A 144179-nucleotide genomic window follows, 5' to 3' on the forward strand; every position below is an offset into this window, starting at 1 on the left:
AATACATATAATCATCACCTCAATGGGACTAAGGTTGGGGTTATAGAATACAACTAGTTGAAATCCTTTGGGAAGCTCTGTCTCCTTTAGATTTATTGTTAACATTGGTTTTGTTTCTAGGACCCTAGTTAGGTTCTATTGGGGTTATTATCCAAAAAAATAAGTCAAATTTCAATAAATATCAAATCTGAAGAAGAACAAAAAATGCAGATAAACTAAGAAAAACTCCAGGGAAAAAGAATGGAGTTGTATCACACTTTGGGCCAACTGAGGGTAGTCTGGTCGGACTGAGTCCGATATGACTACCCCTAGGTCACGTGGCACTGAAATGGCACTGAAAGTACAACCGGACTCCCTTAGTTCAAATGCATTCATTCAATTTTTTTTATTTATTTTTTTATTGTTAGAACTAAGGTTAGTCTGACCAGACTGAGTTTTGTCGAACTTAGTCTGTGTAGTACCCCTCCTCAATTGAACTTATTAGACTCATATTTTACCATGGTTTACTTTTAGTGGATACATTGCCATTATGTGGTATTCAGACTTATATGACATTATTTCATGCTTTATCTAGATATGGGATGTCCACTTATTTATAATATTTCAGTACTTGTGATTTGTGGTATTTTATGGATTATTGCTATGTACTGACACTTTACTTTATCTATGCAATGTGTAATTATATGTTGCATGTTTGTGAGTGTATTGGATGCGAGGGGATGATTTTCCTTCACTCACTCTGGTGAGACAGGGAACGTCACGATTCTCCTTCATTAGTGTGTGTGCCATGTATTCTATAATTGTATATATGCATATGTGGTTCGATGATGCAGGACATTGCAGGTACAAGTACTGGGTAGGTACCGAGTATCGTCTCCACCTGGCTTCACAAGTCTAAGCATGCCTTATTTGTCCGATGGGAGTGGAGGAGATAGTGGTTGACCCTAATTGTACCTTAGTTACACTCTTGTGAGTGTCGTTAGTCAGTTGTCCCTTTTGGTTTTGTTCGGTTGTCGATTCGATTTGTTTGACTTTTTCAGAGTCTTTGTTTGGGTCTTCTCAGATTGCATGCCCTAGTTGATTAGATTAATTATTTGAGTTTATGGCGCCACTTTATAGTTAGCATATTAAATTTATGAATTATAACGCTTTAAGTGATTATGAATTTAATTAATTAAGTGAAGTGAATAAATGTAGTGGCAAATTGTATTATATTAGAAATATAATTTTATTTAAATTTAGTAGAAAATAAATTAATTACATTTATTGGATGCGAGGGGATGATTTTCCTTCACTCACTCCGGTGAGACAGGGAACGTCACGATTCTCCTTCATTAGTGTGTGTGCCATGTATTCTATAATTGTATATATGCATATGTGGTTCGATGATGTAGGACATTGCAGGTACAAGTATCGGGTAGGTACCGAGTATCGTCTCCACCTGGCTTCACAAGTCTGAGCATGCCTTATTTGTCCGATGGGAGTGGAGGAGATAGTGGTTGACCCTAATTGTACCTTAGTTACACTCTTGTGAGTGTCGTCAGTCGGTTGTCCCTTTTGGTTTTGTTCGGTCGTTGATTCGGTTTGTTTGACTTTTTCAGAGTCTTTGTTTGCGTCTTCTCAGTTTGCATGCCCTAGTTGATTAGATTAATTATTTGAGTTTATGTCGCCACTTTATAGTTAGCATATTAAATTTATGAATTATAATGCTTTAAGTGATTATGAATTTAATTAATTAAGTGAAGTGAATAAATGTAGTGGAAAATTGTATTATATTAGAAATATAATTTTATTTAAATTTAGTAGAAAATAAATTAATTACATTTATTATTCTCTAGATTTTAAAATAATAATAACAATAATAAAATTACTTTCCCTTATTAAGTTTGCAAATTTCAAAAAAAAAAATTTATTTAAACTTTAGTGGAAAAATAAATAAAATTAAATGCAATTATTGTTCTCTAGATTTTAAAAATATATTAGAAATAAATAAAATCAAGTTGATTTACTTTCCTTAAAGATTTTTTTAGAAAGTTAATTAAATGGGAATGAGAAAAGAAAAAAAGAAGGAAAGTAATGATTTTTGGGAAATTCCAGTTTCATTTGTTTTTTTTGTGGAAATTAGAAAATAAAATAAAATCCTTTTTAGTTTTAAAAATGGAATATTATTATTTTGAAGAGGAAAACATGTTCAACCTAAAAAAGTTTAGGTTAAATATATTTTTCAAAATTATTTTTGGGAGTTCACGGGAAGGAGGCAGTAGTCTGTAGGAAGAAATTTTTAAAAATTTCTTGGATGCATGTTGAAGAAGTAAGCATCTGGAAGGAAGGATTGGCGTGGATATCTGATTGCATGTGCTCTTCCTCAAGATCTTCCAGGAAAGCTTCCAAGGTTGGATAGCTTTTGCCTGGTTATTTATTTTTAATATTAGCTCAAATATCTTCCCTTTCTCTGTAGTTTTCTGGTGTGTATTTGCAAAAGAAAAATTTAATAGAATATGGTTGTGTCTTCCATTTCTAGTGGAGTCTTGATTTTGTAGGTGGTTAAATGTTTTATTTATTTCCTTTTTGTGTAATTATTTAGCTTTGATTTTGTGAAAATGTAGGATGTTATGCTACCAAAATTTTGCCAGGTTTACCCTCCTATGATTCAAATAAATTCTTCCTATATGTGTGTGGTTGTGCTCTTCTTGGTTGAGGGAAATCATTAGAATTTTGGGTTAAAAGAAAAATTGGGCTTATGGAGGAATTTTTTGTAAAAGAAATGGGGTTTTGCCCTCTTTGTTTTGTCATAGAGTTTGGGTGTTTTTTTTATGATTTTCTTTTCCAGTAATTAATTTGTGTAATTAAACGTGCAATGTTATAATTAATGCACTTAATCTTTTAAAAAAAATTTATTTCACCTTTTAGTTGCCTAGATGTGTTGTTTCCCTACAGGGTTCCTGACGGGGTATTACAGTTTGACAGAACTCATTCCGGCTAGACTAGCCTATGTGTCATGTGATGTGGCACAAAAAAGGTGAAAAACTATGTATTTCTGAGACTTTTCACTTCTGCTCAATTTTTCTTCAAGCTGAATATTTTTTTACAAAAATCTAAAAATACCCTTTTGTAGAGCTCGAAGTCATGAATCTAGACATACAATTTTTTTAGTATTTTAATTAATTTTAATATTTTTAATTAATTAAACATTGTGAGTACCTTTTTAAAGTTAAAAAATAGGCTAATTAGAAATTTTAAAAAATATTAAATGATATAAAAAAAAATTTAAATATTTTTCACTAGATGAGATAATGTTCTCAAAAAGGGTTTTTTTTTGTTAATGACAAATTTAGTAGTCAAAAGGTGACGCCAAATGAAAACTGTCAAATTTAGATATGTTGGACTTCAAAATATTATAACAAGAAAAATACACATCAAATTTTTTTATTTTTTTTAACACTACATATATATATTCTCTATTTGGAAAAAAGAAATCAGAAAAAATAAATTTTGTTTTCATTTTGTTTGGTGATGTCGACTAGAACCCCTGATTTTCAGCAATGAAAAATCTCTCTTTGAATTTATGAAAAAAATATCATTTTTTTTTAAATTTAAAAAATAACAGACCTAAAATTCATTAATATTTCTACATTCGATCAGTTTACATCATTTCAAAATTCAAATTAGAAATGTCACTTTTATGTAGTCAAAGTTAAACAGTTTTAGTTATGTTGGTTGGTTCCTTTATAAAAGTGTGACACGGGTTTGTGCTTTTACCCTCTATCTTCTTGATGTCTACCCAATGAAAGGGGGTCAAGCACCAAAAGGATGGGAAATAGAAAGGGAGAAAGAGTCTATTAAAGTGTGAAGAGATGTGATTATTGAGGAAACTAATTGATAACCACCATCGGATGCCATATAGGAGTAATGAAGAGATGTGGTTGTTGAGGAGACTAATTGATAACCACCATGGGATGCAACATTGATTTTCTTGCTAGGACCCTAGTTAGGTTCTACTGGGGTTATTACCCAAAATAAAATAAAAAAACAAATTTCAATAAATATCAAATCTAAAGAAGAATAAGAAATGTAGATAAACTAAGAAAAACTCTATCTTCTTGATGTCTACCTTATGAAAGGGGGTCAAGCATCAAAGGGATGGGAAATGGAAAGGGAGAAAGAGCCTAGAAAAGCATGAAGAGATGTGATTGTTGAGGAGACTAATTGATAACCACCATGGGATGCAATATAGGAGTAATGAACAACCAAACCATAGACACCCATGGTGAAAGGAAATAACAAGAATTTGAAAGAGATCAAAGAGAAAACAAAGATAAGAGTAGACATAATGGTCGGCCCTAATGAAGAAGAAAGGAGATTGAGATAGACATTGGAAAGAGAAGAAAGACAAAGGAGAAGAGAAGAGGGATCCAACAAGGGTGATGATGAGCATACCGATGCAAGTGATGTTGGAAAGAGAGGAAAAAGAAGTAGACCAAAATAAGAAACCCCATGAAATCCAAGATTTGATCAACCATTAAAGGATATGACAACAAGAGGTTCTTGACAGGTTCTAGTAGTAGTGATATGGCTCCTACCCTACTACATCCCTCAAAGGATTTTAGTAATGTCATAATCCAACTACATGACAGGTTCAAGGTGCTCTTATAGATGTAAAAAAGAACCCTGTTCTGGACTGATGACCATTTGGAAGAATTAACTTTATGTGTGAGAATATCAAGAGAAGATAAGAGAGATGAAAAAGTAAACAATTAGGAGTTTAATGAAGAGGTGTGGCCAGATGAGAAGTCTTTTGTCATGCCCAAAATTTAGGGCAAAAATGGAAAGATTTTTTTTAAAACAACTAGATAATTAACAAGTTCGCTATCATGACAAGCGTTAAGGTATTTGTCATATCTATATTCGAGCTAATTCTGATACGAACCAAGCATCGATAATTTGTTTAATTCTATTTGCGGAAAACTCACTGGTTTAATTTTATCTCCACGAGATACCTAGTCATTAAATTTTATTAAATCAATCACGTTAAAGGAATAGGAGAGGAAAATTAATTCAATCTCCAATAAGACCATATAGTCTAAACATCCATTTTTATTTAGATGATTATAATAATCGTTTTCAGTGTCATTTAATTTGGATAATTAAATCTACAAGGGTAAAGTTATTTATGAGTAGCTATTACTCGCCTTTAGAATGCCAATTAAAAATTATCCATTCTAACCTCAAATGGAATGTGTTTAAATTTCTCCTTTTAAAATCCAATTAAAATTTTTAATGCTCTAATTAAATTAACTAGGGCATAATTAAGTATTTATCACATTAAATACATTTAAAATTATAAGGCTAGGCTTTATTCTTAAATTTATATATTTCACTTTCCTTTTACTTTCTATTAGTAATCATACGGAGGTATTTAAGTATTTAAAACTCTATTAAATACTTACTCCAAAAATATAACCTATATATATATATATATTAATCCTTTAAAATATCTTTCCAATAATAATAGTCAATATGCCTTCCAACCCTAATTAGGGATTTTTTTATTTTATATAAAATGACTCTAAACTAAATAAACTAAACTGGTTATTTTAATTTATTACCCCAGCCCTACCCGGGCTAGGGTTTAACCTTTTTTTTTATAGGGCCGAATGACAACAGCGACGGCCTTGGGTTTATTTCGTGTCGCAGGTTTTTTTGAAGGGCGACAGGGCCGAAGGCACCACTGTGTGTACACACAGTGGCGGCGCGACACCACTGTGTGTCCACACAGTGGGAGCCGCTAGCGGCTCACACCACTGTGTGTCCACACAGTGGCAGTCGTGGCCGACACTGTGTGTCCACACAGTGGGAGCCGAAGCGGCCCACACTGTGTGTTCGCACAGTGAAAGCCGCACGGCCCACACTGTGTGCACACACAGTGGGGTCCGCGTGCAAACCAAAAAACCCTCTTTTTTCTTAATTTTTTTTTTTTAATATATATTTTATATAAATATATATATATATATATATTTATATTTATATAAATTTATAAATATAAAAATTATAAGTGTGAAAATATATAAATATTTTTTTTTCTCAATAAGTTTTACATGCAAATTTTTTTAAATAAATAACAAAGGAAAAACATTATGTAAAATCAAATTACATGCGCACATATAAATGTATATATATATATATAATTGGTAGATAAGCTTAGGCTCTTTTTTTCTATTCATTTTAATTGTTGATAAAAAGAATGAAGTAAATCTATTGCTAAGCTATTTATCCTAACACATCGGAAATCTATAAGCTTTATTTTCTCCTTCTGAACTTAGGAAATACTATTTAGAAATACAATATACTTTTCTATAATAAATACATTCATTAATTTCTCAACTAATAAAACAACTAATTTATTTACATGTTAACAGCAAATACAAATCATGATTTTCTGCAATTAAAATGGAGATAGATTCTCAGCTAAAAAGAAGAACTCAGATTTAAATAAAACTAATTTATTTTTTTTCATATTACAAAAGAAGCTTTTGCATGCAAATCAAAGAAAACCCTTTACTTTTCAAAATAGAAATAGAAACATATCTGGCTTTTTTACAACTTTATCGATATTCTACAAAATTACATGATGTTCCTTTATTAAACTACAATATTAAATCACATGTCTTATATCAAAATTACAACTTGCCTCTCATTCAATGAATGAGGGTATTTTTCTACTATCAAATTTAAACAAATAACTGCAAATGGATTTAAGCATCTTCAACAATAATCTTCTGCATCTTTTCACTATTCCTATTCTCTTCTCCTGACTTTCCTGCATAATAAATCACAAAATGACCACGGAGTGCTCACCTCCCAGCCTAGGCTAACTGGTAGCCACCCCTGAGCTCGGAGAACCAAGTCCTAGATGGGTAACAAACAGGCAAACACATAGAAGGCAAAATACATACAGATTTTCAGACACGCTCCCAACTTGGCTTCACAGCACCACACTTTGGTGATGACCTTTTTAAGGGTGGTAGTGGACCAATACCCTGAGGAGAACTACAAGTATGAAATAAACAAGTAGCCACCTCATGGCACAATAAATATATCAAGAATCTCAACCCCTTATTCCTTATGCCCCCCAAAGGCATTCTAGCCTTATAACCCTCCTTATGACCCCCATTGCACAAAACAGGCCATGCAGCAAGGGTCACACAAAGATCCCTTGTGATCGCTCTCAAACGAGAGTCTCTCACTCGAGGGTTGTCACTGCTACCACCCACAAGATCCTCCTCTCTCCCAAGAGTAAGAGGTCTTGAGAAAACTCCCAAAACACAACAAGCATAATGCAAAATTTTCAATGAATATCTAAAACAAGCCATCTAAGAAACTCAGATTTCTTCAACAATCATGCACTCAACACATGCAAGAAAATAACCATTTTAAAAGATAATCAGACCAACCTTAATCTGCCCAATGGTAGTTTGATATTTGAGGAAGAGCTGCCCAATCCACGGATCTTCTTCTTCTACCCTTAGTTAAATTTTCTATTCCAAAACTATTCTTTTCTTTTCAAAATTTCTCTTGCCTCCAAAAATGGAGAGTGGGTGATTACCCTCAAATTCTCAAAATCTTTCTTAAGAAGCTCATTCTCTGAGTTCTCACAAGTTTCTAAAAAAAACCAAAAAAAAGAAAGAAAAGCAGAATGCAAAAAGACTCCCATTCGAATAGGAAAAATCTCAATTAGATTTAAACTTCTAATTTAATTTTCAATTTTCGCACAACTCAAAAAAGCCAAATTTTAAAGCATCAAAAAGATCATTTAAAAGTGGAAACTTGCCTAAAATTACCCCTAACCCCTAGGTATACCTTATGGGCTTTAGGAAACCCTATTAAACTACCCCTAGGTGTTCATTTAACCCATTTTAAACTCCTCTGAAGTTTATTTTTGGGTCAAACATATGTTGACCACTCCAAAGAATATATGCCCAAAGTATTTATGACAACACATTATATTATTTAAGAAAAACTATAGTTAAACACTTTCCCACCAAGAGACAAAAATAAAACATTTAAATTTAAATCCACACGTGTCAAGTGACACAAATAAAACACTTTTACAAAATAAAACATGAAATTGTCTCCTGTGGTTTTTACACATTAAATTTAAATAACACTTAACACTCATGCAGCATATACTGTTACGAATAAAATACAACACAAACAGGGTGTTGTCTCTCCAAATAGACAACCCCTGGCTTACGAACATACATAAGTCTAGGTTTGGTTCTCCGTAATTTTCCATGGTCACATGGTAAATTTCCTGCGCATCTCAATTTACACATTAGTACTTTCAAATATCCACATATAATATAATTCAAAGGAATAACAATACACATCATCACTTGCAAACAATTTTCATCTGCACAGATTAAATACATCTTTTATCAAGCAATTTCAGATAAGCAATTTATCCCAATTCACATAAACTTAACCATACATCAAAGTTCTATTATCATAGTAAAGTCCTGCAAATTTAATAATGACATCTATCATTGCAATATCATCCTATCTAATGATCATGTAGTGTTCTAACTCATAAAGCATATAAGTAAATCATCAAAACATAGCAATGTTATCCAGATCCTGAAATCATATAAGTTCTAAGTCTCAAAATGCATCAAAATAAAGTATCCATAATAGTCTAAATATAAAATCCACTGAATGTTAGACTGAGTCGAGGTGAGGCCTCACATCTTTTACAAAATAAGGAATGAGGATAGGTCTTGAAATGACATTACCCCGAAACTAGAACCCATCCCTAGCTAAAAAGAAGAGTAGAATAATTGAGATAGAAAAGACACCAAAACAAAAATAGAAGAAAGAAGAAAAGAGAGAAGCGAAAAAAAAAAAAGAGAGCACAAAGAAAGAGATGTTAGCATTACACTTTGTGTTGTCATTGATGTCAAATCCTTTGGTTCGAATTAGGTCTAGATGCAGTATGATGAGAAGAAGTGTTTGATTAAGGTATGTTGTGCACTTGAAGGTTTCCCAATTTCACCGGATAAGTTTGATATCTCAGAAGATGTTTCTTATTATTATCTTTGGGTTTGGATTGGTTTGGAACTTGAGGACTTGGATGGTATATTTAGGTTGTATAGCGTGTGGATGCATTTTGGGTCCACCTTTGGTATTGTATGCAATGTGTTAATATATTCGATGAGGTACAATGTGATATGGTCCACTTCTCATTCTTTTCCACCACCGAAATGTTTAGTGGAGACCTAGTTTATATCTTTGTCTTAGCCAACATTGAGAATTATGATTTCTGGAGACAACATATATAGGAGTTTGATTTGATGAGTTGAGATATGGCTTTTTGTGTTGAATAAATGTGAGATTAAAAGAATCCAGTAGTTATGTGAAGTATAGTGTTGTGGATTGTTATCAAAAGTAGTTCCGATAGTGCAGACTATGTATTTGTGGTGGATTGTCTTTATATTTCTTTCTTCATCAGCACTGAGCCTTGCAGGCCAATGAGCTCACTTGTAGTGAGCACATTGGCAGTGAGCCTTTTAGGGTAGTGAGCCCACCAACAATGATCACATTAGTAGTGAGCCATCCTTTGTAAAAATCACCTTAACTGGTGTTTATACATTGAGAATTCACATTCTCTATGGTTTTTCCCTTTTTGTTTTTTCCATGTAAATTCTAGTGTTTCATGTGTCTGATCTATTTCTTGCATGTGCTCTCACATTTTGTTAATTATTCTAGATCTGTGTATTAAGAGTAAAAGAAATTTTATTGTCAACTGATTTAGCCTCCCCTCTCTGTTTCTCATATATTCAATAATTGGTATCAAAGTTGGTAGTTCCTTGATAGAGAGTTTAACCACTCAAGGTAGATCCTGATTCGATGGCACACAAGTTATCTATTCCTATCTTTGAAGGATCTGATTATAGCTTCTAGAAAGTGAATATGAGAGGTTATTTGGTTTCTCTGGGATACAACACTTGGAAGGTTGTGGAGACTAAGTATGTTCTACCAGCCAATGGTATTAACACTCTAGATGAGATTCAAGATTATGAAGAAAATGAAAAACCAATGTATGTTATCTTCAGCACATTATCAAAAAAATAAATTGACTAGGGTTATCTTTTTAAATACTGCACATGAGGTTTGGTAGAAGCTGAAAACAATTTATGAAGGGAATGAGAGACTCGATCTGACAAAGAGGTTAACTACTAAGAGAAGATATGAAAACCTATAATGCCCACCAAAATACCCTAAAGAAACTAAACAATAATATACAAATGGAGAAAATTTTATTTCTTAATTAACATCTAATAACAACTAATCCAACACATAACATCTCCATCTATCTACATTCATTGATCAATTATCCAATATGAACATACATCATTGCTCATTTCATCAAATAATGCAAGCAGAAATACACAACATCATTAACCTTTCCCTAGGGTACTTCAACATCATTACTTAATTCTTCACCATAATAACATACTACACACATGATAGGTATATTTCATCTTCATTTAATGCATCATATTCTAATCCCCTAACCATGAGATATGAAACCTACAACATTATTTATTCCTCATGATATGCATAATTTCCTTTCTACTAATGCATCTATATGAATCATTCATCTTTACTAGATCCAATTAACACCTTCTAACATATTCATTTATTAACCTACCATTATTCCTCTTTCAAGATTATCTAACATTCTAACTTGCCTCTAAACATCCCATGAGATAAAACAACTATACCATAATGCAAATCAATTATATTCCAACCATAATCCATTTATATCCATGATTCATAAGACCACATCTCTACAATAGTATAATTACAATTATGTCTTAATTCTAATTCCAACCACAATTCATCTTAAAAATATGAGTACATTAAATACATCATGAGCATATCTCTTTATACTACAAGAATCCATCTACTATATACAAAAATATAACATTACATACATTCCATCTTATTCATTACATAAATCTTCTACAAGGTACATCCATAGTACATCATGAAGAAGAATCCACATCCATGCAAGAAGAATCCAAGAGAACATCCCAATGGCTAAAAAGCACCAACCTCCTAGCCATGTGGAACCAAAGGAACCACCCCCCCGTGCTAGACGATGACACAAGGTCCCAACACATACTCTAAACCTAAGCTGGCACCTATAACCAAGGAGATTAATTACCACACAAGGACTCTCAAGCAAAAACTCACACAATACAACAAGAATGAATTCCTAGAGGCATAAAACCCATCAACACATAAATGAATCCAATAAGAACATTCATAAATCATAAAGGGGAAACACATGTAGGAGTGGAGTGTCATCACATGCCATCCTCAAAATATAATAACATAATAACACAAGGCACTAGCCCGATGGACATGAGGAGCCATCTCAACCTATGAGAGACTAAGGGAGATTAGCTTACCGTCTTCACAACCTTCTCATGCGTATTCTAAAACATCCTACCTAGGACTAAGTCATGAGGAACAAATCAATTTATCATCTTATTAATTAATATAACTACCCAAACCATCAATTATTAGGTTATCACTTATTTGCAATCATGAAAAACTCCAATGTGCCCTGGTGGTCTAGACTTCATGCATCCATACAAGGAACCTCATGCAAGCCTATCTCTCATGACCCCTGTCATCACAAGGAAGCCCACTCCTCTTAACATGGCCCAACAATAAATCACAAGAGGCTCTACCAACATAAATACATGAAAACAATACTCAATGCAGCCAAAAACTTCCACACATACTCTCACAACATATACAAGGTGACAAGAACATCAATATAGAAAAATGAGCCTCTTGGCTAGCAATAAACAAAGGCATATCAAGCCATTAAATAAAAGATGACATCACAGCAAGGCCTACCCACTTGTTGGTCCAAAACAACATAATAATCATCTCAAACATCCATGGCTTCCACATGGAAGAGAGTCTAAAATATCCACAATGTCGTAGAGAAGTAAATATAATTAAACCATTAAAATACATCAAAACTGATCAAACCCAAAACTGAAAAATATTAGTAGACCTCAAATAAAGCCTCTAGTACAAAAATCAACTGGGTAAAACACCTCAAAAATGACCAAAACTGAGAAAACATAGCACACAAACAATTTAGCACTTTTCTCCCATAGAACATGCCTTCTATAAAAAAGAACATCACTTTCATTCCATAGAACAATGCTTTCATTTCCAGAATCACACATACATATCTTGAGGCAACACATTTATACCTAGATTCACGCTTATGCCTTCTGAAACAATGCTTATGTTGCGCAGAGTGGCACAAATGCAAAACAGAACAACGCTTTTACGCATTAACACATCGCTTTTATAGAAACAACACATTTACAAAAATCTCATGGAAAAATCAGAAAATTTTTGGGTAAAATAATAAAATCTAGACTTAACCAAAAGGCTCGAAAAACACATGAAAAGAGACACTCAGAAACAAGGAATACATAAGTGAAAACAAAATAAAACAACTCAGACTATAAGCCAAGATTCAATCAAATGTCTTCACGACATAAAACATACAAAACCACTCCAAAACTCATAGAGAATCCAATGGAACCAAAACCAAACACTCACAAACTGAAAGAGGAAAACCATTCATTCAAACTCCCATACCAAAACAAAGATTTATCACCAGAGATTTCCACAAGAAATTCACAGAGCCACAGAGTTGAGAAATGATATACACAGGAAAAACCAAATATATATATATATATAGCAACTATATAAAAACTAAAATAATACAAGGTTTCCTCCCCAAATATTAATCTTCAACAATAATAAAACTATAGAATAACATAATACTTCATCCCAAACCCAAAACATTTGCAGACACAATGCATGCATAGAGAAGCCATTAAAACCAAAATGCAAAAGTAAAAAATCTCCAACCTGCAACCCGAAGTAATGGAATGAAGCTGAAGAAGAGCTTCCACAAGGGCAAACCAAAATCCAACCAAGCTCTAGCCAAAACCAAGAGTGAAGAAATCCAAAAAAAAAGGAAGAAAGCTTAATGGAGAAATTTTTAGAGAATAGCCAACCCGGAAAACCTCATGGGAATGAAAATAAAAAGCAGTAATAATCCAAAAACCCTAGCCTCAATCTCGGCCAATCAATATATTCCATTTTGGAATATATTTTACCAACCCACCATATATTATAATTTATTCTCCCATTTTGAATTTAACCAATGAGAGTAAAGGGTAGGTATAGTAAATATTAAATATACTTATCCAGCTAAGTGGAAATGTTTTATTATTATTTTAATTTAATGTGTTCATACACCCCACTTAGGAAATAAAAGTCAATCTATTTAATAAACATAAGCTGTAAATAAATAATCCAAATGGGATTAAAATTAAATAAACCAAAAGCTAATAAAATAATTTAAAGAACAAAATAAATATAAGATATCAAATAAATATTAAACCATAGAAAGTCAAATAAATAATTAAATAATCAAATACCATTAAAGATTAAATCACAAATATAAAATAAATATTAAACAACAATAAAGATTATCAAATATTAAATAATCATAAAATCAATAAACATTAATTATCAAATAAATAAAAATACCAAATAATTAAATATTCAAAACTTATAATTTAAATACATTAAAATAAAAATTACTAAATATCAAACCACACATCAAGAGCCACATAATTACTCTAACATAATCAAGTAAATCAACCAACATAAACTGAACTCGTAATACCAAGAAGACCAAACTTACTAACTGACAAGGTGAATTATACCAAGACGTTGACTACTCATTGTGAACAACTTAGACCTAGAGTATGTGTGGGGAACTCATGAAATCTACGAACCACATAAGCCATTGGTACTAAAGAAATGCTCAGACATGAGAAACTAGGTGGAGTCGATGTCCGGTACCTGCAAAAACCACAAAATGACAATACAACATATACATATATATATATATATATATATATATATATATATATATATATATATATATATATATATATATATATATATATATATATATATAGAATAAGCAAGTGATAGAGAATCGCGATGACACATCTTGCTCGCAATGAGTGATGTGGAATCGTCTCTATCACGAAGACAGTCAAACAATAGTCAAGCACATCTCATAAACATCTCATCAAATGTAATCATGAAGCAGGGTTAGCGTAATCATAATCATCATCATAACCATGATAAATCTAATCTATCAATAATATATCATATAGTGAGCAAATAGAATCCATCAAGTACATATATCATCAAATCACATGATCAAACATGATAGTACCAATATCAATATAGATAATCAAAATAGCATATGTCCAATAGTGTCTAACATCAATAATAAGTCATTGAAGCACACGAGTAATCATCATCCAAATCATCTAATATAGTCTAGATAAGTCTATCAAGCATAACATAAAAGTCAACTTTAGTTAAAATAAGTCAAATCAAGGGTGGACACTACATCCTCCCCCTCGTTGCCTAGGCTTACTCCTTGAATCCTGAGAACAAATAGGGGTATAGCTCTCTCATCCACTCTTCATCCTCCCAAGTAGTTGAAGAATCATCAATCGGATCCCACTGGACCCTTACCTACTCTACGTTTTGACCTCTGAGGGACATCTCTTTGTGTTGAAGAATGCACACAGGCTCCATAGAAATCTACCCATCCTTGACCTGTAAAGCATTCCAATCCAATACATGCGAAATATCAGGATGATATAACCTCAAAAATAAAACATAAAAAACAACATGGATGCAGGACAAGCTAGGCGACAAGGCAAGGAGATAAGCCACAGGACCAATGCGCTCCAAAATATTGAAAGGTCCAACAAATCGAGGCACCAACTTAGAGCCTTTTCCGTAACGGATCAGACTCTTTCGCAAGAAAACTCTTAGAAATACCCTGTCACCAACAGAAAACTATTTGTCCACTCGATGAGCATCCGCATATTTCTTCTGTCTATCCTGAGCGGCCATCAAATTCTCTCTAATGCGAGCCACCTGCTCCTCCATATCCTGCAACATCTCTGATCCAATACACAATCTATCCTCTAAATGGTCCCAACTCAAGGATGTACGACATGGTCTGCCATATAATGCCTAATAAAGAGACATACCAATAGAACTATAGTAACCATTATTGTATGCAAACTCAACCAAATAGAGATAATCCTCCCAACAAGACTCTTGATCCATCACGTACACCCTCAAAATATCCTCCAAAACCTGATTCACCCTCTCTCTCTGTCCATCTGTCTCAGGGTGATAAGCTGAACTAAAGTTCAACTACATGCCCAAATCATGCTGAAGAGTTGTCCAAAATGCTGATATGAACACTGGATCATGATCTGATATGATCCGTCGAGGAATACCATGCAACCTCACAACTCCCTCCAAGAAAACCCGAGCTACTGTTGATGTTGTATACGAAGACCTGATCAGAGAAAAGTGTGCTACTTTGGTCAACCTGTCTACAGTGACCATATTAGTATCATGATGGTGTGAAGACATGGGAAATCCAACTATAAAATCCATAAATATAATATCCCCTTTCCATCCTGGAAGCAAATGTGACTATAATAGTCCTGCGAGATGTTGATGCTCTGCCTTCACTCGCTAACACTCTAGGCAACATGCCACAAAATCTACAATATCTCTCCTCATACCAGACCATTGATATATATTTCTCAAATCTACATGCATCTTCTTGACACCTAGATGTGTTTAGTAAGGTGCATGATGTGCCTTAAACATGATCAAATCTCGAAGACCCTCTGATGGTGGAACATAAATACGTCCCAAATCCCTAAGAAGTCCATCTAAATCCACTGAGTGACCTGCATATCTTCCTTAAAGAGATCTACCTACGGCAACCTCTGCAATAATTTCCTGATACCATACATCTAAAGGGAGGGCACTAAGAATACGACTCCTCAAATCCACACTAAGAGACATTTCTGAAATCTCATGCCTCATGTGACTCAATGCATCTGCTACCACATTCTCCTTACCCTGAATATATCTCACCTCAAAGTCATACTCACATAAGAACTTCATCCAACAACTCTATCTAGCATTCAAATTTGGCTATGTGAAGATATACTGCAAACTATGATGATCACTATGCAACTCAAATCTATGTCCAAGAGGGAAGTGCCTCCATCTAACCAAAGCATGAACCACTTCCGCTAACTCAAGATCATGGGTGGGATAATTCTTCTCATGATTCTTAAGTTTCCATGACTCATATGCTATCACATGACAATCCTACATCAACACTGCTCCTAGACCCTCCAAAGAAGCATCTTTGCACACCACAAAATTGCTTGAAGGATCTGGCACTGCTAAAATAGGTAGACTGGTCAAATGCTCCTTAAGGAACCGAAATGTTATCTCACACTGCTATGTCCAAACAAACTTCTTTCCTTTTCTCTGAAGAGAAGTGATAGGATGAGCTATCTTGGAGAAATCCTGAACACATATGCAATAATATCCCGCTAAACCTATGAAACTATGCACCCCTCCCACATTAGTGGGTGTTGGTCAATCGACAATTGCCTGAATCTTTGAGGGATCAACTGCAGTACCCTCTCCAGAAATCACATGCCCAAGATATCTCACCTCTGTCTGGAAGAACTCACACTTCGCCAAATTGCCGTATAGATGATTCTCCCTAAGACACTGCAAAACCTACCTCATATGATCCTCATGATCCTCAATTGATCTTGAATAAATTAAAATATCATCCAGAAATACCAATACAAATTTGTCCAAATACAACCTGAATACACCATTCATCAAGCTCATGAAAACCGATGGTGCATTCATAAGACCAAAAGGTACGACTGTGAACTCATAATGACCATATCTAGTGCGAAAAGCTATGCAATGAATGTCCACCTCTTGAATCCTCAACTAGTGATACCTGAACTTAAGTTCAATTTTAGAGAAGACCTTGGCATCCTCAAACAAATCATCTATCTAAGGCAAGGGATATCGGTTCTTCATCATACCTTATGAAGTTGCCTGTAATCAATGCATAATCAAAGAGATCCGTCCTTCTTCTTCACAAATAACATAGGTGCACCCCAAGGGGACACACTAGGATGAATAAATTCCTTCCCCAACAAATCCTCCAACTAAACCCTCAACTCATTCAACTCCTACATGGTCATCCAATAGGGAGCCTTAGAGATAGGCTCAACTCCCGATACAAAATCAATCCTGAAATCTATATCTCACCGAGGGGGCATACTTGGAATCTCACTAGGAAAAACATTTGCAAACTTCTGAAGAATGGGATGCTATTGCAATAAATCCTTCGAGCTAACTCTGTCATCCACATCCTTCACTCTAACCGCAAACAACTGGCAATCCTTATGTGCACACCTCTTCATTTGCATAACAAAAATCATGTGAAGGGAGATAGGTCTTTGAATACCTACAATCTCCACACTCTTTCCACTATCATCTATCCACTGCACTCTCTTACCTCTACAATCTATCTGCGCTTGGTGAGATCTAAGCCAATCCATACCAAGAACCACACCATAAGATACCAAGGATATAACATGAATATTCACAGAAGTATGACGATCTCCTAAAAACTAAAGGAAAATTGAGCACAAGGGAATCCACTACCACTTTAGACCCTGTAGCTAACTCTACCTGCCACCTATTATCTTACTTTGTCATAGCAAGCCCACATCACTCTACTAGAAAAGGAGAAATAAAAGAGTCTGATGCTCTAGAATCAAATAATACTGAACAAGAGATACCACTGATCACACCTAATGTCTCTAGTGTGGTGGCCTGATCCTCAGCTTGACAGTTGTCAACCGCCACAAAAATGTGATGAGACCTGCCCGCATCTCCAACTATAGGCTCAAAAGTAGCTAGCTTTTGTTGCCTTGACATTTGAGAAGTACACTAAGGACAATGAATGACAATGTGACCTAGTTGTCAACATGCAAAGAAATCTCTCCTGATAAACACTCTGCTACCTGGTGTTGTACTCGACTATTGAACACTGCCTCTACTAGAAGTTGGCTAAGAACTCTATGCTGGTTGAGAAGGAGTAGGTCTCCTATCACACTAACGATTGTGACTCCTATCAAGATGAAATTTGGCACCTTGTGCAAAGGTTTGCCCATGAGAAAACCTCTTCTTGAACTATTGGCCACCACAGAAAGAAGAAGGATTTCTCCTAGCATATCCTAAAGACTATTGTTGTGGTCCTCTCACAATAGATCCTGTAACAGGAGCACTAACTTCCTACCCTCCAATCACTCCTCCTAATTCTAATGAAAGATTCTCCTCTTCTATCCTTGCCTTCTCCATAGCTGCCTCCACAGTCTTAGGTCCGTGCATCTGAACCTATCCACTAATACAATCACTAAGACATCTCACACAGTGCTAAATCAGCATAGGCTCATCATCTGCATATCTAGCATACTACCTAAGCTCAAAGAATCTGTGCTCATACTACTCCATAGTCATCCTTTGCTATCTCAAATCGTGGAACTCATCAGCCTTCCTTTGCCTCCAATGATCTGAAAGAAATCTAGCACAAAACCGCTCCAAGAATAACTCCCAAGATATCATCGCTATGTCCAAATGTAGTTTTTGTTCCTCCATGTGCTACCATGTAGTCACAAAATTGTGAAGATGCAAAATCACACATCTCGCCTTGGTGTTACTGCTACACTGATACATAGCAAAACACCTACCTAAGTCCAATAATCATGTCTCTGCCTCCATGTCACTTCCTAAGCCATCAAAAGTAGGAGGATGATTCCTATTCAGATCTTTGATGTGACTAGCTGCAAGCGCTTCCTGATTCACTTCAGTTCTCCTCCTAGGAGAATGTGAATTCTCTCTCTCTCTCAATGCTCTGAATGATGAGATCCCTCCTGCTGGTTCTCCTCCTATCTTGGTCCTAGGTGACCAAGAAGCTCCTGAATCATGTTCACCAACTATGGAATCAGATCATCTCTATGCTGCTCCCACTCCTGCTCCCATTCCTCATGGTGTGACTCTTTAGAAACCTTGGGATGACTATTCCTACGAGTACCCATGCGACCAACATGATGACGATCTCTATCCCTAACAGGGATCTTATCTAAGCAAAACACAAAGGCGACTATAATATAAACATCTAAAGGAACTATAACAAGAAAACAAATAGCACAGATAAAACCATTGGGCTACCCCATGCAAAAAGCTAAAATTCACAATAGGCTCAATCAAAACTAGAGTACCTAGTGTTGAACATGGGCTCTAATACCAAGTTGTGATTCCCGCCAAAATACCCTAAAGAAACTAAACAATAATATACAAATGGAGATAATTTTTTGTTTTTTCTTAATTAACATCTAATAACAACTGCAGCACATAGCATCTCCATCTATCTACATTCATTGATCAATTATCCAATATGAACATACATCATTGCTCATTTCATCAAATAATGCAAGCGGAAATACATAACATCATTAACCTTTCCCTAGGGTACTTCAACATCATTACTTAATTCTTCACCAAAATAATATACTACACACATGATAGGTATATTTCATCTTCATTTAATGCACCATATTCTAATCCCCTAACCATGAGATATGCAACCTACAACATTATTTATTCCTTATGATATGCATAATTTCCTTTCTACCAGTGCATCTATATGAATCATTCATCTTTACTAGATCCAATTAACACCTTCTAACATATTCATTTATTAACCTACGATTATTCCTCTTTCAAGATTATCTGACATTCTAACTTGCCTCTAAACATCCCATGAGATAATACAAATGTACCATAATGCAAATCCATTCTATTCCAACCATAATCCATTTATATCCATGATTCATAAGATCACATCTCTACAATAGTACAATTACAATTATTTCTTAATTCTAATTCCAACTACAATTCATCTTACAAATACGAGTACATTAAATACATCATGAACATAGCTCTTTATACTACAAGAATCCATCTACTATATATAAAAATATTACATTACATACATTCCATCTTATTCATTACATAAATCTGCTACAAGGTACATCCATAGTACATCTTGAAGAAGAATCCACATCGACGCAAGAAGAATCCAAGAGAACATCCCAATGGCTAAAAAACACCAACCTCTCGACCATGTGGAACCAAAGGAACCATCCCCCATGCTAGGAGATGACACAAGGTCCCAACACATACTCTAAACCTAAGCTAGCACCTATAACCAAGGAGACTAACCACACAAGGACTCTTAAGAAACAACTCACACAATACAACAAGAATGAAATCCCCGAGGCATAAAACCCATGAAGACATAAATGCATCCAACAAGCATAATCATAAATCATAAAGGGGAAACACATGTAGGAGTGGAGTGTCATCACATTCCATCCTCAAAACATAATAACACAAGGCACTAGCCTGATGGACATGAGGAGCCATCTCAACCTATGAGAGACTAAGGGAGATTAGCTTACCATCTTCACAATAGTCTCATGCTTATCCTAAAACATCCTCCCTAGGATTAAGTCATGAGACACAAATCAATTTATCATCTTATTAATTAATCTAACTACCCAACCCATCAATTATTAGGTTATCACTTATTTACAATCATGAAAAACTCCAATGTGCCCTGGTGGTCTAAACTTCATGCATCCTTACAAGGAACCTCATGCAAGCCTATCTCTCGTGACCCCAGTCATCACAAGGAAGCCCAGTCCTCCTAACATGGCCCAACAATAAATCACAAGAGGCTCTACCAACATAAATACATGAAAATAATACTCAATGCAGCCAAAAACTTCCACACATACTCTCATAACATATGTAAGGTGACAACAACATCAATATAGAAAAATGAGCTTCTTGGTTAGCAATAAACAAAGGTATATCAAGCCATCAAATGCTACCATCAAATAAAAGATAACGTCACAACAAGGCCTACCCACTTGCTGGTCCAAAATAACATAATAATCATCTCAAACATCCATGGCTTATCCACATGGAAGAGAGTCTAAAATATCCACAATGGCGTAGAGAAGTAAATATACTTAAACCATCAAAATACATCAAAACTGATCAAACCCTAAACTGGAAAATATTAGCAGACCTCAAATAAAGCCTCAAGTACATAAATTAACTCGAGAAAATACCTCAAAAATGACCAAAACTGAGAAAACACAGCACATAGATAGTTTAGCACTTTTATTCCATAGAACAATGCTTTTATTCCATAGAACAACACTTTCATTTCTAGAATCGCACATACATATCTTGAGACAACACTTTTATACCCAAATTCTTGCTTATGTTGTGTAGAGAAGCGCAAATACAAAACATAACAACACTTTTACGCATTAAAACATTGCTTTTACAAAAACAACGCATTTACACAAATCTCACGAAAAACTCTGAAAATGTTTGGGTAAAATAATAAAATCCAGACTTAACCAAAAGGCTCAAAAAATACATGAAAAGAGATGCCTAGAAACAAGGAATACTTAAGTGAAAATGAAATAAAACAACTCAGACTATAAGCCAAGATTCAATCAAATGTCTTCACGGCATAAAACATACAAAACCACTGCAAAACTCATAGAGAATCCAATGGAACCAAAACCAAACACTCATAAACTGAAAGGGGAAAACCATTCATTCAAACTCCCATTATCAAAACAAAGATTTATCACCAGAGATTTCCACAAGAAATTCACAGAGCCATAGAGCCAAGAAACGACATACACATGAAAAGCCAAATATATATATATATATATATATATATATATATATATATATATATATATATATATATATATATATATATCCAACAACTATATAAAAACCCAAATAATATAAGGTTTCCTCCCCAAATATTAATCTTCAACAATAATAAAACTATAGAATAACATAATACTTCATCCCAAACCCAAAACATTTGCAGACACAATGCATACACGGAGAAGCCATTAAAACCAAAATGCAAAAGTAAACGATCTCCAACTTACAACCCGAAGTAATGAAATGAAGCTAAAGAAGAGCTTCCACAAGGCCAAACCAAAATCCAACCAAGCTCCATCCAAAACCAAGATTGGAGAAATCCAAAACCAAGGAAAAAAGGTTGCTGGAGAAATTTCTAGAAAATAGCCAACCCGAAAAACCTCACAGGAATGAAAATAAAAAGCAATAATAATCCAAAAACGCTAGCCTCAATCTCGGCCAATCAAAATATTCCATTTTGGAATATATTTTATCAACCCACCATATATTATAATTTATTCTCCCATTTTGAATTTAACCAATGAGAGTAAAGGGTAGGTATAGTAAATATAAAATATACTCATCCAGCTAAGTGGAAATATTTTATTATTATTTTAATTTAATGTGTTCATACACCCCACTTAGGAAATAAAAGTCAAATTTTTAAATAAACATAAGCTGTAAATAAATAATCCAAATGGGATTAAAATTAAATAAACCCAAAGCTAATAAAATAATTTAAAGAACCAAATAAATATATGATATCAAATAAATATTAAACCATAGAAAGTGAAATAAATAATTAAATAATCAAATACCATTAAAGATTAAATCACAAATATAAAATAAATATTAAACAACAATAAATCTTATCAAATATTAAATAATCATAAAATCAATAAACTTTAATTATCAAATAAATAAAAATATCAAATAATTAAATATTCAAAACTTATAATTTAAATACATTAAAATAAACATTACTAAATATAAAACCACACATCAAGAGCCACATAATTACTCTAATATAATCAAGTAAATCAACTGGCATAAACCGAACTCTTAATACTAAGAAGACCAAGCTTACTAATTGACAAAGCGAATTATACCAAGATGTTGACTACTAATTGTAAACAACTTAGACCTAGAGTATGTGAGGGGAACTCATGCCATCTCCAAACCACATAAGCCATTGGAACTAAAGGCACACTCAGACCTGTGAATCCAAGTGGAGTCGATGTCTGGTACCTACAAAGTCTTGCAACCACAAAATGATAATATAACATATACATATACGTATATAGAACGAGTAAGTGATAGAGAATCACAACGACACATACCGCTCGCAATGAGTGATGTGGAATTGTCTCTATCAGGAAGACAGTCAAACAATAGTCAAACACATCTCATAAACATCTCATCAAATGCAATCATGAAGTAGGGTTAGCATAATCGTAATCATCATCATAACCATGATAAATCTAATCTATGAATAATCCATCACATACTGAGCATATAGAGTCCATCAAGTACATATATCATCAAATCACATGACCAAACATGATAGTACCAACATCCATATAGATAATAAAAATAACATATGTCCAATAGTGTCTAACATCAATAATAAGTCACTGAAGCACATGAGTAATCATCATCCAAATCATCAAATATAGTCTAGATAAGTCTATCAAGCATAACATAAAATTCAACTCTAGTCAAAATAAGTCAAATCAAGGGTGGACACTATAAAACCTGAGGATGGAAGAAGGAGAAGATATTGTGAGCTATTTTGAGAAGGTTGATGCTGCAGTGAATTAGATTAGAGAACTGAAAGGCAACCTGAGTTATGAAGATGTGATTGACAAAATTCTAATGAAATTACTAGTAAGCTACAATGATAAGATCTTAGCGATTGAAGAAACTTATTATCCAAAGAAATTCACCAAAGAGCAGCAGTTTGGTACCTTGACTACATTCGAAGTAAGGAAATTTGGAAAGGACAAAGATAAGTCAGAAACCGTGTTCAAGGCATCTGAAGACAGTCCAAATGATGAAGAGAGCCCAGATGAGGTAGAAGAAAAAATTGTGAGAAAGTTGAAGAAAGGCACTGGCAAGTACAAAGGTATGTTACCCTTTAAATATTTTAGATGTGGTAAGATTGGTCACATTCCAACTAAATGTTTGGAAAAGGGAAATAGATAGAAATTTAAGGAAAACAAGGGAAAAATTCAATAAGAAGGCATATTATGTTAAGGATGATGTTGGTATCTCAGATGATGAATCAGACTATGAGGATGGTGATTGTTTGTTTCTGGTAGAAAAGGATGTTCCTAAGTTTTATATTTATAATATTGTTGATAATGCATTTCATGCTAGAAGAGATAAGAATAAATGCTTAATTGACAGTGGATGTTCAAATCATATGACCGGTAATTAAAGTAAATTCATAAAACTTGAAAGATATGATCCATAGGATCAATTAGGTTTGGAGATGATCAGATAGTGCAAATTGTTGGTATCGGTTCATTTACTTTTGATGGAAAACATAACACTAACCATGTTTATTATGTGAAGGGCTTGCATGATAATCTCTTGACTGTTGGATAGATGTATGCAAATAGATACACTATTGTTTTTCAAGACAATGGATGTGAGATTTGGAAGGAGTCTGGAATAGTCATTGTGGCTGGAAGAAGGACAAATGGAAATATGTACCAGTTAGAAGGAGCTACAAAACATTGCTTGATATCACAACATGATACAAATGGCTATGGCATCGGAGGATGTGTAACATCAATTTTGACAACTTGATAAATATTAGTTCAAGGAGTGTAGTAAGAGACTTGCCTAGATTGACTAAAATGCATAACAATATCTGTACAAAATGTCAAATAGGAAAGAAGACTAGAAGCACATTCAGAGGAAAGGAACTTACTCATCCACTGGATTACTAGATTTGGTTCCCATAGATCTTTGTGGTCCGACTTGGACTAGGAGCCTGCAAGGTGAGAGATGTTTCATGTTACTGATTGATGATTATTCTAGAATGACTTGGGTTGCATTTCTGAGAGAGAAATCTAGAGCATTAGAAAAGTTAAAGATATTCAAGGCAAAAGTTGAAAATGAAGTTGACAGAAAAATCAAGTGTTTAAGGTTTGACAAAGGAGGAGAATTCATCTCAGATGAATTCAAAGACTTCTATGAGAATCATGACATCAAAAAATAGTTATCTACTTCTCAGACATCTCAGTAGAATGGTGTAGTTGAAAGAATGAACCAAACTATATAGGAAGCAACTAGAACCGTGATAAAAGGAGCAGAGTTACCAAAAGTTTATTGGAATGAAGCAATTCATACAACAACATACACACTTAACAAAATTTGTATACCGAAGGAAGTATGATATGACATCTTATGAAATATGGTATGGTAGAACCCCAACAATGAAATATTTTAAAGTTTTTGGAAGCAAGTGTTAGATCTGGAGAAATGAAGATAATCTTGGAAAGTTTGACAACAGAACAAATCATCAAAGATACGAGAAAAGGTGTTATCACAAGAAGAAAAGTAGCTCAAGAACTGGTCTTGTTTTGTTTTCTATCTGAAACTGAGCCAAATAATATAGAAGAAGCCTATAATGATCAAAACTGGATGAAGGCAATGAAAAAGGAACTAGATCAGATTGAGAAAAACTAGACATGGTAATTAGTTAGCAAACCGGAAGACAAAAATGTGATTGGAACAAAATGAGTGTTCTGAAACAAGTTGGATGAAGATAGAAATGTTGTAAGGAATAAGGAAAGGTGGTTTGCAAAGGACACGCTTAGATTGAAGGAATTTACTTTGATGAGAATTATACCTCGGTTGCAAGAATGGAGGCAATTCAGATGTTTCTGGTGTTTGCATAATTCAAGGCCTTTAAATTTTATCAAATGGATGTGAAATTGGCATTTTTTGAATGAATAATTGAAATAAGAGGTTTACATTGAACAACTAAAGGGATTCAATTTAAAAGATGATCCAAACATTGTTTGCAGACTAAAAAGGGCTTTGTATGGACTCAAACAAGCTCCTAGAGCTTGGTAAGGGAGATTAGACAAGTATCTAACTGATCAAGGATTTCAGAAAGGTTCAACATACAACAACTTGTATTTCAAAACAAATTCCGATAAAATTCTGATTGTGATAGTATATGTTGATGATATAACCTTTGTAGAAAATGAAGACGTGTAGAATAATTGGTGTTGAGATGCAGAAAGAATTTCAAAATGTCCATGATTGGTGAGTTGAATCTTTTTCTTGGATTGCAAGTTAATCAGAATAATAAAGGATTTTCATTTCTCAATCTAAGTATGTCAAAGAACTATTGAAGAAGTTTGGGCTAGAGAATTCCAAACCAGTATGTACACCTATGACTACCAGATGCAAGTTAACTAAAGATGATAAGTCACCTAAGGAAATTGTAGGTTGATACAGATCAATGATTGGAGGACTGTTATATCTAATTGTTACCAAACCAAATATCATGTATGTAGTATGTTTGGTAGCAAAGTTTCAACAAGAACCGAAAGAATAACATGTTGTGGTAGTGAAAAGGATTTTCAGATATCTCAAAGGTATAGAAGAATTTAGTTTGTGGTATCCTAGGAGCTCAGATTTACCCTCACAACTTACACGGATGCAGACTAGGTCAGAAGTGTTGAAGATAGAAAAAGTACAAGTGGGGAAGCATTCTTTCTTAGCTCCTAATTAGTTGCTTGGTCATGTAATAAGAAAGATTCTATGTCTTTATCTATGACAGAAGTAGAGTACATTGCATTATCTTCTTGTTGCACTCATATTTTATAGATGAAGTAGACCTTGAAGGACACTAGTGTAAAGTTTGATGACCCCATTTCAATCATGTGTGATAATACTAGTGCAATAAATATTTCAAAGAATCTGGTACAACATTCTAGAACAAAGCCTATATCTATCAGGTACCACTTCTTGAGGGAAAAAGTTCTAGATAATGAAGTCAGACTTGAGTATGTACCTACAAAGGAGCAGATTGTAGAAATATTGACTAAGGCATTGTGCAAGGATACTTTTGAGTATCTCCAGTAGAAGTTAGGGCTATTTGATAATATGATGAAACTATAAAGATCCGATCAACCACTGAGAGGGGGGGTGAATCAGTAGTTGGAAAATAAACTAAAATTTCACCAAACTTATTTTCATCTTAGAATCAACTCACAAAGTTTACCGGTTTAGTCACATTAACAAATCTGTAGTTGTTGTGTTAAACCTTATCGGTTGACCTAATACTTTAGTGATATAATGCAACAGATCTAAAAATTAAATATCCTTTGACCAAAACCTTAAACCACTTCACTAATACTAATAATAACATATTTCAGATCATTTCCAATCATTTAGATATATGTATGCAGATTTATCAATCATTCATATCAACCATACCAAATTACATCCATAAAATCATTCACCACTTGACACAATGATTTTTCAGGTGGAAACCCAAATGAGAAAAACCACGGTGGGGATGAATACTCACAAGTATTCTTTGAACTCTTCTAAAGTTTTTCTTGTTAGGAGCCAAGTCTGGTTAGAAGCTTATACAAGAATGTTTTGTTAGGAACAACTTCGGTTAAGGACCACCCAGTTAAGGGATTGACTACAAATACCCTATTAAAGGTAATACTTTGTTAAAGGTAGCCTTAGTAGATGATTTCAAATCCAAGCTAATGGATCACTTGGTTAGAGGATTTCAACAATAAGCCTATTAGAACTTACCCTGTGAGGGAATTTCAAACTATTGTAATGGCTAGAGAACAATAAGTTCTTTGACCGATCTATAAATAAAACTTCCTTGCTGAATCAGATCCTTTATTGCTCCTATCTGCCTTCACATCATTCTGCAGACACACCTCTTGGTTTGGCAACAATCTCTTTCACACTTAATCAAATTTGCCAACAACACATTCATTCAATCCATCGACCTTATGAACAAATACATTAGGTCGATAACACAACACAAACCCTAAAGTTCTCATAGAGATTACAAACATATCAGTTCAATATTGGCTATTAGATTACATTGCAATCAACTTTACATTCTTCTAGGCATCTAAAACCACTCCTAGATCATCGCATTTTGAATCTTGTAACACATCACGCGTTTTCCACTTCATACTATGAATTGATCATTCCCAAGATAAATAGTTGTCTTTACGTGTCAAAACCTTCTACAAACTCATCACATGCAACATGATTTTGTGGCATCTTCATCAACGATCATCGTCTAATCATAAATCATCACAATCGATCTCCAAGCTTCATCAGTTAGGGTTCTCCTTCTCAACTGGATAGGGTTACCGGTTGAGCTTCAATGCTTCATTACCATTTGCTTTAATGCTTCATTACCAGTTGCTATTGACATCAATGACAACACTTACTAATATACTTCTTCAATGCAATCTTCATGCAATGCCAACATTCTCTCCCTTTGGAATTGATGGCAATACAAATATCAATACCAATTGATTGTCATGATTGAGAGTAAAACATATACTATCCTTCAAATGATTCAGGTATATGAGTCCTAGTTTCCATTTTTCAGCATAAACTATCCTTCAACTGTATCTACATATCTTTAGCTGGTAACTGGTTTGCAATCTGTCTTCTCTCCTTAACATATAAGGCTATCATTCATATACTTTTCCTTTTTGTCCCTCAATTATATACTTTTCTCCCCTTTTGACTGTACGTTAGGAATTCAGAAATCATCACAAACATTATAAACATACTAACCATTAGCTCATTGCAATGATCTATCCTAATTACACATTCAATAGAGACATAAAGATAAAACATTCAAAAGTAAATACTATGCAAACCATATGTGGATATGAATGCTTCCTTCATGCGGCTCCATTGTTCTTCTTTCCTCTTCAAATAGTTTGGCTGTGGATCTCACCTACAAGTGCACATACATGATTGAAAGCAAGTAGGTAAGAAAATTGCTCAAAAGTACTCGAAGCATGATTGATTAGAAATTCGATAATCTGATTAGGGATCAAGAATCAAGGGATTTAATTGAAGAAATTCATCCAATTTATAGACAAATTGGAGAGATGAATCAAATTAGCATGATTCAATTCAAATGGAAATTGCAAATCAATTATGTCAATTATGACAAATTATGACAAATTATGCACTTTCTATGCAAAATTTGTTGATTGATGATTTATGACAAATTATGACAAACTTCTATGTCAAAAATTGATTGATTGTCAATTATGACAAATTTCTATGTCATTTCCATGAATTTAGGAGAGAAATAGGAGGAAATTGAAATTAGGAATTAGAAAATTAGGAAATTAGAGAATTAAGAAATAGGTAAATTAATTAATAATTTGTCATTTATTACTTAATTCACAAAAAGAGGAATAATTAGCCAATTAAATGAACATTTAATTGCAATGAGAAGACTTAGGATAAATAAACAATTTATTAATCCTAGAGGAAGAAATGACACACAAGGTTAAATGATTAAATCATAAAACCCTAGAAGATGGATTAGCAATGCGAGAATGACAATTAGGTCTTGATTGAAGATAATTGATATCGATTTGATCATGATTTTGAATTGATAAATGACCAGTGTGATAAATGATTTGACTGAGAAAATGCGCCAATTGACGAGGAACAATGACAAATTGATCCAAATTGACATAATTGAGACAAACAACGATCGATGACAAATCGATCGCAAAATGACAAGATTGACAAGAGGACAAGAATCGATGACAAAATAGATTGCAAAATGACAATATTGAAAATGACCACGATCGATGACAAATCGATCGCAAAATGACAAGATCGAACATGACAACGATTGATGACAAATCGATCGTTAAAACGACAAGATTGAAAATGATAAGGATTGATGACAAATCAACAAGATTGATAAGAGGACAAAACCCTAATTAGGATTGACGATGTCCAAAATAATGGCAAATGAGCACACACATTGATGCAATAGAATAAAATCGATCAAAATCATGACTGGAGATTGTTGTCGACAAGACCAAATTTGAGAGCGAGATGAATGAAGAATGTAGAAGAAGGACTCGATGCTCGCAAATGATAAAAACCAAGTGCATGACATAGGAGAAATGTTAATGCGACGCAAAAACCTAAAATGAGGCAATGCGCAAATGTTAAAGTACGACTCCGCAAGCGTTGACCATTTTTAGGTGTCTACATTTTGCCCCTCTTTGAGACAATGTGATTTTAAGCGTTGTTTCAAAGAACAATAATGAAAATGCCCCAGACAATAATAATGACATATGCATGCCCCCTCGAGGAATTGGCTGGAAACATGCAGAAAAGAGGCCAATTGATCGATAAGAATGACAGAAGATGATAGGATCAAACAGACTGACAAGACTGACGGAATAAATGTTAGTAAGAAGAAATTAGACAGAGGACAGTTAGAGATGAAGAAAAACTTGCTTTCAGTAATGCACTTTGTAGGTGAGAACCTTTATTTAATGTAGCAAAATGGATGCGTGGCATCATGGCATTGAAGGCTAGAGCTGAAATGCAACCCTTTTTGCAAAAGACAGACACATCATAGACAAACAGCAATCACAAAAAAGAAAAGAACCATGAACCATCCCGGTCGCTCTAAATCACTCAGTGACATCATTGAGCAACATAGGAACATGATCGAAGATAAATCAATAAAAAGATAAGATGCACAAATTCCAACAAATCAAACAAACACCTTGATCTTCATTGTCAAAAGTTGAAAGTGTCGATAGGATGATCATGTTATCTGGTTTCAGGACATGCGGTACCCCGTCTAAGACAGGACACAGTCTGGTTTTGAGTATACCACACCCTGTATAAGACCCATGATAGTAGAGACAAGGACAATTGATTTTGAGGTTGATTGATATGACAACTTGGATCAGTTTGAATGTCTGGTTTGAGTGAAAAATTCATCTGTTTATGCATGATTTCATTAAAGCATAGTGTGTGATTGCGAGTTGTTGAATGGATGCTCAGGGATCTGTCTATGCACAAAGGGATCATTTATTGCAAAATACGTGATGCCAAAGAAATTTCTGTTTTTGGATTTTGATGTTTTGAAATTTTACAATTTTTTTGTGTTCATTTTTTCAGGACTTTATTTGACTTTTTAGGGATTTGTTCAGGACATTTTTCAATTTTTAAGAGATTTTTTTTAGGACATTTTTCAATTTTTAAGAGATTTTTTTTTAGGACATTTTTCAATTTTTAAGAGATTTTTTTCAGGACATTTGTCAATTTTTTTGGATTATTTCAGGACATTTTTTGATTTTTTTTTTTGATTTTTTCAGGACATTATGTGATTTTTATGATTTTGCCCCCAGTGTCTAGCAAGGCAAGGAATATGACAGGTGAATAAATAGGCTTGCTGAAATAATGGTGGATAGAGGGAAGACAAAGGCCTTTTATCATGGAGACAATACGGATGCAATTTTCAAGGGCTATTGCGTGATGGGACAAGAGACTGGATATGACAATGTAAAGCAGTGATATGGCATGAGGGACATGTCAAGAGGTTTTTTTTGAAACTATGTTTTGCATTTCGCGTCCTTATGACAGACCAAGATCAAGGAATGAAAAAGAGTGTATGGATAGTGATAAGATATGGATAGGATAAGCAAGACCAAGAATGGATAAGGGACATGGACTGAAAGTCGGGGTAGGCTAAGGGATAATGGCAGAAAGTTGCAATAAGACAGGGAATATGGATGAAAGGTTATAATAAGAAAATGGATAAATGACCAAAAGCTATGATAGACTGAAAGCTGCAAACAAGATGCATGATGCTCATGAAGATCCTCAGCCTTGTCAAGATCAAAAGTGGAAAGAGGAAACTGGACATGAGGAACAATAGGATATGAAGGGTAATGACAGGGGTTCGATAGGATAATGAAGGGCAATAGGATATGAAGGAGGAAACCTACCCCCAAGTGTGGTGTGCAAGAAGTTCATAGATTATGCATGACGCCTGTTTGCCAGGTTTTCATCACGGTACTTGCCCAAGGTGCCTGTTTGCCAGGTTTTCACCAGTGGACGAATTATTTTTGCTTTACTTTTTTCTTTTGTCTTTTTTTTGTCTCTTTTTTTTTCACTTTTTATTTTATTTTTTTATTTTGACTTTTTCAATAGAAGATGGACACATGATAGGGGATGGAAGAAGGACTCAAGCGTCTTTTTGTTTGGATAGTAACCTTGAAAAAAATGGACCATGACCTTTAAAAGTATGGTCAAAGACATTGGTAGGATAAGGACATGGAAAATAAGATGAAACTAAGGCAAGGATTTATGCAAAGGATTGGACCAGAGGGATCGAAGGATGGAAAATATGCATTGGATAATGGATAGGGTATTGGAAGAATTGTGCTTGAGTGGATAGAAATGTTGGCAAGATTGACATTGGCACACACCTTGAGGGGTGATGGACTGATGGAGGAAAAATGGGTTTCAGATTGTGAGATTTGGATGGCAGAATAGCTTGGGATTTTGGGACATAAGGGCCCAAAATGGAAGAAGAAGGTGATGGAGGAATAGACTTGGAAAGTTTAGATGGAGTAATAGCAATTTTAGATGCCAATTTTGATGTTTCTTTAGGCTTTTGTGCTTCAAGGAGCCCCTTAGGGATCCACATGGTTTTTAATTTTTCATGCTTTTGTGGTTCCTTGGAGTGCATTGCTTGCACAAGGGATTTAGGAACCCATATATATTTTGACTTTGCTTTATTTTTCTCAATGGGCCTTTGTGGCCTTTTGGATATTTCTTTTTCTTTATAGATCATATTTTTCTTTGTTTTGACATGTTGATTATATTGGACATGTTGATCCTTGAATACATGTGGATTTCTAGACTTATGACTTTTATACTTGGCATCTAAATTGCTTGGAGGGGGAAAGGAATGCATGAATGGATATGAATGAAATGGAGTTATTTTGGATGGATGAAATTTACTCAAGGATGTGTGCCTTTGCTAACCTTGCATAGAGGACAAAGGAATATAAGGACCTAAGATGGATGGAAGGTATGATGGGGAAGGTGTATGTTTGGATTGTGATGGAGGGATACCAATGTCTTGAGGAATTTCCCTGAGGCCAAGACCCTTAATATTTTTTTTAACATGAAGGGATTCTTGCTTATGAAGATCTACTCCTTTGCCTTTATGAATATCTTGACTTGTAGGATACTCTTTTCTTTGGGAAGAAGACACGAGTCCATTATGAGGTGGATATGATATGAGAGAAATAATGAGATCTTGAAGTGGATCAGATTGCACCAAAGTGGAAGAACCCATTATGCATGTCGAGGGTTCATGAACATCTTGGACTGACACGTTAGAATCATGAGGGGGATTAGGATCATGAGGGGGACTAGGATTGTGTAGTGGACATGGTTCAATGACAGGCTCTTCAAGAGATGGAATGGGAGGAATAATGGGATCATCACAAGAAATGCGATCTTGGAGTGTATATGCTAGATTAGGATGTGGAGATGGAGGAAGAAAAGGAATAATTTGATCTTGACAAGGAGGATTTAAAGGAATAATTTGATCTTGACAAAGAGGAAGATCATTGGAATCCTCTTTAAAGGTGCTTTGCTCTTGACTTTTAATGGGAGCATCGGAAAGGATGGAAGAAATATCTTGATCTTTCTTAGGAAGTGGAATGTCAATGGGATTTGAAAGGACATTGTGTTCATGAAATGGAAGGGGGTCGTTTGGGATTGGATGAACTGGGATATCTTGATCTTGCTCGGGGAATGGAGTGTCAATAGGACTTTGGATAGGATGGACAAGAATAGGGGAATCATCATGAGTTTCTGGGAAGATGAGATGATGGTCAACAATTGGATGGGATGATAAGGTTTCAGGATCTTGATCTTGATTTTCTTTAGGACTCATTTCTTTGTGCTCTAAATTACCCTCTTGACATGAGGTTGGACTTTGGATATGCATAGGGGATTTTGGCAAGGGATCAATGTTTTGGAATGAAGGAAATGCACTTTGAACATTTGTGATGGATTCTGGCAAGGAATCAATGCTTGAACATGAGGAAGAGGGACTTCGAATGGGATCCTCTAAAATAGGTAATGGCAATAAAGTGCATGGTTGCATTGGGTCTTGTATTTCTGAAACATGACAAGGATGGGCATCATGAATTGGATTATCGTGGCAATCAATTATGGATAGCCCTTGGCTAATTGCATCCTTGGGTGTATTATTTGATGAGGACAATATGGAAGGTTCTTGTGAAACTTCTAAAGGTGTAGGGATAGATGCCACTGGAGAGTCAATTTATTTGCGGGGGGATGAGGCATTGCTAGACATAAGTGTATTATCTTGATCTTCCTCAAAGAACTCACTTGGTAATTTCCTTAAGATCATTGCAATAAAGCCACCTTTCTTTCGAGGTTTTGACATGGTTGTATCTGGAATTTGAACTTGTTTGGCAAGGAGTTGGTTCTGATCTGATGTCATGTTTTGATATTGGACTTGGTTCAATTGTTCTGACATGTTTGAAACTTGGGTTGGTATGTGCTGCAACCTTTGTTTTTGAATGTTTGGTTGTAGTTGTTGACATTGATATGTTGATTGAACTTGTTGATATTCCACCATTGGTTGAACCATTTGTTGACATTGTATAGTTGGTTGGACATATTGTTGAAATTGAACCATAGGTTGTATTGGTTGTATATGTTGGACCATTGGTTGTGTTGGTTGAAAATCTGATTGATAGTAAACACCTTCCTGTTCTTGTTGTGGAGGCACATAATGTTGAAATTGATGTTGTCTCCTTTCTTGAAATTGTTTCATCATCTCTATTTGTGAGAGGAGAGTTGGTATGTCTGATCACTCAAGAAGAGATCTTACATCAATTGGCTCAATCTTTTGATTTCGACCTGGAAATTTTTGAAACATTTTGGACATTTGCGATCTATTCTTCTCAATGTTTTTCACTATTTGTTCCAATATCTCCTCTTCTTGAGCTAGTTTCTCCTCTAGTTTTTGTATTTGGAGACTTGTTTCATCATAAAAAGTTTGATCGATATTGCCTTTTTGTTGGGTTGGATATAATTGTGATTGCATTGTCGGTTGATATGTCAAACTTTGTTGCATCATTGGTGCTTGGAACCTTGTTTCAATAGACATGTCACTATGCAAGTGCATTATTTTTGGAATTTTTTCAAGGATAATATATGATATGCAACTAAATGCAAACTAAATAGATAAAAATGCAATCTATGGCAAGCGTGCAATCTATGTTTTTGGTTGTTTTTCAAGATTTTGACAAACTTTTGAAATGCAAAACTAAAAGAGACCCTTAGGAAATTGAAATGATGTCTAGACCTCAAAGGACAAAAGGACCAAGTGACAAAAGGACAAATGACAAAGTCTCCCCTATATGCTTGGATACTAAGCTAGGTTTGACCAAATGACAATAATGACATAAAGAGAAAAGGCTTGATAAGGTCTAGACTTCTTAACAATGACTTAGGGTTTATCAAAGATTTGGATTACTCAAGTATGACAAAACCTAGTTTTGACACTATATGCAAAGGGACAATTACTATGCAAGTGACCCTAATACGATATGATAATGACCTAATCTTAATGAAGGGACCTAGGGTATGCAAATATGAATGTATGACAATGGTATTACTCTAATGCAAGAGGACACATGCAAATGGATGACTTTATTGATATGCAAAGGAGTATGACTTAGGTGAAACCTAACCTTGGTAGTTGACAATGAACTTTGCAAAATGCAACCTAGGATGAACCTAAATGTAAGTGACATGAATGTTTGTTGGATGAAATGCTCTTATGTTTAACCTTGTTTTGAGTCAATTTTGCCTTGTTTTTGAAATGAGATGCAATTCAACTTTTGACAAGCAAAGAATACAAGATATTGCAACTTAGACTCAAGACAATCATACTCATTCCCACATTTCTTATGGTAGGCAAAGACATTAGGTACTTGAGAGGTAGACTTGTTATGGGATTCAAGGAGAATACATAGATGCTTGACCCCATGGGCTCCCCTCCATGACACTCACTTATCAGGGCAGCCAAGCATCAGTCCCCATGGAAATCTCCCCATGGCAAACTTAGTATCTCTTCCAAGTATCCAAACTTGTCCTTCTCAAGCAACTAGAAGGGTTTTTGGCCTCTAAAACAAAGTGTGTAGTAAGGATTTCTATTAAGGGTTACTCCTTGATGTCACGCAAGTGTGATTGAGACATTAAGCCCATCAAGATACCAAACAAATGTAGTCACACAAGCATGATTTAGACCATGAGGTCCTACTTAGATGTTGATATGAGAAAGAGTTCAAGGGTCATCACTTCCCAAGTAACTGCAATTCCCACGTAACCCTTCCTTCAAAGCTTTCGCTCATCAGGTATTTATTTATAGTGAGTTATAATGCCAAGGTATTCTAGCCGTACTCACTTTGGGTCGTTCCCTTCTCATGATTATCACTTGCTTGCAAAAGCAAATGGTCAGGAAGGCAGGCCCTCTAAAGGAGACACACGAGCATGGTATCAAAGATCTGGATTTCTGATCACCCTAAGAAGGATGAGAGCATACTCTCCTACTCCAATGTCACACTCAACAATCAAAGCAGAAACATGTTCATTCCATCCTATTTAAAATCACTAGGTGCCAAAAACATTAATTGCAAACACCAAGTTTAGTTGTTTCTCCAAGGCAACCTACAAAACCCAAGTTAGAAGTTTGAGGTGTTTATTCTTTGACTATCAATTCTGCATAAAACATGTTAGTAGTTTCATTTGTTGTCTTTGCCATGTGTATGCCAAGATGCTGCATAGATAATTAGTACCAAAGTCCAAAAAACAGAAAACAGAATGCAAAAACAAAACAACTTTCAAGTAAAACACTGCATTTTTACCTCTGTTTCTGGACTTTACACAGGCGCAGAACTCATGACACAAGCACAGAATGTCTTTAACACAAGCACAAAATGCTTAACACAGGTGCAAGTTGTCTTACACAGGTGCAGAAGTCCCCAAAAAACCCTGCACTGCCCTATTTTTGGTTTTTTTGACCTGCAAATCAACTCAAAATCACTCAAAAACACAGTTAAGGGGTTAGATGGTTAGTGTTCACATCGGGTTCACCAATTAATGTAGCTAGGAAATTAGGAAATCATCACAAACATTATAAACATACTAACCATTAGCTCAATCACAAAAGCTCATTGCAATGATCTATCCTAATTACACATTCAATAGAGACATAAAGATAAAACATTCAAAAGTAAATACTATGCAAACCATATGTGGATATGAATGCTTCCTTCATGCGGCTCCATTGTTCTTCTTTCCTCTTCAAATAGTTTGGTTGTGGATCTCACCTACAAGTGCACATACATGATTGAAAGCAAGTAGGTAAGAAAATTGCTCAAAAGTACTCGAAGCGTGATTGATTAGAAATTCGATAATCTGATTAGGGATCAAGAATCAAGGGATTTAATTGAAGAAATTCATCCAATTTATAGACAAATTGGAGAGATGGATCAAATTAGCATGATTCAATTCAAATGGAAATTGCAAATCAATTATGTCAATTATGACAAATTATGACAAATTATGCACTTTCTATGCAAAATTTGTTGATTGATGATTTATGACAAATTATGACAAACTTCTATGTCAAAAATTGATTGATTGTCAATTATGACAAATTTCTATGTCATTTCCATGAATTTAGGAGAGAAATAGGAGGAAATTGAAATTAGGAATTAGAAAATTAGGAAATTAGAGAATTAAGAAATAGGTAAATTAATTAATAATTTGTCATTTATTAATTAATTCACAAAAAGAGGAATAATTAGCCAATTAAATGAACATTTAATTGCAATGAGAAGACTTAGGATAAATAAACAATTTATTAATCCTAGAGGAAGAAATGACACACAAGGTTAAATGATTAAATCATAAAACCCTAGAAGATGGATTAGCAATGCGAGAATGACAATTAGGTCTTGATTGAAGATAATTGATATTGATTCGATCATGATTTTGAATTGATAAATGACCAGTGTGATAAATGATTTGACTGAGAAAATGCGCCAATTGACGAGGAACAATGACAAATTGATCCAAATTGACATAATTGAGACAAACAACGATTGATGACAAATCGATCACAAAATGACAAGATTGACAAGAGGACAAGAATCGATGACAAAATAGATTGCAAAATGACAATATTGAAAATGACCACGATCGATGACAAATCGATCGCAAAATGACAAGATCGAACATGACAACGATTGATGACAAATCGATCGTTAAAATGACAAGATTGAAAATGATAAGGATTGATGACAAATCAACAAGATTGATAAGAGGAAAAAACCCTAATTAGGATTGACGATGTCCAAAATAATGGCAAATGAGCACACACATTGATGCGATAGAATAAAATCGATCAAAATCATGACTGGAGATTGTTGTCGACAAGACCAAATTTGAGAGCGAGATGAATGAAGAATGTAGAAGAAGGACTCGATGCTCACAAATGATAAAAACCAAGTGCGTGACATAGGAGAAATGTTAATGCGACGCAAAAACCTAAAATGAGGCAATGCGCAAATGTTAAAGTACGACTCCACAAGCGTTGACCATTTTTAGGTGTCTACATTGACAGCAATGCCAAAGTGAAGGTAAACCATTTTGTTTCTTATCCATGCATCACCGATCTACAATTAGCTGATCCCCCTATGGAGTAGCTCCATTCTTCACCAATCCTTCTTCATGATTTTCAATAGGCTCCGAGATTTATGTCTTCCATATCTTCTTAATTGACTTCACGTAGGGGTGCAACCCCTAACTCGCCTCTACGATATTCAAATGTAGTCTTAGGTAGAGGCTTAGTAAAAATATATGCTAGTTGTTCTTTAGTGGAAACATGCTCCAATGATACATCTTTTCTTTGAACTTTCTCTCTCAGGAAATGATACTTCAACTCTATATGCTTAGTCCTATCATGCAACACCGGGTTCTTAGAAATATTTATAGCACCTGTGTTATCACAAAAAATTATTACCAGTTCTGATATCTTTAGCTTGAAACCTTCCAATATGTGTTTCATTCAAATTACTTGGGCACAATTCATGTAAGTTGCAACATACTCAGCTTTTGTTGTTGATTGAGAGATACAACTCTGTCTTTTTCTTCTCCAAGACACTAATCCACCTCCAAGAAAAAATGCTCCTCTGGTTGTACTTTTCCTGTCATCAACATTGCCTACCCAATCTACATCAGTGTAGACTTTTAAGTCAAAGTCTCCTACATATGGGTACCATAATCCATTATCTATTGTGCCTTTCAAGTATCTGAAAATTCTCTTGGTTGTAATCATGTGCCTCTCCTTCGGATTTTTCTAAAATATAGCAAACAATCCTACTGCATGAGCAATGTTTGATCTGTTGTAGACAACATAATATAGCTCACCTATCATGGATCTGTATTCCTTTTCATCAATTGGTGCAAAATCATCTTCCTTTGACAATTTACAGCTTGTAACCATTGGTGTTCCAACTGGTTTACAATCTACCATTCTAAAAGTTCTCAATACTTCCTTCACATACTTGGATCGTGTGATAAAGATTCCTTCCTTCATCTATTGGATTTGCAAACCTATGAATTTTTTTATCTCACCTACCAATTGTTAGGTCTTGAAGACAACTGAGAGGGGGGGTGAATCAATTGTCTAATAAATTCAAACCAAAACTAACTTAACCAAACTTAATGCTTAATACCGGTAAACCAAACTTTATGCTGGTAGACAGTTTTATCAGTTAATTGCAGTATCGGTAAAGTTTAATGCATGAAACAGAAAGACAATAACATCCACAACATATAACATAGATATTTGTATGTGGAAACCCTGTAAGGGGAAAAACCACGGTGGAAAACCTTACCCACAATCAGATGATACTACTACAGATAGTATGTGTGTACAATATGGAGTCTACACATGCAGAAAGGCCAACTGCCTAGAGCTCATTGGTCAATCACAAAATGGGAGTCACACTAACTACAATTGGATGGTTAAATCCAATGATAATTTACTGCTCAAAATAGCATCTTCATATGCTGGATTCAGTACCAGTTAAGCTCTAATTTGTCTTCTTCAAACCTTCCTTCAATTTTGAATGATGTCTGCGTGTATAGCTCTACTAATATTCACACATAGCTTATTACAATCCTCACCACTATGTTACATTAATCTTACAAATGAGATCTTACATTTATACCATAACCTAAGACCAAATGAGTAGGTCAGCTCACTAAGAGATATTACAATAAAGTGTAGTCACATAAATTTGTCCACTTAATTAAATGAATATTTAGTATTTATTTGATTATTTAACCATCAATCAATAATTAATTAAATTAATATTAATTAATTCATCTTAACCCTCTTCTCCTATTAATTAAATAAATTATTCAATTTATTTGATTTAATTCACTTAACCAAATCCAGACCATTAATTAAATAAATAAATCATATTTGTTTAATTTAATCTTCTCTCACATTTAAATAAGTTAATATTCATTTAAATCCCCCAAAATCCCATCTCTCACATTTAAATAAATTAACATTTATTTAAATCACCTTTATCCTCCACCCACTTGCATTTTCCTACAAATGCAAGTTGCACAACTATTTTAAATAAATAAATTATTTATTTAAAATCCTATTTATCCTCACCCACTTGAAACCTTTAATGGCTTCCCTTAAAGTCTTCAAACTTAATGGTTTCCTTCTAGAGTCTTCTCAAGCCTTTAATGGTTTCCCTTAAAGTCTTCAAGCATTAAATGCTTTATCTTCCTTTTTCTCATGTAAATAAATTAAGATTTATTTAAATAAAATCCAAAATTCACATTCACATTTAAATAAATTAACATTTATTTAAGTATCTATCCAAATGCAAATTACACCATTTAATTGAAAATCCCAAATTCCTCCCACTTGCATTCTCCTACAAAACCCACTTGCAATCCTAACCCCCTTCTAGATTCTTCTAACCCCTTCCTAGTTAGCCTAATCCATCCCCTAAATATTGTCACATTCCTAAGCAACTTGGAGTCACTTCTCAAAAACCTCCAAAGTCTTCAATAACCATTAAAGGCGTTATGTCTTCAAATGGTTAACCTCTAAAGTCTTCCAAACCATTAAAGGCTCTTACATAACCATTTATGGTTAACTCACATTTTACCTTTGGTTAGAGACTTTCCTCTAACTTAACCATCCTTCTGACTTATGGGTCTCTTCAAATCATTTATTTCTTTGACTAAGGTAACTATTTAACCCTTGCACATTCATTTATCCCTTGGATAAAAGGAATATCCATTAATCTAACCCTAACCCAACCCCCTAGGGTAACCATCATGTCCCCTCAAGCATTTAATGCTCCTTATCTCTCCTCTCAAGCCTCCTCATGGTGACACTTGTCGACATGGGATTGGGTTGAAAGTCTCACATGGATTGAATATCTTTCAATCCTAGCCCTTGTTAAGATTGCTCAATCTTAACCCTTCATTTCCCTATTTCTTCTATAAATAGAACCCTTATCCTCAAGCAAAGAAGGAAGCATTAGAGTATTGTTGTTATACTGGTATTAGCATAGAGATTTTTCATAGCATCACTATCTACACATGCATAGCATTTGTTTATCACATCCAACCATCTTTAATCTCCATATGGCATCCATGGCTAGTGCTAAAAGTTGACAGCTACACTCATTTCAGACTTGGAGATGGGAGAAACAAGGGATAAGCATAAAAAGGCATCATGGAAGCATCTTAGGGAGGCTCTTCTCCTTTTTTTTTGTTTTGTTAAACTTCTTTCATTCTTTTTGAAATCTCTTTTGATATGTTTGGAATGGTTTTTAGTTCTTTGTTTTGGTTTTATGGTTAAAACTAACTTATTAACATTGAACTTTGTTGTTTCCTTGTCCCCATTTCCATGACATCATTTGGTGAACCCGACATGAATCGAAGAACAACCTTCTTAAAACTACAAACTTTTTGATTGTTTTACTTGACACACAGGTCGCGCTTTGGCACTTTTGTTCACACTTCAGCGCTATTGTTTTCCCAATAGCGCTATTGTCCCAAAATTAGCACTTTTGTCTATAGTGTAGCACTATTGACCCTTAGGTAGCACTTTTGTTCCTGTTTTAGCATTGTTGGCTTTCTGTAGGAAAAATTTCTTTTAGCGCTTTTGTCCTTACTGTCACTCTTTTGTGTTAAGTAGCGCTTCTATTCTCACACAGAGTAGTGCTATTGTAACAGAGTGTTGTAAAAAATGCCTTGTAACTGATAAATCAATTTTTCTTAGGCTTATAGAGGCCCATCATGTATGCGGATTTTACTAACTATTTGTTTCTTGTGCAGGTTTGAACTAACCTATTTTATAGCTTAAATTTTTAGAAATTCATTTTTTCTTGATTTTCTTGCAAGTTAAAATTAACTTCAAAACACTTCATTTTGGTGCTTAAAAAATTCAAACCTCAAAGACTTCATTTTGGTGCTTTAAAAACTCACAACAAACTTTGTTTTTGATGCAAGATAGGCAATTTGAAGACTTCTTTTGGTGCTTAAAAATCAACTTCAAACACTTCATTTTTTGGTGCTTAAAACTCAACAAGACAATTTTGATTTCCTTGCATCAACTCAAGCTAAAATTTACAATCCATATTTTATTTTGGGCAAGTAAAAAGAATAATCAATTTGTTTTGTTTTCAAAGCGATTTCCTTTCAAAGCAAAAACATGCTTTTCATTAAGTTGACCAGGATTTCATTTTTCCTAGTTACTCAACATATTGCCTTTGAAGGATAAAAAGAACATCATGACTGTTGGAGCAACATATCCAAATAGTTAGATCATATTGTGATGATAAGTTAAAAAGAACAATTGTCTTTTGTGTCTGGCACACTTGTGCAAAAAGTTTGTCGAGTGGTCCTACCTCTAACACACACTATCCTCTCCCTTGGCTTTCGTGGTCCTAAGTGCAAGAGAAAAGTGTTAGTAACACTCAAAGTTTATCTTTTTAAGAGAGGCCTACCAAGAGACACATCACTCTTGGGAATGACCTTGCACGATAAATCCTTTGAATTGCTATAGAAATCAGGTGTGAGCGAAAGTTGTAGCCTTGGGTATAGTTGTTCCTATAGTGTAACTTGCCGAAAGGACAAATGGGCCCCACCACAAGTTACAAGGCTCTTAAGTGAGTCACTACAGAATGAACTTATGTCCAAAGACATCAAAAATTACTAAACACCTTTATGTAGCAGCCCACCTATTCTACTGATTGAGGATATTTCTGATAAATTTAGTGCAAGAGCATAGAAGGTTTTGCTCCTAAGATACTCACCATACATATTTCCTTGAGTAGAAACATAGCTTTTTGAAAGGTTACTTGTAGCCTGATAAAAGTGGTGACTCCCCCATCATAGGGATCATCTATTTGTTATGCTCGTGCAAGACTTAGTATATCACATCCTTACTTGCAACGACAAGATTCATAAAGTATGTTGTACCAAAGTTGAAGAAATATCAAGATGTGGGCTGAAATTATTGCAACTGGCCATTTGACCTTAGGGATAAAGTGTGTTTGAAGTGTCTTCGTTTTGAGTCAAGACCAGTGATAAACTGAGGCAACTTCAGGATTTTTGGAAAAACATACTCAAAAACATTTGGAAAGAAAGGGTCATAAAATTCCAAAGATTGGGTTGATCTAGACCCATACTTACTTGTGCCTTTTGAGGCAACATTCTTGTGTTTGTGTGCTTGCTTTGTTTTCTTGTCAAAGAAAAATAAAAAATCTAGTTCCCAAAGACAAGTGTTCATCCAACACAAACATTTTTCAAGTCCCAACAAACATCAAAACAAAGAGCAAACAACAAAAGTATCAAACTATATGACCATTCTTCACATCTTAAGAAAGAAGAGTCTTCATCAACATGTCAACTTGAAGAGAAGACCATTAAGCTCAAAGGATTTCATCAAAAGAAGGAAAATCTTCTATCTTAATAGACAAATCTTTTTCTCACATAGAACCTTCTTACATCACATGCGTCTATATCTTCAAGGAAAATCAAATGAGTTTGATCAAGAATCATTAAACCACAGAGCTTTTACTCAATATAGAGCTTTGACCTATCATCAAAACAAGGGAGGAAAAATCAATCCTGGCTTCTTTCCAGACATTTGCATCACATATAACTCAGCTAGGGAAGAACCACCAACCCCTGAAAGAGAAGAGGAAGAGTTTGTTCCTTTTGTAACACAAAGTTTCTATTGAAGTTCACATTTCATCTATTATCACATTCACATATCATCAAATCCATTCCAACTCTCAAAACATAAAAAAGGTCTTTGTCCTAAGTTCTTTTTTGATATTGCTTGAATCAAACACAACACATCACTTTTTAGAGTGTCTCTACATCTAGGATAAACTCATCCTAAGAGGCATTTCTACGTAGATTAAAACTAGTCTATGAGTGCATCCTCTCATTACTAGGTAGTTGGGTCTATAACACATCTCAAGCCTCTCTAAACCTTATCATATCAAACATTGTCAACCAGACACACCAAGCAATTCATAGAAGGACTTTGGTAACATCTACCTTTAGTCTTAGAGATCCATATGCAAAACACTCCACCAAACATATATCTCTCATTCCATCACCAACTCATCATCATTTTCACCAAACTTCAACAAAAACTTGTAAACAAAATGGCTCAAACTAGATCAAGGTGTAGACAACTCGAGATCGAGGAGGAAGAGGAGGAAAATCTCAATGAATTCCAAGAAGCCCTTGGAGGAAACCCAAATGATGAAAATCCAAGTACTCCTACTTCTGCAGCAATAGAAAGGGTACAACACAACCCTCTCTTAGATCGACTTTTTGATGAGATCCTCAGGAACAACACTAATACTCACTTTTTATGACTTGCCCAAGAGGGAGCCAAAATACCCTCTGATTTTGATACTACACAACTAAGGCAAGCATCGGAACACCAGAGTCGTAATGAGGATGGAAGAGGTCGAGATTGCATCAAATACAACATTCCTCAAGGAAATCCCCCACCTCCTCCTCCTCCAAATGACATAGACATGTTGCGGCAACAAGTCAAGAATCTCGCCCAACAACTCCACAGTGGTGTGAAAACAAACCAGTTTTCACTTAATGATATTTGTCCCTATCCCTTTGATAGGAACTTACATATGCCACCTTTTCTATGAGGGTTTGAAACACCTAAATTAGAAAAGTATCAAGGAAAAGGAGACCCTCACGATCATGTTAGATAGTTTCATTCAGCTTTCCTAGAAGTGGCATATGAGGACACATACCTAATGCGACTCTTTCCTCAAAGTTTGGGAGGGACAACCACGCAATGGTTTTCCCAACTAATAGGTGGCATTAGGACATTTGAAGAACTGGTCCAAAAATTCATTGCACATTACTTACATAACATTGAACACGATATCACCATGGCCGATCTATGTAACACCAAGCAAAAACCAAGGGAGCTATTTTTAGATTTCCAGCAACGATGGCGACAAATGTCTAGTAGACGTTCCCTTCAGCTACCTAAAAGAGAGCTAGTGGAAATATTTATTTCCAAGTTGAACGAAGAAATGGAATTTCATTTGGACATGAAAGGAACAGAGTCCTTTAATGACATGATCAACCAGGGTTTAAAATGTGAACGGGCCCTCATCAAAAAGGGGCTTATCAAAATATACAATGAACCCAAAGATGCCCCTCGCCTGCGATTCAACAATGATAAACCTAACTTTTGGAATAAAAAAAAACATCATCAATGATGGGGTTGTAGATGCAAGGACTATTAAGAGTGTACAACTTGTGGTCCTATTTGCAGGGCAAAACCCCCCACCCAAGAATAACATGATTGTTCCCCCTAACCAAGGATGCAATGCACCGCAAGAGGAACCAAGACAATGACAACAAAATTATAAACCAAAATGTACATACACTCCCTTAGGGGAACCTATTGAAATCGTGTTACGTCAGTTGGTCTCTTCAAATCTGGTGACCTTACCAAAAACATCCAATTACTAACCTCAGGTCAAACCTTCATGGTGGAGGGATACTGAACATTGTGAATTCCATCAAGGGAAAGGGCATAAAACAAGCAATTGTCACAGATTGAAAGATCTTATTTAGGATCTTATTGATTGAGGCGAGATTGAAATTGAAGGACACGACCCAAAAACAACAAAAAATGATCATCTTATGTTTAAAAATATACTTTCATCACAAGATCAAAGGCATCCCTCCACTTCAAGATGAAACACAGATACAACTGATTATACACAAGCCGCCTATAATTACATTGTGAATCACCTATATGATGCCAATGAACAAATTGCAACCATTACCATAAAAAATCCAAGCTCTATCTACAATGTTGTTACACGTCATGCCAAGATCACCATTAAAGCAGCTCCACAAGGCACCACATCCATCCCAAAGTAGTATAACCTTGTGGAACAATTAGATAAGATGCCTACACTAATATCTATCTTAGAGCTATTATGCCTATCCCCATATCATAAAACAATCTTGGATCAAGCTCTCCAAGAGGTGTCAGTACCTACAAATCTAAATACAGATCAGTTCCAAGCTATGGTTGGTAGTATAAGATCATCACCTTGTCTCACTTTTTCTAAAAGTGACAATACATCCTTCCAACAACCTCATAACGCCTCACTCCACATTGAAGGGTTTATCAACCAACATAGGATCAAGCAAGTCTTGATTGACAATGGAGCGGGTTTGAATATCTGTACACTACAATTGGTCATAGCATTGGGATATGCGATTGAATCAGTGGATCCCCACAAAATGATAACAATTAAAGCCTATGATGATGTAGAGAATTCATCCAAAGGAGTAGTTATGCTACTAATCCAAGTGGGCCCCGTGGTGAAGCACATCATATGCCAAGTTCTGGACCTTCCTCTACCATATAATTTGTTGTTAGGAAGACCTTGGATACATGTCATGCAAGCCGTTCCATCCACCTACCACCAATGTATCAAGTTTCCTCATAATGGTGTAGAAATTACAATCCTGGGTGATGCAAATCCATTTGCATATTGTAACAATATTAATCATCAACCAGAGATTACCATTCCTAACAATAGAGAAGCCACCTCATCCACCTCATACATTAGTCCAGCCTCTCTTTCTTGTTCAAACACCACTATACCCAAGCAAGAGAAGCTAAAGATGAAAATGGCATAGGAACGTCCCGGGGAATACAATCTCAACCAACTCTTTTGTGTTGGACAAATGCCCACTTCTCCTAGAACTCATGGTAAACCTCAAAGGCTACTTCAAACACCCCTAATCAAGCCAACATGCACTTTGACACCTTTCATCCTTGGAAAGAGTCAAGAAGAAGAGACCCGAGATGAAGACTTAGCAGAATGGATCTATAGAGACCCAATCACCATGGACATCCCACGAGCTAAGCTTCCCATAGATCAGTATGGCAAAGGCCTTCTCATTATGCAAAGAATGGGTTATGATGGTTAGAGTTATTTAGGACCTTGCAAGCAAGGATGACATGAGCCCCTGTGGTCGGAGTTAAAGCCCAAAGTTAACATGGGATTAGGCTTTCAAAAAGAGATCCTTTTTAAACTTAGATTCAAAGGAAAACCTAGCAAACCTCTATATCAGCCTAAAACTCTAAAGAGGTCGCCTTTGATTATATCAGCAGCACCAAGCACCATACCAACTGCCCCACTGAGGCTAAACATCCCAACATTAACATCCACAACACCAATCATCCCACCAATCAAACCAGCAATCCCATCAACTGTGACAACCACATCAACAACACCATTATCAATATCAAACCCCCAGCAGTATCAACAACACTGGAAATTCTAGAAGAAGCAGTAGATTCATCAATGTCGATACTCCTCGTATCAGATTCACTGATCCCCATAATCCTTCCTATGGCACCAATCATTTCATCTACAATGATACATCAACCAATCACACCTGTAGTGTTTAACTCAAAGGATATCCCGGTATGGTATAGTAATTGGATACTAGAAAGCAACTCAGAGACCGGCTCACATGAGTGGGAATTTGATTTAGTACATATCAATACTTTAGATGAGGAAGATGCATCACCCCCTCCACCTCACAAAGAAATCCTTGTTTATGGAGAAGCACAAATTAAAACCTCTTGGGTTCCTAAACTAGAAACACCTTCCACAGACCCTAGATCCCACCCTACGCCTGATTCTGATAGGGAGAGTACCATCAATGACCTTCACCACAACGTCTTGACCCTCACTGACACATCTTATGAACTTAACCTGATTGATGAGGTAATACCCATTATCCATCCTGAACTCATCGAATGGAACCAACCTAATCCCCCATGTCTTGACCATTTCCAAAATGATGAGGTGATCATTGGCTTTTTGGAGCTAAGGGATAACATACCAAGGGAGGATCACAAAACTAGATTCGCCATTGAACTTAATAACGCGAAATACTTTGGGGTGGATGACAAACCTTTCAGCTACAAAAATATAACAATAAAACATGGATCTTCTAGTGAAAACCACACTGTGGCACTGTTTCATCTCACAAAAGTAAAAAGAAAGAGTGTATCCAATGGTGAAAACCTCTCTAAGGCACTCGAGGATGAAAGGTTTGACATTCTCCCCTCTAGTACACATTAGGAATGATCAATGATTCTCATCAAGGAGACAAAAGAATACAATGTGGGGACTCCTGAAACTCCTCACCACATACACCTAGCATCTCTTTTAACTCCAGAGGAATAGCCTAAGTTTGTCTAATTCTTCAAAAAATGCCAGATCAACTTTGCATGGTCATATGCAAACATGCCTGGTCTTGATCCTGATTTAGTCATGCATCATCTCATCGTAGCAGAAGGATCCAAGCCTATCAAGAAGAAACTTTGCAAGATGCATCCCTAGATTGCAGTACTAGTCAAAACAAAACTTAAGAAACTTCTGGACGTTGGTTTTATAAGACCAATTGATTATGCAGATTGGATATCCAACATCGTACCTATCAGCAAACCAAATGGGGGCATCCGTATCTATACTGACTTCATAGATCTGAACAAATCATGTCCTAAAGATGACTTCCCCCTACCAAACATCGATATAATTGTAGACCTAACAATAGGACATGCCATGCTTTCTCTCATGGATGGATTTTCAGGGTATGACCAAATAAAGATCACACCAGAGGATCAACATAAGATGGCCTTCACATGTCCATGGGGAACATACTATTGGAATGTAATGCCTTTTGGTCTAAATAATGTAGGGGCAACCTATCAAAGAGCAATGACCACCATCTTTCATGATCTGATGCATACCATAATGGAAGATTATGTTGATGACTTATTGGCAAAATCACTAACAAGAGAAGGTCATCTGGAAATATTAGATAAAATATTTGATAGACTGGAACAATATCATGTTCGACTCAATGCAAAGAAATGTGTCTTTGGAGTAACCTCAGGGAAGCTTCTAGGATACATGTCTCAAGCAAAGGCATTGAAGTCAACCTAGCCAAAGTCAAAGCAATCATGGACATGCCACCTCCAAAGAACATCAGTCAGCTAAGGACATTACAAGGGTGGCTACAATACATCCAAAGATTCATTGCACAACTAGAAGATAAGTGTCACCCCTTTACACATGTGTTACACAAAAACATCCACTTTCAATGGGATACCAGATGCCAACAAGCATTCCAAATTCTTAAGGACTATCTCATGAATACACGATTGTTGATCACACCAGATCCGAGTAGACCTCTATTGCTCTATATTTCAGAAACTAATACAACATTGGGAGTACTACTAGCCTAACATAATGCAGAAGGGAAAGAGTGTGTTGTTTACTACATCTCTCACACACTAGTTGGATATGAACTCAATTACACCCCTATTGAGCGAGCTTGCCTAGCAGTAATATTGGCAACCACTAAACTAAGGCACTACATGTTAACACATAAAGTACAACTCATTGCAAAGATTGATCCACTAAAGTACTTACTTAGCAAAGTAGCATTGATTGGCCACTTAGCCAAATGGGTGATGATTCTAAGTGAATTTGACATCGAGTATGTGGACCGTAAGGCTATCAAGGGCCAAGTTATTGCAGATCAGTTGGCCAATGCACCCCTCATAGGCGATTATCCTCTTATTTCCAATTTTCCAGATGAAGAGATATTCATGATCACAACAATACAACCCTGGAAATTATACTTTGATGGTTCATATACTAGGCATGGCTCGGGGGCATGCATTCTGTTTATCACACCTCAAGGTGATAGCATCCCGAAGTCTTACAGGCTAACTTTTCAATGTACAAACAACATAGCAGAATATGAGGCCTTGATCACAGGACTCTAACTAGCCATACAATGGAAACTAAAAGAGCTACAGGTATATGGCGACTCCCAACTAGTCATCAGACAAGTCACCGATGAATATCAAACCAAGGATGATAAACTGATGCCATACAAGCAAATGGTGGACAGTTTAAAAACATCATTTGCTACTATCACCTTTGAGAAAATACCCAGAGATCAGAATCGAGCTACTGACACTATGGCTACTATCACATTTCTCCTCGATCTTCCACAGAATTCAACACCCTACGAGTTCTTGGTAGAACAACTTTGGATTCCCATTTATGATATCCCCGAATCTGAGATGATATGTTGCCTTATTGGTTTTGAATCCCCATGGTATGGTGAGTTCTACACCTACCTCCGTGATCATATACTTCCTCCTATCCAATCGAATAACCAACGTAAAACCTTCATTTGCCGAACCGCTCAATATACCATTATTGTTGAAACCCTATACCGACGCAGTTTTGATGGTACTCTCCTTCGATGTTTGGAACATGATGAGATAACAAAGGCCTTGGAAGAGGTACATGAAGGAATTTGTGGGACTCACTCAAGTGGTCCTTCCTTAGCAAAGAAGATCATGCATGCTGGATACTATTGGCCATCCATGGAAAAAGACTCCTACTATTTTGTCAGAAAATGCAAGAAGTGCCAAATTCATGGAGACCTGATACATGCACCAGCATAGGAATTGCAACCAATCACAAGACCATGGCCCTTTTTGTCAATGGGGACTTGAAATTGTGGGTAAGATTCATCCATCTTCATCCAACGACCACAAATTCATTATTACCATCATCAAATACTTCACAAAGTGGATCGAAGCTATTCCACTAACCCAAGTCACCGACAAGTAGTTCACCTCATCATACTTAATTACATCATCTGTTGGTATGGTGTACCCATGTCCATCATCATAGATAATGGTCTTCCTTTCAAAAATTAGGATGTTCGTGAGCTCTGTAAGAAGTTTCACATCCAACACCGCTTTTCCACTCCCTATTACCCACAAGGCAATGGTCAGGTCGAAGCATCAAACAAAAACATATTGAGAATCTTCATGAAGACAATCAATGATGCCGGTTGTGATTGGCACAATCAATTGAATCTAGCACTCTAGGCATATCGAACTAGCATTCGAACCCCTACAGGCGCAACTCCCTACTCACTGGTCTATGGACCAGAAGCTATCTTACCTATTGAGGTTGAGATACCATCTTTACGGGTTTCCTTGAATAATCTCATAGATGATGAACCATACAGAGTATCACGTCTTCAAGACTTAGAGCTAATTGATTAAAAATGACAAGTTGCATACAACCACCTCAAATCCTATTAGCAATGCATGAGTAGAAGCTATAATCATCGGGTTAGACCTCATACATTTGAGGTTGGTGATCTTGTTCTTCAAAATAATCCTCGTAACCAACCCAATAGAGAACATCAGGGAAAGTTTGAATCAAACTAGTTGGGTCAATATGTTATCACTATTGTATTTGGGTCCGGGGCATATCAGTTGGCTACTTCAGAAGGAGAACTACTAGCAGATCCAATCAATAGCATGCACCTCAAATGGTTTTATATATAAGTTGTATAGAGCATTAGGATCCCATACATAGCAGAAAAACACCAAAAACATTCAGGTAAATGTTCTGAAGAAAATACAAAAAAATCAAAATAGTAAAGAAAAATCATGCATCCAAACGGTGAACAACCACTCCAGTGGCACCTTGGCTAAGTGTGATGGTGAAAACCTGGCAAACAGGTGCCACTCATAAAGGCTATAGGTCCATTGTCTTTCAGGCTTGTTGCAATCACATTCATTACCTCCACTCATCCATCAGTCAAAATCATGGCTTGTTATTGATCTGCAATCAAGGATAGTACTTCATGCGTCTTGCATCCCGCTTTTTCATAGTCATGTCTAAACTAGGGGCAATGCCCTTAACCTATTGATGGAAGTAGATTTTGCATTTCTTGTGATTAATTGAGTTATTCATTCAAAATTGTCTCACAAAATCCAAAAACATTCAAAACAATCACAAAATACCAAAAACATTCAAATATGTCTCACAAAATACTAAAAACATTAAAAAACACTCACAAAATCCAAAAAAAACATTATAAAACATCAAAAATCAATCAAAAACAAGGAAACACCTTGTACATACACATCTGAGAAGATACCAAACACACATTGTGAAATACTCAAATGATGATCACTTATCATATCAACTAAACAATCAACATCAACACACCAACTGTCTTAGCAAGGATGCATCCTTCCTTACCAAAACAAAGACATAATAACATTTTCTTTGACAAGAAAATTTTGTTTCAGCTATCAAGTACTTGGTTGGTTTGTAGGTTATTTATTCATTTATATCAAGTTCCTACGCTACTCTAGGATACTGACAAGTGATTAGAGTGGTCGTGATGGTTCCTAAGTATCACATTGTTTGTATGTCTTCTGCGAATTATTCCAATGAAGTTCTGGAGAATGTACTAATGGTGTCTACGTGGGAAGTTCACTAAGCTACATGATCATATGCAAAATACAATCATGGATCACTATGGCTTGCTGACTACAACGTATACCTCGACCATATGAGCATGAACCATTATCGAGGGTCCATATTCTTTATTCTTTATTTATGCTACTTTTTTGCAGGTACAATGCTCCATCCTTGGTTCCTACTGCCTCGTCCAAGATTGATACTACCATTGCTCAATGATGAAAAATAAAGTACTATGGATCGTCATTTCACCTCATTTGTATATATTGTATTTCGTTGCATTCCATCTATCCATACATTCATAAATAGCTGCATATCATTCATACATAGTAATGACAATGTGTGCATACTCTATTTTCCACTTCTTCCATAGGAATGAGTCATAGGTCCTCCATTTCTTCTATCTAACATCGAACACCCCCACCCTCCCCATCTTGATAATAAACATCACATACCCTACATCGTGCCCCATCAAATCAATCAAGCCATGTTCCTCACCATCCATCTCTAATAGGAGGGGTTGTGTTTCCTATCCTAAGTCATCCTATAAGCCAAGCAAGTTACTCTATCTGCACAGGTACATCGACTCACACACACCTAGGCTATTAACAGATACTCTAATCAAGTATCTTCAGGTCTCAATAGGTAATCGATCATGGTAATCCTAGACTACATTAAGCATTTATCATAATGACCTAGTCTCAACGGGGTTGCTATGATTCATCACAACTAGCCTACAACACACACACACTATCAATTGCTCAATCAATCCAACACAATCACAACAGACAATTACATCTTTTGTCTAAGTCTCAACAGGTATTTTGCTTCCTATACCTCGACTTCATCGGGCAATTACATCAATTGTCTAAGTCATAACAGGTCACTTTGATTCACTTACTCAAACTTTATCCTGTCCAAGCAAACAATTGACATCAACTATCATGCTTTGACTCGACCGGGGCCATTTAACCAATTGCACCAGATTGTCCATCCATTTTGATCAATTATATAGCATCAATCAAAAGCACAACACCACATTTGCACTGTATCTCCTACATAACCTACGAGTACTCACTGGCTTGCCATTTCTCCATATTCACTCTGTTTTCTTCCATTCTTTCACCATTAATGTTAATTTCTTCTATTCTACCTTCCCTCCACTTCTCATTCTTTTTCGAGAGATTGCCCAATTTTTTGGAATTTTTTGGCCCATCTCTCGAGGGGGCATACCACCCACTAAATTAACATTTATGGGGCATATTTCTTCACACCTAGTTTTCTTTCTTTGAAATGATGCAATAAAACCGCACCGTCTCAAAGAGGGGCAAATGTAGTCACATAAATATGTCCACTGAATTAAATGAATATTTAGTATTTATTTGATTATTTAACCATCAATCAATAATTAATTAAATTAATATTTAATTAATTCATCTTAACCCTCTTCTCCTATTAATTAAATAAATTATTCAATTTATTTGATTTAATTCACTTAACCAAATTCAGACCATTAATTAAATAAATAAATCATATTTGTTTAATTTAATCTTCTTTCACATTTAAATAAATTAACATTTATTTAAATCACCTTTATCCTCCACCCACTTGCATTTTCCTACAAATGCAAGTTGCACAACTATTTTAAATAAATAAATTATTTATTTAAAATCCTATTTATCCTCACCCACTTGAAACCTTTAATGGCTTCCCTTAAAGTCTTCAAGCTTAATGGCTTCCTTCTAGAGTCTTCTCAAGCCTTTAATGGTTTCCCTTAAAGTCTTCAAGCATTAAATGCTTTATCTTCCTTTTTCTCATGTAAATAAATTAAGATTTATTTAAATAAAATCCAAAATTCACATTCACATTTAAATAAATTAATATTTATTTAAATATCTATCCAAATGCAAATTACACCATTTAATTGAAATAAATAATTTTATTTTAATTGAAAATCCCAAAATTCCTCCCACTTGCATTCTCCTACAAAACCCACTTGCAATCCTAACCCCCTTCTAGATTCTTCTAACCCCTTCCTAATTAGCCTAATCCATCCCCTAAATATTGTCACATTCTTAAGCAACTTGGAGTCACTTTTCAAAGCCCTCAAAGTCTTTGAAAGGCATTTAAAGCTTTAAGTCTTAAAATGGTTAACCTCTAAAGTCTTCCAAACCATTAAAGGCTCTTCCATGACCATTTATGGTTAAATCCACTTGCACCCATGGTTAGGGACTTTGACCGCTAACTCAACCCTCATGTAACCCATGTGTCTCCTCAAGCATTTATTGTTTTGACCATGGTTATCGTCACTAGCTCTTGCACAAGAGTTTATCCATTGGATAAAAGCATTATTATTTGAATAATGAATTTATTCACTCAACCCAACCTTAACCTTACCTCCCAAGTTAACTCTCAGGTCATGTTAAGCATTTAATGCTTCTTCCCTCTCCTCTCAACCCATCTCATGTTGACACTTGTCATCCTCGGATTGGGTTGAAAGCCCTCTCATGGATTGAATATCATTCAATCCTGACCCTTGTTGAGATTACTCAATCTCAAACATCCATTGCTCCATTTTCCCTATAAATAGAGCCCATTTCTTCATAATCCAGATCCTGAAAACTTGTATACATTTACATTATAACCATTTTTAGAGAGCATTATATAATCAATCATATTCACTCTTTTGTTTTAAAATCCACACTAGCTAATTAGATAATCTCTTATTTTAGCTCTTGTTCACATTTTCATAACATTTTAGATTAATCATCTTTTCATCTTGAACCTCCATAAGGCATCCATAGTGCAAAAAGTTGTTGAGAGCTACACTAATTTGGAACTTGGAGAGGAGAGGAACAAGGAAGGAGAAACTACCAGCATGGTAGAGAGCATATGGAGATGTTTAGTTACTTTTTATAGATTCCTTAAGCTTTCTATTTGTTTAGTAGTGTCTTTCTTGATATTCTTGCTTAGGATAGTATTCAATCTTTGATTTGCTAACACTAATGACCAACTCTTGTCTCTTGTGCTTCCTTGTGTGTGTTTAGCTATCAAAACAGGTTTTTACTAATCCTCCCATTTTGTAGAGCATCACAATCAATTACAAATGAATCAATATGCAATGCATCATGTCGGCTCAATGCATTTACAATAATAACAAATCATCTTCATGACGTGTCATTCTGATCTAGAATAGATATGCTTGCCGGTGCATAACCTAGACCTATATGTCGGTAACAACAAATATGCAAACTTGATTAGACCAATGAACAAATCACCAAGACCCAGTATCCAAACAATGTCTTCGACATAACCAAGTAATCTCCAAGTCATTCCAAGTGCCGATGAACAATATAACCTGTCGATGAACCAGATACTGGTGACTATGCATAAGTCACTGAACATGTCGATGAACATAACCAAGAGTCTCCAAGTGTTGATAAGTTTTGACAAGTGTTGACATCAATGACAAAACCATATCAACATATCCAAAATACCAACACCAATGACATCTCAAATTCATTCTTCATTTCATTAGCAAAATCATGACACATATCATCATTACCTCCAAAAATGATATCATCAACAAATACCTCACTTACCAGTATTTTATCTCCTTTTGTCTTGATATATATGTTACTATCTTCACTAGTTCTTTGAAAACCTATCTTTACTAAGTGAGAGTGCAATCTTTCATACCATGCTCTTAGTGCTTGTTTCAATCCATACAGTACCTTATGAATCTTACACGCCATATCCTTTTCTTCAGTTAATGCATAACCATCTAGTTATTCTATGTAGACTTCTTCTTCCAATATTTCATTTCAGAATGTTGATTTAACATCCATTTGATATACCTTGAATCCTCTGTATGCTGCAAATGCAAGTAGAGTCCTTACTCCTTCCAATCTTGCTACTGGTGCAAATGTCTCACCATTATCTTCACCTTCCTCTTGTGCATATCTTTTGCATACCAATCTAGCTTTATTCCTGACCACTACTCCATCTTCATTCAATTTGTTTCTAAATACCCACTTTGTGCCTATTACATTCTTATTTTCCGATCAGGGTACCGATGACCATGTATTATTCTTCTCTATCTGATCAAGTTCTTCTTCCATTGCCTTGATTCAGTATTCATCTACAAAGGCTTATTTTGTTGTTTAAGGCTCAATGGTGGAGATCATACAAAAAATTTCTCTTAGCCTTCTTCTAGTTAACACGCCTACATTCTTGTCTCCAATAATCTGATCAGGGTTGTGATTGAGTCTGACATACCTTGGAATAACATGATATTGGTTTTCAAGATCTTCTTTTTCTTCACTTTCTTCATCTTCTATTGGACCTTCCTGTTCTGGTTGAACTGGGGCTTCTATGTTTAGTTTTCCAACTTCTGGCTTTACCGGTTTTGGTTCCAAAAATAGTGTGTTTGGTTCTTCTTCTTCCTTCTCCTTGCTGGTTTCTTTAGATTTTTCAGGAAATTCATCTACTCGGACATTGACACTTTCAATGATCTTCTTGGTCCGGTTGTTGTAGCACTTGTAAGCTTTTCTCTTGGTGGAGTAACCAAGAAATATGCTTTCATCACTTTTGGCATCAAACTTTCCAATATAATCACTTCTTTTAATAAAACATCTGTTGACAAAATTTTTGAAGTAACTGACATTTGGTGATCTACGATACCAGTATTCATAGGGTGTTTTGTCTTTACCTCTTTTGACCAGTATCTAGTTTATTGTATAAACAACTTTGTTGATAGCTTGTCTCCAAAATGTCTTAGCTACACCTCCTTGTATTAATATATTCCTAGAAACTTCAACCACTGACCGGTTATTCCTTTTTGCAATACCATTCTACTGTGGTGTCCTTGGTGCAGATAGTTGCCTCTTGATCCCATTGTTTTCATAGTATCTAGTGAATTCCTTTGAAGTAAATTGACCACCTTGATCAGTTCTTAAACATTTTAGCTTCCTTCCACTTTCATTTTCAACCAAGGCTCTGAATGCTTTAATTTGTTGAATGCTTCTATCTTGTCTTTCAAGAATGTGACCCACATCATCCTTGAGCAGTCATCGATAAATATCATGAAGTACCAATCCCCTTGAATACTCCTAGTCTTCATTGGTCCACATAGGTCAGTATGAACCAAATCTAGCAAATTTTCAACTAAGAAAGATTTTCTCTTGAAGGTTGAGGTTGTCATTTTCCCTCACTGACATTCCTTACACAAAGCATTCACCGGTTTGTCCAACTGTGACAATCCTCTTAGTTATTTTGACTTGCTGACTCTTACAATGTTATCAAAATTCACATGGAAAAACCTCTGATTCCAAAGCCAACTATCTTCTAGTTTTGTAATCAAACAATCGTTGATTTTAGAGTTTAAGTGAAATAGGTTACCTTTGATTTGTTTGCCAGTTGCAATCAGTTCACCTTTTCTTCCAAAGATCTTGCAAACTCCATTCTTGAATTCTAATGGGTAACCTTTGTCATTGAGTTGAGCAACACTCAAAATATTGTGTTTCAGACCTTCAACCCAGTAGACACCATCTGTACTACTCTTACCATTTAGGGAATTGGATCCTTTTCCTTTGAGCATGCAGGGAGAGTTATTCCCAAATCTGACAATACCTCCATCAAATTCGTCCAATATTAGAAACTTGCTCCGGTCACCAGTCATGTGGTGTGAACAACCACTGTCAATAGTCCAGTCATCTGAATTGTCCAAGTGAGATACCAATGCCTTTTGATCTGATATGTCTTCTTTGATAGAAACAAAGACAATGTCCTCATTTGTATCTTCCTCATATTCTTCATTTGTAATACCTTCATCCACTGCAATGAGACAATATATTTTTCCGTTTCCTTTAAACTTCCTATATTTCTCTCATTTTTCCTCATTATCTCCATTAGGACAGTTAGCAACAATATACCCTATCCAGTTACATGCAAAATATTTCAGTGGTAATTTACCTCTATACTTACCAATACCTTTGGGTAACCGCTTGGCCAACAATGCTTCGATTTCCATCAGGCTATCATCATCATCTACCTCTCTGCTAGATCTAGATTCATGACTATAACTTACTTCTCTTCTTTTTCTTACTAGTGGGGTTGAGACTAAGGATTTAAATATAGATTCTGACCTCTAAACACTTCCATCAAAACCATTTAATTTGAATGTAGTCAATTTACCAATGATAGAGTCAAGGGTTACCTTTGTCTTGTCAATAGATTTGGGTTCTTGAATGGCTGCAACTCTGATAGCATAGACCAGTAGAAGGGTTCTCAATACCTTGCTAACTACAGTGGCATCCTCCATTGTACCTCCAACACTTTTGATTTCTCCAATTATCTCCTTGATTCTCTGACCATATTGTTGAATGTTTTCACCTTCAACCATTCTCATATCATCAAATTTCCCTCTTAGACTCTATTCCTTGCTATCTTTGCATGCTCATCACCACCATAGATTTCTTCCAGTTTCTTCCAAACTTCATATGCAGTCTCCAATCCATGAACATCAACATATTTTGAATTTGACAAGGTACTAATGATGGCTTCCAATGCTTGGATGTTCTCTTGTTGCTCCTTCTAATCATCTGTCAGAGTTCCACTAGGCAAGTTATACTTAGTAACAACATGATCCCAATACTGACTTCCTAAGCTATTGATGTAAATCTTCATCCTATCACTCTATATTTTGTAGTTATCTCTATTGAACTTCGGACCCTCTCTCTTCATGATTTTCTCCTGGATCTTTTCCTCAAGCTATTAGGCTTATACTCAAAAGGACCTAGAATGCTCTAATACTAATTGATAATATGATGAAACTATGAAGATCCAGTCAACCACTAAGAGGGGGGGGTGAATCCGTAGTTAGAAAATAAACTAAATTTTCACCAAATCTATTTTCATCTTAGAATCAACTCACAAAGTTTATCGGTTTAGTCACTTTAACAAATCTGCAACTACTCTATTAAACCTTATTGGTTGACCTAATACTTCAGTGATATAATGCAATAGATCTCAAACTTAAATATCATTTGACCAAAACCTTAAATCACTTCACTAATGCTAATAATAACATATTTCAAATCATTTCCAGTCATTTAGATATATCTATGCAGATTTACTAATCATTCATATCAACCATATCAAAAACACATCCATAAAATCATTCACCTCTTGACACACTGATTATTCATGTGGAAACCCAAATGGGAAAAAACACAATGGGGATGAATACCCACAATTATTCTTTGAACTCTTTTAAAGTTTTCCCTGTTAGGAGCCAATCCTAGTTAGAATATTATACAAGAATGTTTAGATAGGAATAGATACGGTTAAGGACCACCCAGTTAAGGGATTGGCTACAAATACCCTATTAAAGGTAATACCATGTTAAAGGTAATACCTTGTTAAAGGTAACCTCGGTGGAGGATTTCAAATCCAAGCTAATGGATCACCTGGTTAGAGGATTTTAACAAGCTTTTTAGAGCTTACCCTATGAGGGAATTTCAAACTGCTATAATGGTTAGAGAACAACATTTTGACCGATCTGGAAATAGAACTTACTTTCTAAATCAAATCCTATACCACTCCTATTTGCCTTCACATCATTCTGTAGACACACCTCCTTGTTTGACAACAATCTCTTTCAAACAATCAAATTTTCCAACAACACATTCATTCAATCCATTGACCTTATGAACAAATATATTAGGTCAGTAACACAACACAAACCCTAAAATTCTCATAGAGATTACAAACACATCGGTTCAAACTTGACCGTTAGATTACATTGCAATCAACTTTACATTCTTCTAGGCATCTACAAGCACTCCGGGATCATTGCGTTTTGAATCTTGTAAGACATCACACATTTGTCACTTCATACTATGAATTTGATCATTCCCAAGATAAACTAATATCATTACCGGTTGCTTTACTATTTCATTACTAGTTTCTATTGACATCAATGACAACACTTCCTAATATACTTCTTCAATGCAATCTTCATGCAATGCCAATAGTATTATCCCCTACCAGTTTGAACTAATGTGCATTTTAGATGTGCATTGGTCCAATGAGCAACATGTATATTCTTTTCTAGACTGATGTTGGTGTACTTCCTCTCAAGGGGAGTAGGAATGATTTTCTCAAGGGGAGTTATGTCCACCTTTGTCATTGTTGTCAAAGGGGGAGAGAGTGAGTGATGGTTCTGCATAATGATGACCTTTCAGTTTTCATGTTTATGTTGTTGTTGATGGATGTTGCCATCAATGACAAAGGGGGAGATTGTTAGCATTACACTTTATGTTATCATTGATGTCAAATAATAAATAAAAGACACCAAAACAAAATGAGAAGAAACAAGAAAAGAGAGAAGTAGAATAAAATAAAAGAGAAAAAAATAAAGAGATGTTAGCATTACACTTTGTGTTGTCATTGATGTCAAATAATTTGGTCTAGATTAGGTCTAGATGTGGTATGATGAACATAAGTGTTTGATTAAGGTATGTTGTGTGCTTGGAGGTTTCCTCGTTTCATCAGATAAGTTTTGTATCTCGGAAGATGTTTCTTAGTATTATCTCTAGGTCTGGGTTGGTCTGGAGCTCAAGGACTTGGATCAGATATTTAGGTTGTATAGTGTGTGGATGCTTTTTGGGTCTGGGTTTGGTATTGTATGTAGCATTTTGATATGTTCAATGAGGTACGATGTGATATGGTCCACTTCTCATTCTTTTCCACCACCGAAATGTTTAGTAGAGACCTATTTTAGATATTTGTCTTAGTCAACATTGAGAATTATGATTTCTAGAGACATAAGAAATAGGAGTTTGACTTGATGAGTTGAGATATGGATTTTTGTGTTGAATAAATGTGAGAATGAAAGAATCTAGTAGTTGTGTGAAGTATAGTTTTGCAGATTGTTACTAGAAGTAGTTTTGGCAGTGCAGACTGTGTTTTTGTGGTGGATTCTCTTTATCTTTCTTTCTTCATTGGCAGTGATCCTTTCAGGGTAGTGATCCCACCTATAGTGAGCACATTTGTAGTGAGATTTTCAGGTCAGTGAACCCACTAGTAGTGAGCACCTTGGTAGTGAGCCATCCTTTGTAAAAATCACCTTTACCAATGTCACCTTAACCAATGTTTATAAATTAAGAATTAGCATTCTTCGTGGTTTTTCCCTTTTTGGATTTTCCATGTAAATACTAGTGTTTCTTGTGTGTGATGTATTTCTTACATGCACTTTTATGTTTTATTAATTATGTTAATTATTCTGAGTCTATTTATTAAGGGTAAAAGAATTTTTTTATAGTCAATTGATTCACCACCCCTCTTAGTTTCCCAAATATTCAACAAGAGATACCTTGGAGTGAGATACTAGATGAATAATATTTTGACATTAAGGTAGAGAGATAAGGGTAGAGAAAACAAACCCTAGAATAGTAATCCTAACAAGGAGAAGCAACAATCAAAGATGAAACTGAGAAATAAACTAATAGTGGATTAACAGTGGTCAAGCAACCCTGGGATAAACCCTAGAACAATGGATACAACATTTAAGATCCCTATATTTGGAGCAATTACCATTGATGTTGAGAATCACTATTTCATCCTTCAATTGATTTGGGAAACAAGTAGTTTAAATTCCTTGATAAAGAAAAAATATTGAACTTTATCATATCAATGATAGACGAAGAACTAGAATGGTATGTAAAGAATTATCAAAACATTCAAGTACATGTGACCAAGTAAAGAAAATTTTTTTATTGAATTTTAGGACACCAAAAATCCCCATCAGGAGTGTTACTAGAATGAGAAATTTAACATAAGGATTAGAATATATTAAGGAATATGATAGGAGATTTAAAGAGGTATGCAAAAAATTAGAGTATCCTTTAATGGAGAGGTAGAAGATACTATTGAAAAACACAAATGGATGCTAAGAGGGGACTAAATCAGTGTATCTTCAAATTTTAATAGTGTGCAAATACTGAAACTACAAATTAATTAAAAACACACACACACACACAAATTAAACCACAAAACAAAATTTACAAGGAAAACTCAATGTGGGAAAAGCCTCAGTGAGAATAGTTGTTGGAGTCTACTGCTCTAATCCAACCTCACAGTGAATAACAGATTACAAATGTTAAGGCACCAACCCAAGGAGTGCCAACCCTTGAAAATTTAGGGCACCAACCCCTGATTTTTATGAGCACCTACGCAAAGGATCACCTGCCCCTGCTCTGAGCACCCACTTAGAGATTTATAATGATTATCAAAATTTACAATGCAGTGATAAAGCCTTGTCACAAATGAGTTTTGTAACACTTACAAATTTCTCATATCTTGAGAATGAATTTCTCTGCTTGCTAAATCGCTTCCTCTGTTTCTTCTTCTTCCTTTGTCTAGTTGTCTTTTTCTCTCTACTACAACTTCACCTTGAAATATAATCTGTTATTACTCTTACTAATTCTGTAGATTTCTTTGTTTTCTCTCAGCAACAAAAACACACTTTCTGCTCACTCAACATAGTCGACTAGTTGAGATATCTGTATTTTTACACTATCTCTACCTCGACAACCCTACATCTTTCAAGTCACAATTACTGCCATGCACAATCAGCTCTGCATAGAAGAATGTTTTTCCCTCCAAATCTGTAATTTAAAATTAATTCATTTGTCTTTCTAGGATTTAGTCTGTAGCAGATTGGATTTTCTTTCTTGGATCGATCACCTGCATTAAATGGCTCCTCTCTAATTTTCTGAAATTTCTTTGTACTGGAATTTTATATTTAGCAAGTTCAATCTATCCAGCTGATTTTATTGCCTCTGTCAATCACCTCGATCCCTTCAACCATCTACAAATCCGTCACCATTAATGCATTTTCCATCCTCTGTCAACCTACCCTAAAAAGATCAACAACTACCTCCATTGTCACCAATTTTTGTGTATCTAATCCATTCTCTATCCATTAGAGAGCCTCATATCTTCATATTCTTCATCCAAATCACATGGTCAAGATCGATCAACCACCACATTAAACCCTGTGTCTATCGACATGCACAAATTTCATCAAATTAACATTCAAGTCACCTGGTCAACCATGGTCAACTACCACATGGACTATCGGTCCAATTGAGCTACCTCATTCTTTCTTGTCGTTATCCTACATCATCATTTATGAGCTCTCTTTACCAATGCAGGCTGGCGAGATGCACAAATATTCAATTTATGTTGTCCCATAAGAGTTCTAACTTATAGTCTTTGACATCATGAGATAACAGGGGACATGTGTCGCTTCTCCTTTTGTTATCCCACATGACTTCATCATTCTCTTTTACCTCGTAGGGTCCTCTTTTCATCCATCTGCATGTTGCATGATAGAGAGATCCTACTCTTGCTTCACTATCTTATCCTGCATGACCATCACACAGCCATCTTGAATGGTGTGGGATAGTGAGAACCTTTTACTATTATCTACACGTGGCCCCACACGACCATCATCACATCCTTCTTAGCACTGCGAGATAGCGGAAAGCCTCTATCCTTCCCTTGTCTTTTTCTTGTCTCGCATGGTCACAAAACTCTTGTTCATCATTTTGCGAGATATCGGGGGTCTTTGACCTCAATGAAACTCGTCCCACATGACTAGTGCATCTTTCTTTTTAACATTGCGGGGTAGTTGCGGATGGCCTTTTCTTCTTTCAAGTGTTATCCTGCATGGTATCTTTCCTTCATTACAAAATATTGTGGGACCTATTGACACATGTGAACCAAACAACTGCTGCCATGTGGAAATAAAGACTCACCATACCCAACTCAGGACTCGGTCAAACACTGAAGATGTCCCTATTGAGTGTCGAGTGCGACAACCAATGCACCAAAGAGGCCCCACATGTACAACTTACAAAATATGTAACTCCAGACCACTACCGACACGTGGAGTCAATGAGCTTGATTGAGGCCCCTATAGCATAACATGACCTATTATACGCAATTTCATGCATGACTGAATAACCTATGTGTTATGTGCATCATTCTCGTCTTTGTGTTATGCATGACTACTACCTGCTTCTCTACAACCTCTTGATATCATTGAAATCAATGACAATAATGCCAACAACTATGGTTTATCTTTAGATTGGATAAACATATCAAAATTGGCTTATATGGTAGATATTTCCATGAATAGACAAACTTGATCTACATGTCCTATTGGATAGAGGCTTGGACATGGAGGAAACTTGTGAAAGACAAGAACACATAATTGTTGGAGAGTCTACAAGAACAAGTGAAAAAATTTACTATGAAACAATAAATAAAGACAACAAAACCTCAGAGAATCTAGTGTATGTACTCTAATAGGAAAGGAAACATCCGAAATGATTTTCCTAAGAATGGAGCAAAGAAGACACTTTTTTTCTCCTAGAATAGTCAAACAAAATATAATACATTATGCCTATTACCAAGATTGGGACTTATACCTCATTGAGGATTGTCCTTGATATAGACCTCCAATATAGAATGGAGGAAACTAATGCAGGAGCATCCCCACTTCACAGCAATCTTGCATCAACCAAAAAAACATTTTATTTTATGTTTTTATTTTTTGTTTACAGTTTTAGTTTTCCTTTCTGTGTGTCCCGGTTTTGGTTCACCAAATCCTATGGAGTTGGATTCTACTTGAAGACTTGATTAAATTTCTTTCTTTCAAACCGCATCTCATTTGGGTCACTTTCTGGCAAGATATCATTACCGGTTTCCTTGACAATTTCTTGTTACCGATTGCCTGAGACCTATTTTGGTGATCTACCAGAACCCATTCCAAAGCTTGTAGAGCCTTGTGCATTGACCTCGATGTTTCTTGGCATGTGGTCGACCTTCTACATTTCATCCTTTGGATTTTTTGGAGGATTCTCTTGGCGGAGGCCAACCTTGTTCATTTTTCATGTTAGGTATTGTTCTTCATGTTTTGATCCTTTTGGGCCGATTGGATCCTTTGGATCAATATATATATTTTTAATCATTCTTTAGAATGTAATCAATTTTAAGATCAATTATAATCAATTAGAGATAGATTGTACCTATAAGATAGATCTTTCGATTCAAGGTCCCAATTGAGAGCTATTCTACCAGGCCTGTGTGTCAGTATGTTGTAACTTGGTTGTTACTAGTTGGATGTAATCAAATTTCATGCAATAAAACTATCTATTCTGCATTGCCTCCATCATGTTTATGTGTTTCCATTGTGTTTACTCTTGCTGACCAGTTTGGACTGATCTCCTTGAGGTCCCTCCTCACCGGTGACTGCTTCAGAAACCAGTTTTGTTTGAATAATAGTTGTAGTTAGAAGTACAAAGATAATATAGGATACTAGATCCTTGCATGGCGGGATAATTGGAATTTTTGTGCATCACAAGGCAACCAAGTCTATCAGGATACAATAGAGATTCCAATTACAAATGAGGTCAAGGTAGAGGCTGAGAAAATAGGATAAGAAATTATGCTACATGTTTTAGTTGTGGAAAGATTAAATGCCTATTTTGTGGAGGTGAATATCACACTATGTTTAAATGTGAAAAATATAAATGTTTCTATAGAGATGTAGAGAAACCTTCTCAGAGTGATAAACTACAAAGGTAAGCCAAAGTAATCCAAATAGTACCACCTCAAGGAATCATGATTTGCTATAGGATGGATGTATGGACCTCTAACACCTCAAAAGAAGAAAATTTCAAAGAAAAACTAGTAGTAATGTAGAAAAAAAGAGCATGAGTAAGAAGAAAGAAAATGATGTAACTAAATAGGTTATAGATACTAAAAAAGATGTAGTGTCCTAAATTATGCTTGGTGCATTTATGGCACTTACGCATTGCGTCTGGTGCATTTATGAGAAACCTCATGATCAAGATCCCATTACTTTGACATGATGAGGTCAAAAGACAAAGTGCCTCCAATTTCCCCAAAGCCTCATTTGGGACCATTTTGGTGAATATGACAACACTTTGTGTAGACATTTGTATGTTGTGATAACATCCATCAGATTCCTGAATCCAAAAGCATATATCCTACATTGAGATGTTTTCATACACATGCCCCTTCACTTGAATTCATCCATAATGGTTCCTCATACCTGTTCATTGCATTAAAATCTCTTTTTCTTGTTCATTTGTCTCTTTAGACACTCTTGGAAAGAAATCTCTCAAAAGATCACACTCTCATTCTCTTGGCTCTCAAGCTCTTGGCTCTCATTATGAATGTTTGGCTCCTATCTTGCAACAACAACACCATCTCAAACTTCATCACACTCTTATCTCAAGAGAGGGGTTTGGCTGGAACACTTTGTCTTCTCTCTTATCTCTCATCTTGAAACACTATATATCTTGTATTGTTGTATTTCTTAATGCATCTATTGTTTAGGTGTATTTAGTCTATCATTTTATCTTATATATATTGGTGCAATAGGGGTTTTCCTCCATTAAGCGGGGCTTGATTCTATTGCATTTATCATTTATCTTGCATCTCATGTAGTAGGGGTTTCCCTCCATTAAGAGGGGTTAGTTTCTATTACATTTATCTTTTTATCCAATCTATCTATCTAGCTGTCAATGGTGGTGGAAACATCAAAATGGGGGTTTGACTGAGGCAAACCCCTATACAACCCCAACATTTTTCCTCGTCTTTATGTGTGTAAGTGGTGAACAAGTTCTATACAACTAAGGATAAATTCTGGAGCATTCTAGGTGCATTTGTTGGTCTTTGTCCATACAGATGACAGTGTGGTGCATAGACGTCCCCACGATGTACTAGCATCAAGGACCTGAGATTGAATAAATCCTCTACTATAATTTATTTTTGTTCTTGCATTTTCATAATATTTATAACTTTATTAGTCTTTTATATGTATTCTAATATTCTGCATATTCACAGTTTATTTTAGTGTTTATTCTATTATTGCATTTTTATCCCTTGGCTCACCTTTAGCACCAATTTAAGTGAGGTGGTGGTGAATAGTTTGTTCTCTAAGATTTGTCATCTTAGAGGTAACAAATTCCCTCCTCTACAAAAGGAAAAAATAAATCACTAGTAGAAGAGGACTTTGAAAGATAATACAACCTAGAGGAATAAGGAGAATAGGTATAATAAGTACCTACCTTATTTAAACTAGATAAAGACAACATGGTAAGGTAGTATAGGAAGATTATAAGACAATCAAACAACAACTACATGAGGAAATAACTTGTTTTATCAAGCAAGATATCTAGACCCTAAAATTGTTGATAATAATAATGGGAAATAACGATTTAGTTGTCCAATTGAAACAACTGGGTAAGTATTGGGAAAATAAGCCAAAAATAAACCATATATTTCAAGACTGAAATTGGAAGAATGGTCCATTACTTATCAATGTTCACCTTAATGACCACAAAGCAAAATATATAATGGTGGATGTAGGAGAAAAATTGAGCATCATAACATCTACTACATGGGAGCAATTGGGTAGGCCGGAATTAGTGAAAACCCCTATGAACGTATGTCTAGTAGATGGGTCCAAAATAAATAAAATAGGTACTTGGAAGAATTTGAAGGTAAATGTAAAGTGGATCATCAAAGTGGTCCAAATGAAAGAACCCTTCAATACATCCCTGACATTACTTGTACTATGGTGATTTGTAAATGCAAATGGTATTGTAGACTCTAGAAAAGAAGAAAAATCTTTTCCAGATGCTAACCAATTTGTCAAAATTCATCTCGCTGACTTGAAAGATACATCCTACATTGAGGAAGTTGCACAAGAACATACTGGGGAAGATGTGAATAATATATATATACCATCTCTAGTCTTTCGAACGGACAAGAAGAGGACAATCTAAACATTGATGAGGAATTAGAACTTGATAGTGAAACCAAAAATACAAAAAATGATGAAGTATTGGAGGCCTGGATGCATAATGAACCTAAGATAACATCCCAAAGATTTTGTCTTTCATAGAGTATTCCTCATACACAAAAGACTAGAGTTAATACTGAGAGAAAACTAAAGAAATATTACACCTAAACTCAAATTCAAATTGGTAAGACCTTGACATACTAGATCATGCAAATTTTGGTTAGCTACCAAGACACACCTTCAAACATACATTAAATATGACAAGAAAGTCAAACTAGTCAAAAGACAAACCAAGAAACATTAAACATCATTTTGGTGCAAAACCCTAGAAAGATTTAACGTAGAATAGAGGAATAAGATAAAAATATATATTTCATTCCTTGTAACATATTACAACAATAATGTACATTAAATGTTAGAAGACAGTAGGTAATAACGGTTAGAAAGGACTAGCCATGGTGGCTAACAAACAAAACACGATAGCAGAAAAGAGATAATGACTATAATACTAACAAGACCATTAAAAATAATTATAAAAGAACTCTACTATGACTCTAAACACTTCACTTTCTCTCCTCTATCTCAAAAATCTTGTGCAAAATCAAATATTATTGTGCCTTAAGCTCTCAAGCTCAAACATACAAACTCTAGTGCCTTATCTACTCATCCTAGCTACATCCACTCATCATGGCATCATCTGCTACTTCTACCTTGAAAGCTATCTCTACCAAACTCTACATTATGTTAGCCAAATTTCCTATGGAATCCCTACAAATACACCCAAATAGAGCTTTCTTGATTGTCCGAAGAGATGTGATCTACATATAGGGTATCTGAAGATACATACATGTGCCCTTGGAATAAATCAATTATAACAACTTTGATACACTCCAGGAAGAGCTCCTAATGAGAAATAATGAGTATTGTAGATGCATAAAATTGTTCTTTAATTAAATAAATATTTATTATTTATTTAATTATTTTGTTCTAATGTCCTCTATTAATTAATTAAATAAATTTATTTAATTAATTAATTCACTAAACCTCTTTCTTATTTAAATAAATATTTATTAGTTATTTAATACAATCCCTCTTTCCCAAATTAAATAAATATTTTATTATTATGTGGCCCTTTCCTCTATTAATTAAATAACTATTTTATTTATTTAAATAATTCACTAAGCCTCTTCTTCCTGATTTAAATAAATATTTATTATTTATTTAGTCTAGTCCCTAGTTTTCCCCAAATTAAAAATTATTATTTATTTAATTTGTGTGGTCCTTTCCTCTATACATTAAATAAATATTATTCGTTATTTAATTAGTTAACTAAGCCTCTTCTTTCTAATTTAAATAAATATCTCTTACTTATTTAATCCCATTCTCTCTTTCCCAAATTAAATAAATATTTTATTTGTTTAATTTATGTATCCTTTCTTCTATTAATTATATAAGTACTTATATTTATTAAATTAATTCATTTACCTTTTTCTTATTATCCACATGACAACATGTCTCCCTAAATACACACTCCTTAATTCTAGTGTAGTACCCCTTCTCGATCGGACTTATTAGACTGATTTTATGTTGCAGTTTACTATTCAGTTGACACTTTATTGCTCGATATTTTGTAGACGTATTGGATATTATTCCTGTTTATCTGGATGTTGGATGCATGAGTTATTTTTAGTATTTCAGTACTGGTGATTTCTGATATTTCATGGATTATGCTTTGTACTGACATCTTACTTTATCTAGGTGATTTGTCATATATATGTTGCGTGTCTGCAATTGTATTGGATGCAAGGGGACGATTTTCCTTCACTCATTTCGATGAGACAGGGAACGTCGCGATTCTCCTTAATCGATGTGCATGCCATGTATTCTATATTTATATGCATGCATGTGTGGTTCGATGATGCAGGATATTGCAGGTACAAGTACCGGGTAGGTACGGGGTATCATCTCCACCTAGCTTCACAGGTCTGAGCGTGCCTTATATGTCCGATGAGAGTGGAGGAGATAGCTGTTGACCCTAGTCCTTACCCTCAGTCTACTCTTGTGAGTGTCGTCAGTCGGTCGTCCATCCCTTTGGTTTGAATTTCGAGTGTTTTTGCTTTTCCTCAATTTGCGTGCCATAGTGGTTCGGTTATTTATTTAAGTTTTAGTTGTCATTCTTTGTTGGTATAAGCAATTTATTCATTATTATGCCTTTATGCCTTGAACCAAGCTTAATTGATTAATTTATTAGATTTAAAGCTATAGTTGTTTATTTTGGAAAAGCAATCATGTCTAAATCCAATGGAAGAAGTAAAATAAATAAAGTTAATTGCTTTTAATAAATACAAATAAAGCTAACTTATTGTTTTCCATCTTAGTTGAAAAGTTGATTTAATTGCTAATGCGAGAAAAGTAATTTTCAAAAAAGGGAATTTCCATTTATTTTAGAGGAATATGAAAAAGAAAAAAGGAATAAAGTCAATTGTTTTATTTTAATGTTTTTAAATAGAAAAATATTTCAACCTAGAAAATTAGGTTAAAAGATTGTTTTACTATTTTACCTTAGAAAGATTTTGGAGGAGATGCTTGTTTGGAGGAGAAAAACAAATTCTGGAAAAATTTCTTGAAAGGAGGATTTGGGGTTTTGAATTAGCTTGGAATTCTGCTGAAGCACAACAACTTCTTCTTGGGAACTCTAGAGATTGGTTGAATCCTTCTTGTCTATTTTTGAAAAATCCATGCTTTCTTCCAATTCTCTGTTTATTATTTAAAGCTTGGTTTATGAGTTTTGGGTGTTGAGTCTTTGCTTGCCATGAGATTGTTGAAGAAGAATTCCATCAATTTTGTTACCAAATTTCAAACTCAAACTCTCTCCAAGTAATTTCATTATTTAATTTATGTTCTTCATTTTTGCTTGTGCAAGAAATTCATGGCTTTTGGCTGTTTGTGGTTGGAATTATTGTTTTGGGTTTTAGTAGTGTTATGCTGGCAAAATTTTGCAAAGCATTTACAAAATAGTTCTTCCTGGTAATTTTCAGTTTAAAAATAATAATTTTGAGTTAAATCTCTCTTGTCCATTCTTGGTTAGAGCAAAGAAATTCAATTGGGGATTAGAGATCAAGTTTATTCCCATTCAATTTAATTTTATGAATGAACTGGGCTGTTTTGGGTGAATTTTTCTTGCCTCTGTTTTGTCTCAGAAGTTTTATTGCTGGTAAAATTGTTATTACTAGTGACTTTTATAATAGATCTATTTGTTGAATGTTTGTTTAAAAAAAAAAAGGAATTGGCTGGAAAATTATTTGTTATTTGTTTTGGGCAGAGATTTCATCTCTTATTTCTGTTGATATCTCCCTTTTGTCTCAGACTTTTTTTTAATAACAAAAAAAAGGAGTTTGATTTTATGAAAACAAAAAAAAAAAAAAAAATTTAAAACCAAAGAAAAATGTTTTGATTGGGATTGGGGGCGATGGCGGGGAGCTGGGCTCAACCTAGCCCACGCATCCCCTCTCCCTACAGCTAGCGCTGCTTCCCCAGCTTGGGGTTAGCAGCAGCGCTGCTTCCCCAAGTCTGGGGATAGCAGCACTTGCTGCCGTGGGTGCTTTGGGCCCCACGTAGTTCTTTGTAATTTTTTTAATATTTTTTTTTAGTTTAAAAAAAATTAATAATGTTATAATAATGGTTAGTTGTAAAATTTAATAAATAAAGTTATCTTTTTTAATAATAAATAATAATATATTGTTATTTAAACAGTAATAATAATATTGTTATTATTTAATATTAAATAATAATATTAAGTTAATTGATAGTTATAAGACATTAAGGTTTATTAATAATTCTTTTAGTTAGTGACTAAATTTATTTTTGTTGCATTTTGGAAAATATATAAATGATATGGAAGTGATTATTAATTTTTGGAATTATTTTATATTATCCTATATATATATCTGTTTGATTTGATTTAAATGTTGACTTGGTTATAGTCGAATTGGGTAAATTGTAATTTTATCATCATCAACTGGTTGGGGGTTTAGAATCGTAAATGTGGTTTCAATTCAACCTTATTAGACATGTGACTTCATCATTTCTTTATGTTAAATAGATGCAAGTTCTTTAATTCCAGAAATCCTTATTGCGAACATTTTGACTGCTTAAAAGAAAGATTGCTTGTGTAGGATCTTGTGTTTTATTAATTGCAGTCTAGTTGTTTAAATGTCGTTGCATTATGGTTAAGATTGTCATTATGTCGTTGATGTTACCCTTGGTCAGGTGTCGATGTTTAAACCTTGAGGAGGTGAGCCATCATGTGTTATGTCCCTAATGGCCAACCCTGGGTTTGTGATTGTGAGTCCTTCACTTGTGTTATGTCTAGATTATTTATGGTTGTCAGCCCCACCATAGAGTTCTCATAGAGAGTCTTATCCAGTTAGTGTCCTAGTAGAGAGAGTGGCTTTCGGGCGGGGGCCGCACCCGAAGTGGATGGCAGGATAACCCCTCGAAAGTCAGCTATTAAGTGATAACCTAATAATTTGATTAGAGGTTGGGTAGTTATTAATTTAATTAAGATAATGTACCCCATACACGGTTGAGTGCTTGTATAGGCTCAAGGTGTTTGGGAAGGCCTGGAATGGAAAACCTACCACCTTGTCCTCACGAAAGGATGGTAGGGTCCGCATGATGCTTAGATGGAGCCGGGGTTCGGGAGAGGTTACCAGGATAACCCAAGACGGGGGCTGGGACCTATGGAGACCTACCTAGGGTAACCATCTTAAGCCATGTGATGACACTCTCTCTCTAGGGTCGCTAGTGTTTGTGAGTTGAGTCACTTGTGTACTGCGGAGTCATGTGAATTGTTGTACTTATCTTGCTTGCTTGAGGGTCTTCTGCTATCTCCTAGCACGGTGGGGTGGTTCCATTATGGGATCACATGGTCGAGTGGTAGTGCCACTTCCCATCGGATATTTTGCTCCTACCTTCTTGCGAGGATTAGCTTCGCCGGTTTATCTTGGTTCTTGCTTCGTGTGGCAACTCATGTTCTTGATATTGTACCATTGAGGCCGTGTGGTCATTGTATCAGCAACTTTGTAACCTTTGTATCTTATTGTTCTATGGGAGCCATGTAATTTATGAAATGTTGTAATTTAAGTTCATGGGATATATGTTGTTTCTATCATCTTTCATCTTATGTATAAACGAATCATTGGATGTATATATGTTGTAATTCTTTAAATCTATCTTTTGGAGATCAATTTATAAATTTGAGTTATTTAATCGTAATTGGCTTTCCCTATTTTAGATGGATAATTGGATTAATATTGTGATGTAGTTTTCATTAGAAGTAATCTTCATTAGTAACCCTTTAGGATGTCAATGATAGTCTTCCGCTTATGTTTTTTTTATTTGTGCAAGTTATGATTAATTCTCTTAATCCAAAAAAAAATTATTTCTCCCTTTAGTTGCCCTGTAGTGTTGCAATCCTTTAGGGTTCCTGGCAGGGCATTACATCTAGCCCTCCATTTTAATTTAACCTCTTAATCCTATTCACCCTTATCTTTTATCCTTTCACCTCTTAATCATCTCCCTTCATCTTTACCTACCCTTCAATCATATTGAGTCTCTTTGACCTATGTGATCTTGGCCATTTTTTCGCCTCTTAATCTCAACTCTTGATTTTCATAGAGGTTTCCTCCTCTCATTTTCCATGAGATAGCATACTTGGAGAATACTTACATTCTATCAAAATCATTGTGGCATACATCATCACATTATATTCACATCATAGCTATACATCATCACAACCGCATCTATTCTTATTTGAGCTCTTGTGGAAGCGTAACACAAATCTAAGAGAAACCATTATCAAATACAAAATCATGGAGGATATGAGAACAATGGAGACAAGTCTAATTTGTATGTAAATGGTATAATTTTTGTTATTTACAAGCATGGTAGATCTCTATTGATGTTGTGTTGAATCAATTTGTATACTTAGGTTAGTGTTTGGATCTTTAGGGTTTACAAATAGGTTCACAATTCAACATAAACAAGTATAAACTAGAGTATGCAAGGGTTGCAGAGAACAAGATCGATGTCTTTAAGGATTTCATAGAATTTAGCTAAGAACATGAGTGGGTCCGCCTAGTTCTAATCCACCCACATGATGATTTCCTATACCTAGACAAACCATACCAGATCACCAAAGAAGCCATTCAAGAGATCACCAAGATGATGGGAGAAGGAGACCTACCTCCTAAGAAATATGCGAAGAATACAGAGATCAAAAATCTTGCTAGAGAAAAATTTGATGGTAGGAGCTTGAACATTAGCAACATAATTGACAACTTAGAGATTCTTTATGATACTAAGATAATTGCTTAAAAGGTATACTTCACAAACTTGAAAGGCATGATCACAATGGTCGTGGTGCATACAACTTGCCAAATGATAAAGGAGGGTAAATATTTCAATCTTTGAAAATTCCAATGACAAGAGCTATTGGAGAATGTAGACCATACAAAGAAGATAAATTACCTATTTTGGTATGGAACTATATTAATATGCCTGACCATTTAATTTCTTAGGTAGTTACCTCAATGTGGTGATAAGAAGTAGACTCAAGATAAATTAGTAGCTTCTTAGATACTATATTATGTTAGGGAATTCCCAAACCCTCATGTATACATCCCAATTTTGGGGGGATATTTTAAGAGTTTTCAAAATAAAATTCAAGATAGGCATTGTATTTCCCATCAGATTGTACAAAAGTACATTAATAGCATAGTCTCTATGTGGACAAATACTTTATATTGATGGATGCAATAGATCCTCGCACTTCATGGATTCCACCTCTACCTTATGAGATATTATATACCAAAGTAGATGCATGTGCACAAAGTCTCTTGAAGCTTCCCAAGGATTCAAATGAACCATAGAATTATAGTACAAAAGCATTTTTTGACTACTTGGATGAAGAGAAGGAAGACATAATAGAGATAAAATAGACCAAACCAATAGTCTGGAGGAAGTCCAAAAGATTACAAACTCTAGGGGCACAACCAATAGTCATTAAAGTAGAGGGAACCCAATCATTAAGGAGGAATCTAAACACCATCATGATAAAGATAATAGAACTAGAGAATGAGGCATATAAGGCCTTGCTCAGCATGAGCTTAGAGAAAATATGGAGGAAGCACAAAGCAATGAAACCCACACCACTCTCATCATCCTTGTCTAGAAAAGATGATGAAGCCTTGGTTTTACAAGGATAAATACCTATGGTCATCCTAATCACAACTCCACCCCAACTCCTTGATGAGGACCAACTATATCAGCCTCTTTTCATTTAGAAAACATTCACCAAAACCCTTGGAGACTACTCACATATACCTATCCTTAACAAGTATACCATATAAAAGAGCCCTCATTTGATATGTGATAGCTCAAAACTATACCATTAAAGATTTCATCCAGAATCTGCTCATCCCACTAGCTACAACAATCAGGAACTAGAGGTCACGAGACCAACAAGATAAACAGAACTGGTGTAGGGCACCTAACACTCCAAGATGAAAGTATTATTTTTCTTTCAATTTTTGTGTGTTGTCTTTGTGATGTAATAATGGACCAACCATTTGGGATTCAGTAGAGCCATGGTTGAGTTATCCAAGTTTTGGTTTGAGTCATTTGTGTTCAGGATGTTGTCAGCTTGAGAATTGAGATATTTAGGTAGTTCATAGGAGAAGTACTCCAGATGAATGTATTCATGTAATAGGGGTAAATTGTGTTGTATTTAGGTCTTCTATATTTTTTGAGGACCTTCAGGAGTCTTGAAATGTATTAGAATGCAAAGTTGCATCTTGGAGTCAAAAGATGTAAAAATTTGTTGAGCAACATTTTGCAATTTCTTGCAAAAGTTGCATTTTTGGTAGATGGCATGGAAAATTTGGTCAAACCAACTGATCTAACATCTTAAAAGCCAAAATTAACTTCATTTTATGGGTTGGAGGATTGGAAATGTAAGAACAAGTTTTTGGATTTTGAAACAATCTTGTTTTCTTCACTGTTTGATAGTTTTCTCTTGTTTTCATTGTTTGGTACAGTCCAGTATGGACATGATTGTGTAAAATCATTGTAGGGAATGAGTGTTAATTTAATTTAATTTTCAAAAGATAAATTTGAAGTTTTTATTGTCCTAGGTTGCAGATATTTCTTGCATTCTTTGCAACTAGGTGTAAAACCCTTGCAAGTAAGGTTTAAGAGAAAAATGGCTCTAGCCTAAGCATTCTTTGATGGAACCTGTTGAAATCAATAAGAATTATGGGTTAGGGTCTATATATAGGTTTAGGATAGTATTTTTAGTTTTGCAGGTCCTTGAGGAGGAGATACAATGAAGCCCTAGGCTCACCATTGGGAGAAGGTGAGTTAGGACAACAAGAAAAGTGAGTTTTAAGACAACATGGGGATTGGTGCATGAAAAAATGTCATATGGATGGAAATCCCTTTGAGTTCCCTTGAGGAATCCTAAGTTTTGGGGAGAATATGTTTTGACTGGTGAAGAGTTCCAAAACCATCTTTCCAAACCACCCGGTGAGGCCTAAACCCTCAAAAATAGTGCAACATTGGAAACCCCACTTGTACAGATAACCCAGATGCACATTTTTAGTATTGTTTGTAACTTTCAAAAGGGTACTCAAGCCCATAATTTATTTTTATCCTTGTTTGGAAAGTTTTCAAACTAAGTCCCTAAAACCACTAAGGGAGGGCTAATTCAATTAGGCCTATTTGAGCCCAGTAGAGACCTAGAAAGGTTAGGAAGCCAAAGCGATGGGTTTGGTGATCCTAAAAGCCTCAAAATACTTAAAAGACACCTTGTATATGCATTGTGAGCCCATTGGAAGTGGTTGTGTGTTGAGATCCTTGCAAGAGTGCTTGGAGCCCTGGAGTGGTGTGTGTGAGATTGAGGTGGCAACCTCAAGAAGTGGAGTTGATTGTCCAAAACCATTACCTATACCTAGGAGGAAAGCCAAATAGGTTTAGACCTTGGAGGTCTCATTAGCATAAACCCCTACTAAGTGCCATTGGATGGACTTGAGTAGTTGAAGGGTTGAGTAGGACAAGTCACTCAAGAAGGTGTATTGTGTTAGTATTTGTTGGTATTTTGGATATGTTGATATGGTTTTGTCATTGATGTCAACACCTATCATCACTTGTCAACACTTATCAGCACTTGGAGATCTTTGTTTTGTTCACCGACAAGTCAGAGACTTATGCATAGTCACTGGTATTTGGTTCACCGGCAGATTATATTGTTCACCAGCACTTGGAATAACTTGGAAACTACTTGGTTATGTCGTAGACATTATTTGATCACTTGGTTTTGGTGATTTTGTTATTGGACTATTCGGGTTTGCATATTTTCTATTATCAGTGAATAAGTCTAGGATATACACCGACAAGCATATCTATTCCAGATCAGCACGACATGTTATGTAGATGATTTATTATTATTGTAAATGCATTGAGCTAACATGATGCATCGGATGTCGATTTATTTGTAATTCATTTTATTGTAATATCTTTTAGTGAGCTGACCTATTCAATTGGTCTTAGGTTATGGTATAAATGTAAGATCTCATTTGTGAGATTGATATGTGATTGGAAAAAGGATTGTAATAGGGTATATACGAAAATAAGCAGAGCTATACATGCAGACATCATTTGAAGGTTGAAGGAGGTTTTTGTGAACGCAATCAGAACTAAACCGGTACTGAATCCAACATATGAAGATGTTATTCTAAGCAGTACATTATCATTGGATTTAACCATCCAATTGTAGTCAGTGGGACTCTCATTTTGTGATTGAGTGGTGAGCTCTAGGTAGCTGGCCTTTTTGCATGTGCAAAATCCATATTGTACACACATACTATCTACAATAGTATCATTTGATTGTGGGTAAGGCTTCCCACCATGGTTTTTCCCCTTACAGGGTTTCCACATACAAATATTTGTGTTATGTGTTGTGGATGTTAATGTCTTTTTGTTTCATGCATTAATCTTTATGGGTACTGTAATTAACTGATAAAACTATCTACCAGCATAAAGTTTGGTTTACCGCCATTAAGAATTAAGTTAATTTTGGTTAAATTTATTGAACAACTGATTCACCCCCCCTCTCAATTGTCTCTGGGACCTAACAATTAGTATCAGAGCATAGTCCTTTTTTTGCAGAAGTTTAACAGCTTGAGGAGATCCAATGTCTTCTAACTACATCAGGAAGGACAATCTGAAACTTGATGGAACTAACTATGGGATATGGAAGATTAGGATGGAGACACATTTGAATTGCATTGGAAAGAACATACATGATGTTACAAAGAATGGCTATACTTCTCCTACTCAAGGTCAACCTAATCTACCTAACTTGGCTAAAGATGAGGAAAATGATTGCAAAGCAAGAGAAGCACTTTTGAGCACATTATCAAATCAGCAAGTCATGGGATTGTCAGACAGATCTACTGCTAAAACTATTTGGGGCAAACTAGAAACATTGAATGAAGGAGATTTCGTAGTCAAAGTTGCAAAACTTGAATGCTTCCAGGTCAGGTATAAAAATTTGAAAATGGAAGAAGATGAAAGAATTTCTGCTTTTATGGAAAGAGTAAATGAAATTGTTTTGGGTATACAATGTTGTGGAGGAACCTTAAGTGAATATGAGATTGTTTCTAAATTTTTAAGAGCTTTGCCACCGACATATAAAATGAAATTTACTACTATAAATGAATTGAGAACAATGTCAATGCATCAATATCTAGAGACACCTTGGTTGGAAAACTTTTAGCTTTTGAACTTGAGGAATTTGGTCTTGTTACTACTATTAAGACAAATCTAGCTTTCAAGGCATCATCATCATTTGCAACATCATCATCATCATCATCATCTGAGAAATATAATTGGAAAGACTTTTATGCAAAAGAACTTGAAGAAAGCAGGAGAGAAAATGAAGAACTTGAAGAGCTTGAAGCACAATTTGCAAGAAAAATGCCTAAAGGTCTAGTTGGAAGTAAGTATGAAGGTAAAGCACCCTTTAAATATTTTAATTGTAATAAGATTGGTCATACGACTTCTAGATGTCCTGATAGACATGCAAGATTAAGAGAAGAAGCTAAAAGAACATATAAGCCTAACCTTGATTATTGGAAAATACAAGTTTAAGAAGAATAGAGACAAATCTTGTTATTATGCCGATGAAGGAGTCACTGATGATTCTGATGAGGATCTAGCAAACAATGGATGGGCTTTTATTGCTATAACAAAAGATCAACTGGCACCTACTGTTCAACCAATAGAGCAGGCCTTGGCAGCTAAAGTTGAAGATAAGGATGAATGAATTATTGATTCAGGATGTTCACATCACATGACTGGTGATAAGAGTAAATTCTTAACCTTTCAGGAATACAATGGAGGTCTAGTAAGATTTGGAGATGATAAAGCTTGTTTGATCAAAGGAAAAGGCACTATATCTTTTGATGGTAAGCACAATACTAATAATGTTTACTATGTTGAAGGTTTGAAGCATAATCTTTTGAGTGTTGGTCAATTAGTTGAGAAAGGATTTCAGTTACAATTCAAGAATGGTAAATTCAAAATCTTAAACAGAATTGGTTTGGAAATTGCAACCAGTATTCAAACTAGAGGTAATAGCTTTCATTTGAACAACAATGAGAAATCATGTTTGATTGCTCATATTGATGAAAGTTGGTTATGGCATAAGAGACTTTGTCATGTAAATTTTGATTGCATTGTGAAAATCAATACAACTAAGGCAGTAAGAGATTTACCTAAGATTGTTAAACCTCACAATCCGATATGTAAGGAATGTCAATTTGGAAAGCAAGTTAGAGAAACTTTCAAGAGTATTCCAGAGAAGTCTAACAATGTTATTGATTTAATTCATATTGATTTATGTGGTCCAGCAAGAACTAGAAGTATACAAGGAGATAGGTATTTTATGCTAATCATTGATGACTATTCTAGAATGTGTTGGGTTACTTTTCTCAGGGAAAAATCTGAAGCATTTGGGAAATTCAAACTATTCAAGGTGATGGTAGAGAATGAAATTGGCAAGAAAATCAGATGTTTGAGATCAGATCAAGGAGGTGAATTCACATCTAAGGAATTTAATACATTTTGTGAAGTGAATGGGATCAGAAGGCAGTTATTAGCACCCCAGCAGAATGGAGTTGTTGAAAGGAAAAACATAACTATCTTGGATGCAGCCAGAAGTATAATATCAGAAGCAAATCTACCTCATATATATTGGAGAGAAGCGGTCAATAGAGAAGTTTATACATTCAACAGAGTTCACATCAGAGGTGAAACCAGTAAGACCCCTCATGAACTATGGTTTGGTAATACTCCCACTCTTAAATATTTTAGAATATTTGGAAGTAAATGCTATATTAGAAGAGATGAGTATATTGGAAAATTTGATCCTAGAAGTGATGAAGGAATATTTCTTGGTTATTCATCTAAGAGCAAGGCATATAGATGTTTTAACAAGAGATTGCAAATGTGAAGATTGATGAACAGTTTAGAGGAAATTCAAGGTACACAGACTCTGAACCGGCAATAGAGATAATCACAAATGAACGTACTGTGAATACACTAGTACAGAATGGTGATCCAGTTACACTGACATTATTTGAGGATTCAACAGTCACTAAAGAACAACAACAAGTAAAAACACCCCAGTATGTAAGATTGAATCATTCTGAAGATCAGATAATTGGAAACAAATTTCAAGGAGTTATGACTAGAGGAAGATTGGAAAATGAAGAGGTATGTCTTATTTCTCAAATTGAACCTACATCAATTAATGAGGCATGTGAAGATAAATATTGGATTAAATCTATGGAAGATGAATTGGAATAAATTGAAAGGAATAACACTTGGTCATTAGTTCCCCGGCCTAAAGACAAAAATGTAATTGGAACTAAATGGGTTTTCAGAAATAAACTTAATGAAGATGGTAAGGTAATCATAAAAAAAGAAAGATTAGTGTGTAAGGGACATTCACAGAAAGAAGGAATTGATTACAATGAAACCTTTGCAGCGGTAGCCAGAATTGAGGAAGTCAAACTTTTATTGGCTTTTGCAGCACACAAGAACTATAAAGTATATCAAATGGATGTTAAATGTGCATTTCTGAATGGAGATCTTGAAGAAGAAGTTTATATTGAACAACCTAATGGATTTTATTTGATAGATAACAAAGACATGGTTTGTAGGTTAAGGAAAGCTTTATATGGACTAAAACAAGCTCCTAGAGCTTGGTATGCTAGATTGGACAAATATCTTTTGAAGCTTGGATACACTAAAGGTAATGCTAACAACAATCTATACTACAAAGTGACTAATGATGACATCTTGGTTATTGAAGCTTTTGTTGATGATATAATCTTTGGAGGAGAAGATGGATTGTGTAATGACTTTTCTAACAAAATGCAGCAAGAATTTGAAATGTCTATGATTGGGGAGATAAAATTATTTTTAGGATTGTAGATTTCACAGACTGATAAAGGTATATTCCTATGTCAATCTAAGTACTTGAAGGAATTACTAAAGAAATTTGGCATGGAAAAATCTAAACTGGTAAGCATACCTATGACTACAACTGATAAATTATCTTTGAAGGATGAATCAACACCTATTAATCTGACTAGATACAAGTCTATGATAGGAGGTTTTCTAGTATTTGACACAAACAAGACTTGATATTATGAATGCAGTATGTATTGTTTCAAGATTTCAAAGTAATCCTAAAAAAAATCATGAATCAACAATGAAAAGGATTTTCCAGTACCTACAAGGCACTACAAATCTTGGTTTATGGTATCCTAGAGATGAAAATTTTGATTTATGTGCATACACAAATGCTAATTGGACAGGAGATGTGGATGAAAGAAAAAGAACCACCGGTGGAGCATTTTTTCTTGGTAGCGAACTAATTTCATGGTTGAGCAAGAAACAGAGTTGTACAAGTCTATCAATAGTAGAATCAAAATATGTTGTAGCAGCAACTAATTGTACATAGGTATTATGGATCAAACAAATGTTGAAGGACATAAAGGTAGAATGCAAGGAACCTATAACTATTTACTATGATAATATGACAATAATTGATATATCAAACAATCCAGTATTTCACTCAAAGACTAAACATGTTTCTATCAAATTCAATTTTCTAAAAGAGAATGTTGAAGGAAAAGAAGTGAAATTGGTTTATGTGAATACTAAAGAGCAGATTGCAGATATTTTTACTAAGCCTTTGCCTAAGGAGACTTTTGAATATCTCAAAGAGAAACTTGGAGTCCTAACCCCACTAGTAGAGACTTAGACAGTCGATGTTTCTCATCAACCGACAAAATTAACAGAGAAATCTTTTATTCTGACTCTGATGAGGAGAGCTACTTCTTAGGGGGAGTAGTTGGTATAATAAGTTGGTATTTTGTATTTGAATCTGGTTTTTTTATTGCTTTGCCATTTGATGTCAAAGGGGAAGAGATATTATTGAAAAAAAATTTGGGGAGAGATATCTTCAGGGAGAGATTATTCCTAGGGGAGAGACATTATGTATTTTGATTTCTAGTTAATGATCTCTTTGGGAGATTGTTGGTTTTTGGTTTTTGGCATTTCTGTTTTGACACTTTGATGGTTTTTCCATCTTGTGTTGCCATCAATGCCAAAGGGGGATATTGTTGGTATTTTGAATATGTTGATATGGTTTTGTCATTGATGTCAACACCTATCATCATTTGTCAACACTTATCAGCACTTGGAGATCTTTGTTTTGTTCACCGACAAGTCAGAGACTTATGCACAGTCACTGGTATTTGGTTCATTGACAGATTATATTGTTCACCGACACTTGGAATGACTTGGAGACTACTTGGTTATGTTGAAGACATTATTTGATCACTTGGTTTTGGTGATTTGGTTATTGGACTATTCAGGTTTGCATATTTGTTGTTACTAGCAAATAGGTCCAAGATATACACCGGCAAGCATATCTATTCTAGATCAGCATGACACATTATGGAGATGATTTATTATTATTGGAAATGCATTGATCCGACATGATGCATCAGATATCAATTTATTTGTAATTTATTTTATTCTAATATCTTTTAGTGAGCTGACCTATTCAATTGGTCTTAGGTTATGGTATAAATGTAAGATCTCATTTGTGAGATTGATATGCGATTGGAAAAAGGATTCTAATAAGGTATATGTGAAAATAGGTAGAGCTATACATGCAGACATCATTTGAAGGTTGAAGGAAGGTTTTTGTGAAGGCAGTCAGAACTAAACTGGTACTGAATCCAACATATGAAGATGCTATTTTAAGCAGTACATTATCAGTGGATTTAACCATCCAATTGTAGTCAGCGTGACTCTCATTTTGTGATTGAGCAGTGAGCTCTAGATAGCTGGCCTTTCTGCATGTGTAAAATCCATATTGTACACACATACTATATGTAGTAGTATCATTTGATTGTGGGTAAGACTTCCCACCATGGTTTTTCCCCTTACAGGGTTTCCACGTACAAATATTTGTGTATGTTAATGTGTTGTGGATGTTAATGTCTTTTGGTTCATGCATTAATGTTTACCGGTACTACAATTAACTGATAAAATTGTCTACTGGCATAAAGTTTGGTTTACCGGCATTAAGCATTAAGTTTTGGTTAAGTTAATTTTGGTTAAATTTATTGGACAACTGATTCACCCCCCCTCTCTGTTGTCTCCAGGACCTAACAATATTATGGATGTGTTGCATTAGTTTTGTCATTGATGTCAACACTTATTCTTTTGGATATCTTTGGTTGTATTGTACTGGTACATTGTGTTTACCGGCAAATTCAGTGACTTATGCACAGTCACTGTTATATTGTTCACTGACAGGTTATATTGTTCATCAACACTAAGGATGACTTGTTATCATCTGGAGATCACTTGGCAATGTCGAAGACATGGTTTGGATACTTGGTTTTGGTATTTTAGTTAATACTCTAATTGGGTTGATATATTTACTATTATCGGCAAATTGGTCTAGGTTATGGACTGGTATGCATTATCTATTCCAGATCAGCATGACAAATTATGGAGATGATTTATTGTTTGGATATTGTTGTAAATATATTGAGATGACATGATGCATCACATCTTAACTTGTTTGTAATTGATTTTATTGTAATATTCTTAGTGAGCCGACCTACACATTTGGTTTCAGGTTTTGTATATATGTAATATGTCTAATAATGAGATATAGGATATGGGACATGGTATATAAGGTTATGGTATTATAACATGATATGTGCGAATATTGAAGATCATATGAGCAGACCATAGAGAAGGTTAAAGGAAGGTTTGAAGGTGATTATTAGAGCTTAACTGGTACTGAATCCAACATTAGAGATGCTATTTTGAGTAGTACATTATTCTAGGATTTAACTATCATACTGTAGTCATTGTGACTCCCATTTGAGCAGCATGCTCTAGGCGGTTGGTATTTCTGCATATGTAGACCCCATTTGTATACACATATTATCTCCAGTAGTATCATCTGATTGTGGGTAAGGTTTCCCACCGTGGTTTTTCCCTTATAGGGTTTCCATGTTAAAATCTTTGTGTTATGTGTTGTGGATGTTGTTTCTCTTTCTGTTTCATGCATTAAGTTTCACTGGTATTGATATTAACTATTAATCTGTTAACTGACATTAAGTTTTGTTTACCGGTATTAAGTATCAAGTTTGATTAAGTTGTATTTGGATTGAAATTAATAGTCAATTGATTCACCCCCCCCCCCCTTCTCAATTGCCTTCCAGGTCCTAACAATTGGTATCAGAGCCTATTCCTGTTTTTGCAAAAGCCTAACAGCTTGAGGAGATCCTATGGTGACTAACATTTTCAAGAAGGAAAGTCTGAAACTTGATGGAGCCAACTATGGTATATGGAAGATCAGAATGGAGACACATCTGAATTGCATTGGAAGAGACATATTGGAAGTTACAAAGAATGGCTATGTTGGTCCTACACCGAATCAACCTAATCCACCAACATTGGGTAAAGATCAAGAAAATGATTGCAAAGAAAGAGAAGCACTTTTGAGCGCATTATCAGATCAACAAATTATGGGATTATCAGACCGATCTACTGCTAAAGATATTTGGGATAAATTGGAGACACTGAATGAAGGAGATACCACTATCAAAATTTCAAAACTGGAATGTTTTCAGGTCAAGTATGAAAATTTGAAAATGGAGGAAGATGAAAGAATTTCTGCTTTTATGGAAAGAGTTAATGAAATTGGTTTAGGAATACAATGTTGTGGAGGATCCTTAAGTGAAGATGAAATTATTTCTAAAGCTTTAAGATCATTGCCACTGGAATACAAAATGAAAGTAACTGCTATTAATGAGTTGAGAACAATACCTAATACATCAGTATCTAGAGATACCTTGGTTGGAAAACTTTCAGCATTTGAGCTTGAGGAATTTGGTCATGTTGCTACAATTAAAATAGATTTGGCCTTCCAAGAATCATCATTTGTAGCATCATCATCATCATCTAACAAATCTGATTGGAAACCACTTTATGCATGAGAACTTAAAGATATTGGAAGGGACAATGAAGAACTGGAAGAACTTGAAGCACTATTTGCAAGGAAAATGCCTAAAGGTCTAGTTGGAAGTAAGCATGATGGTAAAGCACCATTTAAATGTTTTAATTGTAATAAAGTTGGTCATATGGAATCTAGATGTCCTAACAGACATGCAAGATTGAGAGAGGAAGCTAAAAGAACATATAAGCCTAACCTTGAATATCAGAGATATAGATTCAAGAAGAATAGAGACAAATCTTGTTACTATGTTGATGAAGGAGTTACTGATGATTTTGATGAAGAACCGAAAGACAATGGATGGGATTTTGTTGCAAGAAAAGAAGATCAACCAACACCTATTGTTCCACCAGTAGAGCAAGCCCTGGCAGCTAAAATTGAAGAAAATGATGAATTGATCATAGATTGAGGATGTTCACATCATATGACTAGTGATAAAAGTAAATTCTTATCTTTTTAGGAATATAATGGAGATCTAGTAAGAGTTGGGGATGATAAAGCTTGTTTGATCAAAGGAAAAGGCACTATATCTTTGGATGGTAAGCACAATACTGACAATGCTTATTATGTTGAAGGTTTGAAGCACAATCTTTTGAGTGTTGGTCAATTAGTTGAAAAGGGTTTTCAGCTACAATTCAAGAATGGTAAATGCAAAATCATGAACAAAACTAGATTGAAGATTGCAACCGGTAATCAAACTAAAGGTAATATCTTTCATTTGAACAACAATGATAAGACATGCTTGATTGCACATATTGATGAAAGTTGGTTATGGCATAAGAGACTTTGTCATGTAAATTTTAATTGCATTGTAAAGATCAGCTCAACTAAGGCAGTAAGGGATTTACCTAAGATTGTGAAACCTCATAATCCAATATGTAAGGAATGTCAAATGGGAAAGAAACTTAAAACAACTTTTAAAAGTATTTATGAGAAATCCAATAATGTTCTTCATTTAATCCATAATAACTTGTGTGGTCTGGCAAGAACAAGAAGTCTACAAGGAGATAGTGATTATTCTAGAATGTGTTGGGTTACTTTTCTCAAGGAGAAATCAGAAACTTTTGGAAAATTCAAACTATTCAAGGCAATGGTAGAGAATGAAACCGGTAAGAAAATCAAATGTTTGAGATCTGATCAAGGAGGAGAATTTACATCTAAGGAGTTTAATATATTTTGTGAAGTGAATGGAATTAGAAGACAACTATCAGCACCCTAGACACCTTAGCAAAATGGAATTGTGGAAAGGAAGAATAAAACTATTCTTGAAGTAGCTAGAAGCATGATATTGGAAGCAAATCTACCTCATGTGTATTGGAGAGAAGAAATGAATACAATGATTTACACTTTTAACAGAGTTCAAATCAAAGGTGAAACTGGTAAGACCCCTTATGAACTATGGTTTGGTAATACTCCTACTCTTAAATGCTTCAGAATTTTTGGAAGCAAATGTTATATTAGGAGAGATGAGTATATTGGTAAATTTGATCATAGAAGTGATGAAGGAATATTTCTTGGTTATTCATCTAAGAGCAAGGCATATAGATGTTTTAATAAAAGATTGTAGAAAATCATTGAGAGTGCTAATGTGAAGATAGATGAACAATTTAGAGGAAATTCAAGGTCTGTAGATTTTGAACTAGCAGTTGAGATGATCATAAATGAACCTATACAGAGTGCACTGATATAGAGTGTGGATCCAGTCACAATTGCATCATCAGATAATTCCACAGAGACTAAAGAACAACAACATGTGAATAAACCCAGGTATGTAAGACTGAATCAATCAGAAAATCAGATAATTGGGAATAAGTATCAAGGTGTTATGACAAGAGGAAGACTAACAAATGAAGAGGTATGTTTAATTTCTCAAATTGAACCGGCATCTGTCATTGAATCTTGTCAAGATGAACATTGGATTAAAGCAATGGAAGATGAACTAGAACAAATTGAAAAGAACAATACATGGACATTAGTTCCCTGGCCTAAAGACAAAAATGTAATTGGAACTAAATGGGTATTCAGAAATAAACATAATGAAGATGGTAAGGTAATCAGGAGCAAAGCAAGATTAGTGTGTAAAAGATATTCACAAAAAGAGAATTGATTATAATGAAACCTTTGCACCGGTAGATAGAATTGAGGCAGTCAGATTATTTCTTGCATTTGCAGCTCACAAGAACTATAAAGTATATTAGATGGATGTAAAATGTGCATTTCTTAATGGTGATCTTGAAGAGGAAGTTTACATTTAACAACCCGATGGATTTTCATTGACAAATGATAAAGATATGGTTTGTAGATTAAGGAAAACTTTGTATGGATTGAAGGAAGCTCTTAGAGCCTGGTATGATAGATTAGACAAATATCTTTTGAAGTTTGGTTACACTAAAGGTAATGCTGACAAAAACTTATATTTCAAAGTGACTAATGATGACATTTTGGTTATTGAATTTTTTGTTGATGATATCATTTTTGGAGGAGAAGATGGATTGTGTAAAGACTTTGCTAACAAAATGCAAGAAGAATTTGAAATGTCTATGATTGGAGAGATAAAATTCTTTTTAGGATTGTAAATTTCACAAACTAATAAAGGTGTATTCATATGTCAAACAAAATACTTGAAGGAACTATTAAAGAAATTTGGTATGGAAAACTTCAAACCGGTAAGTACTCCTATGACTACAACTGACCAATTAACATTGAAGGATGATTCAAATCCTGTTAATCCGACAAGATACAAATCTATGATTGGAGGTTTACTATATTTAACACAAACAAGACTTGATATAATGAATGCAATATGTATTGTTTCAATATTTCAGAGTAATCCTAAAGAAAATCATGAATCAGTAGTAAAAAGGATTTTCCGGTATCTACAAGGCACAACAAATCTTGTTTTATGGTATCCTAAAGATCAATATTTTGATTTATGTGCATACACCGATGCAAATTGGGTAGGAGATGTAGATGACAAAAAAAGCACCACTGGCGGAGCTTTCTTTCTTGGTAGCAAATTGATTTCATGGTTGAGAAAGAAGAAAAGTTGTACATCATTATCAACACTAGAATCAAAATATGTTGCAACAACAACTAATTGTACTCAGGTGTTATGGATTAAGCAAATGTTGAAGGACATCAAGGTAGAATACAAAGAACCTATAATCATTTATTGTGATAATTCAGCAACAATTGATATATCAAAGAATCTGATATTCCACTCTAAGACTAAACATGTTTCTATGAAATATAATTTTTTGAAAGAGAATGTTGAAGCAAAAGAAGTAAGATTGGTTTATGTGAATAATAAAGAGTAGATTACAAATATCTTTACTAAGCCTTTGCCTAAGGAAACTTTTGAATATCTCAAAGAGCAGCTTGGGGTAATACCCTCACCAATAGAGACTTAGATAGTTGAAGACTGGCATCAAACTGACAAAAAATAACAGAGAAACCTTTTTCCGGCTTTGATAGAGGAGAGCTACTTCTCAGGGGGAGTAGTTGGTTATATAAATTGGTCATATTAGTTGGTTATGTGTTTTGATATTTGTATTGCTTTGGCATTTGATGTCAAAGGGGGAGAGATATATATGGAAAAACTTTGTATTTAGGAAACATTATCCTTGGGTAAGAGATTATACTCTCTGCACTTTGATTTTGAACTTATCCTGGAGATCTTTGGTTATGTTGAACTGACACATTGTGTTCACCAACAAGTTCAGTGACTTATGCATAGTCATCGTTATATTGTTCATCGACACTGAGGATGACTTGTTATCATATGGAGATCACTTGTTTATGTCAAAGACATGGTTTGGGTACTTCATTTTGGTATTTTAGTTAATGGTCTAATTGGGTTGACATATTTACTGTTACCGGCAAATTGGTCTAGGTTATGGACCGGTATGCATTATCTATTCCAGATTAGCACGACATGTTATGGAGATGATTTATTGATTGGATATTGTTGTAAATGTATTGATTTGACATGATGCATCGCATCTTAACTTGTTTGTAATTGATTTAATCATAATATTCTTAGTGAGCCAACCTACACCTTTGGTCTTAGGTTTGTATATATGTAAGATCTCAATTGATGAGATATAGGATATGGGACATTGTATATAAGGTTATGGTATTATAACATGGTATGTGCGAATATTGAAGATCATATGAGAAGACCATAGAAAAGGTTCAAGGAAGGTTTGAAGGTGATTATTAGAGCTTAATCGGTACTGAATCCAACATTGGAGATGCTATTTTGAGTAGTACATTATTCTAGGATTTAACTATTCTACTGTAGTCATTGCGACTCCCATTTGAGTAGTGTGCTTTAGGCGATTGGCCTTTCTGCATGTGCAGACCCTATTTGTATATACATACTATTTGCAGTAGTATCATCTAATTGTGGGTAAGGTTTCCCACCATGGTTTTTCCCCTTACAGGGTTTCCATGTCAAAATATTTGTGTTATGTGTTGTGGATGTTGTTTCTCTTTCTATTTCATGCATTAAGTTTCACCGGTATTGATATTAACTGTTAATCTGTTAACCTGCATTATGTTTGGTTTACCGGTATTAAGTATCAAGTTTGATTAAGTTGTATTTGGGTTGAAATTCATAGTCAACTTATTCACCCCTTCCCTTCTCAGTTTTCTTCTGGGTCCTAACATATTGAATCAAACTCCAAGACTCTCTGCTTCAAGAACCTAAAGAAGGTAGAATATTAATAAAAGACCCTAGTGGGAGGTTGAGTATCGATTGCAGCGGGAGGGATGGGTAGCGGATACAACATCCGATTGGCTAGGTTCGGCTAGCCTGGGTACCTCGGAAACCTTGCCTGCTTGCTTGCCTGTGCCCGCTATAGAATAGTAGGGTTGCGGATTTGTGGCAGGGGCCACTGATTGTTTCCTCCCACCCATCCCTATGGGACATGAGATGTCTTCTCTACCAAGAAGTGTGCATTATGGATGAAATGGAGATTCTTCCTTTCAGCGCCCACCTGATGATGAAGGAGATTGATCGACTCATTAATTCTGGCTGGAGCAACTATAGTTTCCCACCCACCCGTAGCAAGCATGAGGCCTTTTCTTTCATCCATTCTAGATGCGTGGGTGAGGCTTAGGCACATTGAATAGAGTATGGTAGGGTGACCTGTTCGTTACAGCTGGAACAATAGTGATGGAGGATAAGACACAAGCAGGTTATAGAATCTCAACCAAAATTTAAGGACCAAACTCATAAACAAGAAGATGTTAGACAAATTGATGTTGGTTAAACTAGAGGAAACCTAAAAAATCCTAGATGGAAATCGCCAAAGTAACCACTAAATCCTATAAAGTTCTTTGTGAAGAGGAGAAGACACAAAAGATGAAGGATCCCTTAATAGCCCCTCCTCCTCCACCAAATCCTAGTAGAACATCCACAACATCATTTGGGGATACCTCTATAATGAAATAGATTAAATAAGTCATAACATGTACACAATAGGGACCAGATACTTTATCTCAATTCCTCAAGATTCTAGTGGTTGGAGATAGAGTAGACATTGCGGGGTCACACCATTGAAAAAGTTCCAATTAGGTGATATACTGAAGTAGATAGCCCATGAAGATGCCCTCAAGGAGCATGTAGAAATAACAAGAAAAGTGGAGGATCTTATCAAAGATATACAGAACTAGTTTCCATAGATAAAAGGTGACGCCTCTCAACCTACTCTAGAGAATCTTAACCTTTTGATTGATGAAATTTTGTAAGACCCTAGAGTTAAAAATGATAGCCTCTACAAAGAAGTGCAACAAGAGTTTGACAAAATTTAAGGAGGAAAAGTTGGAAGGAAAAATATCATAGAATTATCAACAATGTGATGCAATACAATATCTGGAAGAGATATTCAAACTAATTATAGAGGATCTCCATGATTAACATCAATATTAGTAAGACCATGTGGGAAAGGAAAAGAGGAATTTCTAGCAACTTAGGAACTTTGTCAGCCTACAATTATCCCACATTATCAAGTTTATACATGAAGTATAAATTTTTTTGGATAACATACAGATCTTGAGATAATTGACAGAAGTAGAGACACAACTTTTAAACCTTAAAATTCACATTAATTATTTGCAAATGGTGAACAAGTAGTGGGATGACCAATTTAAAACTCTACAAGTTATTTACCAAGACATCCTACCATAGAACAAAACTAGCTGACTTGAGAACAAGTTAATTTTTTGTTGAGGGGATGATGTTGACTAAAAAAAAGGCTAAAGATACCTTTTTGAACAAGTATTGGGATGACCAATTTAAAAGTCTACAAGTCATTTACCAAGAAATCCTACCATAGAAGAAAACTAGTTGACTTGAGAACAAGTCAATTTTTTGTCGAGGGGATGATTTTGACTAAAAAAAAGGATACATACACCAGTCCAAGGAGATAAGTTTAAAATTTGGTAATAGAGTTCTAGAATAGATACCTTAGGAGATAGAATAGTTTATAAAGAGATTATCTAAAGGTTGCATCTCCAATAGGAAATATAAGTATAGATAGGACATCTAGTCACTAAGTAATATAAGTGACCAAACATAAGAATACAAAGAAGAGAAGGAAATAGAACATAAAGGAGATATAAGGAAAGTACATTGCATATTAAAGATCTATTTTAATGTTCTAATTATGTGTATGGTATTTTCTTTCTGATTATATTCTTAGAGTAGATTTAGAATACATCTAATCATCACCTCAATAGGACTGAGTCTGGGGTTATAGACTACAACTAGTAGAAATCCATTGGGGATGGAACTCTGCTCTATCTCCTTTATATTTCTTGCTAATAGAATTTTTGAAATACGCAATTAAATATTTTTTGAAAAATGACACAAGATTATCATCCATTCAAAGAGATGTTGTAAGAACAGGAACTAGTTGTTAAAACTGTGAATTGTTAGGACCCGAAGGCAACTGAGAGCAGGGGGGTGAATCAGTTATCTATTAATTGCAACCCAAATATAACTTAATCAAACTTGTTACTTAATACCAGTAAACCAAACTTAATGTCGGTAGATAGATTAGCAGTTAATATTAATACCTGTGAAACTCAATGCATATAACAGAAAGAGAAACAACATCCACAACACATAACACAAAGATTTGTACGTGGAAACCCTGTAAGGGGAAAAACCACAGTGGGAAATCTTACCCACAATCAAATGATACTACTGTAGATAGTATGTATATACAAATGGGGTGTGCACATGCTGAAAGGCCAACCGCCTAGAGCTCACTGCTCAATCACAAAATAGGAGTCACATTGACTACAATTGGATGATTAAATCCAATGATAATGTACTACTCAAAGTAGCATCTCCAATGTTGGATTTAGCACTGATTAAGTGATGATAATCACCTTCAAACCTTCCTTAAACCTTCTCTATGGTCTTCTCATATAATCTTTAATATTCGCACATACCATGTTACAATACCATAACCATATACCATCTCTCGATCTTATTTTTTTTTATCTCATAAATGAGATCTTACATATATACCAAAACCTAAGACCAAATGTGTAGGTCATCTCACTAAGAATATTGCAATTAAATCAATTATAGATAAGTCAAGATGTGATGCATCATGTTGACTCAATACAATTACAACAATATCCAATCAATTAAATCACCTCCATAACGTGTCGTTCTAATTTGGAATAGATAATGCACGTCGGTCCATAACCTAGACCAAATTATCAATAACAACAAATATGTCAACCTATTTAGATCAATAACCAAAATACCAAAACCAAGTGTCCAAACCATGTCTATGACATAACCAAGTGATCTCCAGATGATAACAAGTCATCCTCAATTTCAGTGAATAATATAACCTATCGGTGAGTGATATATCGGTGACTATGCACAAGTCACTGAACTTGCAGGTGAACATAATGTGTCGGTTCAACATAACCAAAGATCTCCAGAAGGATAAGTGTTGACATCAATGACAAAAACAATGCAACATATGCATAATACCAATAGTCTCCCCCTTTGGCATTGATGGCAACACAAGATGGAAAAACATCTAAGTGCCAAAATGGAATGCCAAAAACCAAAACCAACAATCTCCCAAATAGATCAATACTAGAAATCAAAATACAAATTCAGAGAGTATATATCACTCCCCCAATAAATAATCTCTCCCCAAAGGATAATGTTTTTCCATAGATATCTCTCCTCCTTTGACATCAAATGCCAAAGCAATATAAATACCAAATACAACCAATTGATAGAACCAATTACAATAACCAACTACTCCCCTTGAGAAGTAGTTCCCCTCCATCAAAGCTGGAAAAAGATTTTCTATGTTAATTCTATCGGTTTGATGTCAATCATCAACTGTCTAAGTCTCTATCAGTGAGGGTATTACCCCAAGATGCTCTCTAAGATATTCAAAAGTTTCCTTAGGCAAAGGCTTAGTAAAGATATCTGCAATCTGCTCTTTAATATTCACATAAACCAATCTCACTTCTTTTGCTTCAACATTCTCTTTCAAAAAATTATATTTGATAGAAACATGTTTAGTTTTAGAGTGAATTACCAGATTCTTAGATATATCAATTGCTACTGAATTATCACAATAAATGATTATAGGTTCTTTGCATTTTACCTTTATGTCCTTCAACATTTTCTTAATCCATAATACCTGAGTATAATCAGTTGTTGTTGCAACATATTCTGATTTTGTTGTTGATAATGATGTACAACTCTGTTTTTTGCTCAACCATGAAATCAATCTGCTACCAAGAAAGAATTCCCCACTAGTGGTTCTCTTTCTGTCATCTACATCTCCTGCCCAATTTGCATCAGTGCATACACATAAATCAAAATTTTCATCTTTAGGATACCATAAACTAAGATTTGTTGTGCCTTGTAGATATCGAAAAATCCTTTTTACTATTGATTCATGATTTTCTCTAGGATTACTCTGAATTCTTGAAACAATACATACTGCATTCATTATATCAGGTCTTGTTTGCATTAAATACAGTAAACCTCCAATCATAGATTTGTATCTTATCAGATTAACAGGAGTTGAATCATCCTTCAATGTCAATTTATCAATTGTAGTCACAGGAGTACTTACCGGTTTAGAGTTTTCCATACCAAATTTCTTCAATAGTTCCTTCAATTACTTTGTTTGACATATGAATATACCTTTATCCGTCTGTGAAATCTGCAATCCTAAACAGAACTTTATCTCCCTAATCATAGACATTTCAAATTCTTCCTGCATCTTATTATCAAAGTCTTTACACAATCCACCTTCTCCTCCAAAAATGATGTCATCAACAAAAACTTCAATAACCAAGATGTCTTCATTATTCACTTTGAAATATAAGTTGTTGTCAGCATTACGTTTAGTGTAACCAAGATTCAAAAGATATTTGTCCAATCTAGTATACTAAACTCTAGGAGCTTGCTTCAATCCATATAAAGCTTTCCTTAATCTGCAAACCATATCTTTATCATTTGTAAATGAAAATCCATCATGTTGTTCAATGTAAACTTCCTCTTCAAGATCACCATTCAGAAATGCACATTTTGCATCTATTTGATATACTTTATCATTCTTGTATGTTGCAAATGCAAGAAATAATCTGACTGCCTCAATTCTAGCTACTGGTGCAAAGGTTTCATTGTAATTAATTCCCTCTTTCTATGAGCATCCTTTACACACTAATCTTTCTTTGTTTCTGATTACCTTACCATCTTCATTAAGTTTATTTCTGAATACCCATTTAGTTCCAGTTACATTTTTGTCTTTAGGCCGGGGAACCAATGTCCATGTATTATTCTTTTCAATTTGTTCTAATCCATCTTCCATAGCTTTAATCCAATGTTTATCTTCACATGCCTCAATAATGGATACTGGTTCAATTTGAGAAATTAAACATACCTCTTCATTTGCCAGTCTTCCTCTTGTCATAACACCTTGATACTTATTCCCAATTATTTGACTTTCAGAGTGATTCAATCTTACATACCTGGGTGTGTTCACTTGTTGTTGTTCTTCAGTCACTGTGGAATTCTCTAATGATGATGGTGTGACTGGATCCACATTCTATACCGGTGCACTCTGTATAGGTTCATTTATGATCATCTCAATTGTCGGTTCAGAATCCATAGACCTTGAATTTCCTCTAAAGTGTTCATCTATCTTCACATTTGCACTCTCAATGATTTTCTACAATCTTTTATTAAAACATCTAGATGCCTTGCTCTTAGATGAATAACCAAGAAATATTCCTTCATCACTTCTAGGATCAAATTTTCTAATATACTCATCTCTCCTAATGTAGCATTTGCTTCCAAATATTCTAAAGTATTTAAGAGTAGGAGTATTACCAAACCATAGTTCATAAGGTGTCTTACTAGTTTCAACTTTGACGTGAACTCTGTTAAAAGTGTAAACCATTGTATTCACTGCTTCTCTCCAATATAAATGAGGTAGATTTGCTTCTAATATCATGCTTCTAGCTGCATCCAGAATAGTTATGTTCTTCCTTTCCACAACTCCATTTTGTCGAGGTGTTCTGGGGTGCTAATAGTTGTCTTCTAATTCCATTCTCTTCACAAAATGTATTAAACTTCTTAGATGTAAATTCACCTCCTTGATCTGATCTTAAACATTTGATTTTCTTACCAGTTTCATTCTCTACCATTGCCTTGAATAATTTGAATTTCCCAAAGCTTTTGATTTCTCCTTGAGAAAAGTAACCCAACACATTCTAGAATAATCATCAATGATTAGCATAAAGTATCTATCTCCCTGTAGACTTCTTGTTCTTGCAAACCACACAAGTCAGTATGAATTAAATCAAGAACATTATTGGATTTCTCATAAATACTCTTAAAAGTTGTTCTAACTTGCTTTCCCATTTGACATTCCTTGCATACTAGATTATGAGGTTTTACAATCTTAGGTAAATCTCTTACTACCTTAGATGAACTAATCTTTATAATGCAATCAAAATTCACATGACGGAGTCTTTTATGCCATAACCAACTTTCATCAATATGTGCAATCAAGCATGTATTTTCATTGTTATTCCAATGAAAGATATTACCTCTAGTCTGATTATCGGTTGCAATCTCCAAACCAGTTCTATTCATGATTTTACATTGAGCATTCTTGAATTGTAACTAAAATCCCTTTTCAACTAATTGACCAACACTCAAAAGATTATGCTTCAAACCTTCAACATAATAAACATTGTTAGTATTGTGCTTACCATCAAAAGATATAGTGCCTTTTCCTTTGATCAAACAAGCTTTGTCATCCCCAAATCTTACTAGACCTCCATTGTATTCCTGAAAAGATAAGAATTTACTTTTATCACCACTCATATGATGTGAACATCCGGAATCTATAATCCATTCATCCTTTTCTTCAATTTTGGCTACTAGGGCCTGCCCTACCGATGGAACAGTAGGTGCCGATTGATCTTCTTTTATTGCAACAAAATCCCATCCATTGTCTATCAGTTCTTCATCAGAATCATCAGTAACTCCTTCATCAACATAGTAACATGATTTGTCTCTATTCTTCTTAAATCTGTATCTCTGATATTCAGGGTTAGGCTTATATGTCCTTTTAGCTTCTTCTCTTAATCTTGCATTTCTATTAGGACATCTAGATGCCATATCACCAACTATATTGTAGTTAAAACATTTAAATGGTTCTTTACCTTCATACTTACTTCCAATAGGACCTTTAGGCATTTTCCTTGCAAATAGTGCTTCAAGTTCTTCCAGTTCTTCATTTTCCCTCCTGATATCTTCGAGTTCTCTTGCATAAAGTGCTTTCCAATCAGATTTATCAAATGATGGTGATGATGATGTAGATGATGATGCTTTGAAGGCTAAATCTATATTAAATGTATCAACAGAACCAAATTTCTCAAGCTCAAATGTTGAAAGTTTTCCAACCAAGGTATCTCTAGATACTGATGTATAAGCATTGTTCTCATCTCATCAATAGTAGTTGCTTTCATTTTGTATGCTGGTGGAAATTCTCTTAAAAATTTAGAAACAATTTCATCTTCACTTAAGGAACCTCCACAACATTGTATTCCCAAAACAATTTCATTAACACTTTCCATAAAAGCAAAAATTCTTTCATCTTCTTCCATTTTCAGATTTTCATACTTGACCTAGAAGCATTTCAGTTTTGTAATTTTGATAGTGGTATCTCCTTCATTCAATGTCTCCAATTTATCACAAATAGATTTAGCAGTAGATCAGTCTAATAATCCCATGATTTGCTGATCTGACAAGGCACTCAAGAGTACTTCTCTTGCTTTGCAATCATTCTCTTGATCCTTACCCAATGTTGGTGGATTAGGTTGATTTGGTGTAGGACCAACATAGCCATTCTTTGTAACATCCCATGCATCTTTTCCAATGCAATTCAGATGTATCTCCATTCCAATCTTCCATATACCATAGTTAGTTCCATCAAGTTTCGGACTATCCTAAAAAAAGTTAGTTGCTATAGAATCTCCTCAAGTTGTTAAACTTCTGCAAAAAGAGGACTTATCTCTGATACCAATTGTTAGGACCTGTAGGCAATTGAGAGGAGGGGGGTGAATCAGTTGTCTATTAATTGCAACTCAAATATAACTTAATCAAACTTGATACTTAATACCGCTAAACCAAACTTAATGTCGGTAGACAGATTAGCAGTTAATATTAATACCAGTGAAACTCAATGCATATAACAGAAAGATAAACAACATCCACAACACATAACATAGAGATTTGTACATGGAAACCCTATAAGGGGAAAAACCATGGTGGGAAATCTTACCCACAATCAGATGATACTACTATAGATAGTATGTGTATACAAATGGGGATTGCACATGCAGAAAGGCCAACTACCTAGAGCTCAGTACTCAATCACAAAATAGGAGTCACACTGACTACAATTGGATGATTAAATCCAATGATAATGTACTGCTCAAAGTATCATCTCTAATGTTTGATTTAGTACCAGTTAAGCTCTGATAATCACCTTCAAACCTTCCTTAAACCTTCTCTATGGTCTGCTCATATAATCTTCAATATTTGCACGTACCATGTTACAATACCATAACCATATACCATCTCACTATCTTATTTTTTTTATCTCATAAATGAGATCTTACATATATACCAAAACCTAAGACCAAATGTGCAGGTCGGCTCACTAAGAATATTGCAATTAAATCAATTACAGATAAGTCAAGATGTGATGCATCATGTCAGCTCAATACAATTACAACAATATCCAATTAATTAACTCACCTCCATAACATGTCATGTTGATCTAGAATAGATAATGCATGTCGGTCTATAACCTAGACCAAATTGCTGATAACAGCAAATATGTCAACCCGTTTAGACCAATAACCAAAATACCAAAACAAAGTGTGCAAACCATGTCTTTGACATAACCAAGTGATCTCCAGATGATAACAAGTCATCCTCAATGTCGGTGAACAATATAACCTACCAGTGAGTGATATATTGGTGATTGTGCATAAGTGACTGAACTTGCCGTTGAACATAATGTGTCAGTTCAACATAACCAAAGATGTCCAGAAGGATAAGTGTTGATAAGTGTTGACATCAATGACAAAACCAATGCAACATATCCATAATACCATCATGAATAAGATCCAAAGCATTTTTGGATTTTATTTAAACACAATTTTTCTTCAAATTTCTAGCTCGATGTATCCTCAAGTAAAAATTATTTAAATGTATTTTGAAATAGGAAAACTTTTTATATCAAAATAAATTGCACACACACAACTTGTTGTATAGCACATATTGAATTTTCTAATCATTCTGATTTTTTTGGCATATATGTATAGCTACGCATACTAATCATTTTTTGTAAGAGTGTATGATTAAATCCACCTAGATTAGAAAGACATATCATTTTGAGAATTTTGTGTGAAAGAGTGGGTGTACAATTAATTTACATGTTTATGCATACAAAAAGAAAGTAATTTGAATAAATCTATTTTGAAGTTTCCATTATTCTAAATCCTTATATCTTCTTCTTCGAATTATTTCTCTCTCAATATATTACATTATTTCTCCCCTTATATATTCAATTGTGGTGAATATTTTGAAGTTGGTCACTTGAGATAGAGGTTGAAGGGCAGCTTCATATTTGGAGATTTTTGGAAGCAGTGTTATTGAAGGCTTATTCATCTTGATTCATGTGTTCATGTACCTGCTCAAAGATAGCGATTCTCCTTATAAAGTTCCTTGTATATTGTCCTAAGGTAGTCAGTCTCAGCCTACAAGTCCCTTGTATCTTGCCTAGGGGTAGTGCACCTCAACCTGCAAGTCCTTCTAAAAGAAGTGATATTTCTTAGCAATGAGCCTAAATCAATTTTCTGATCTTGTTCATATATTGTGAGTTGATTATCAACATGATTTTGCCCTATTTGGGTTTTCTATGTAAATCTCATGTTCTCTTATGCATGGTATTCATTGTTTTCAAAAGTTTGAGATGGCATAAGAAGGGTCTTAGAAGATACTTAAGTTTCATGGCAAAACTACTCCTTCAAGAAGCTAAGAATGGAATAATGTTTTAATTATATGGGGTTTAAAATTTTGATCTTTATTGTAGATGGTTATATTACTCCTACTTCTTTAACTACTTCAAGTGAGATCAAAATGTATGCGAACAATGGAAAATAAATGAATGCAATCATAAGTGGTTTGGCCAATTCAAAGAAATTGAACTTAGTGATGAACTGAAAGTCGGGTAAATATGTCTAGGAGAGGCTTAGCAATTTTTATGAAGGAGATCATAAAATAATTTCAGGTCAAGCTACAAAACCTTACAAGAAATTTTGAGAATCTAAAAATGTTAGAAGAAGAAAATATAGAGAGATATATTACCCAAGTAAAAGAAGTGGTAAATGGAATCAAAGGTATTGGTGGAAAATTGAATGAATATGAAGTTGCGAAGAAGGTACTTAGAAATATTCTCAAATCCTATAGTTCTAAGGTATCTGCTATTGAGAAAAGTAGGGATCTAGACAAATATATAATGGATCAACTCTATGGTGTGATCATTGTCTTTGAGATGAGGGAGTTTGGATTTGATAATCACAAAAAGGAAGATGCATTCAAAGCTAGTAAGAAAGTGGAAGGTGATGCAGATTAGGATGACGATCTTGATGATGCAAAAACAAAATTTGTGAGAAAATTGAAAAAGGCACTAAAAAATACAAAGGTAAGTCAACCTTGAAATGTCTTAGTTGCAGAAGAATTGGTCATTATGCATCTAAATGTAATTTCAAGGAAGATAACAATAGAAGTGAAGATGGCAAAAACAAGAGAGAAGACAAAAGAGAAAAGCCTAAAAGACATTTTTACTCTAAATAAAGTAGTCACTCATTTGAGGATGAGGAATGTAATGATTCAAATGATGAAACATTGTTCATGACTATGAAAGTTGACAATGTTGATGAATGTAAGAAGTCAGGGATTTGATCCGGTGATAAAAATAATGAAATATCATTAATTGTGTGTAATTATCTTCATGCAAAAGAAGAACCAAAAAGCATGGGTGATTAATAGTGGGAGTTCTAATCACATCATTTGTGATAGAAGAAAGTCATTAATCTTCAAAAGTGGAATGGTGGATTTAATTTTTTTGGTGACTATTTTTCTCAAATTTGTGGCAAATGAACCATAACTATTGATGAAAAGAAACAGATAGAAGATGTTCTTTACGTTAAGGTTTTGAGACATAATCTTCTTAGTGTCAGTAAAATGTGCAACAAAGGATATAAACATTTTATGAGAAAGGGTGTGGAATCAAAATAAGGTAGCCTAGGAAGATTGATTGCAAAAAGAAGAAGGATTGATGGAAATATCTATCATCTAAAAGAAGCTAAAGGAGGTAGTTGTCTAATGGCTTAGGGAAATGAATATTGTCTTTGGCATAGAGGATGTGACACATAAATTTTGATAACATGGTGAAGATCTACTCTACACAAGTAGTAAGGTATATGCTAAAAATTATCTAGCCTACAAAAACATTGTACAAGGAATGCCAAATGGGAAAGAAGAGAAAGCCAAGGTTTAAGAGAAAGGAGTATTCTACTACAAAACCCTTGGGGATAATACATAATGATTTATGGATACCTACCAAGACAAAAGGACTAAATGGTGAAAGGTATTTTATATTACTTGTTGATGATTACTCTAGAATGGAATGGGTAGCTTTTCTTAGAGAAAAAGCAAAAGCCCTAGATAAATTTAAATATTTCAAGTCTATGGTTGAGAATGAAATAGATGCTAAGATCAAATGCATAAGGTTTGATAGAGGAGGTAAATTTAAATAAAATGAGTTTAAAATATTTTATGAAGATCATGGTATTAGGAGAGATTTGTATGTTCTTAGGACCCCTCAATAGAATGTGGTAGCAAAAAGGAAAAATAGAATTGTTCAAGAGATGGCTAGGCCAATGTTAGAGTATGTTAATTTTCCTTATGTGTTTTGGAAAGAGGTTGTACATGTTGTTGTCTATATTCTTAATAGAGTGCAAGTATGGGTCAACAATTCTAAGACCCCTTATGAGCTATGGCATGGAATAACTGATACTATCAAGTATTAAAAAATATTTGGAATAAAATGATACATCATAATAGATGAAGAAGATCTTGGACATTTTTATTCAAGAATTGATGAAGAAATATTCCTTGGTTACTCAAAAAAAGGAAAGGCTTATAGATGTTACAACAAGAGACTCAAGAAGATATGTAGTGTTCACCCTTGACTTGACTTGTTTTTATTAGAGTTGACTTTTATTCCATGCGTGATAGACTTATCTTGACTATTTATGATGATTTGGATGATGATTATTCAGGTGATTTGATGGATACTATATGCTTACTATGTGATAGATTATCGAAAGATTATATTGATCATGGATTTGATGTTGATTATGATTACACTAACCATATTTCATGATTACATTTGATGAGATGCTTATGAAATGTGTTTGACTATTGTTTGACTATCTTTGTGGAGAATCAATGTCACATCACTCATTGTGAGTGGGATGTGTCATTGCATAATTCTACCACTTGTCTGTTTTATATATCATTGTTGGTGGTTGCAGGACTTGCAGGTACTTGACATTTATTCCTCCTAGAATTCCTAGGTGCGAGCTCCCCTGGCTTCACAGGTGCGAGCATGTCCTTATCCCAATGGTAATATGTGGTTTTGGAGTTGACATGGGTTCCCTTCACATACTCCAGGTTTAAGTTGTCACTAGGCACAATTGGTCATGTCAGCTATCAGCTTGGCTCTTTCAATTTTGGGAGTATGTTAGTATTGATTGACTCTTTTGGTATGAGGATTATTTATGGTGTGGTTGATTTTATTGCCACGTGGTTATCTGTCTATTTGTTGAGAGATTTGATAGTTAGTATTATTTGCTTTTAATTATTTGAATTAAGCTATTTTGTAGTACCCTTCCTCGTTTGAACTTATTAGACTCATATTTTATTATTGTTTGTTTTCAGTAGATACATTACCATGATATATTATTCAGATTTTTATGACATTATGCTTTATTTGGAGATGAGATGTATAATTTATTTGCAGTATTTCAGTATCTGTGATTTATGGCATTTTATGGATTATTGCTATGTACTGACATTTTACTTTATTTATGCAATGTGTAATTATATGTTGTGTGTTTGCGAGTGTATTGGATGCAAGGGGATGATTTTCCTTCACTCATTTCGGTGAGATAGGGAACGTCGCGATTCTCCTTCATCGATGTGTATGTCATGTTTTCTATATTGTATATATATATATATATATATATATATGCATGTGTGGTTCGGTGATGTAGGATATTGCAGGTACAAGAACCGAGTAGGTACGGGGTATCATCTCCACCTGGCTTCACAGGCATGAGCATGCCTTATATTTTCCGATGGAAGTGGAGGAGATAGTAGTTGACCCTATTTTACTTAGTTACACTCGTATGAGTGTTGTCAGTTAGTTCGGCCTTCATATTTTGTCATTTGATCTTTTATGAGTATTTGCTCGAGTTTTGTTTAATTTGAGTGTTTTAGTAGAGGATTTAAATAATTAATTAATTAAGTTTATGGATTTATCTCATAGTTGTATTGTTTATGCATTGAGATTATAAATTTAGTTAATTAAAAGAAATTATTAAATTAAGTTGCAAGCTACATGATATTAGAAATATATTTTTATTTAAATGGAAAAATAAATTAGATTAATTATATTTATTGTTTCCTAGAATTTTAAATAAATAAATAATTAAATAAATAAAAGAATAAAAGAATAAATAAAAATTAATTGGAATTAAAGTATTGTTTTAATTCTTTATTTAGAAAAAGAATTAATTGGAATTAAAATATTGTTTTAATTCTTTATTTTAAAAAAGAATTAATTGGAATTAAAGTATTGTTTTAATTCTTTATTTAGAAAATTAATTAATTGCATGAGAAAAGAAAAGAAAAAATAATGATTTTTAATTATTGCATGTTAGTTTATCTTTTGCATAAAATTAGAAAATAAAATAAAATTACTTTTATTCTAAATTTAGGTTTTTCGTGAAAAAGCTATTGAACCTAGAATTTTAGTTTAAATAGGGGAATAGGTCGTTAGTTTAGATACACAGGAAACAGGTCAGGAATTTAGGTGAAGAAATTTATTGGAAGCTTATTGGAAAGATTAGGGCTCTTCTACAAATTTCTTCCAGGAAAGCTATACCAGGTTGGGTGGCTTCTTTTGATTGTTGTTTTAAGAAAATATTTTATTTCTTTCTTCTTTCTGAATGATGTGTGTGTTAAGATGTTTGTCAAATCTAAAATTTTGTCTGATTATTTCTTGTTCTTGGCTAAAGTCTATTCCTGAAGTTAATTTCTATTTTGCGGAAAGAAGTTATTACCTAGGTGTTTGTAGATTAAATTTTGAGAAAATTGGGAAAAGTTATTTTGACAAATTTTGCCAAGATTTTTATTGTGCATGGAAATTGCAAGATTTGAGAGGAATGGGATTTACCAGAGAAATCATTCCATCTTGTTTGATTTTTGTTTCGATATTTGGCTATGACAGTCTTTTTTAATATTTGTGTATCTCTATGATATTATTAGTTATTATAGAAATAAATTTAATTATTAATTAAATTTATTATATTATTAAAAGTTAAGGGAAATTATTTTATTATATTATTTTAGAGATATTATGTATTAATTAATTTCTTTGTAAATAAATTTGATTGGAAATAAATTTTGGGTGAAAATAGAATTTACTTGTTTTAGATTATTGTATTAAAAAAAAAAAATAGATAAATAAATTAAAAAATAAAAAACATTAATTAAAAAAAAAAAAATTTAAAAAAAAAATTAAAAAAATTAATTAAAAATAAAAAATAAAAATAAAAATAAAAATAAATATTATATATATGTATATAGTATTTTTTGTGGTTTTAATTATGTTATTTTGGAAATGAAAGATATTTCAAAATTAAATCTTCTTTTTATTATATATTTTAATGTGATAAAATTATATAATATTATATTCGTAGAATATATATATTTATGTAATTATATTATATTATTATATATAATTTTTAATTTGGAATTTAATTTAGATTATTTATAAAATCTAATCGGGTTTATTTGTAAATTAATTATGAACATATATTTAGGGGGTTAATTTTTATGTGATTTTATTTAACTTTATTGGACAAATGACAACATTGGTTTTCCTTTTGGGTTCCTGGCGGGGCATTACATATTTGAGCTTTTGATTATTTGATTTATGATTTTTAGAATTATAGTATTTATTTAATTAATTATTGATTATTGCTTATAGTCTAGATATTAATTAATATTTAATGTTGGAAGTAATAAATTATTTAATGGTTGCTTTATTTAATTATGTTTTCTATTGGTGAAGTATTTAATTAAAAATAACTATAGTTCATAATGTATTAAATAATAATTCCTATAGGGCTATAGTTTAAATACTAATATTTATTTGGTGGTATGGTAATTATACCTTGGGATATTAAAATATATTTATCCCACCTACTTATAATATATGTTAGTATTTCTTACCTACCCTATTCTCCTATTGGAGGATTTTATTTCGAGAAAACCATAGGATATGGGAAAAATGTTCCAAAATGGAATTACCCTATTGGTTGTTTTCTAGGGTTTCTTGTTTATTGTTTCCTTTTAATGGATTCCCTATGTCTGTTCACGGGTTCCATTCTTTGGCTTTGGATTCTCGGTGGATTGCCTGGACTAGGTTTGGAAGAAATTGGGGTTTGGATTTGGATTTCAAAACTTGTGGGCTTTCCTTCAGCGACCTACCATCACACAAGTTGCAGGTTGGAGGCCATACCCTTATTGTTTATCTTTGTTTTCAATGTCTCCAAGTGTTTACTCTGTGAATGTTTTGTGTGGGGAATAAAGAAATAGTTCATTTCATTCTCTCTACTCTTAATGGAAATGATTGGGAATCCCATGGGTTATGAGATCTTTATTTGGATAAAAGTTTGGAAGTTATATTTTATGTGGTTGTGGTGAATGCACGACATGGGATTTATATGTATTGATATTTCTTCCATTTATGATGTGATTTTATTTGATTAATGTTGTTCTTGAGATTTCTTTCATGTTGTTAAAGGTTTAAGAGAGTTTGTGGAGTTGAGAGGAGAGCCTTGTGAGCTTCCAGTTTGGCCTTGCCATGAGGAAGACTCATAGGACTCGTCTCCTTCTGAGACATTTTATATTTCCATTGTTTTAATGTGTTTTTATGTTTGGAATAAGTTTATTATTTTTATTTATATGTGGGTTGAGTCTATTTCATGATTTAGATTCAAGATTTGGTGTTTGATGGTTTTCTAAACTTGTTGGAGATGTTTTTCCCTCTTGAAGTCTATATTATGTTTTCAATTGGAGTTCCTTGGGTAAATTTTATTATTTTATTTTGTTCACATATTCTTATATTTAATTTCATTTTGATTCCAACGAGTATAAATATGTCATATTTGGCTCATTATGTTTTGAGCAGTTTTGATCCCGCACTTAAGCAGTTTTCTGCCAAAATTTACACTTTTTTCCTATGCGCTAAAGGAATGACCATATGCACTAAAATAAGAACCAAATGTGCTAAAAGATAACCCATATGCGTTAAAGTATCAGCCATATGCACCAATTCAGAGATTGTATGCGCCATTTTGTGTATTTTTAGGGTTTTGTTTAGTTTGAAGTCTGTTTGATATTTGTTGGTTTTTGGGGGCATCTATGATGTTGTATAATGTTGATTTATGATTGGTTATTTCTTGATATGATTTAGAGTGGTCGAAAACTAGAATTGATTCTAGCAAGGATGAAGGACGGTTCAAGGAAATCAAAGAAGAACTTTGATCATATTGATAAAAATAAGACATGGGAACTAGTCCCTAGATGAGCAGATAAATTTTTTATAGGAACAAAGTGGGTGTTCTTGAATAAGTTGAAGGAAGAAGGAGAAGTGATAAGGAACAAAGCTAGAATGGTTTGTAAAGGATATTCTTAACAGTAGAAGGTATTGAATTTGAAGAATCTTTTGCTTCGATGGCTAGGATGGAAGCAATTAGAATGTTGCTTCTATTTTTCATAATAAATTTAAGGTATATCAGATAGATTTCAAGTCAGCATTATTGAATGGAGACCTAGAAGAATAATTGTGCATAGATTAGCTTGATGGTTTTTGGTTGATAGAGGATCCAAACATAGCATGTGGATTAAAAAAGACATTGTATGGTCTCAAACAAGCCCCTAGGACTTGGTATGCAAGGTCTGACAGGTTTATCGAGGCTTCGAGAAAGGTACCACAGATAGTAATATTTACTTTAAGGTTGAAGATGATAGGCTTTTGATAGTTGTTGTATATGTAGATGATATTATTTTTTGGTGGAGATGATGGTCTATGTAAGATATTTATAAGGGAAATCCAAAAAGAATTTGAGATGTCAATGATTGGTGAATTGTCTTTCTTTCTTAGACTTCAAGTTACTTAGCTAGATGATGATATCTTCATTTCTTGGGATAAGTACATTAAGGAGATGTTAAATAAGTTTGGTATGAATAATACAAAATAGTGAGTACCCCCATGGCTACTAGTTGTCACTTGAGTAAGGATGATGAGTCTCTAGGATTGGATTACTCTCTATAGGTCTATGATATTGAATATCTGAGCAATTAAGAGGGGGGTTGAATTAGTTGATAACTTAAATCAATTTCTTTTATTCTTTACACATCTAGATCGACTAAAAGAAATAGCTGAGATAGGTATAGCATAAAAACATAAACAAATTACACAATGAACACTAGATATGATATGGAAAACCCAAGAAGAAAAAAACCACGGAGACTATTAATTCTCAATATAGAACACTGGTTAAGGTGACACCGATTAAAGTGATTTTTAAAAAGGATGGTTCACTATCAAAATGCTCACTACAGGAGGGATCACTGCCTAGAAAAAGGCTCATTGTTGAAGAAAGAGAGAAAGAAAGAAAGAATCCACCACTAAAACTCAATCTGTAAAAATTGATGATATGATGAATCAATAAGGATCCAGATCACTATTGAGAGGGGGGGTGACTCAATAAATAAAAAACTGACTAAACTTTCACCAAACTCAAAAAAAATCTCACAAGTCAATCATTGAACTAACTGGTTCAAATACTCAACTACAAACTGCAATAGCACTAACAGTTTACCAGTTTGACTGGCATATCAAAATAATAGTATAACAGATCTGAAACTCCCAAACCTTTTAACCAATACATCAAAATACTTTACTGACACTAGTAAAAGAACATTTCAAATGACTGTCAGTCATCCTATCATAACTAAGTGGATTTAACAGCTAAGCAAATTAACCATATCAAACATAACTACAAAAACCATTCACCACTTGACACAATGATTTTTGATGTGGAAACCCAAATGGGAAAAACCATGGTGGGGATGAATACTCATAAGTATTTCAAACTCTTCTAAAGTTCACCCTGTTAGGAGCCAAGACTATTAAAGCTTTACAAAATGTCCTGTTAGGAATAGATCCTATTAGTGACCACCCTATTAAGGGATTGACTATAATGCCCTGTTAGAAGCAATACCCTGTTAGGAGTAACCTTGATAGAGGATTTGAAATCCAAGCTAATGGATCACCTGGTTAGAGGATTTAGATAGCACTAAGCTTATTAAATCTTACCCAGTTAAGGGATTTAACTATTGTAATTGTTAGAGAACAATAGGGTTTGTTGATATGGTAAATAGCACTACTCTGCTTGATCAAATCATTTTCATGCTCCTATTTGCCTTCACACATACTGCAGATACTCCTTCTAGTTTTCCAACTAATCAAACTGACACTTAACCAAAATTGACAACACTTCAACAAAACAACTCATTGACCTTATAAGCAAAATAATAGGTCAGTAACGCATCACAAACCTAATATCTCATAGAGATTACAAATAAATCAGTTCAAGTATGACTGTTAGATTACATAGCAATCAACATCACATTGTTCAACACAACCTCAACCACTCCTTGATCACCGCTTCATCAATTCCTATAACTCATCATGTGGCTTCCTATTGATGCAATGTACTCGCTCATTCCCAAAATAAAACTTTTATCTCTACATGCCAAAAAACACTTGAAACTCATCACATACAACATGCATATGTGGCATAATCATTACTGTATACGATGAAAATGGATACAACAATGATAATATTGAAAGACTAAATGGATTCAACCACAAAACCCTATCCTAACAACAACAAAGATCCACCATAACATATGAAGATTACCTAAGACAATGCAAATCAAATAAAATCACAAAGATTATACCATCACATGTCCAATAGGTTTTGAATCTCCATTCTTCCTATCTCCATTGATCTTGCTTGATATATTTGCTCTCAGATTTTATGTATGCACAAGAGCTCAACAAAGAACGAAAATGTGGTTGCAAGTAGAATCACATATGAAAGTGCAAAGCGTAGTGTAGTCAATTGATCAAGTAGTAGTTAGGGTTTGATAATGAAGGAAGAGTCTCCTTATATAGAAGACTCTATATGAAATGGAGGGATAAGATTGAGAGGTGTAAAAGAGGTTAGCTATGATTAGAGGGTAGGTAGAGGAAATAATAAAATAATGAAAGGGGTACATAGTGTATGAATTAAGAGATAAATGACATGTGTCATGGGTAGAAAAGGTTAATGAATTAATTAAATAAATAAAGATTTATTTAATTAATAGAAGAAGTGGGATAATTAAATAAATAAGATATTTATTTAATTTAGGAAAAGGGGAATTTAAATAAATAAATGTATTTATTTAAATAAGAAATAAGGGTAGAAGAGGATAAATGAATTAATTAAATAAATAAAATATTTATTTAATTAGACATGACAATTTTAGGTGTCTACATTTTGCCCCTCTTTGAGACAATGCAGCTTGTCGCGTTGTTTCAAAGAAGATAAGATGAACTGACACAAAGTTGCCCCAAGATGGGAATGATATGCCCCCTCGAGAGATTGGATGAAAAATGTTGAAAAGATCGTAGACAATCTCTCGATAAGAAAGAAAGGCTAGAATGGACTGACCGGATAAAGTGACAAAATCACGGGATAACGAAGACTGACTTGGGAAACTAGGGCTAGGACTAAGGCTAGGGCAGTCTATAAATAGACCACGAGGGAAAACATCCTCATTGTCATCCACACCTTCAAGAGATCAGAGGGCAGAGCGAGATAGAGCAGCAGCAGTCAGCAGCGATGGCAATGGTTCACAGATTCGATCGCGTTCGCCGATTTCAGAGGCCACCAGACACAGGAGAGTCGGTAAGTACCACAAAACCTCCTTGTACTTTGTTGTAATAAATGTTGTCATAAATGCATGCTAGGTAGTGCAATAAATGCACTTTATGAAAAATGTCAAAAAGTGTCCAAAACGTGTAGGCGCGTTTGTGCTGGTGCCAGGTGTGTCTATGCTGGCTAGGCGCGTCAGTGTTTGTGCCAGGCGCATCTGTGCCAGAAAAGGTGTCTATGTAGGATGTGATCGCATCTGCGTTGTGCAGGCATGTTTGTGTTAGGTAGGCATGTTTGTGTCTTTTAGGCACGTCTATGCAGAGCATAGGCATGTCTGTGTGTTTCAAGTGCGTCTGTGCTAGGTAGGTGCATTTATGTAGTCTCTAAGCGTGTTTATGTCATGAAAGCACATTTGTGTCCAAAAATGTGAATTTGTGTCTTCTAGGTCAAATCGGCAGTTCTGTGATGAACATACATTGTCAATTGGATAAGCTGCTGAGAGGATACACTCAAGCAAGTCCTCTAGGGAAGACTAGGATAGCAAATAGGGCTAGGATTGACAATTCTGTGATAGAACATACGTTGCCAATTAGGAAACTACTCAAGAGGAGTCACTCAAGCAGAGGCCCTAGGATAGGATAAATCAAAGGCACTTTGTGATGAACAGTGAGTACCAAGACATAGTACTTTGTGATGAACAGGGAGTACCAATAGGAGTAGCACTTTGTGATGAATAGTGAGTGCAAATGTGAGTAGCACTTTGTGATGAACAGGGAGTGCCAAACATGTAGTACTTTGTGATGAATAGGGAGTACCACTAGGATAGAAGCAACACTTTGTGATGAACAGTGAGTGTCACTAGGATAGAAGCAACACTTTGTGATGAATAGTGAGTGTCACTAGGATAGAAGCAACACTTTGTGATGAACAGTGAGTGTTACTAGGACTGACATAATTGATTTGCATGACTGCTGGAGTCATAGGAGAGATTCCCATCGACTCAGAGGTTGCGACCAGAGTTGACATTCGAGGATAGAGCTACCATTGAGGGTATGGGTCTACACCACATTTCGTATGTGCCTGAGTTTCGGGCAAACATGGGTTTGCTGACTGCGCTAGCTGAGAGATGGCACTTGGAGACGTACACATTCCATTTGTTGATGGGTGAGATGACAGTCACCTTGGAGGATGTATACTGGATTCTAAGGATATCGATCAATGGGGAGTTAGTACCCTATGATCGAGATAGAGATAGGGATGCCCTGAGATGAGTATTCCAAGACCCAGGATTGGATATGAGAGCAGGACATGTCGCATGGGACACCATGACAGCTACAGGATTAGCGCTATCAGCAGTGCTAGGGGGAGTGATCAGTGGGTTCCTATGTCTCAATAGGGTGACAAGAGGTTTGGATGTGGGCTGGGGGAGCACCTTGGAGATGCTAGTTACACAACACACCAGATATGCCTGGGGATCATGTGTGCTAGCACACTTGTATTATGAGCTACATCAGTTTGTTTATCATGGATCCATAGGATTGGGCTGCAGGGTTACATTTCTACAGGTGTGGGCATACGAGCATCTACCAGTGACACAATCTATACACTTTAGGGGCAGGGGGCATGGACGTAGCTTTGTGCATTTGTATGACATGATTACAGCGCAGCCATGGATTGGCAGATTGGAGTATTGGTGTCGAGTCTTGGATGAGATCGACATGGTGGTATGGAGGCCATACCTTGGGTGCAAGCAGTGGGAGGATGATGCAGTAGAGTTACCATACACCTTCCAGAGCATATATTTGATTAGGCAGATGCCGTATGTATTGGAGAGGCAGCTAGTGGATAGAGTGGGTAGATAGTTTGGCAGGATTCAGTGAATGCCACGGGGCTCAGGCATGTATGCGCAGACAGTGCGTGACCAGGCACATTTTGGGCCACTGCTGTCATATGATCAGGACGTGATGTAGCTAGTGGAGATGGTTCCCTTGCCATGGGATATGTGGCCAGAGATCGAGGATGCAGGGATGGATGTAGAGTATACTACGTATTGGGCTGAGCATCCCTTCCCACGACTGACAGACCCTGGAGAGCTGATAGATGGGGATGGCGGAGGAGATGATGATGATGATAGAGATGGTGGGGGCAGAGGTTGACGAAGGAGGTGAGGTGTGGTAGGAGAGAGGAGAGTGGTTCTTTGGAGGGAGGGTGGAGAGGAGAGACCAGTTTGGGTGGTGAGGGGTCATGGTGGGTTGCCAATACAGGTGCCAGCAGCATAAGGTCCTAGACAAGTGCAGGGATAGGGACAGAGATAGAGGCAGGTATAGGTATCAGCATAGGGATAGGCACATGCACCAGTACAGGGGGAGCCACAGGCAGAGGTATAGGGGGCCGAGGCAGAGGAGGATGAGCTGGTTGAGTTGAGGGAGATCTGCTAGGGATAGGCAGATGAGATTCAGGACCTGGAGAGGGAGACCGCTAGGCTCAGGAGGCGACTAAGGGAGATAGAGCATGAGCAGGATCAGGCTATCTAGCACTATACTAAGGCTAAGATAGCACTAAGGGTTGGGAGGCAGGCAATAGAGGATACAGGGGCTGGATATGCCTATGTTCTGTGGGCAAGGGAGGAGATCGCTTACTGGCGGGATCTCTATTATGGTGCAGTGCCAGCTGATCAGTGGGCCAGGAGCTTCCGGAGACCATCACGTACAACGACGGCCGCTGGAGGGAGTCAGAGGAGACAAGCATCCAGTGGTGGGGTTATGGGTCCTCCACCACCACCAGATAGAGGGGCCGAGAGAGATGATCCTGAGGCGGGTCCTTCTAGTGCTCAGACTTCATCGAGGCTAGGCGGCTCTGAGGGAGGGATTTCATCATAGCCATAGAGGGCTCCCTATGTATCAGTATTGTACCATTTTTGTATGATTATGTAGACACCTGTGGGTGATTTTAGCCATATGATTTTGACATCATTGTATCATGACACTTTATATATATATATATATATGTGTGTGTGATGATTCATCTTTGCGGTAGCTATATGCATGTGTACCTATGTGATGCTTCTAGATGTTTCTATGATGTATGTTTCTATGTGATGGTTATGATATGGATGCAAATATGTACATGATGAAATGCAATATTTTTGTTCTTTTATGTTTTATATGTTTATGCAAATGTGAATGTGAATGTATGAAATGCAAATGAATATGATAATGCAAAAGAACTATTTACATGATAAAAATGTAAGATTGCTAACATGTATTGCATGCAGGATGTGATGTGATTGTGATATCTATATGTATGTATGAAATGCTTATATGTGGTAATGCAGGTGCAAACGACATGAAATGCTATAGCGTCATAAATTGTACGCACTTGCTAAAGTGGTACAATTTCACACTTGGTTTAGCACCCGCCTTGGCGCATTTTGCATTTTGCATTGCATTTCCCCTTTAGCACTTAATTAATCAAATTAATTAGGTCTAAGGTCCTCTTTCATCATAAAGTTGGGCCCTTTTCATTAAAGTGTGCCCCTTTCATTTTATTCCTCCAATACATCATTTAATCAAAAACCCTAATTAGGTCCTATTTTGAACTTGGGGGCTTGATTTCGGGGGTCAAAACATCTCGAAATCACCTGTAACTTCGAGATTCTCTCTAAAATCATCATATCCGATGGCCCTGAAAATTTGGTGAAAAGTTGTCAGGACCATGGCGCCCGGAGAGGACCATGGCGCTCGGCGTGTACATGGTCTCAGACATTTTTCCCGAAATTTTAGGAGCGCGATCCAATCATAAAATAAAGCTTAACCCCAAGAAATTGGTGGGAGATTCAATCTCTAGGTTGGCCAAAAGTTGGAATTAAGACCTAGGGTTTCATACATAAGAGCTCTCTTTCTTCATTTGAAAGGATCCAGAATTTTGGTTTTCAAGAGCCTTCTATGTAGCGAAAGAGCAGATCTTTGAAGACTTCAACAACATTCAACATCCATCCATCAAGCATTCATCAATTTCATTCATCCATTTAGGGTTTTGAAGACATTGAAGAGCAATAGGGGATTACCAACTGAAGATTGGCTTGTACCCCTCCCTTGGGGTTGGGTATGATTTCATGTTGTTTTCATGTCTTTGCATAAGCCTCATTGTATCATTTGTATTCATGCTTTAGATCACTTTGCATCTTGATTTGGAGCATTTACATTATCATTTACAAGCAATTAGGGTTTACTTTCTAGGTTGCTCTAGTTTGCGTTTTTAGGATCTTGCACACACACAAGGTCTGCACACACAACTTTTACCATACAACTTGGCTATTCATGGAGGTGGAAATCACCAAAGCAGGGGTTTGACTAAGGCAAAACCCTATATAGCCACCTACAACCCTTTTCAGATATAAGTGCAGATTTCTGAATTTGAAGGACGCTGCAAGTTGCAGATCCGACAGGAGCGGACCGAGACAGAACTTCACACCAAATTCCAACCCAGAAAGCTAGGACAGGGGCATGGGGCACCCTGGTCCTGCCAGGACAAGGGCGCTGGGCGCCCCGGTCCTTGTCCATTTTAGTGAATTTTAGCAGTTTCAGAGGTAGCAGCTTCGGTATTTTAGGCTTCCGGCTTTAGTGGCAGATCTTGCAAAATCAAATCCATTCAAGGTACACATTTACATTTCTCCTCTTGTCCTTACAATTTTTCATCATTAAATCTCAGTTCTACAATCTTGTGCTCAAAGTTATTAGTTCATACTTACACTTTAGGGTTAATAGTTGAACTTACATCATTCTATCTATCATTTGCAACAAAGGAATAGAAATCCTAATAGGTAGCCCATGGCTCTCTCTTCCACAAAAAGAAGTAGCCAATTGTGTGATACCTCTAGGCTCTTTCGTATTCCACAAGTGTGTGATTGAAAGTGAGATTAGGGCATGTTTGCTTAGTGTCACTTTTTCCCCCACACATTTTGGTGAACCCGACGTGAATTCCAATCTTCTCTAATTCTGATTTATGTTTCCAAATTTGAGTGTTTATGCTATTTCAAATTCAAATTTGTATTTACAAGTTTTAATTTCTTGCAAGATTCAAAAATTTAGAGGAAATTTTGCTAAAACCCTAATTTTTCAATTCAAAGTTGAACTTGTGGATAGCTTAATTGGGATCAATAATTTCAAATCTGATTTAGGAACTCATTTGAATCATAAATTTCATTTTCTAAATCTACATTCTAAGTGCTTGCATTGGTTAAAATTAAACATTTCCTTCTATTTTGCATGTGTTATCATTTGAAAGAGGAAAATTGTTGTCATGATGCATTCATTTCATAGATGTGATAATGGGTTAGCTTCCCTTGTTTCAATTTTTCCTTCTCCTAAAGAACCTCCCCCCATCTATAACAACATTTTAGTGCCTAAAAGAGTTGCTACCAATCCCTTTGAGACTCTCCCATTCTCTAAGGATGAAGACTTTAAGAGTGATCTTGACAATTCTTCTAAAATGTGCCCTTCCTATTTAGCTATCCTAGAGGAAGAGAATGATATCATAAACACCTTTCTTAATGTTACTTCACCTTTCCTACATGATGCCTCTCTAAGTGAAAAGGTATTGATGGACATTGACTTATTTTCTCATGAATTTGGTCCTTCCAATGGGGGCATGTTAGTGCAACAAGAGGTTATGAACACTTCTTTCAAAGATCTCCTTCCTAAGCATGAATCTTTGGAGAAATATGTTCATGTTCCTCCTAAAAAACACTCCCTTCATGAGGATCCTTTTGTGCAAGAAGATGACATTATCCCTACATTTCCTAGTGATGGCATTTCCTTTTCCAACAAAATTCCCACTAGAGATGATGAATTAATGATAAATGCTTACCCTTCTCCTAAAGTTTGTCTTACCCATAAGCATCCCTTAGAGAAAGAAGATGAAATAATAAGCAATTTCCTTAATTCTCTTTCCCCTAAAGATCATATTGAACATATTTTGAGGAAAGAGGATGAGTTTAACACATCTATTGATGCTCTCTCTCCTAAGAATGAGGAATTAATAAACAATGTTATCTCCTCTCCCGAACTTGACAATACTTCAAACATTCCTTTCAACCACTTCACTATTTGGGATGAACCATTAGAAGAAGGTGTAGATTATTCTCTACCCCATGAGAGAACCCTAGCCAAAGGGTATGAAAACTCCCTTGATAGTTTCTCACCTTCCTTGAATCTCAATTATTCTCCCGCTAAAAATAAAGCATCTCCCTCTCCTCAACTTGGTTCTACTCATAAGGATACCCTAGTTCAAAGCAAGATGGTTAACATCTCTTTCAAAGATCTCCCTCTCAAAAGAGAGACTTTAGAGAGTAATGTTGATCCTTCTCCTAGAGAGTTTATTCCCCATGTAGATCATTTGATGATAGAGGATGATATGACCTTTCCCCTTCCTACTAGAACATCAATGCCTACCCCTTCTCTCTCTCCTAAAATTGATTTAATTCGTGATGAGATTTTAGTGCAAGAAAAGACTATCAATAATTCTTCCAACACTTTTGTTCATTCCTCTAAACCATCCTCAATCAATTTGATACATGTGAATGAAACACCTAATAAACCTCTCTTCACTGTCCAAGGTGCCTGTCCTTCTCAAAATTCTCAACCTTTAAATAAGCCTATCTTAGTGGTCCAAGGTGGTTATGCTAATGATTCTTTTTGCACTCCTAAGAAACCTATTATTACTGTGCAAGGAGGTTATTCTACTAAGAGCCCTTATGAGTATGCTAAGCAACTGACTAGAGAGAGTTATCATGCGGTTGCCCATACTTATTGTAGACACCTAAAAATGGTCAACGCTTGCGAGGTCATACTTTAACATTTGCGCATTGCCTCATTTTAGGTTTTTGCGTCGCATTAACATTTCTCCTATGTCACGCACTTGGTCTTTATCATTTGCGAACATCGAGTCATTCTTCTACATTCTTCAATCATCTCGTCCTCGAATTTGGTCTTGTCGACAACATCTATCCAGTCATCATTTTAATCGATCTTATCCTATTGCATCAATGTGCATGCTTATTTGTCATCATTTTGGACATCATCAATCCTAATTAGGGTTTTGTCCTCTTTTCAATCCTGTCAATCTTGTGATCAATTTGTCATCGATCGTTGTCCTCTTTACAATCTTATCATCTGGCGATCGGTTTATCAATCTTGTCGTTTTACGACCGATTTGTCATCGATCGTTGTCATGTTCGATCTTGTCATTTGCGATCGATTTATCATCGATCGTGGTCATTTTCAATCCTGTCATTTTGCAATATATTCTGTCATCGATCGTTGTCCTCTTATCAATTTTGTCATTTTGCGATCATTTCGCAATCGATCGTTGTTTGTCTCAATTATGTCAATTTGGATCAATTTGTCATTGTTCCTCGTCAATTGGGGCATTTTATCAAATCATTTATCACATTGGTCATTTGTCAATCCAAAATCAAATCAAATCGAGTCAATTGTCTTTCAAGACCTAATTCATCTTTCAGGGTTTTGTGATTTAATCGTTTAACCTTGTGCGTCGTTTCTTCCTCTAGGATTGAATAATTTATTTATTTATCCTAGGTCTTGGCTAATTAATTATTCCTCTCTTTATGAATTAATTAATAAATGAAAAAATTATTAATTAATTTCCTAATCTTTCATTAATTATTCCTCTTATCATAAATTAATTAATAAATGAAAAATTATTAATTAATTTATCTAATTTTCCTTATTTTTCATTCCCTCTTTGTGAATTAATTGATAAATGAGAAATTATTAATTAATTCACTAAGTTCCTATTTTCCTCATTTCTAATTTTTTGAATTTTCATTAATTTCATTAATTTCCTAATTCCTAATTTTCCTAATTCCTATTTTCTAATTTTCTAATTCAAATTCCACCTAATTATCTTGTCTCTAGTTCTCCCTATTTTTGTGCTTCATGCGTCATACTCTTGACATAGCAATTTGTCATAGAATTTGTCATAAATTGTCATAAAATTCTTGACATAGAAATGTGTCATAGAATTTGTCATAAAATGTCATAAAATGTCATGAATTGTCATAAGCCTTGCATAGCAATTTGTCATAAAATCTGTCATAAGCCTCTTTGCATAGCAATATGTCATAACTTTGCTATTATTGATTTGAATTTCTATTCAAATCTCTTTCATGCTAATTTTCTCATTTATCCAATTCTTCTATAAATTGGATGATTTTCAATCAAACCTAATCCAAATTTTCTATCAAACTACCGAACTTACGCTTCTAGTACTCTTGAGTTTTTCATCAATCTTGCTTTCAATTGTGTGTGCACTTGTAGGTGAGATCCACAAACCCATTGAAGAGGAAAGAACAACAATGGAGCCGCATGGAAGGAGTATTCAATTCTACATCTGGTTTGCATAATTTTCATTTTGAATGCTTTGTTTTCATACCTCCATTGAATGTGCTTTGGAATTAGGTTCATTTCAATGAGTGTTCTTATGATTAAGTTATCATGTCTTGCGTTTTGATTGATCTACTTATCTTGTGATGAATCCTAATTTCTACGCTACATTAACTGGTGAACCCGACGTGAATACTAACCTTCTAACCCCTCTACTGTGTTTTGGAGTGCTTTTAAGTTGATTTGCAGGTCAAAAAACCCAAAAACAGGGCCGTGTAGTGCATTCTGGACACTTTTGCGCTTGTGTGAAGCATTCTGCGCCTGTGTTGAGACATCTTGCACCTGTGTTGAAACATTCTGCACTTGTGTTAGACATGCTGCACTTGTGTCCTGACTTATGCGCCTGTGTAAAGTCTAGATCAGAGGTGAAAAATGCAGTTTTTACTTGAAAAATTTTATATGTTTTAGTAAATTGCAATTTTGAGGGTCTTCGGTGCATTTGTGGACAAATATGGTGATGTTTCCAAAATTGGGTTCTAGATTATTTGAATACCTTTCCAATGCATCAAACGGTTTGTAATTCGGAGCTAGGATGAGAAAGTTATGCCTTCTCAAAGTGGACTGAAATTTTGATAGTTTTCATAAATCAGATCATCTGTGCTTTGGATTTTGGTACTAATTATTTGTGCAGGATCTTAGCATACGCATGACAAAGACTACAAATCAAACTACTAACATGTGTTATGTAGATTCGATGGTCAAAGACAACAAATCAAACTTCTGACATGTGTTTTGCAGGTTGCCTTGGAGAAACAACCAAATTGTGTGTTTGAGATTTTTAATTAGGCACTTAGTGATTTATAAATAGGTGGAAATGAACCTTTGTTTGCTTTGTTTGTTAAGTATGACATTGGAGTAGGAGAGTATGCTCTCATCCTTCATAGGGTGATCAGAAATCCAGATCTTCGATACCATGCTTGTGTTGTTGATTGTTTGTTTCCATTAGAGGGCCTGCCTTCCCGACCACTTTGCTTTAGTAAGCGAGTGATAATCGTGAGAAGGGGACGACCCAAAGTGAGTACGGCTAGAATTCCTTGGCATTCTAACTCACTATAAAAAAATACCTGATGGGCGAAAGCTTTGAAGGAAGTGTTACGTGGGAATTGTAGTTACTTGGGAAGTGATGACCCTTGGACTCTTTCTCATATCAACATCTAAGTAGGGCCTCTTGGTCTAAATCGTGCTTGCGCGACTACATTTGTTTGGTATCTTGATGGGCTTAATGTCTCAATCATGCTTGCATGACATCAAGGAGTAATGCTTAACAGAAATCCTCACTACACACCTTGTTTTTAGAGGCCAAAAACCCTTCTAGTTGCTTGAGAAGGACAAATTTGGATACTTGGAAGAGATACTAAGTTCGCCATGGGGAGATTCCATGGGGACTGATGCTTGGCTGCCCTGAGAAGTGAGTGTCGTGGAGGGGAGCCCGTGGGGTCAAGCATCTATGTATTCTCCTTGAATCTCATAATGAGTCTACCTCTCAAGTACCTAATGTCTTTGCCTACCATAAGGAATGTGGAAATGAGCATGATTGCCTTGAGTCTAAGTTGTAACATCTTGTATTCTTTGATTGTCAAAAGTTGAATGTTATCCCATTTCAAAAGCAAAACACATTGATCAAAACAAGATTAAACACAAGAGACATTCATCCAACAAAAATTCAACAAGATTCAAAGATCATCTTCCTAAAACATGGTTGTCAAACATTTGTCAAAATCTTGTCTCAACATTCATGTCACTTAGATTTAGGTGCATCCTAGGTTTGCATTTTGCAAGATCATTGTCAAGGTTAAGTTTCATCTAAGTCATACTCCTTTGCATATCAATAAGAGTTATCCATTTTGCATATGTCCTCTTGCATTAGAGTAATATCATTGTCATACATTCATATTTGCATACCCTACGTCTCTTCATTAAGCTTAAGTCATCATCATATCATATTAAGATCACTTGCATATTGATTGTCCCTTAGCATATAGTGTCAAAACTAGGTTTTGTCATACTTGAGTAATCCAAATCTTTGATAAACCCTAAGTCATTGTTAGGAAGTCTAGACCTTATCAAAGTCCTTTGTCCTTTTGTCATCAATATCATTTCATCAAACCTAGCTTAGTATCCAAGCATATAGGGGAGACATTGTCATCTTGTCCTTTGTCAATTAAGTCCTTTTGTCCTTTGAGGTCTAGATATCATTTCAATTTCCTAAGGGTCTCTTTTAGATTTGCATTCAAAAGTTTGTCAAAATCTTCAAAAACAACCAAAAACATAGGTTGCATTTTTATCTATTTAGTTTGTATTTAGTTGCATATCATACATCATCCTTTTAAAATCAAAAACAATTCCAAAAAATATTGCATTTGCATAAGTGACATGCCTGTTGAGACAAGATCAAGATCTAAGAAGATGAGTGAACCAATGTATCAATCCATGGATAACATAGTAAATTCGCAGTTTCAAACTAGTCAAACAGTGCAAGTTGAAGGTTCATTAAACACATCTCTACCACCATATGGAACGGTTCAACTTGGACCACCTCCATTATATGAACCAGTAGTTGTACCCATGAAACCAGGACATGGGAGTGTTCCACCAACTCCAAGAGGAAGTGCACCTTTTAATTGGGATCAACCAAATTTGCAACATGACATTCGAACTCAAACATTGTATGAAGATCAAACTCTTTCACAAGGATTTGGTTCTGACCAAGGTATTCAACAAGAAACGAATCCAAATGTCCAACCAGACTCTTCATCTGATTCTGATGCTTCTGATGAGGTTGACATGTTCCTTCAAGATCCAAAGGTAATAAAAAGGATGGATAAGTTCCTGAGCAAAGTCTTTAAAACATGTCCTCAAAAGTATCTTCACATGATGAGTGATATGGTTCCCTTAAATGAACCAATTAATGTGCAAACACAACAAGGCAGTGAGCCGTTAAGTTTCTCTTCGCATCTCAATGAAGAAAATGTGCAACAAGAGCTTCAACCTACATTGATGAGTAAATGTGCTTCAAAGGCATTGACAGTGACTATTCCTCAAAAGTCGTTGTTTGAGACGATAAATAATCCATTATTCAATACAACGCCTGCAATACAAGATCAAATGAAGACCATGCAAATATCGACAGTGGTTCCTCAACAAGAAGTGGTTCCTCATATGAATAAAATTGGATCAACATCCAAGATACAAGAAAGTTTCACAACTGGAATGCCTAATGTCAATAATGTCCAAAGCAATTCCATGATGCAACAAAGTTCTTATGTATCTTTGTCAAACACTATTGCGACAGATCCTTCGATAATGGCTACACAAAGAGCTATAGATAGTGGTGTGCACCATCAGCAATTGTTGCAACAATTGAGTAATACGCAGAAGGTACGGTCGAATGTGCAAACAAATGAAGTGCAACAACAACAATGTCACATTCGACAAGAAATTGCAGCGCCTTCAGCACCATTACAAGTTAACACAAACTTGCAACCACCACAAGGGATTGGACAAACAACACAGCAAGTTAATGCAAGTGTTATACCCCATCCTAAGGAGAAGCAACGAAAATCATCTAAACAAGCTTTTTTACAAATGATTGGATATACACCGCGACAACAATTGGCACAAAGTCAACAAATTCCAACTCGTCAACACCAACAATATGTGCCAAGACAAACAAGTTATCCTACCTCACAACCGCAAGTGGCACCTATGGAATATCAATAGCCTACTCAATTGCAATATCAACCTAGGCTCCAAGAAGCACAACAACAAAGTCAATATCAAGGCATAGCACAACCGCAACAACAAGAGAAGTACCAAGAACTTTATATGCAGGAGATGCCAAAAACGGCCATTGCGGAGTATCAACAGCCAACCGGAAATGCGATATATCAACAAAGAATACCAACTGGGATTAATGATGAACCTCTACAATCTGATACAATTGCGCAACAACTTGAGATGTTGCGACGAAAAGTTGACGCATTAGAAACTAAAGGAACAAAGAAGTTGTATACAGATCAAGATTTATGTCCTAATCCCTTTGACAAGAGTGTATACATGCCCCCTTTCCCTAAGCATTTTGAGGCACCCCACTTTGAGAAATATAGAGGGATGGCAATCCAAGAGATCATATTCGAGCATTTTACACGGCATGCACAGAAATAAACTATGAGGACACATATTTAATGCAGTTATTTGCACGAAGTCTCACTGGACAAGCTATGGATTGGTATTCTCATCTGCCAGGAAATATAAAGACTTGGTCAGAACTGGCACAAAAGTTTGTATCTCATTTCGCGTTCAACATCGACAGTGATGTGACTATGTTGGATTTATACAATACCAAACAAAAGCAAGGTGAACCATTAGTGGCCTTTTTGCAATGATGGCGAAGTTTGTATAGTCATTCTTCTCTCGATATACCTGAAGAACAGCAAGTGAATCTGTTTATCCAGAATCTAGTTCCAGAAATGATGTATGAGCTAAAATTGAAAAGTCCTAGTACTATAGAAAAACTCATTAAGAAAGGAATGAATATTGAAGCAGCTCTTGTAGCTAAAGGAATGATCAAGCTCAATAAGGACAATGACAACACAAATTATTCGGGGGATAGGAATAGATTTTGGTATAAGAACAAGAACGTCACTAATGATGGTGTTGTTGATGCGAGAGTGGTGAATGCAAATCAACCCCCATTCACAATCAAGAAGTTGAGTGTTCCTAATATGTCGACTATGGAACAAAATCAAGCACCCAGGAACAATGTTACTCAACAGCCACAGTATCAACAGCATGCTCAATAGTCACAATACCAACAGCATGCTCAACAGCCGTGGTATCAACAGCATGCTCAACAGTCACAATATCAACCGCATGTTCAACAGCTACAATATCAACAACATGCTCAACAACAATATGCTCAACAATGTAATCAACAACAAGGCCAACAACAAAATCAACAACGCAAACCCTTCCGATCACGGGATGGGCCTCCTCGACAGTTTACACCATTGGGAGAGCCTATCGAATCAGTCATGAAGCAATTAATACAAGCGAAGTTTATCAAACTACCAGATATTAAGGCAGAACCAGCGGTAAAACCGCATTGGTGGAATGATAATGCGTACTGTGAATATCATCGGTCCAAAGGACATAAAACCGCTTCATGTTTTCAATTAAAACATATGATTCAAGATTTATTGGAACAAGGAGTAATTGAGATAGATCCAACCCATCCGACCTCTAATACTGATCATACTATTTTCAAAACTCCTTTGCTTGATCATGACAAGGGTAAAGCATCGTCTTCCAATTCTGTTCAAACGGCCAATTATGCAAATACCAGTTATCACAATGTCATTAATTGTTTTCATGCGTCAAATGAGTATGTTTCAACCTTGAGAATAAAAGGACAAGATCCTTCTTGTGCGGTCACCACTCGTCGATCCAAAATAATCTTTGAGTGAAAACCGTAAGGCGCTCTTTGATCATACAAAAGTAAAAATAAAAGACGTACCTGCGGGTGAAAACCTTTCTGAGGCGCCCAAAGGTGGAAGAGTGGACGTACCCCTATCAATTCAGGACAAATCCACATTGCTAGTAGAGATGACTAAGGAAATCAATTTGGGTACACCTGATAACCCTAAGGTCATCCACTTTGCTGCCTCCTTGTCAAAACAAGAGAAGATTGATTTTATTAATTTCTTTCTAGAGAAGAAGATCAGCTTTGCGTGGTCTTATGCAGATATGCCTGGCCTTGATCCAGAGTTAGTCCTTCATCATTTGCCACTGAAACCAGGTGCTAAACCCGTCAAACAAAAACTTAGAAAAATGCATCCTCAAGTGGCTCTTTTGGTCAAAGTGGAATTAAAAAAATTGCTAGATGTAGGCTTCATTAGACCCATTGATTACGTAAACTGGATTTCAAATCTAGTACCAGTTAGCAAAGTAACTAGGGGCATCCGCATCTCCACATATTTTAGGGACCTGAATAAAGCATGCCCTAAAGATGATTTTCCATTGCCAAACATAGACATCATAGTGGACATGACGGCTGGATATGAGATGCTTTCACTAATGGATGGTTTCTCCGGCTACAATCAAATCCGTATTGCACCTGAAGATCAGCATAAGACCGCATTCACCTGTGCTTGGGGCACCTATTGTTGGAATGTGATGCCCTTCGGTCTGAAAAATGCTGGTGCAACATATCAAAGAGCAATGACGACAATCTTTCATGATTTTATGCATACTTTGATGGAGGATTATGTGGATGACTTGTTATGCAAATCTGTCACCAGAGATAGTCATCTAGCCATCTTGGGCCCAATCTTTGACAGAATGGAGACCTACAAACTCAGGCTTAATCCAAAAAAGTGTGTCTTTGGTGTTACAGCTAGAAAATTGCTCGGATACATTGTTTCTCACCGAGGCATTGAGGTCGACCCCGCCAAGGTCAAAGCAATCATGGAGATGCCTCCACCTTCCAACCTCCGGCAATTAAGAAGTCTGCAAGGAAAGCTCCAATCAATTCATTGCTTCATAGCTCAGTTGGCCGACAAATGTCATCCATTCCAACATCTATTGCACAAAGGTGTCACTTTTAAATGGACTAAGCAATGCCAATCAGCCTTTCAAGCTCTTAAAGACTATTTGTTGTCGCCACCCATCCTAATGCCTCCTATCGAAGGAAAGCCATTTCTATTGTATATCTCTGCAACTGAAATAGCATTAGGAGTTCTTTTGGCTCAACAAGATGAGAACGGCAAAGAAAGAGCTATTTACTATATCAGCCGGACACTGGTAGGCTATGAGCTAAATTATTCAACTATTGAGAGGGCATGCTTAGCAATGGTATTTGCAACACAAAAGCTCCGACATTATATGCTAAGCCATCAAACATTGCTGATTGCCAAAATTGATCCTTTAAAATATTTGCTCAGCCGAGCAGCTTTAACAGGTCACCTAGCAAAATGGGTCATGATTCTCAGTGAATTTGACATTGAGTATATGGAGCGAAAGGCGATAAAAGGACAAGTCATAGCAGATCAACTGGTAGATGCTCCTATTTCAGACGATCATCCCATGTTAACTGATTTCCTAGATGAATCAGTCTTTGTTCTCACACCATCCAATGAATGGAAGTTATACTTTGATGGGTCCCACACTAAGTTCGGATCCGGCGCAGGCATTTTGTTTGTCACCCCTCAAGGTGATGCTATTCCAAAATCATACAGAATAACTTTTCAATGTACAAATAACATTGCAGAGTACGAAGCATTGGTTACAGGACTCCAAGTGGGAGTTCACTGGAACATCAAGCATTTGCAAGTCTATGGAGATTCTCAATTAGTCATCTGACAAGTCAATGATGACTATGAGATAAAGGATGAAAAGCTTATTCCTTATAAGCACATGGTAGACTTCTTCAAGACCAAATTCACAGCTATCCATTTCAGTCAAGTGCCAAGAATACAAAATAAGTCGGCAGATGCGATGGCTACAATTGCTTCCATGATAAATATGCCTCAGAATATGGACAAGTGTGAATTCCTGGTCGAACAATTGCTAGTCCCCTTTTTTGACATTCTGACTGCTAATGTGATGTGTGTTCTTGTTGGTCCCAATTCCCCTTGGTACAATGATATATATTAGTATTTGAAATCCCAGACTTTACCACCTAACCTTTCTGCTAACCAACGTCGAGCCTTTATTCGACAAATAGCCAAATATGTCATCATCGCCGACACCCTTTACCGTCGTTCTTTTGACCATACCCTCCTCAGGTGTTTGGATTCTGACGAAGCACAAACGGCTTTACACGAGGTTCACGATGGTATATGTGGGGGCCATTTCAATGGTCTTAGCCTAGCCAAAAAGTTGATTCGTGCTGGGTATTACTGGCCCACTTTGGAAAAAGATGTTCATGAATTTGTTAAAAAGTGCTACAAGTGCCAGATTCATGGAGATTATATTCATGCACCAGCTCAAGAGCTTCATTCTGTTATATCTCCATGGCCCTTTTCTCAGTGGGGTTTGGATCTTATCGGCAAGATTCAGCCAACATCTGCTAATGGACACAAGTTCATTATTACAGCTACAGAATATTTTACAAAATGGATTGAAGCCATCCCCATGACCTATATCACTGGTGTCCAAATTTCAAAATTCTTGCTAAATTATATCATATGCAGATATGGGGTTCCCCTTGCCATCGTCACAGATAATGGTCGACCCTTCAAGAATAAAGATGTTAAAGAGCTTTGTGAAAAATTTCATATTCAACACCGTTTTTCTAGCCCATACTATCCACAGGGTAACGGTCAAGCTGAAGCATCAAATAAAACCATTATCAAGATCCTGAAGAAAGTTGTCAATGACACTGGTCGAGATTGGCACGTACAGTTAAATCCAGCACTGTGGGCCTATCGCACTTCTATCCGCACACCTACTGGCGCAACACCTTATTCCTTGGTGTATGGTGCGGAAGCCATTTTACCTTTGGAAGTCGAGATTCCTTCCTTGAGAGTTTCCTTGCAACACCTGGTTGATGATGAGACACATAGAGTCTCTCGGCTGCATCAGCTTGAGATGTTAGATGAAAAACATCAGACAGCTCTGACACATTTGCAAGCATACCAAAACTGTCTCCGTCGCTCTTATAATAAGAAGGTCAAAGGGCGACACTTTGAAGTGGGAGACCTGGTTTTAAAGGCAAATCCCAAGAATGTACAGTCTACTGACGTCATCAAGGGCAAGTTTGAACCTAATTGGGTTGGGCCTTTCATAGTAACTGCAGCCTATGGATCGGGGGCATATCAGCTTGCGACTCCCGAAGGTGAACCTCTGTCTGATCCTATTAATAGCATGCATCTTCACAAGTACTGGGCATAGTTTGCTGTCAAATTTTTCTTCAAATATGATCCTGAAAAAAATACAAAAAAATGAAAAAAGCAAAAAAATACAAAAAAATGAAAAAAGCAAAAAATACAAAAAAATGAAAAAAGCAAAAAAGAAAAGAGAAAAGAAAAAAATGAATGATTCGCCCTCTAGTGAAAACCTGGCAAACAGGCGCTTTGGGCAAGTACCATGGTGAAAACCTGGCAATCAGGCGCCATGAGTAATGAGATTATTGCTCTGTCATCTATCATGACTTCTAGCCATGCTTTCTCTCGGCCAGTTATCATGCCTATCGTTCACTCAACCCAATGTTTTATTCCAGGCCTGTTATTGGTCAACATCACTGTCTTGCTCACTCTAGTGTCTTGTACATATGTTTTGGTCCTGGTTTATGTATCTTTCAAGTGCGCATTGGGTGCTTTTCCCTCGTCATGATCAATCACTAGAGCTTAAACATTGAAAAAAGTCCTGAAAAAAATCCATAAAAATCCAATAATGTCCTGAAAAAATCATAAAAATTGAAAAAAAGTCCTGAAAAAAGTCATAAAAATTGAAAAATGTCCTGAAAAAAAAAAAAAAAAAAAAATCCAAAAATATCAAATAATGTCCTAAAATAATCCAAAAAAAAAGCCAAATAATGTCCTGAAATAATCCAAAAAAAATCGAATAAAGTCCTCAAAAAATCTCTAAAAATCATATAAAGTCCTGAAGAATGAACACAAAAAAATTGTAAAACTCCAAAAACCAACATAAACATTTTGCAATAAAGTATTCCCTTTATGCATCGACAGCTCACTGAGTATACATCCAACGAATCGCAATCAAACATTGTGCTTTAATGAAATCATGCATTAATAGATGAACTTTTTCAATCAAACCAAACATTCAAACTGATCAAAAATTGTCATATCAATCGAACATCAGCATCGAAATCATTTGTCCTTGTTCCTATTATCATGGGTCTTATACAAGGTGTGGTATACTCGAAACCAGACTGTGTCCTGTCTTAGACAGGGTACCGCATTTCCTGAAACTAGACAGCATGATCGTCCTATCAGCACTTTCAACTTTTGACAATGAAGATCAAGATGTTTGTTTGATTTGCTTGAATTTGTGAGTCTTATCTTTTTAATTGATTTATCTTTGGCTTCGATCATGTTCCTATGTCACTCGATGATGTCACTAAGTGATTTAGAGTGATCGGGATGGTTCATGATCCTTTTCTTTTGATTGTGATTGTCGTTTGTCTGGGATGTGTCTGTCTTTCGCAAATAGGGTTGCATTTCAGCTCTGGCCTTCAATGCCATGACGCTACGCATCCATTTCGCTAAATAAAAATAAAAGGTTCTCACCTACAAAGTGCATTACTGAAAGCAAATTTTTTCTTCATCTCTAATTTTCCTCTGTCTCATTTCTTCTTAACACTTCTTCCGTCCGGTCGGATAGTCAGTTCAGTCTAGTGCTCCGATATCCAAGCACATATGATGCATCTTGCATCCATTTGGTTAGTACATTTGCATTCCATCACATATTACATCAAACATTTATCCATTTCATTTCATAAATACATCAAAAATCAATAAAAATGCATTCATACATGTTCATACACAAGTGCATAAGTCATCCATACATGAAAAAAAAAAAAAAAAAACTACAAATCATTGCATCCCATCATATCGATGCATATCAGATCACATATCACAATCATGTCGGAGTACAAAATCGGACTGTCTGTCCTAAGTATGGCCCACAGGCTGCCTACAACATGTCAAACTACATATGTCCACTCTCTGTCATAAGGAGTACGTGCCTCTATCACGGGGTTCTCCCTCTGTCCTCCTCATCCCCGCAATGTCCCGTAAGCCCTCAAAATTCATGAAATCCAAAACATGGGTTTTCGAGATACATACTGCTGCTCCTGCGTCCTCCGATCGTCTGAATGTGTGTACACATTCTCCAAGGTGATCCGCCGTTGGAATGTTCACCATCTGTCTGCAAGTGTCCTTGTCCAGAGCAACAAATTCTCCTCTTTGGCTAGTGCAAATGAGCAATTTTCACCCTCTTGGTCCCATTTATAGCTCTTTGTCATTGCATAGATGGATGTGTGTCCTCTCCATCTTATGTTGGTCGCGGTCTTGTGCACCTTAAATTGCTTGTCCTTCATGCATCTGATATCTGATTTTCAGTTCGTTCGATCCTATCATTTTTTATCGATCAATTGGCCTCTTTTCCACATGTTTCCGGCCAATTCCTTGAGGGGGCATGCATATGTCATTATTATTGTCTGGGGCATTTTCGTTATTGTTCTTTGAAACAACACTTAAAATCGCATTGTCTCAAAGAGGGGCAAAATGTAGACACCTAAAAATGGTCAATGCTTGCGAGGTCATACTTTAACATTTGCGCATTGCCTCATTTTAGGTTTTTGCGTCGCATTAACATTTCTCCTATGTCACGCACTTGGTCTTTATCATTTGCGAACATCGAGTCATTCTTCTACATTCTTCAATCATCTCATCCTCGAATTTGGTCTTGTCGACAACATCTATCCAGTCATCATTTTAATTGATCTTATCCTATTGCATCAATGTGCATGCTTATTTGTCATCATTTTGGACATCATCAATCCTAATTAGGGTTTTGTCCTCTTTTCAATCCTGTCAATCTTGCGATCAATTTGTCATCGATCGTTGTCCTCTTTTCAATCTTATCATCTGGCGATCGGTTTATCAATCTTGTCGTTTTACGATCGATTTGTCATCGATCGTTGTCATGTTCGATCTTGTCATTTGCAATCGATTTATCATCGATCGTGGTCATTTTCAATCCTGTCGTTTTGCAATATATTCTGTCATCGATCGTTGTCCTCTTATCAATTTTGTCATTTTGCGATCATTTCGCAATTGATCGTTGTTTGTCTCAATTATGTCAATTTGGATCAATTTGTCATTGTTCCTCGTCAATTGGGGCATTTTATCAAATCATTTATCACATTGGTCATTTGTCAATCCAAAATCAAATCAAATCGAGTCAATTGTCTTTCAAGACCTAATTCATCTTTCAGGGTTTTGTGATTTAATCGTTTAACCTTGTGCGTCGTTTCTTCCTCTAGGATTGAATAATTTATTTATTTATCCTAGGTCTTGGCTAATTAATTATTCCTCTCTTTATGAATTAATTAATAAATGAAAAAATTATTAATTAATTTCCTAATCTTTCATTAATTATTCCTCTTATCATAAATTAATTAATAAATGAAAAATTATTAATTAATTTATCTAATTTTCCTTATTTTTCATTCCCTCTTTGTGAATTAATTGATAAATGAGAAATTATTAATTAATTCACTAAGTTCCTATTTTCCTCATTTCTAATTTTATGAATTTTCATTAATTTCATTAATTTCCTAATTCCTAATTTTCCTAATTCCTATTTTCTAATTTTCTAATTCAAATTCCACCTAATTATCTTGTCTCTAGTTCTCCCTATTTGTGTGCTTCATGCATCATACTCTTGACATAGCAATTTGTCATAGAATTTGTCATAAATTGTCATAAAATTCTTGACATAGAAATGTGTCATAGAATTTGTCATAAAATGTCATAAAATGTCATGAATTGTCATAAGCCTTGCATAGCAATTTGTCATAAGATCTGTCATAAGCCTCTTTGCATAGCAATATGTCATAACTTTGCTATTATTGATTTGAATTTCTATTCAAATCTCTTTCATGCTAATTTGCTCATTTATCCAATTCTTCTATAAATTGGATGATTTTCAATCAAACCTAATCCGAATTTTCTATCAAACTACCGAACTTACGCTTCTAGTACTCTTGAGTTTTTCATCAATCTTGCTTTCAATTGTGTGTGCACTTGTAGATGAGATCCACAAACCCATTGAAGAGGAAAGAACAACAATGGAGCTGCATGGAAGGAGTATTCAATTCTATGTCTGGTTTGCATAATTTTCATTTTGAATGCTTTGTTTTCATACCTCCATTGAATGTGCTTTGGAATTAGGTTCATTTCAATGAGTGTTCTTATGATTAAGTTATCATGTCTTGCATTTTGATTGATCTACTTATCTTGTGATGAATCCTAATTTCTACGCTACACTTATAATACTAGAAATAATAGGCAACCTAATCCTCCTCCAGTTATCCCAACTTCACTTCCTCCTTCCCAACCTATTCTTCCTCAAGCTCCTCGTATTTCACAAGTTCTTGGTAAGGAATATGATCTCATAGAACAACTTAAGGCTACCCCTGCTAAGATATCCCTTTGGGATTTGATCCAAACTTCTTCCGCTCATTATTGAATGTTACAAGATGCCTTGAAAGATTTGAATGTTCCTCCACCTAATACATCTAGTAATATAGTGTCTTTGGTTAACTCTGTGATGAATCCTAAAGCTCAAATTGTGTTTACTCAAGATGAGTTGCCTACTAGTGAAATTCAAAATCAATATGATCCCTTGATGATTGTGGTTATCATAAATGACACTGCTATAAGATGAACACTGGTAGATAATGGTTCTAGCCTTAATGTGTGTAGCATTAATCTATTGCACAAGATGAATATGGATACATCCCTTATTGAGCCTGACTCTCATCCCATTCAAGACTTTGATAATGTGGCTAAGTCTTCATTAGGTATTATCACCTTACCCATCACAGTGGGACCTGTTACTTTGCCTACTCCTATCCATGTTATGTTAGGAAATCTAACATACAACTTGTTATTAGGGAGACCTTGGATTCACAGTATGCAAGCTGTCCCCTCTACATTGCATAGACAAGTTAATTTTATTTATAATAATAAGACATATGCCTTGATAGGTGATACTAATTTTCAAGCTTGTTTGCAAACATCTACTTCCAAAGGGAGTTCTTCTAAGCCTTCCTCTTCTAGTGATGACTCGTTAAACAAGATACCTATGGATGAATCATCACCCTCTGATAATCAAAATTCTTTGGATGAGTCTGAAGTTCCTGAAGAAGATTCTTCTCAACTTGAATCTACACATGAAAAGGCTTTTGATCCTGAGAAGGTTCTCGCAGAAGACGATTGGGGATCTCTTGATTTCAATCCCACCTTTGTAGGTGAGTATAGGGTTCCTCCTAGAGAGCTTAAAGTTAAAAAGAAGAAAGAAACTAGAGATCAGTCAGTCTTACCTAAACCTATGAGCAATAATTTTGTGGCTGCTTTTCAAACTTCTTCTCCTCACACCTCTAATTCTGAAGAATTTGATTTTTTGTCTTATGAAAAACCACCTTTCTTTCTGAAATGGCTAATCGTTATGGTCGTGGTTTCCATATTTTGGCTAAGAGTGGCTATAGTGGAAATGGTTGTGGCACAAATGAACAAGGAATTAAAGTTCCTTTAGAACATAACATGAATGAATATTCATTTGGACTTGGATATAATCTTTCTAAGCCCACCAAAGCATCTAAAAGACCATCTCTCAATGTGAATGCTATATTTAGTAGTGATGATGATCTCACTTCAACTAAATCATCTTCTACTTCTATCAAATCTCTTTATGAATCCCCTCAAATTTCTAAATCCACTTATGAATCTTTATCTCCTATTCATCATAAAGTCCTTTCCTCTAGGGATAAGGCTCTAAAAAATTACACTCATCCCTCTTCTAAGATTTCTTGTGACTTTCCTTCTTCAATTTTTATCACTTTATACATGTTTTTGATCTCACTTATAGTTGAGCATTTAGCATGTCATATTCAAATACCTCATCCAATCTATCATGTCTTTAAATAACATTAATGGCTATTATGTTGCTCATCATTATGTGACATTTGTAGCTCATTTACTGGGGGCTCATTGTCATTCATGATGGCACAATTTCAAGTGCAATCATATTTTTGAAGCAACATAATAGCCTAATTTTTCTATGTTATCTCTTGTTCCTATGGGGACAAGAGTGATTTCATACATCTCTTCTTTTTATGGTTAAAATTTCCCTTTGGGGTAATAGTGTGGAAATATTGATCATCTTTTCTTTAGAATCCTCTTTTCCTAGATATGGGAGAAGATGTGCATTCTCTTTCTTATCCTACCCACTTCTTGTGAGGAGCATTTTACATACACTAATGTCTTGCTTGCATGAACTCATGTGAGTATGTAGTACATTTTGCTTATGTATAAATCTCTCCCTAGAAGATTGTGTAAGTCCTTCTCATTGTCCTTATCCTTGGGAGGCAATGATCTTTCCTTATTTTTATCTAAGGATCCACTTTTTCCTATTTCGTGCATGGTGTGAACTTTATTACTTGATGTTATTCCTTGTATGCATTTGTTGTTGTTTGTTCAAGGATTCTCTCTTACAAGAGGTGTAAGTCCTTGACTACAACCTCTTTTGCACTTGGTAAAATACATCCATAATGAATTCACTCTCCCAATTGGGTTAAAAAGAGTGTCATCCTTCATTAAGAATCACTTTCACCTCACAAAAGAAGGAAATATTGCATTCTTATTCTCTTCTTAGACAATTCCTCTCGGGGATAGGTATATTTTGTACAAAGATCTCTTGTCCTCTAAGGATCTCCTTTACACATACTACAAGATATCCCTTTTCAACTATCTTATCCTGGCTTAAAGAGTGCAAAACTCTCTTGCTTGGATCTATGACATTGTTGCATTTTTGGGGTATCTTCTTTTGTGATGAAGGTAGGTATCCTTGTTCTACTTTGCTTATGACATAAACATTACACTTTTTAAGCAATGGGTCATTCTCGAAACCAGAGCATAGACTCTTAGAGCAAGATGTCTCCATTTTTCTTTTATGCAAGGTGATTATTCTCGGAACTAGAGCATAGACTCTTAGAGCGAGATGTCACGCTTTTGTACTATACATATATAGGTTGTAGCATACTCAGGCATAGACTCCTATGAGGTGCTTCTAACCTCCCTTACACACACATGCATGAGGTTGAGTGGAACTAGCGGCATAAGGCTAGACTTTCTCACTCTCCTCCCTTACATGGATCACCTAGACAGACTCTAGGGGCTAGTTTTCCATGTCCTTTTCCCATGGATCACCTAGAAAAGATCTAGGGGCAAGAAGTCCATGTTTTCTCTCTCACTATTCTTCTCATGGATCACCAATGTGTGTATTCATGCTTTTTTCCTTTCTTTTCTTCTCTTTGCATTTTGTTTCCATTTACATCCTTCATCTTGTGTTATAGAACTCTCAAATCCTCACACTCTTTGTTGTGTTGGAATTGAGATTTAGTCCTCTTTCTTACCAAATGATTCTCCATTAGTTTTTGATCTCATTTCAAATCTTCTTGTGAGCATTTATCATCAATATTTTTTAACAATTCGAAGTGGTAAACATGATACCCTATTTCAACTCACTGAAATTAGCAAGCCGAAACAGGGGGGGGCATATAGCTACCCTCGAATTTTCATCACCTTCCTTAGTAAGCATTAGGTGATTTTGTGATCTACCATGTGGTTTTGTAGGTTGTGGTTCCTAACTGAGTACTGCAGATACCGCTGGGGGCTTCGTTCGACAGACTTATGGATATATCCTTTTTCAAATAATGTTTACTTTTCTGTACTTTAGCTTGCATATGCACGTAGTACTCATATGACCGCTAAAGTGGGGGCTAAATGTAGCGTCATAAATTGTACCCACTTGCTAAAGTGGTACAATTTCACACTTGGTTTAGCACCTGCCTTGGCGCATTTTGCATTTTGCATTGCATTTCCCCTTTAGCACTTAATTAATCAAATTAATTAGGTCTAAGGTCCTATTTCATCATAAAGTTGGGCCCTTTTCATTAAAGTGTGCCCCTTTCATTTTATTCCTCCAATACATCATTTAATCAAAAACCCTAATTAGGTCCTATTTTGAACTTGGGGGCTTGATTTCGGGGGTCAAGACATCTCAAAATCACCTGTAACTTCGGGATTCTCTCTAAAATCATCATATCCGATGGCCCTGAAAATTTGGTGAAAAGTTGTCAGGACCATGGCGCCCGGAGAGGACCATGGCGCCCGGCGTGCACATGGTCTCGGACATTTTTCCCAAAATTTTAGGAGCGCGATCCAATCATAAAATAAAGCTTAACCCCAAGAAATTGGTGGGAGATTCAATCTCTAGGTCGGCCAAAAGTTGGAATTAAGACCTAGGGTTTCATACATAAGAGCTCTCTTTCTTCATTTGAAAGGATCTAGAATTTTGGTTTTCAAGGGCCTTCTATGTAGTGAAAGAGCAGATCTTTGAAGACTTCAACAACATTCAACATCCATCAATCAAGCATTCATCAATTTCATTCATCCATTTAGGGCTTTGAAGACATTGAAGAGCAATAGGGGATTACCGACTGAAGATTGGCTTGTACCCCTCCCTTGGGGTTGGGTAGGATTTCATGTTGTTTTCATGTCTTTGCATAAGCCTCATTGTATCATTTGTATTCATGCTTTAGATCACTTTGCATCTTGATTTGGAGCATTTACATTATCATTTACAAGCAATTAGGGTTTACTTTCTAGGTTGCTCTAGTTTGCTTACTTTCATTTTAGGATCTTGCACAGACACAAGGTCTGCACACACAACTTTTACTATACAACTTGGCTATTCGTGGAGGTGGAAATCACCAAAGCGGGGGTTTGACTAAGGCAAAACCCTATATAGCCGCCTACAACCCTTTTCAGATATAAGTGCAGATTTCCGAATTCGAAGGACGTCGCAAGTTGTAGATCCGACGGGAGCAGACCGAGACAGAACTTCACACCAAATTCCAACCCAGAAAGCTAGGATAGGGGCGTGGGGTGCCCTGGTCCTGCCAGGACAGGGGCACTGGGCGCCCTGGTCCTTGTCCATTTCAGTGAATTTTAGCAGTTTCAGAGGTAGCAGCTTCGATATTTTAGGTTTCTAGCTTCAGTGGCAGATCTTGCAAAATCAAATCCATTCAAGGTACACATTTACATTTCTCCTCTTGTCCTTACAATTTTTCATCATTAAATCTTAGTTCTACAATCTTGTGCTCAAAGTTATTAGTTCATACTTACACTTTAGGGTTAATAGTTGAACTTAGATCATTCTATCTATCATTTGCAACAAAGGAATAGAAATCCTAATAGGTAGCCCGTGGCTCTCTCTTCCACAAAAAGAAGTAGCCAATTATGTGATACCTCTAGGCTCTTTCGTATTCCACAAGTGTGTGATTGAAAGTGAGATTAGGGCATGTTTTCTTAGTGTCACTTTTTCCCCCACACAAATGCAAATATTTTTTGGCGTGTCATTATACTCAGTCATGTGATAGTAGGTTATGCGGACTCGAGAAGGACGATGGAAGTCAATCAAGAAAGGGGGGATGGAAGATAGAAGATATGAAAGTGAAAGAGCTTCTTGTGCATTATCATCATTGAGATTTATTATGGCAAGTAGGTTATGACAATTGAGGCATATGTTCAACCTAGAAAGTCATTGTACCCGTTTGCATGGAGATAAGACAGTCACAAACAAGGAATGCCCCAGTTCATACTAGACTCACAATGTCCTCATATTCTTGGACAAGTCATAGCATTACTAAGAGACAATCCATAGATAGCAAAGAAAAATAGGTGACGATACCCCATCCTCGCCTTTCAAGTCCAAGACATCCTAGAGATAGAATCTCTAGTCAAAGACATCCCAGAAAAAGCTAAAAGACATGTCCCCAAAAGATACAAATCAAAAGAAAACCAAGACTCGACACCAACATTCACTGTAGTCCTCAAGTTTAGTGTCTCTTGTCACTTGTATACATCTTATTTGATTATGGTCACAATGTTTACTTTCACAAAAAGGATAGATAGCACTGAACCATAATGTTGTTTGAGTCTGTTGAAAGATTTGATTTGTAGAAGCCCATTGTTGCTGTTGTGTCTCATCTGAAACTAACTAAATCCATGAAATTGATACTTTATTGCTGAGAAGATGGAACTTTATTGTGGATTGGCGATGCAAATGTTGATTTATTGTGGATTGTGTGCGTATAGATTGAAGGAAGTTGGAAGAAACTAAACTCCTCATAATATGTGATGATCTCAGTTCCACACCCATCACTAGATGTAGGATTTGCCTTAGCCACAAATAGGAGCTGATTTATTATGGATGTGAAGGGGTGAAAAGGGAGGTTTATTATGAATGGCGAACCAATCTTGGGTAGATCAATAACAAGCCATGATGGGAATGGGTAAGTTTATTATGAATGGATAGATTGTGAGTGTGTGCAAAGTGAAAGGATGAAAGTGAATCTTGAAGGAGGGAGGAGAAATGTCTCTATGCATGGCGTTGGTGACCCAGTTTTCACCATGGTACTTGCCCAGGGCACCACCGAAGTGGTTTTCATTGTTGGATGAAATTATTTCTCTTTACTTTTTTTGATTTTTCAATGGTTTTTTGTGTCACAAGGCACCTATTTGCCAGGTTTTCACCAAGTAACAATTTTTTTGTTTTATGATTTTTTTGTATTTTTGAATTAGGATATTCCGAAGAGCTATGTGTAAAACTTGTGAAGGTGCATGCTATTGATAGGATCCTCTAAAGGTTCACCCCCTATGGTTGAGAGCTGATATGCACCAGATCCATATGCTGTTGTAATGATGTAAGGACCAAGCCAGTTTGGTTCGAACTTGCCCTTCTTCTCTTTGTCTTGCTGATTTTTGGGGTTTTCTCTGAGAACCAAATTGCCTACCTCAAATGTGCGAGGCTTGACTTTGTGATTGTAGCTGCAACTCATTCATTGTTGATAAGCCTTGAGATGATTAAAAGTAGTTTGTCTTCATTCATCCAATAGTTCAAGTTCTTGTAAGCGAGAGACCCTATAGTCTTCATCAATGATGATGTTTTGCAAGGAGACTCGTAAAGAGGGTAGCTCGACCTCAATAGGCAAGATGGCTTCAATGCCATAGACAAGTGAATAGGGTGTAGCTCCTGTAGGTGTACGGACACTTGTGTGGTAGGCCCAAAGTGCGGGATTAAGTTGGATATGCCAATTACAGCCAGCGTCGTCGACTGTCTTTTTAAAGATTTTAAGGATTTCTTTATTAGACGCCTCAGCTTGACCGTTACCTTGAGGGTAATAAGGTGTGGAGAAATGATGGGAAATATGGAAGCGATCACAGAGTTCACGAACATCCTGATTTTTTAAGGGATGCTTGTTATCGATGATAATAGAAACAAGAATACCATATCGACAAATGATATAATTGAGAATGAAGGTAGCAATTTGTTTTCCAGTGACTTGCGTGAGAGGCATAGCTTCGATCCATTTTGTGAAATACTCTTTGGCAGTGATAATGAATTTATGACCATTGGAAGAAGGAGGGTGAATCTTGCCTATGAGATAGAGTCCCCACTGACAAAAAGGCCAAGGAGTCACAATTGGTTGAAGTTCTTGTGCTAGTGCATGGATGAGGTCTCCATGAAGTTGACACTACTTATATTTCTTGACAAACTGATATGAGTCTTTTTCCATATTGGGCTAGTAATATCCAGTCCTGATGAGTTTCTTGGCTAAGGTAGGACCACTGGAATGTGGACCACATATCCCTTCATGTACTTCACGTAACACAATCTGAGCTTTGTCACTTTCCAAACATCTAAGAAGAGTGCCATCTAGACCTCAATGGTATAGGATATCAGCTAAAATGATGTACCAAGAAGATTAGCGAATGAAAGTGCGACGTTGGTTATTGGATAGATCAGGAGGTAAGGTATTGTCACGAAGGTATGTGAAAATGGAACCATATAACTGGGACTCAGGACTGACGACACATATTATCTCAGTAGGAGTGATTTCATATGAAGGAACCAAAAGGTTATCCACCAAGAACTCATAGCGGGTCTCATTCGGAGGTAGATCGATTAGTGAAGCCATTGTAGCCATGGCATCTGCGGCTCAATTTTGTTCTCTTGGTATCTTCTCAAAATTTATCTTTGTGAAATGTTGTTTTAGATCATCCACCATTCTTTTGTAAGGCATTAATTTCTCATCCTTTGTTTGGTAATCATCAGTTGCTTGACAGATTACAAGTTGAGAGTCCCCAAAAACATGAAGTTCTTGTATCTTCCACTGAACAACAATCCATAATCCTGTTGTTAATGCCTCATATTTCACTATGTTATTAGTGCAAGGAAATGATAAGTGGTATGATTTTGGTATAGAATCCCCTTGAGGAGTTATAAAGAGGATGCCAGCTCCTACCCCATGCTGTGTGTATGAGCCATCAAAGTATAATTTCCATGGTCTTGCATGTGACACTATTAAAATGGATTCATTTGGAAATTCTGAAATTAGAGGAACATCATCTATCATGGGAGCATCCACTAACTAATCTGTGATAGCTTGTCCTTTTATTGCTTTTCTGTCCACATACTCAATGTTGAATTCACTCAGGAGCATCAACCATTTGGCTAGTCACCCAGTAAGTGTTTCTTTATTGAGAAGGTATTTCAATGGATCGATCCTTGCAACCAACTTAGTCTTATGAGTTAGCATGTAATGTCATAATTTCTGCAAAGCAAAGACCATAGTGAGACATGCACGCTCAATTGGTGTGTAGTTTAGCTCATATCCCACCAATGTGCGACTAATTTAATAGACTGCATTTTCTTTGCCTTCAACAACCTGTTGTGCTAAGAGTGCCCCTAGTGTTGTTGAAGTAGCTGATATGTATAGTAATAAAGGCTGATCTGAAACTGGTGGCATCAAAACTGGCGGATTCAGAAGATAATCTTTGAGTATCTGGAAACCTATTGACAGTTATCATCCCATTTGAATTTGATGTTTTCATGTAGCAAGTGTTGAAAGGGATTACACTTATCTACAAGTTGTGCTACGAATCTTCGTATGGACTGGAGTCTCCCTTGTAAAGATCAAAGCTGACTAATGTTTCATGGTGGTTGCATCTCTAGGTGGCCTTGACTTTTGCTAGATCGGCTTCGATTCCTCTTTTTGATAGAATGAATCCTAGGAGCTTCCCGGAGGTTACTCCAAAGACACATTTCTTGGGTTTAATCTTACTTTGTATTTTTCCAACCGATCAAAGACGACTGAAAGTATGTCCAAATGGGTATCTTTGTCTACTGATTTGCCCAAGAGGTTGTCAACATAATCTTCCACAGTAACGTGCATGAGATCATGAAAGATAGTAGTCATGGCTCTTTGATATGTAGGGCCTACTTTTTTTAGCCCAAAGGGCATGACATTCTAGCAGAAGGTTCCCCAAGGACAAGTGAATGCTATTTTGTGCTGGTCTTCGGATGCAATTTTTATTTGATTGTAACTAGAGAATCCATCCATCAAGGATAACATCGCATGACCTACTATGAGATCGACAATCAAGTCAATATTTGGTAACGGAAAATCATCCTTAGGACAAGCTTTGTTGATGTCTCTGAAATCTGTACATATTCTGATGCTATGATTTGGTTTACTGATAGGCACTAAATTGGAGATCCATTCAGGATAATCAATTGGGCGTATGAATCCCACATCCAATAATTTCTCAAGCTCTGCTTTGACTAGTAATGCCACTTATGGATGCATCTTTCTTAATTTCTGTTTCACTGGTTTTGCCCCCAGTTTAACTATCAAATGGTGCATTACCAAATCCAGATCCAATCTAGGCATATCAGCATATGACCATGCAAAGTTGATTTGTCCTTCCATGAAGAAACTTATGAATTTTGACCTTTCTGCCTCTTGCAAAGATTGAGCCAAGAATATGTTGTGTGGAACTTCTTCTATACCAATGTTTGTTTTGATAGTCTCCTCTACCAACATGGATGACTTTTCCTCATATGATGCTGGGAGAATGTCGAGCCTTCCATCTTTGGGTGCCTCAGAGAGGTTTTCGCCCTCAGATACGTCCTTTCTTTTTACTTTTTTGGGGTCAGATAGTGCCACAGTGTGGTTTTCACCATAAAACCCTTGGTTTTACTTTTATTTTTATATTTTTGTGACTAGAAGGTCCGACACCCTCACCAAAATATGCCATGTTGTTGAGTTCTATAGTGTATCCCGCTTTATGGTCCCCAGGGGGAAGATGATCGCGTATGCCAAGATAGTCAATGAAAGCTTCATCATTTTGGAATGTGTCAAACTATGCAGGTCCTTCATGATCCCAATCAATAAGTTGGTGGTGAACAAGGGGAAGGCCCTTGATGTCTTCAAAGTTAGCGGGGTTAAGAGTGAAGATGCAGTCATATTCAGGTATGTCGAGGTAGTTATCGAGGTCATCATTGGAATTCTCCTCATCAGTCTTGATCGTGAATGAATCCAAATTATCATCACTAGTAGCGCATTCTAGAACAGGTGTTCTCATTCTATGTGATTTCAACCTAGGACCTAGGGACAAGGACTGTGCGGAATCCTCAAGGGTTGTTTCTTGACCAACTTTGAATTTTTTATAAAATTCCTCTTCTTCTATGGGTTCATCTGGTTCTCTGAATGTCTCGGTGAGCTCGTAGTCACTGGAGGATTTGTCTGAACCCCATTCCCATTCATTGGAGTTTGTGGAATAGCGATTTTCTTGTTGAATTTTGGCAACTTTGATTTGTAATGCTTCTTCTATCTTTTGAGTATGAACCTTGGAAGTCATGAAACCAAGTCCTTTGGAGCGTTCCTTTTTGAATGTCAATTCAGGTTGTAAAGGTTCAATGGTGCCTTCCTTTCTTAACCCAAGAGGACTTTTGCCATCATACCCAATTTTTTGTAGAATCTTGAACCCTTTGCCATACTTCTCACATGGTAAACTGATGTGATCTTGTGTATCATTTTCAAGGTCTTTGTAAAGCATTTTGTATAAGTCTTCTTCTTCCAGTTCACCCCATTTTTGGAAGATTGTAGGATCCCATTCAAGTGTAATGGTAGATACTGATTTAGTAGGATGTGGTTGTCCATATTCGTTTGGTGAATACATGACTTGTTGTAAGTACATGGTCTGATTCAAAGTGTATTCACCCATGCCCTTGTCCTGGAATTTCCCTTTAAGCTCACCTTGTTTTGATGTTGAAGGTTTTAATGATTCAGGATCAATGTACACAAAAGAAGGAACAACTTCACGATTACTTGGAATGATCATCTCAATTTTTGATCTCAAGTTATTGCAATATATGAATAGATTAGGATCACCATTAACTATTATTTCAACTCCTTTGTGGGGAAACTTAATGCATTGGTGATATGTAGATGGGATTGCCCTCATTTCATGAATCCAAGGACGTCCTAGCAATATGTTGTATGTGAGCTCCAAGTCTAGAACTTGACAAACCACATCCTTTGTAACCGGCCCAACTCTGAG

Source organism: Cryptomeria japonica, chromosome 4 (assembly GCF_030272615.1).
Source record: "Cryptomeria japonica chromosome 4, Sugi_1.0, whole genome shotgun sequence".
Lineage (NCBI taxonomy): Eukaryota > Viridiplantae > Streptophyta > Pinopsida > Cupressales > Cupressaceae > Cryptomeria > Cryptomeria japonica.